We start from the raw sequence: 138,028 nt of genomic DNA, 5'->3' as shown, positions 1-138,028 counted from the left end.
TTAAAACCTCTCCAACAGCAATAGCAAAAACTCCCCAAAGATATTAGTTCTGGTCTGGTTCAGGTGTAGACCATCCAATTTGTAATAGTTCCACCTTCCCCAGAACTGGTCCCAATGTCCCACAAATCTGAATCCCTCCCTCCTACACCACCCCTCTAGCCACGTGTTCATCCTGCCTATTTTTTCATTTCTGCCCTGGCTAGCATGTGGCACTGGTAGCAATCCTGAGTTCACTACCTTTGAGGTCCTCCACTTTAACTTCTCTCCTAGTTCCCTGAATGCTGCTTTCAGGACCTCATCTCGTTTTCTACTTATATTGTTGGTGCCTATATGCACCAAGACAACTGGCTGTTCACCCTCCCCTTTTAGAATGCTCTGCAGCCAATCGGTGACATCCCTGACCTGGGAGGCAACATACCATCTGGGAATCTCGTTTTTGGCCACAGAACTGCCTATGTACTCCCCTCACAATAGAATCCCCTATGACTATGGCCCCTACGAGTCTTTTTCCTGCCCTCCTGAACAGCAGTGAACACCATGGTTGCCATGATACTGGCAACTGCTGCCCTCCCCTGGTGAGCTATCTCCCCCAATATTATCCAAAACGGTATACCTGTTTTGGTGGCAGATGACTGTAGGGGACACCTCACTGCCTTCCGACTCTTTTTCTGTCTTTTGGTCACCCATTCACTGTCTCCCTCAGCAATTCTAATCTGCGGTGTGACCAATTCACTAAACGTGCTATCCACGACCTCCACAACATCGTGGATGCTCCACAGTGAGAGCATCCGCAGCTCCAGAGCCATTGTGCGGTCAAACAAGAGCTGCAGCTGGACACACTTAGAATCACAGAGTCATAGAGATGTACAGCACGGCATCAGCCCAACCTGTCCTTGCCAACCAGATATCCCAACCCAACTTAGTCCCACCTGCCAGCACCTGGCCCATATCCCTCCAAACCCTTCCTATTCATATACACATCCAGATGCCTTTTAAATGTTTTAATTGTACCAGCCTCCACCACTTCCTCTGGCAGCTGATTCCATACATGCACCACCCTCTATGTGAAAATGTTGCCCCTTAGGTCTCTTTTATATCTTTCCCCTCTCACCCTAAACATATGCCCTCTAGTTCTGGACTCCCCCACCCCAGGAAAAATCATAACGTGCCTCTCATGATTTTATTAACCTCTATAAAGTCACCCCTCAGCCTCTGATGCTAGGGAAAACAGCCCTAGCTTATTCAACGTCTCCCTGTACCTCAAATCCTCCAACCCTGGCAACATCCTTGCAAATCTTTTCTGAACCCTTTTAACATCTTTCTAATAGGAAGGAGACCAGAATTGCACACAATGTACCAAAAGTGCCTAACCAATATCCCGTACAGCCACAACATGACCTCCCAACTCCTGTACTCAATGCTCTGACCAATAAAGGAAAGCATACCAAATACCTTCTTCACTATCCTATCTACCTGCGACTCTACTTACAAGGAGCTATGAACCTGCACTCCAAGGTCTCTTTGTTCAGCAACACTCCCTAGGGCCTTACCATTAAGTGTATAAGTCCTGCTAAGATTTGCTTTCCCAAAATGCAGCACCTCGCATTTATCTGAATTAAACTCCATCTGCCACTTCTCTGCCCATTGGCTCATCTGATCAAGATCCTGTTGTAAATCCGAAGTAATCTTCTTCGCTGTCCACTACACCTCCAATTTTGGTATAATCTACAAACTTACTAACTATACGTCTTAAACTGTCGTCCAAATCATTTATATAAATGACGATAAGTAGAGGACCCAGCACCGATCCTTGTGGCACTCCGGGTCACAGGCCTCCAGTCTGAAAAACAACCCTCCCCCACCACCCTCTGTCTTCTACCTTTGAGTCAGTTCTGTATCCAGATGGCTAGTTCTCCCTGTATTCTGTGTGATCTAACCTTGCTAATCAGTCTCCCATGGGGAACCTTGTCGAACGCCTTACTGAAATCCGTATCTTGCAAGTGTAAGTGTCAGGGACATCAGCCACATTCCTGAGCTCCCACATCAAGCAAGAGGCACTCTTGCAGAGCAACAGGTCTGAGTTCCCCTACCATTGTAAGCCTTAGCTTTAACTCAGCTAAGTAATATCAAACAATGCACTTAAATATATAAAAGAAAAGGGGAAAAAAAAAGAAATTTACCTTACAGAGTCCTTTCATTCGGGTTAGAGGAGGGGGGTGGGAAGGAGATGCTATATGTGTAGTATCTCAGATTTAGCTGCTGCCCAAATATATACCAAGTCCTTCCCTTCCCAGTAACCTCCTGGTCCCAACGTCACCTCCGCGATATGCAAGTGCAAAGTTGTTGTTATATGATTGCTATTTCATCATGTCTTCTTCAGGGCAATTTGAGATGAGCAATAAATACTGGCCTAGCCAGTAACACCCATGTCCCACAATCAAATAAAATACATAACACTTGTGGAGATTACGTTTTTGAAAATGGCACACTCCCTTGATTTTATTAGCAAGCTATCAGAAAAGATGACTCACTTTTTAATGAAGGAAATAACTCTTTCTATCCTGTATTAGTAATCAGCTCCCTGAGTAAGATGTACAGCTGGCGAGTTTTATATACTGCCTTAAACCAAAGAGGTACTCGACTGTACTTCAGATGTAACCTTTCTTCAGGACTGGGTGGGTGTAAGGGGGAACTGCGGATTAAGGGGTGGAGGGTGGCAGGGTGGTGAAGTGGGGATAGATGAAGACAGGTAGAGGTTATGACCTGGTTGGTCAATGGGAGGAATGAAATCTAGCAGGTGGCTGGGAGGGGTAGAAGAGAGAGGAAGGGGCTGGGAAGGAGTCGGGGGATGGGAAGGGAGGGTATTTGAAATTGGAGACCTCAATGTAGAGTCCTCTGGGCTGTAGGCTGCCCAGGCAGAAGATGAGGTTTTGGTCCTCCAATTTGTGGTTTGGTTCGTTGTGGCAATGGAGGAGGCCAAGGATGGTCATGTCAGAAAGGGAGTGGGAAGGGGAATTAAAATGGGCGGTGATTGGGAGGTCCGGTCGGTCCTTGCTTGGTGAACTGTCCCTTAAGTTTACATTTGGTCTCCCCGATGTAGAGAAGAACTGGTCTTCACCCTCAACAACGTTTCCTTTAACTCCTCCCATTTCCTCCAAATCCAGGGGGTAGCCATGGGCACCCAGATGGCCCCCAGTTGCGCCTGCCTCTTTGTTGCCTACGTCGAACAGTCCCTCTTCAGTACCTACACAGGCACCATGCTGCAAATCTTCTGCCATTATATCAATGACTGCAATGGCGCAGCAACCTGCACCACCCAGGCTGAACTGGAGCAGTTCATCAACTTCACCCACAACTTCCACCCCGCCCTCAAATCCACTTGGTCCATCTCGAACACTTCCCTCCCCTTTCTTGACCTCTCCATTTCCATCTTCGGCAACAGTCTCCAGACAGATGTTTACTACAAACCTGCAGACTCCCATAACTACCTAGACTACACCTCCTCCCACCCAGTATCCTGCAAAACTCCATTCCATTCTCCCAATTCCTCTGCCTCCACCGCATCTGCTCGGACGAAGAGACATTCCACTCCCAAGCATCCCAGATGACCACCTATTTTGAACAACATGCTTTCCCTCCCTCTGTCATCCAGACAGCCCTGCACTACACCACCTTCATTCCCCATTCCACTGGCCTAAACCCCCCTCAAACGCAATAAAGACAGAGTTCCCCTTGTCCTCATCTACACCCCACCAGTCTCCACATCCAACACATTATCCTTAAACACTTCTGCAAACTCCAATAGACCCCACCACCAAGAACATCTTCCCCTCCCCACTCCTCTCTGCCTTCTGCAAGGACTGTTCCCTTCGACAGTCCTTGGTTTGGACCACTCTCCGCTCCAAACCCCCGAACCCCCCTTCCCCTGCAAGCGGAAAAGACATAAAACCTGCCGGCACGCCTCCCCCCTTCACCTCCATCGAGGGCCCTACACAGTCCTTCCAGGTTAGCCTCTCTTCCAACCTACTTCACTGCATCAGGTGCTCCTGGTGTGCTCTTCTCTACAACGGGGAGAATAAACGTAAACTTAGGGAACGGTTCACCAAACATCTCAGCCAGGCTCACAGAGGCCAACTGGACCTCGCAGTCACAGCCCAGAGGACTCAACATTGAGTTCTCCAATTTCAAATAATCTCCCTTCTCATCCCCCAACTCCCTTCCCAGTCCTCCCCCTCCATTCCACCCCTCCCAGCCACCAACCGGCTTCATTCATCCCATTGACCAACCAATCCATACCCTCTGCCTGTCTTCACCTAACTCCACTTCACCACCCTTCTCCCCCCCCACCCCTTTATCTGCAGCTCCCCCTACATCCACCCCCAGTCCTGTAGAAGATTTATACCCTAAATGTCGACTTCTCCACCTCCTGATGCTGCCTGGTTTGCTGTGTTCTTCCAGCCTCCGACTTGTGTACTTTGCAATTTTTAAAAGGCATGCTACTTAAACAACTTGACAATTTGATAGTTTTACAGACCTTATCTGCCTTTTATAATCCTTTCCGTCTACACCAAAACCTCATGATTCTCACATTGTATGGTACAGCCTTTGCTCCAGTCAAGAAAAGAGATTGTTTAACTATGCACTGGTTGAAATGGCCCTGTTCAGTTTGGTTTTCCCACATGTGGGAGTCATGTCCAAACCTCAGATCTGTGAAATCTAAGTCTAACTCAGGAAAAGATACAAAGTTAATCGGTAAGCAGGGGATATACTTACTGAAATCATAGGAAGCTTTCAAATTGTGCTGCATTTTTAATTTCCACTAAACAAAATCAGCTTCTTTTAATACACAAAATTGGTTCTTGCAGTTTAAATGCTGAGACCTCATCATTTTTTAACAATAAGGTCTCTTCAATGTTTTCTTTGCTTTGTTGCGCTTTGAAAAAAGTAAAGTATCAGGCTACTCTCTCGTTGGACAGAGAACTGGTTTAACCTGAGCGTCACAATATCTCAGGCAAGGGTAGAGATTGAGGAGGAGGGATCTTCTTGGTAATGTCAGCTGGTACAGGAACTGAACCCATGCTGTTAGTGTTATTCTGTACGCCAAACTGTCCAGTCAACTGAGCAAACTAACCCCCTTGTTCTACTTTAGGTATGATGAGAAATACCTAAAAATGAGTATAATTGAAGGGTTAAGAGACTATTCCAAATAATAAATACTCATTACCACATTCTCAAATATAAACAATTGGCCTTGTCAGTAATGTCCTCATGCCATGAGCCCAAGGCCTGACGTTGCCTTGGGCATATCTGCTTATCACCAACACGATGCAGATAGCAATTGGGCAGCTTGCAGAATCCACAAGGAGCCAGTTTGGGAAAGTTAGTCAGCCGGATTACCTTTCCAGAGCAGTTGGGTTGACCCTGGAAAGGGTGGAATGGGGGTGGGGGGGAAAGGCATTCTGGGGGGCAGAGGTGATTAGGTGGGGTCCCGCAAAGGGTTCTGGGGATCATCATAGGACTGCTAGAGAAGGACCTCTCCTCCTAGCTGCACAATCAGCTAAACATTTAAACAAAACCATCCTTTCTTATTGGCAGCCTTCAGCAGTCTCTGCAAAGGCCATTAGTATAGTGGCAGGTAAACAGATGGCATAAGGCTGAATGCACAGGCCTAGCTCCTGTTGTGTTCAGAGTAGCTCAGATTTTGGAAGGGAGCCTCATACATGTGCGATTTGCACAGGCAAAGTCCTGAATGCCTGCTTCAGGCCTGGAACACCTCTTCTAGTGCCTTGACCAATGTGACAGGCAGTACACCATGAAGAGAGTATTGTTGGGGTGGAACGATCCTCAATAATGTGCCAGCAAATGAGAGAAACACCACCTTGGTCATTTGGTGGATCCTGCAGAATTTTCAGCCAATTAGTTAATGTCAGGTATCCTGTCCCTTTAGAGGACCAGTGTCTGCTTGCAAGATTTGCAAACCAATTGGAGGTCTAGCAGCACCTGAGTCTCAACAACGCCACAGTGCATAGTGGCCTCTGCTGGGACTGCACCCAGCCACAACAGTGCAGTGATGGACACTACAATGGGAACATGATGGACACCCCACCCCATACCTTCCCTTGGCAACCCCAGCCACTGCCCAATCTTAAAGGTTTGGTAAAATCTATTCTGCTTACACAGAATGATCCTCACACCATATCAGATTATTTAACGGACTGTGATTAACCCTCTTGCCAAATAGGCCCACAATTAAATTATAGTCACTTGAGTGAGGACTGCAAACTGTTGGTTTCTGTGGAATTATTTACAAGTATGAGTCAATGCCTTCAGAACAATGCGGAAAACCAGAGGGAAAGAAGTGGAGTGTTATTATGAATATAATTTAATTATGATAGAATGGTTTTCTGCTCTTATGAAGCAATGCCTTTATGCTATTCCAGTAATCCTGCACTTGAAATGAAATGCTTTCTTATTATTGAAGTAACAATTTCTGTGGTTCTTTTTTAAAAATTTGTTTATTGCCCATAGGAAGGTTAAGAGTAAACCACATTGCTCTGGGTCTGGAGTCACACGTAGGCCAGACCAGCTAAGGATAACAGTATCCTTCCTTCAAGGACATTAGTGAGACCAGATGTGATGACCCTCAAACCATGGCTTCATGGTTATCATTAGACTCTTAATTCCAGATTCTTTGTTGAATACAGAATCCACCATCTGCCATGTGGGATCTGAACCCAGGTCCCCAGAATATTAACATTAACAGGTGAGCAATAATACCACTAGGTTATTGCTCCCTTCTTGATATTATGAGGGCTGTTCATATTAGCAACGAGGTACCACTGCCATGAAATAGGGTTGCTGCTAACCATGTGACAGAGGCATTATTTATCACCAATCTTAATAGTCAGTCCAGACATTTTTATGAAAAAGTTGTTTAGTTGACAAGTGTTTTCATTAACGTTAATTTGATAGAATGACAGGCAATAATTCACATCAACTGTTTTCATGTTCTGCGGTTACTTCTGTTGACTTGTCGTCAAGAATATATTACCACTACATTCTGTAACAACAGCTGCATAAGGCCATCATCTTTTGTTGCCTTGATTAATGAAGAATGTACTCTTATATTACTTTACCAACAGATAACCAAACTTGAATTAACTGAACCTTTCAGCAATTGTAGTTTCTAACAAAACATTTTTGAAAAGTACCATTTCAGTTTTGTTTTGAAACCTCCCGCCATTAACCACGTAAGGCTTCATACACTTGAAAATATACAAGGGAACTGCTCCAGGTGGCTAAACTGTACGACGTTCAAAACAATATTAGTGGATAACCACTAATGGATCAGCTCAATACCACAACATTAGAAAATCTCTCTACTAAAGGAAAGTGAGTAGTGTCTCGATCACCGAAGATCATGAATAAAAGATATGAGTGTGTGGATGTGACCCATCTGGATTCATGAGACCCCAGATTCGATCACAGACTGTATTGGGTTAATTGACTTCATCCAGAATAATGGCAATGTCCTCTATAATTGACTTTAGTGCTCCTGGCATGGAAACAAAATTGTGGGGATCTCATTCCTAGCAATTATCTAGTCATCCAGTCAAATGAATCTGGGTAGACACCAGATTGGTAAAGGATTGGAGTCAAGCCTACCTTCTGCTAATACTTTTCTCAGTAGAATAATGAGATACTGACAAATTGCAAAAAGGCAGCTGTGTAGGAATTAAAGGTACAGATCGCCCATGATTTAACTGAACAGCGGAGCAGAATTGATCAGTTGAATGGCCTACTCTTGTTCCTATCTCCCTGTAGTCTGCAGGGAAAGAGGCAGCAAAAGAGAAACTCATAGAAAGCAATGTACACTAAAAGAACAGGGGAAAAAGACATGTTGGCAATGATGAGCACTTACTGGTCTGTGTCAATAAATACCATTGACTATTGATAACTCCGAGGGATCAGTATGAGAAGTCTTTGAACATTCACTGCCAAAACTTCAACTTAAACTTTATTGAATTAGAAAAGTACAATCATTGGTATAAATGTGCAATTTGAAACAAATATTCATTTCGCATACACTGGTGCAGCACAATGCAAGCACTAAATTACTCATTAAAAAATTACACATACGAATTTTCTGGGCTTATGTCACTGTTTTGCATGTGCTGAAACTGTTGTATCCTTTTGTACTTGTGCGTCTTGGAGAAGGGTGTGAACATTGCTTATTCTAATTTATTGTAATCAATGGGAATATATTTTGCCAATGTAAAAACAATTGAAATGTGGTCATTAATTGGGAAAGTTTGCTTCCTAGTGAAGTTGCTATATTTTGCCAAGACAAAAGCAGGACAGGGTATAGATTTTCTCGGTGGTCTGGGTTCTAATATTTTTGTTGTCACTAATGAATATTTTTTGAAAGTGTTAAACTTAATGATTGACACCTTCACATTATAAGGCAAAGTAGAAAGATAGCACTTGTAAAGTAAAAATACAAGTTTTGATGTGATTTTGTGCAACTTACAGACCCACAAATTGTACCGACCAGTCCAGAATGTTCCATACCTTGTCCTGATTTTTAAATGGGTTGTAATTTAAAAGGAATAGAGTAAATGCATTTAAAATAACTGTCATTTTCAAAATTACAAAGGTAGACATGCATCATCGTACAGATGACAAAATATTTTTAAAGTACGTATGGCTGCAAACCTTCAAAAGAGCAAGAATCTTTTTGTTTTTTTCCTCTATTTAGAGGTATCGAGGAGATCTTTTTCCTTCTTTACATGCACGCATGCATTGACATGAATTTGTGCCTTCAGGAAGTACCCATTACAAACCAGCAAGAAGATAGATCGATGAAATTTCTTAAAACTGGTGAAGTGGATTTAGTTCAGTAATTTTGTGCACTTATTCAATATCTCTTATTAATGTTTGGATACAAATATGAATGCTTATAAAAAGGATTATTAGTCATTTATGAATACTTTTGTTGTACAGCATTTCTTTCACCTTTTGGACTATGATCAGTGTAAACATGGTGAACTACAAGGTGAAAATTCATTTGCTTATTCAGATATGTTGAATCAGTTTGTTTAACTTGAAACAGCAAACTGAGGGACAGATGGGATCATTAAAATGAATGAAGTGCATTCCCTGGTAGGATAAAACAGCAATACTGCAGAATCATCAGTGCCATAAATCCATAATTATATAACTATCTGTGGGTGGAATCCAACAGCTAACAATAGAAAGACATTTACGCACACAAAAGGGATTTTGAGGATTGAAAATAATATGAAGAAAATTGCACCATAAAATTATGATGAACTGTTTTGCTTGCTTCAACAAAAAAGGAAGAAGTGTGTGCTGATACAGTTAAATGCTGGAATACTTGCATCTGCTTTTGTATTTGGAGTGGTAAATTTTGTATCACTGGTGGAGAGCTGTTCTTGCAAGAAACTCTAGCTGGTCTCTGATCTTTACCTCCTTGACTGAAGCTTGCCTACTACTCACAAATATAAATAAGATAGAAGTGTAGAATTTACTTTATAACATACTAATTTGCTTATATATTCATTTTTAATTGTTTAATGTATACCCATTGATGCAATTCAATTGCCAATCATCACCTGGATAATTTGCACTGATCACAATACAGTCCTTAATCTTCATTATAGATATCCTCTCTCATGAGTAACATGGCACTTATTGTACATTCTGGCCCCGATTAGCTAGAAAAGAAAAGAGTTAAATTTGATGATGGGTGGGTATTGGGATGTAAACTGGGAAACAAACTTGTTCCATTTCTATCTCCAGAGTCAGCTTCATCCCACCAGGCCAGTTAGAACATCACCATTGGCACAGAAATGTTGCTGTAACAATTTACATTGAACTCACACCCAGAAGACTAATTTTAATACATCAGTGCAATTTCTTTATTATTTTTCCCCCACATAAGGAACTTTTACTAACCTTTTTTGAGGGAGATGGACCATTTAATGCAAAGTTTTAGATAGATTCAAACTCTATGGCAACAAACACTGGAAACTGGACTAAAATGTCCAAGCTCATTTCACGGAGGACCCTTACAGTAATTAAAGTGATCTCCTGTTTGTCTGACTGTTTGTGTCATTGTGAGGTTGAACCATTGTGAAGGTTGACCATGCTGCATTTCACCTTTCTAGGGTAGGTGGGAATTTGGTCTAACTCCACACAGACCAGGCCAAAAGGTTGAGCCTGGTTTGAAGAAGGCCCCAGACTAGGGTTTATGAGTGGGCATACGGGCAGGAGGATCAGGAGAGCTTGGTGAATTGTATTGAGCAAGTGTCAGTTTTTTTCATGGGAAAAATGCAGGTAAAATTAGCAAGAGGTCTAGTCACTATTCATGATATTCACTATAGTCAGTATCTGGAAATCACATTCTCACATGCTACACATGTAGCACTGTAGATTGAAAGTGTCAGATATACGAAGAGCAATGGTAGCTAACAGGAGATACTGCTAAGGGTTATATACGCCCTGCTTTGTTCTTTGCTGATGCCATTTATTCAACTTAGGACTTCGGACATCATCAACATTGAGAAATACGTTAAATAAAAACAGGAAATGCTGGAATTACTCAGCAGATCGGACAACATCTATGGAGAGAGAAACAGAGTTCATCTTTTTCCATGTAGTCATCTGAAACATAAACTCTATTTTCCTCTATCTCCTCAGATGCTGTTTGACATGTTGGTTCTTTCTAACCTCTTCTGTTCCTATTTCAGATTTTCAACATTTGCAGTACAAAGAACAGAGAACAAATAAAATTTACAGCCCAGGAACAGGCCCTTCGGCCCTCCAAGTCTGAGCCGATCTAAATCCACTGTCTAAACCTGTCGCACAATTCCTAAGCATCTGTAACCCTCTGCTCCCCACGTACTCATGTATCTGTCCAGACACATCTTAAATGAATCTACCGTGCCTGCCTCTACTACCTCTGCTGACAACGTCTTCCAGGCACCTACCACCCTCTGTGTAAAGTACTTGCTGCTTGTATCCCCCTTAAACTTTTCATCTCTCACCTTGAACAGGTGACCACTTGTTATTGAATCCTTCACCATGGGAAAAAGCTTGTCTCTATCTGCCCTGTCTATACCCTTCATGATTTTGTAGGCCTCAATCAGGTCCCCCCTCAATCTCCTTTTTTCTAATGAAAATAAACCTAACCTACTCAACCTGTCTTCATAGCTATCACCTTCCGTACCAGGCAACATCCTCGTAAACCTTCTCTGCACCCTCTCTAAAGCGTCCACATCTTTGTGGTAATGTGGCGACCAGAACTGTACACAGTATTCTAAATACGGTCAAACCAATGACGTGCATAATTTTTACATGACCTGCCAGCTCTTATACTCAATACCCCGTCCGATGAAGGCAAGCATACCATATGCCTTCTTGACCACTATCCACCTGTGCTGCAACCTTCAGGGTACAATGGACCTGAACTCCCAGAGCTCTCTGCTCATCGAATTTTCCCAAGGCTCTTCCGTTTACCGTATAATTCACTCTATAACTAGACTTCCCAAAATGCATCACCTCACATTTGCCTGGATTGAACTCCATCTGCCACTTCTCCACCCAACTCTCCAGTCTATCGATATTCTCCTGTATTCTTTGACAGTCCCCTATGCTTTCTACTACTCCACCAATCTTCGTGTCATCTGCAAACTTGCTGATCATACCAATAGTGCCCTCTTCCAGATAATTTAAGTATATTACAAACAGCGGTGGCTCCAGCACTCACCCCCATGGAACACCACTGGTCACCTTTCTCCATTTTGAGAAACTCCCTTCAACTACTAGTCTCTGTCTCCTGTTGCTCAACCAGTTCTTTATCCACCTAACTAGAACACTCTGCACACCATGTAACTTCACTTTCTCTATTAGTTTACCATGGGGAATCTTATCAAACGCCTCACTAAAGTCCATGTATATGACATCTACAGCCCTTCCATCATCTATCAGCTTGGTCACTTGCTCAAAGAACTCTATTAAGTTGGTAAGGCATGATCTCCCCTGCACAAAACCATGTTGCCTGTCACTGATAAACACATTCTTTTCCAAATATAAATAGATTTTATCCCTCAGTACCTTCTCCAGCAACTTTCCCACCACTGATGTCAGGCTCACTGGTCTGTAGTTACCCAGAATATCCCTACTAACCTTGGATAGGGGTACAACATAAGCAACCCTCCAGTCTTCCAGCACCTCACCTGTATTTAAGGATGCTACAAAGATATCTGTCAGGGCCCCAGCTATTTCCTCTCTTGCCTCCCTCAGCAACTCATGACAGATCCCATCCAGTCCTGGGGATTTGTCCATGTTAATAACTTCTAGCCTACCCAACTCATCTTCCCTACTTATGTCAACGTGATCCAGAGTAATCAAACTTCTATCTCTAATCTCAACATTCATCATGTCCCTCTCCTCAGTGAACACTGATGCAAAGTAATCGTTGAGAATCTCACCCATTTTCTCAGGTTCGACACACAACCTTCCTTTCTTATCCTTTAGTGGACCAATCCTTTCTCTAGTTACCCTCTTCCCTCTTATATATGAATAAATGGCCTTGGGATTCTCCTGAACTCTGCTCACTAAAGTTATTTCATGACACCTTTTAGCCCGCTTGAATTCCTCGTTTAAGATTGGTCCCACTCTCCCAATATTCCTCCAGGGCTCATTCTGTTCTTAGCTGCCTGGACCTTATGTACGCTTCCCTCTTCTTCTTGGCTAGTCGAATGATTTCTCCTGTCATCCACAGTTCACAAATCTTGCCTCACCTATCATTTGCTTTCAATGGGACATGCCTATCCTGCACTACCTTTAACCTATCTTTGAAAGCCTCCCACATATCAAATATGGGCTTCCCTCAAATAGCTGTGTCCAATCCACATTGCCCAGCTCCTGCCTAATTTTGATATAATTGGCTTTGGCCCAGTTTCCATAAGGACCACTCTCATCTTTGTCTTCAAGTATTTTAAAACCTGCAGAATTGTGGTCACTGTTCCCAAAGAAATCCCCCACCACAACTTCTACCACCTGGCCTGACTCATTCCCCAAAACCAGGTCCAATATGGTCCCTTTCCTCATTGGACTATTGACATACTGCTCTAGAAAACTCTCCTGGACGCTTCTTACAAATTCTGCCCCATCCAGACACTAAGTGTATCCCATCACCACCACCCTATTGCTTCTACATCTTTCCATAATCTGTTTACATATTTGTTCTTCTATCTCATGCTCACTGTTGGGAGGCCTGTAATACAGCCCCAACAATGTAACTGCATCTTTGAAGCAGTATTTTGCTTTTATGTTAGAAGCCAAACCTTACATAGGTTCTGAAATTCAGCTCAAATTTGGAGGTTTGTTTTCTTAAATGGGAGAAACATCATGAAAAACTGAACATGCTTGAACTAAAAAAAAAACTCATCAACAAAGAGAAAAGTTATTTCTGATGAAAGCTAAATACTTTCAAGATGGTGGTGCCAGCATGGTAGGTAGTGCTTGGGTTTGTTGGAGCTCATCCACTGCAGGACGGCAGCATTCTTTCCCCATGTACTTCTTGTCTTTCTCTGTTTCTTTTTATTTTCTTCCTTCATCTTTGAGGCCGCAGTGGTGTTGGTGGGGTGATGGCTGCAGAATTGGCAGCATGGATCAGGACTCCTAGTGGCTGTAGCTGTGCCTGGACTCTTGGTGGTGGCAGTGACTGGAGTAGAGACACCTGGTGGCAGTAGGTCTGGCGCCTGGACTCGTGGTGGTGGCAGTGACTGGAGCAGAGACTTGTGACAGCTGTTGCAGTGCCTGGACTCTTGGTGGTGGCAGTGACTGGAGCAGAGTCTCCTGGTGGCAGTAGGCCTGGAGCCTGGACTCTTGGCAAGGTCGGACAGTGGCAGAGCTGGGGTCTCCTGGGGCATTAGCATTGTCATTACTGTTCCCAGAACGGGACTCCCTGAGGACCGGAACACCTTGCAGAAACTTTGTAGAAGCCCCAGAGCTGTGCTTGAGGTTCCAGTTTGAACAGAAGATGAAGTATTACTTAAGTAATTTCTTTTTATTCTGTTTGTAACTCAAAATGGTGCCAGATTGTAGTGACAAAACACTTCTCACTGTATCTTCAAGATATACATGACAATTGAATCATTCTTTCATTGATTAATACTTAACTACATATCAAACAATTACTTAAAATCTAAGCAAAGTTTTACTTGACAAAGGTTTTTAAAATATGTCCTAATATCTTCTTCTGTGGCTCAAAGCTAAATTGTGATTTAAAACACTCCTGAGAAGCAGCTTTGGACATTTTGTTATGTCAAAGGCACTATATAAACACAAGTATTTGTTAAATAATAAAATAGGCTTGAAAGACTATTTAGCCTATTTTTGATCTTATTCTTATAGTTATAGTTATAGTTCTTATGTCAGGGTCAAGTGGGCAGTTTTGAACTCCACAGTATAGAATGAATGTTAAAACATTTGAAAGCGTACAGAGGATTTACCAGGAAGATACTTGGATAAGAAATGGTAGTTTGCAAATGGAGACAGAGAGATTGGACAGGACTTACTAACCAGGGCGAGGAAACAGACGTTGGCACTGTTTCCAGGTACTGCAACTGCCGTGGAGTAGAAAACAGTGGGGCAGGGTGGCACAGTGCCAGGGACCTGGGTTCATTTCCACCCTCAGGTGTGGAGCTTACACATTCTCCCTGTGACTGTGTGGGTTTCCTCCAGGTGCTGTGGTTTCCTCCCGCAGTCCAAAGATGTGCAGGTTAGACGCACTGGCCATGCTAAGTTGACCATCGTGCCTAGGTGGATTAGCCATGGGAAATGCAGGGTTACAGAGATAGGGTGGGTCTGGGTGGGATGCTCTTCAGAGGGTTGGTGTGGACTCGATGGCCCAAATGGCCTGCTTCCCCAGTGTAAGGATTCTATGGATTCTCTGAATTAAAGTCACTCACCTGTGAGTTTCACCAGAGCAGCAAATAATGGGCATCTGGTTGGGTCCCATTAAGAGTGGAAAGCAGAAACTTGGAGGCGGTTAGAGAACCGTCTGCTTGAAAGGATCAGCTTGTTGCTCTTGTGGGTAAGTAAGAGGGTACTTGGATATGGAGGGATCCTCTCTCCAATGTTTTAAAATCTACTTAAAAATATTGATTCAGCAGCTAGACTATTATTCTGCCTTTGTTTGTTCCTGCAACCCCATTGGCAGGAGCCCTGGGCCCCTGTTTGGTTACTGTAAGGTGCCTGCATCCACGGGCCTAAACCAGGCTTCTGTAGGAAGCCAGAGGCAGTCTGGAAAATTCCAGCAGGCCTCTTTCATTTTCCTTCAATTCAGTTTGTAGTGAGCTCGATGATATACCTGTTCTGTGTGCCCAGCATTGATTGTGTCCAATTCAGCTTCTTCCAAAATAGTCAGTGAGCAGGATGGAGTTTGGGAATGGGCCCACTGACTGACAGGGCAGTGGTGAAGATTTGGCCCACTAAGTGAGCAGGTAATATGATGGCTGAATGAGTTCAGCATGGGGAAGTGTAAAGTATCCTACATTAGATGTAAATAAAACACAACTTGTTACATTTTCTTTGTGGTGAGAGACCAGAAGCTGGAGAAGCCAGAGGATATACGTCTCCCTTGCACACAAGCCAGGGATAAAATGGTAATTTAAAAAATGGAATGTTATCCTTTATCATGAGGTGTTTGCCTCCAAAGGAGAGAAAGTTATTGTATAGAGCCAATTCTACATCGACTTGGTCAGACCTCATTCTGGAATACTGTGTCCAATTTCAAAAAGTACATTCCAGGAAGGATATATGAGTCTTGGATGAAGCCAGAGTGATCGCAAGGCTTTATCATCATAATCAAACATGCGCTAAGCTCAAAGGCAAACCCTGAGTTCAAACTAGCATTTGCATAGCACTATATCTCAAGCCATTCTTTGCAGTTGCTAATAATTTACTTTAAGTTTGAAGTCACCCATCATTAATAGTCTCAGCCTCCTCTTCTTTCTTCAGGTCTTTCCTCCACAACATGTCTTACAAAATCACTTCCTTTTAAAGTTGTACTTTGCCATTTCCTAATTATGTTCCACAAGATTCTTTGTTCATTCACGCTCCACAGAACTTTACCATTTTTTACATTGATGCACAATGTAAACTTGTCAAACTGTTAACTGATTGACTGATGTCTGGTCTTGCATAACCTCTGCTGTAAAGAAAGCAAAATGTTCAACCAATAGTTCCAATCTCTATTTTTCTGATTGGGATGCCAACAATCTTTTCAATAGTATACGTGACCTGTTCAGGGTCATATATTTCAGGAGCAGTAGCCCAATGAAGGTGTAAAATATCTGACAATAAGTCATCCTCAAGAGCTGCTGGCGTCCAGTAGTCCTGGCAGTGTGATTAACTCAGCAGCAGGAGCCGCCAGGACCTCAAACATTTCCATGAAGAGGAGTGATAGTGACTGAGGTGTATTCGGCCTTGAACTTCTGGGTGGTGATTTAGGTAGGAGGGTGTCAATGGAGGAGCAAGACAAGAAGGTGATGATGGGTTTAAAGGCCAATTAGGGAGGAGAGAAAAACAGGGGGTGACATCTTGTCACTGCCCCTGATGTGCACTGGGCACCACCTCATCAATATGGTTCTCACCTTCCTTCTTTGAGCAACTGCAATGGCAGTTCAGTACCTCTTCATAGAAGAAGAGACCCTGCAGTGTGGAAACAGGCCATTTGGTCCAACAAGTCCACACCAATTCTCCAAAAAGTAGCCCCCAACCCCAGACCCATTCCTCTACCCTTTACATTTCTATAGGAGGAAACTCATGCAGACATCAGCGGATGTGCAAATTCTGCACAGGACATCACGAGGGTCCCTGGTGCTATGAGGCAGCAGTACTAACCACTGAGCCACCATGCCACCCTCTGTAATTCAGGAACCATGGTGAACAAATTAATTAAGAGACACAAGGCTCATGCTAAGATAACATGTTTACCCAAATAATGTGAAAAAAAGGTTTCATACAGTATATGAAGCAGTGAAAAAAGGAATATAAGAATGCTTGCGAGAGATTTCACCGCTAACTTCATGTTTTCTTATTAATATATTTAGAAAAATAGAATGGTAAAAGGAAATGAGGGCCTGTTAATGACTGATGCAGGTAAAATGAGAATGGAAATAAGGAATTGAAAGACTGGTCACATTAATACTTTGTATTTATTTTTACATTAGGACAAGAAATCATATCGACAGCACAAGATTCTGGAAATAAATCAAGTGCAGGAACTTTGTGGGTAAGATAACACTTGTTACAGACTTCTAAGGCCTTCATGAATGGCCAACTTTAGAAGCCAAGTGAAATAATTAAGTTTCTTTTGAGTGAGTTATAATCGAATCCATGGGAGATTTCAAACATCAATCTAGTCTAAATTTTTGTCTAAAAATAATCTAAATATATATAATACCACTACATGAACACGCACAAAAAAAGAATTAAAACAAGGGGGAGATTGAATATATTCTATAATTGATATAAAAATACAGTGACTGTGTGGAAGTAAAAACGTCTTGTATAAAAATAAAGCCATTTGACATGCAAAGATATTTTCATTAAATTTCATTTGATTTTAATGAAGAAGTAGCAGCATTTTTTTAAAGATTCAAGTATGATAATACTAGTTCTATTCACTGAGTGTTAACTTTCTACTGGATATATTTGTACTCAAAATCTCTGGCTTCTGCTTTAATGTTGGCCATGTTGTTTGTTCTGCTCTATTTTACTTAAAAGCTTTGCGGATGTTTTGAGCTTGGTGTGTTAGTGTAAAGTTGACGTTAATGACTCAATACTCATTTTTACATCTCTTCCAAATTTTATTTTGATTGAACTCAAAGAAAATAGCAACTGGAGAGAGATATAAAATGGTAGTCACATCATTATGACTAATTTGACTCTGTCGTCCAAAGTCAAAATCATCTCCCATTTTCTTTTTGGCACAACTAACAAATTATATGCAGGATATATTCACCTAGGGAAATGTTATAATTCATTGAATGGGGATGGTGTTTGAGTGTCATGGGACCCGGTTGTTGTTGCAGGAATGTGGCTGTTGAGGGCATGGCATATATAGACCCAAGAGACTTTCCTGAGGTGTCTGAAATTACCTCTTGTGGTTCGTTCCTTCTACATGTTGCTTTTGTTCCATCCCTAAATGCACACCCCTGCGGCCACTCCCACACAGGTGAAGAAACAATGTGTGGCTTCTGAATCACTGACAAATTGGCTGTGGTTCAGAAGCATCTGAGATCACCACACTGAACTGTGTGCAATGATATCATGTGTTTTGTGGTCCAGTTGCTGAGACAGAGGGCAAGACTTTCTTAAGCAGTGCCTGTCGGTAATTGCATCGGACAATGTGATAGGCCAGAGACATCACTACTCCTGTCAGTAGAATCTTCCTTTGCTTTTCTATGCTACTGGAGACACATAACTGACTGAAGGTAGAATATGGAATGTCCATGATGTATGGAAGATTCCTATAATGCCTTATCCTCATTGACACGCAATAGCTGTAACATATCTGAAGCAAGTGCAGTGATTTTGCTTCATTTTCATTGAAAACTGTTGGCCAATATGTTGTCTAAAGAAGACAGCAGATGGGACATTATTAGTTTTTGCGTACATTTCTCCATTTGGAAACTGTATTTTCATTCATTGAACTATGAAGAACCGAAATATATAACGAGGGCTGAAATAAATAAAGAGGATAGTACATACCATCCCTCCAAGAGTTCCCATTCCCACAAACTCACTACATGTTAGTCATGTTTTGATTGAGGTTTCTTCCAGTCAGTCCTGCTTCATACATTGCCCTAGTATTTTGAACAAAGTGACCTTCAATCATAAGAAGAACATACATTAACAATTGCACTGCATTCATGGTTTTACTGGTGTGAAAACTGCATGTCCTTCACTGAGTTTGATACCAAAACGTAAAATCTTGAACTCCACATTACAGTTCATGTGGTTTATGGCATTATATTCATCAGTTGGCTGTTAACATGTATTAAATATTATTTTTAACAAAATATACTAAAGAGAATTCTTAGCATGTGTCCTTCAATACAGATTAAGATATGTTAAAATATGTATCGCATCACCCAAATTCTGGTATGCTTTTCAGATCCAGTATAATCTTCTAGATGTCTCTCTCACCACTGGGACCTTCAGGCTTGGACTAAAACATTTAGCACTTTATCTTCAGAAAACTATCTACTGGAATCTCAATGTCCAAGTCCAAGCTGTCAATTTCTATTTTATTGGGTTCTGTGCATGTCACAGCTTGATCAATCAAATACTTACTGTCTTTAACAAGGACACAGTCTGTGTCCATGGTTTAGTTTAGTCATGTTGGTCCCTCTCAGTTGCATTTAGATAAAATGGAAATATTAAGCAAAACCAAAATGGCCAACTGCCTCAAATTCAGCACAAATTGGCATAAAATCTGATCAACACCCTCAGTTTTAGAGGCTGTTGATCAGATGGTAAGGATATAATGGAAATACCACTAATGAAGTCGAGGTGAGGCTCAGACACATTGAGGGGCAAAGATTTGTTCTGAATCCAAACCACATGAACACAAATTGAGAAAAACCACACGATATTCATTTTAGCCTCAGGTTTTCCACTCTGTTTCTAACTAGTTAACTTTTTTTTTATCATCTTCTCAACAGCTACCATGTTCCATGAACTGATAGGAATTATTTTTACATTCATCTATTTAATTCTCAACTCAGTTCAAACTCTGAAATTTGGCAGGACCTTTTTAACTCCAAAACTGCTAATTCCCTTTGGATGTGTTTTTCAAATGCATTATTGGAAATTTCTTAGGAATTCAGAAAGTGGCTGATTCATGAATAGTAATTACTTTCTAAATTTAATGTTTTGCTTGTTCAGCACTTTGGTGTCCCTGTTTACCTACCAAATATCCATATGTAACAATGCTTAGTCACAATGTGATGTGAAATACAGTAAAAGCAAAATACTGCAGTCATTGGAAATCTGAAATAAAAACAGTAAATGTTGGAGAAACTCAGCTGGTCTGGCAGCATCTGTGGAGAGAGCGACAGAGTTAATGTTTCAGGCCTGTGACCTTTCGTCAGAACTGTTCTGATGAAGGGTTGCAGAGTTGAAAGGTTAGCTCGGTTTCTCAGTGGGAGGGATTGTTAACAGGCAGTCAGGTTGGATGTGGAGTTGGGGTGGAGGCTGGGCCTGTCAGGGTGAGTAAAAACTGGCCTAGCATTTCTGTGGAACCAGAATCTGTCTTCTTGGTGCCAAAAGGGATTGAGGTTTTTATGTGGACAGGCTACTTTAAACTCCTCCTGGTAGAAATGTGCAGGGTATTCACAGGCACAAGCCCTTCTAGAGAATTGTGTGGAACCCTAACTTGCACATTTAAAAATAGCTCTTATCCAAAACAAGGGGATATGTACTCATTCACAATAATGGGTGAAAATTGCTTCAACGAAAGCTTAGAGCCTCCGAGAAGGTCTCAGCTTCTTTCCCTCCTGCTATATTCTCATGAGAAGGGAGTGAGCAGCAGTTCCAAATTGGTGCTTTTGTGTCTAATCCAGCCCTAGCAAGGCTGCCATTCATTTCTGAGATCATTTAGATCTTCCTCTAAATGCCCCATTGTTGGAAAGAATCACATAAACTTATGGCAAGCCAAAGAAAAGCAGATGGGAAGAGGAAAGCACTCTCTAAAAATCTCCATTAATAATCCAGATGTTTCCTCAGATATTTATTCATTTTAAGTGGATGTTCTGTAGACCTTATATAGACTGAGAGATAATGGTTCAGACTGGGTATAATGGAGATTGGTTGTATAAAACACTAGGATGCCTTGGAACTTCAGAATAAAAATCTGACTGTCCTGATTGTGCTAAAGCTATTGTTTATTTATTACCTACTTTCACTGGTTTCTGCTAACCTGTTATTCATAATGGCTAAAGCACCCACCCCACCTGAGAAGCCGTTCTGCCTTGTGTTGACACACACTGTCCGAGGGTGACCATTGGCAGTTTCTGACAGCTGCTTCTGCAGGATGGCAAGTGACACCTTGTTGGAGGCAGTGAGGTCCCTCATGGAGATCATTTCTCCAGAGAGCCTCCGTCCCTCCCCGTCACTGTCACATGGCCCCTCGGCATCTGCAAAGACCTGGTTTCTACGGATACGAGATTGCCCTGGGGTGATGGCATTCCGCCGTCCAGTCCGTATCTTTCCTCTCCGACACCTCGGGCAGCATCTACACTCCAGTTTCTTCAGTAACCAGTTGAGGAACTGTTTGATCACAATGGAGATGACATTGAAGAGTGAATAGATGCAGCACACCCCCAAGAGTATGAATACAAAATTACCAAATCTGTACAATCCCTGATTTGTATAGGCTGCGTTCTGACTGCTGACCAGATCCCCAAAGCCAATAGTACTGAAGGTGACAAAGCAGAAGTACAAAGAGTCAGCATAATTCCATCCTTCCACTGGTGTGTACATTGCCGATGCACAGCAGGAGATTATAATGGCTGCGATGCCAAGGATCAGCATAATGTAGTACACGGATGGCTTCCATCCGGTCAAGCTAGCCATGTCTGTTACGGCTGATTGCCGGCGAATCATGGGAGGGAGCAGGTCTTTACTCCTCAGCTGCCTCTGGTAGCACGCCTTCATGATGAAAGCAAGCAGGGTAATGGTCCGCTCCAGGAAGAGGTTAAAAAACAAAATGGTTCCTGCACATCCAAGAAGGCCGTAAAATATCAGAAACACTTTTCCTGCCATGGTTGCTGGAGTCGTCATGCCAAAACCTAAAGCGAAACCAAGAAAAAGAACAGGTTTTATGATTTTGTCACACTTTATAATTGTTTAAGAGTGTAGTGAGGAGCAATCAATTACCAAGTTCCCCATTTCCCAATCATATAAACTGTCCAGAATGTCCTGTATGATTAATTAGCGAACAGCTTCAATGTGGCATTAACATAACTTAGAACAGTTCAACCCAAATTATTATACTTCCAGTTCTATAAATTATTAATTTATGCAAATAGGGTTGTTTCCCAAAGGGAGAACAAATTGTATTCCATTAAACATTATTTTCAGTTTCGCTGCCAACAGGTTTATTAAACACTAAAGAGGTATATATAGTACCGAATCACGTATATTTTTCGCAGAAATAGTTAAACTCATTTGGTTTTTCATTGAAGAAATTAATTAGTGACTTGCACATTTTGTGCTAAGCTAACTTTGAATTAAATTTTATGCCTTGCTGTTCTCTTTATCTTGTCATGAACTGCAGCAGTTTCTGGCTATCTAACGGTCATAAAGACACAGGAGCAAAGTAGACTATTTGACAACTCCAGCTTGCTCTACCACCTGAGGAGCTCATGATTGATCTGATTACCCTCAACTCCACTTTCCTGATTTTTACCCATAACACTTTCTGCTCTTAATGATTAGGAATCTGGCTATCTCAGCCTTCACTGGACTCAATCACAGCCCTCTGTGGTGAAGAATTCCACAGATTCACCACCACATGAGAGAAACAAATTCTCCCTCATCTGTTTTAAATTGGTCACAATTTGCTCTGAGATTATAGCCTCTGGTCCTAGACTCTGCCATTAGGGAAAACAACCTCTCCATCCTCAATCCTTGCCAAGCCTCTAAGAATCATGTATGTTTCAGTAAGGTTGCCTCCCATGTTTTTTAAAGCCCAATGAGTACAGGCTCAAACTGCTCAATCTCTCCTCATTAAAAAAATCCCTCCATACCAAGGTGCATCTTGTCTGAACTGCCTCCAATGCCAGTATATCTTTCCTTAGATGAGGGGACCAAAGCTATTCATTGATTCCACCTGGGCTCCAACTTGTGCCTCATATTATAGTTTTAATGTCAAGAGTGTGTTGCTGGAGAAGCACAGCCGGTCAGGCAGCATCCAAGGAGCAGGCGAATCAACGTTTTGGGCATTAGCCCTTCATCAGGAAGGGTTCTGCTCCTTGGATACTGCCTGACCTGTTGTGCTTTACCAGCATCACACTCTTGACTGTGATCTGCAGTCCTCACTTTCTCCTCATACAGTTTTAGCAAAACTACTCTAATTTTGTACTTAATTCCTTTTGAAATAAAGACCAAAATTCAATTTATCTTTCCTATCACTCACTAGATGCTAATCTTTCACCATTTAAATATCTGTTCATACATTCTTTCTGTCAAAGTGCATAACCTTATATCTTCCCACAATATATTCCATCTACCAATACTTTGCTCACTCATTTAACTAGTTTGAATCCCTCTGTAGACCCCTTGTATCATGCTCACTACTTGCCTTCCTACCTATTTTTGTATCATCTGCAAACTTAGCAACAAATATATTTACTTCCATCACCCAAGTCATTAATATATTTTAAATAATTGACCCCAGTACGGAACTCTGTGGTACTCTATTAGTCATAAATTGTCATCCTTAAAATACCCCCTTATCCCTCTCTATGTCCTCTATTAATTAGCCAATCCTCTATCAATGCTAAATACTACCTCCAACACCAAGGGATTTTATATTATTTTGCAGCCTAATGAATGGTGCCTTATCTAATGCCTTTTTGAAATCCGCATAAATCACATCTGCCGGTTCCCCTTTATCTACCCTACTTGTTAGTTGTTCAAAGAACTATGCTAAATATGTCAGAGATAATTTCTTCTTTAGAATTCTTTGGAAATTTCTCATGGATTTACTTTGAAGATCTGTATTAACTTATGGTATATATCTTAGTATACATGACTGAGCCAGACGGTAATGCTTTCAAGTCCCACTTTTTGAGTTCAGGTCAAAATTCAAGACTGACACTCCAGTGTAGTGATGCACAGCTGGAGGTACCATTTTTTTGATGAAATATTAAACTGTGGTGATGCCCTTTCCCTTTTAGGTGAACATTTTAAAAATCCCTAGGCACAATTTCAAAGGAGAATAGGAGTGTTGACCAGAATTTCAAAAGTAGTTGCTTGGTTTTTTTTATTACAGTCACCCTTTGCCTTTTTGAAGGCATCTTGGAGACATTAATTAGAAAAAAATCAGACAGATTTATCCCTTTAAAAACAGTAACTAGAGACATATGGAAGCTAAATAACTATTTATTAAATTCCAAAAAGCTGAAGACCAGACACATATTTGAATAAATAACACTGTGTGATAATATTTCAATTGAATAACTCACCTCCTACATAAATCAAGCAGCCCATCAACAGACTAACTGTGCCAGCCATGTCTTGAATTGAACTAGATTCTGAGTTCTGTGAGTGGCTGTCTTTAATTTATTTTTGTGCTTTGACAGAACAAAGACCAATATGAATTGAATCTTCAACATAAATGCTTAATTTTCCATAAAGATTATATTGAAACTAAAGCATGTATGATATGAACTAGTCTGTTTTTATTCCACACAAATCCTCTCAACGCTAATTATCACCCACACACACACACCCACGCTGTCTTGGCTTTCTCATCCTTTCTCTTTATCTATGAATGCCTCACCCCGAAGGTATCAATACTTTGATCATTCCATGTTTTCACTACTCTCCATGTAAAAAAATCTTTCTAAATTCTTCACTTCATCTGTTTACATTTAACCTTTGTTTAATATTAAATTTATATGATTGATTTTTAAAGTTAAATTCTAATATTACAGAAATATAATGTAACACTTCCAAATATCAAAAAGGGAGACAAAAATCAGGTAAGCTGGCTAGTATTTGTAATTGGGAAAATGTTAGCATGTACTATCAGAGTAATTGAAAATGCATAACATATTAAACAGAGTTAGCTTGGCTTCATAAGGGGGAAATCATGTCTGATAAATTTATTAGAATTCTCTGACGAGGTACAAGCAGGATAGCTTTGCATTTCCAAATGGCTTTCCATTAGATACTGCACGTAAGTCTACTTTAATAGATAACAACCCACAGTGTTGGGGATAATGGATTAGCTAACTTATAGAAGACCAAGAGTTGGAATAAAGGGCATTTTCAGGATTGTAACATGAACCGAATAGAATGCCACAGGGAATAGTACTGGGGCCTCAATTATGTACAATATATACTAATGATTTGGATAATGGAAGTAAAGATGTTGTCTCCAAATTTGCAGATGGCACAAAAATAGGTGGGAAACTAAGTGGTGAGGATGACTCAAAGCATCTGCAGAGGGATATAAAGGTTAACTGAGGGGGGTCAAATCTTGGCAGAAGGAACATAATAACAGCGGGGGGGGGGGGGGGGGGGGCACAGTGGCTCAGCGGCTAGCACTGCTCGCTCACAGCGCCAGGGGCCCAGTTTTGATTCCAGCCTTGTGACTGTCTGTGTGGAGTTTGTGCATTCTCCCCATGTCTGCTCTGGGGGTTCTGGTTTCCTCTGGAAGGGGAGGTGGGATACTCCTCGAAGGTTTGGTGTGGACTTGTTGGGTTGAAGGGCCTGTTTCCACACTGTAGGGATTCTAAATATAAAGAATATTATGGGACAATATGAGGCTATGCGAGTTGGTGTGAAGAGTAGAGAAGGTGAATATTATTTAAGTGCAGAAAACCTGCAGAAAACTGCTGTACAGGGTAATCTGGGAACCTCAGGTATTAATCACAAAAAAATTATCCTCCGTTTTCAGCAAGAGTAGGAGTGGTGAATTTGAGGACCATGGGACTGCTGAGAAGCTAAATGTCCCTCTAAAAAGACTTACCTTAAGACTTAGCAACCTCCATTTTCAGCACCAGCGGGAGGAACGAGAGCGAGGACCAGGGGGCTGCTAGGAAGGTAAATTCTGTCTTTAAAAACTTACCTCATGAATAGGAGGAGCAGACACAGGACTCACTGACTAAGTGAGGCATTATTTTGGGCGGTTGCTTTACTTGAAACACTACTTGGGTAGTATCGCCTAGGTCCTCCTCTAACCAAAGAAAAAGTTCTGTGTGCCTGATTAGTAAAGTTCCTAATTTTTTTCAATAGTCTCTTTGGAATTCATAACAGTGGGAATGGATGTTAGGGCAGTTGAACGCTCCTCCTATAGAATGTGGGAGGTAAGGGTCACCACTAGTATCCCCACTAACTTCATCAGCAGGAAGTGCACCCAACTCCAGCTCCTTGGAAACAAAGTTAGGGAACTGGAGCTGGAGCTGGAAGAACTTTGGATCATTCGTGAGGCTGAGGGGTTAATTGAGAGGAGTTACAGGGAGGAAGTCACACCTCAGGTACAGGAAAAAGGTAGATGAGTTACAGTTAGGCGATGGAAAGGGAATGGGCAAGCAGTGCATGGAACCCCTGTGGCCATTCCCCTCAATAACAAGTGTACTGATTTGGATACTGTTGGGGGGGGATATTTACCAGGAGTAAGCCATGGGCTTCAGGTCTCTGGCACAGAATCTGTCCCTGTTGCTCAGAAGGGAAGGGGGAAGAGGAACAGAGCATTAGAGATTGGGGACTCCATAGTTAGGGGGACAGATAGGAGATTCTGTGGGAATGAGAGAGAGTTGCGGTTGGTGTGTTGCCTCCTAGGTGCCAGGGTCTGTGATGTCTCCAACCACGTTTTCAGAATCCTTAAGGTGGGGGGGGGGGGGGGGGGGGGGGTTGGGGAGGGGGAACCAGCCCCAAGTCATAGTCCACATAGGCGCCAATGACATAGGTAGGAAAAGGGATGGGGATTTAAGGCAGAAATTCAAGGAACTCGGTGGAAGCTTAGATCTAGAACACTGGTTTGTTATCCGTGCCACGTGCTAGCAAGGTGAGGAATAGGGAGAGAGAAGAATTGAACACGTGGCTACAGGGATGGTGCAGGAGGGAGGGTTTCAGATACCTGGATAATTGGGGCTCATTCTGGGGTAGGTGGGACCTCTACAAACATGATGGTTTACACCTGAACCAGAGGGGTACCAATATCCTAGAGGGGGAGTATTGCTAATGCTCTTCGGGAGGATTTAAACTAATTCAGCAGGAGGATGGGAACCTGAATTGTAGCTCCAGTGTGCAGGAAGTTGAGAGTAGTGAGATCAGAAATAAGGTTTCAATGTCACAGGAATGTACTGGCAGACAGGAAGGTGGTTTGAAGTGTGTTTACTTCAACATCAGGAGCATCTGGAAAAAGGTGGGTGAACTTGCAGCATGGGTTGGTACCTGGGACTTTGATGTTGTGACTATTTCTGAGACATGGATAGAGCAGGGACAGGAATGGTTATTGCACTTTATGGGAGTTAGATATTTCAGTAAGATCAGGAAAGGTGGTAAAAGAGGGGGAGGTGTGACATTGTTTGTCAAGTACAGTATTATGGTGGCAGAAATGCCATTTGATGAGGACTCATCTACTGAGATAATATAGGCTGAGGTTAGAAACAGGAAAGGAGAGGTTATCCTGTTGGGAGTTTTCTATAGGCCTCCAAAAGTTCCATACACATAGAGGAAAAGATTGCAAAGATGATTCTGGATCAGAGTGAAAGTAACAGGGTAGTTGTTATGGGGGACTTTAACTTTCCAAGTATTGACTGGAAACGCTATATTTTGATTACTTTAGATTGGTCAGTTTTTGTCCAATGTGCACAGGAGGGTTTCCTGACACAATATGTAGTTAGGTCAACAAGAGGTGAGGCCACATTGGATTTGGTACTGGGTAATGAACCAGGCCAAGTGTTAGATTTGGAGGTAGGTGAGCACTTTGGTGATAGTGACCACAATTCAGTTATGTTTACTTTAGGGATTGAAAGCGATAGGTATGTACATGGGTAAGAGTTATAGTTGGGGGAAAGGCAATTACGATGCAATTAGGCAAGGTTTAGGATGCATAGGATGTGGAAGGAAACTGCAAGGACTGGGCACAATTCAAGGTTCAGCTACTGGAGGTCCTTGATAAGTATGTACCTGTCAGGCAGGGAGGAAGTGGTCGAGCAAGGGAACTGTGGTTTACTAAAGAAGTTGAATCTCTTCTCAAGAGGAAGAAGGAGGCTTATGTAAAGATGAGATGTGAAGGCTCAGTTAGGGTGCTTGAGAGTTACAAGTTAGCCAGGAAGGACCTAAAGAGAGAGCTGAGAAGAGCCAGGAGGGGACATGAGAAGTCGTTGGCAGGTAGGATCAAGGAAAACCCGAAAGCTTTGTGCAGGTATGTCAGGAATAAAAAAATAACTAGAATAACATTAGGGCCAGTAAAGGACAGTTGTGGGAAGTTGTGCGTGGAGTCCGAGGAGATAGGGAATGCGCTAAATGAATACTTTTCATCAGTATTCACATAGTGAAAAGACAATGTAGTCAAGGAGAATACTGAGATACCGGCTTTTAGATGGGATTGAGTTTCATAAGGAGGAAGTATCAGCAATTCTGAAAAGTGTGAAAATAGATAAGTCTCCTGGGCCGGGTAGGATTTATCCAAGGATTCTCTGTTAAGCTAGGGAGGAGATTGCAGAGTCTTTGGCTTTGATCTGTATGCCGTCATTGTCTACAGGATTAGTGCCAGAAGACTGGGGAATAGCAAGTGTTGTCCCCTTGTTCAAGAAGAGGAGTAGAGACAACCTTGATAATTATAGATCAGTGAGCCTCACTTCGGATGTGGGTGATGTCTTGGAAATGATTTCAAGAGATAGGATTTAAAGTCACCCAGAAAGGAATAACTTGATTAGGGATAGTCAATAGGGTTTTGTGAAGGGTAGGTTGTGCCTCACAAACCTTATTGAGTTCTTTGAGAAGGTGGCCAAATAGGTGAATGAGGGTTAAGTGGTTGATGTGGTGTATATGGATTTCAGTAAGGCGTTGATAAAGTTCCCCATGCTAGGCAAGTGCAAAAAATAAGGAAGCATGGGATTGAGGGTGATTTAACCGTTTGGATCAGAAATTGGCTCGCTTTAACAGACAGAGGGTGGTGGTTGAAGGGAAATATTCATCCTGGAGTTCAGTTACGAGTGGTGTACTGCAAGAATCTGTTTTGGGGCATTTGTTGTTTGTCATTTTTATAAATGACCTGGATGAGGGCACAGAAGGATGGATTAGTAAGTTTGCAGATGGCACTAAAGTGGGTGGAGTTGTGAACAGTGCAGAAGAATATCATAGGTTACAGCTAGATTTAGATAAGCTGCAGAGCTGGGCTGAGAGGTGGCAAATGGAATTTAATGTGGAGAAATGTGACGTGATTCACTTTGGAAGGAGTAACAGGAATACAGAGTACTGGGCTAATGGTAAGATTCTTGGTAGTGTGGATGAGCAGAGAGATTTTGGTGTCTGAGTGCATTGATTCCTGAAATTTGCCACCCAGACTGATAGGGTCATTAAGAAGGCGTATGATGTATTAGCTTTTATTGGTAGAGGGATTGAATTTCGGAGCCATGAGGTCATGTTGCAGCTGCACAAAACTCTGGTGCGGCTTGGAGTATTGCGTACAGGTCTGGTCACCACATTATAAGAAGGATGTGGAAGCATTGGAAAGGGTGCAGAGGAGATTTACCAAAATGTTGCCTGGTATGGAGGGAAGGTCTTATGAGAAAAGGCTGAGAGACTTAAGGCTGTTTTCGTTAGAGAGAAGAAGATTAAGAAGTGATTTAAAAGAGACATACAAGATGGTTAGAACATTAGATAGGGTGGAGAGTCAGAGTCTTTTTCCTTGGATGGTGATAGCTAGCATGAGGGGATATAGCTTTGAATTGAGGGGTGATAGAAATAGGACAGATGTCAGAGGTAGTTTCTTTACTCAGAGAGTAATAAGAGCTTGGAACGCCCTGCTTGCAACAGACGTAAACTCGCCAACTTTAAAGGCATTTAAGTGGTCATTGGATAACCATATGGATGAAAATGGAATAGGTTAGATAGACTTCAGATTAGCTTCAAGGTCGGCGCAACATTGAGGGCTAAAGGGCCTGTACTGCCCTGTAATGGTCTATGTTCTATGTTCTAAGATCAGCAGGTTATAGGAAGGCAAATGGAATATTGGCATTAATTTAAAATGGAATGGAATATAAACATAATGAAGTCTAGCTAAACTATACAAGGCATTAGTTAAACTCTATCTAGAATACTGTGAACAATTTTGGTCCCTTTATCTAAGAAAAAATGCACTGGCATTGGAGGCATTCCCAAGGAGGTTCACTGGGCTGATTCCAGACATTCCAGATTTACTTGTCAGAAGAGATTGAGCAGATTGGGCCTGTACTTATTGAAGTTTTGAAGAATGAGAGACAACTTTATTGAAATACGCAAGATTCTTTGAGGGCTTGACAAGGTAAGTATGGAAATTATTGCCCCTTGTGGGAGAGTCTAAGACCAGCGGGCACAATATCAGAGTAAGTGGCCACCAATTTAAGACAGAAATGAAGAGGATGTTTTTCTCTCAGTCCATGGTGAATCTGTGAAATTCTTTACTAAAGAGGTTGTTGGGGCTGGGTCATTTACTGTATTCATGGCTGTTATAGACAGATTTTTAATCAGTAAGGGAAGGAAGGGCTATTGGGAAAAGGCAGGAAAGTGGAGTTGAGGACCATCAGATCAGCCATGATCTCATTGAATGGCGAAGCTGAATGGCCCACACGAGGTCCTACATTTTAGTTTCTTATAGACTTAAATATCTCTTTTATTTCTATCTACCTCCCAACATCGTCATAGCAGATATTATTCACTCATAATGTAAAGTTACTTCCTGACATCAGTTTCAGACAAGTTTACATCTCTGCCACCTTAGCCTGCAGCTGTGATTTGAGACAATTGTGTTGAGAAAGAATGACTTAAGTGTAGTTTTAATACTGTGTAGTTTGTTTCTCACTGAGGACCTGAATACTGCCAAAATCACCTTATTTAGGGAGATTGTAACTCCAAAACAATACAACAGCATATAAAACAGTAATTGCTCCTCCTGGAATTCGAGGAAATCACCTCCAACACCTAAAATACCTGAAAAAAGGAGCAGCTCTTACAGCCACAATTTTTCCCATCATCCATCTTGGATTGCCCAGAATCCTGTTAATTTAGCTGCTCCTCTAAGATCTCTGTAAATCTCCTCTGCACCCTTTTCCAATGCTTCCACATCCTTCCTATAATGTGGTGCCCAGACCTGTATGCAAAACTCCAAGCCACACCAGAGTTCTGTGCAGCTGCAACATGACTCCAATAAAAGCTAATACACCATATGCCTTCTTAACGACCCTATAAGCCTGGGTGGCAACTTAAATAAATAATTTATAAAAATTATGATTAAGAAGTGTGAAGTAGCAGGACAGAGGGGAAGTGAATGTACTGTCATATTGTCACTGGACTTGTAAGCCAGAGACCCCAGCTAATGCTCTGGGAACATGGGTTCAAAACCCACCAGAGCAGATAGTGACATTTGAGTTTCATTGACTTGGAAGTTTTAAAGAATTTAGTTTAATGACTAGCTAATAAAATATTTTAATTTTGTCTTTTTGGTTAAGGAGAAGTGAGTTAAAAAGATCAGGCCCCAAGGTCTGATCAAAAGGGAAGGGGCTAGGATCAGACAAGCAAAGTATTTGGGTTTAATTAACCACAACCTCAGTTCATGTCTGGTCAGGCACATTATGAGCTGGTCTTTGGGGAAGTCACATGGAAGTGGGGGTTAGAAGTGGATTGCCTTTCAGCCTGCAAGTTTCTCATCTCCCAACCTGTTTGGGTTTTTGAGGATGGAGAGCAGGACGAGAAGGCTGGCTGTATGTCTTGCTCAGGATCATTCTCTCAGCCAGTCAGCTATTCACTCACTCACTCACTCACTGACTCACTCTCTCACTCGCTCACCCAGCTATTCACTCAATCAGTCAGTCAGTCACTCACTCACTCAGCTACTCACCCAATCGCTCACTCACTTGCTCACCCAATCACTGACTGACTCACTCACTCACTCACTCACTAACCCATTTACTCACCCAATCAGTCACTGACTCATTAACCCAGCCACTCACTCATTAAGCCAGCCACTCATTCCTTCAGCCAGCTGATACAGGCTTTGCCGCTGCTACAATTGCTTATCATTATGAGTTCCTTATTTCTCTCCTGCCAGTCATTACTGAAGATAAGGATTTACTTTCCCTGCCTGCAGTTCCCTCCTTAAATAAAAAAACTTCTTCAGCATGCTGCTCCTGGAAGGCAGCTCAATCCCAGTGCAGGGTTGATCTGCTGATGCCCTGGAAAATTGACCCTTAAAAACAACTGTTGAATATTTCAATTGACTTTCTGGCAACAGGAATTATATCCTTAGCCAGTTACTGCAGGTAATATTCCCCCATATGGGCTGGCCAAATACTCCCTGTCACTCACTGCTGGGAAGGCAGATGAACTAATAATTCTCAAGACTCTGCTAATTGTTATTTTTCCCAAGGCACAAGTCAGACTCTCAAACCTGCTCCTTACATTAGTAACCCGAATCTTGTTCCACCCTTGAGGAAGCCTGACTCTCAATCTACTCTCATTGATCGACCAGGTTCTCAATACCAACCCCTCCCACTAAATCCCACTGGCTGCCTCGGTGGAATGTGAAGGCTTGTCTCCAGTATTTTAGCCTGACCCTCCGAAATCCTTGCCTGGTGACATTATGTCAGCCTAAAGAGGCAAATCTTACACAAAGGAAGGCATGGAGATTAAAGCAGTTCATTTATGGATTGAATGGTACATTAAGGATATGGTATTAGTTTGAATCTGTCTTACAGAATATAGGATATTCTCAACTGAAAGCATTTCCAGCATAGATCTGCTGGTACCATAAAGAGAAACTTATGATTCATGTTAATGGTTTTCTATGGATAGTGTGTGAGGGGAGGTTTTATGGAATTTGATAAATTGATATAAATAAGATTAAAGGGGAAATTTAAGAATAGATCTGTCGTAACCTTGAATCAATGATCTTATCTAGAAAGATCAAATCCCAATCAATCACATTAGGTTCTCGCAGAAATGTCACGTCACATCTGAAAAAGAAGCAGAGTGGTTCAGAAGTTTGATCGGTCAGTTAATTGGCTGGAGATTTAGACAAGATCAGATGCTGGTTTTGATGTTTTGGAACTAATTACTGTGATAAAAAAAATTAAAATATTGAATACTGAAAAATGTGTACTCAAGTTTCCAGACTTGGTAGACCCAAAGGACACAAAATGGTCATTTTTAGATATGTTACCCATGTCTACCTTTTGGATGGGTATTCAAGCATTGCTAGTCGTATAATATTCTTGGCAGTCCCTTGGCATGGGAAGCTGCAAAATGAAATGGGTGCTTCAAAGTATTTTAGCTGGAGAAACATAGGCTCATCTATAAGCAATTGGTGTGGGGTGCTACTTGTCAAATATTTTAGGCAAAATTCTATACAAGGGGGCATTTTACAAATAGTTTGTCCAATAAGTGATTTTACATCATTATTTCTTGAGTGATGACAAAAATGTGACTGAAAGAAGATTCAAGATTGATCTTGTTATCATAATTGTGGGACTAGAAAGCAAAGTGACCTCTAAACTAAAATTGGTTCATTTAAGTCATCAGCTGTCGGATTGCTTTACAAGAAGGAATGCACACACAATGAGATTATTCAAAGTCCTCGAAGAGGAATGGCTGGCATTATATTGTGGGATTGAAAATCTGGAAAATCTTTTTTTGTCTCTTTCCCGTGACTTGTTTTGAAATATTGTTTGGAAGTCATAAAGATTTGAGTTATACAGATGGGCATCTGTTTACGGTATGCAAATGATATTATTACGGTTAAGGACATATGGATGTACTAATACAACTCTGTCAGGTTACTGTTAAATCAGTTGGAAACCAGTTGGTGAAGTAGGGAGGAGAAAGTGAGGACTGCAGATGCTGGAGATCAGAGCTGAAAATGTGTTGCTGGAAAAGCGCAGCAGGTCAGGTAGCATCCAAGGAACAGGAGAATCGACGTTTCGGGCATAAGCCCTTCTTCAGGAATGTAGGGAACCAGACAACTATCTTTGATACTAGATTTGTTCATAGAATACAATATTATATATGTCTATGCCTTGCCTTACCAACATTGAGAGCTATTTCTTTAAAACTGATTTAAATCATGAAACATGACTTTAAAATATACTAAGTCATTTACTTGTCTCATCGACGTACACTAGCCAGTTTCTTAGAAGATGAAAACATGTTTGAAGTGTACAAAGTTAAACATCACACAATACTAGGTTATAGTCCGACAGGTTTATTTGGAAGTATTAGCTTTTGGAGCGCACTGCTTCATCAGCTGCTCCTTCATCAGGGGCAGCGCTCCAACAGCTAGTGCTTCCAAATAAACCTGTTGGACTATAACCTGGTGTTGTGTGATTTTTAACTTTGTACACTCCAGTCCAACACCGGCACCTCCAAATGATGTTTGAGATGAACAGCTTTTAAAATGTGCCTACTGCTATCTGTTTGGAGAGCTGATTTTTAGCTGTCCTGCTGGGAAGAAGTCAAGAGCAATTGGCTAGCTCCTTGGAGTCAGGAGTTAGATGTCTTGCAGAGCTGCAAAGGTAGCACGGTCACTGACTCTATCTTGGTGGAAGCTACAGGAGGCTTGGAAGAAGACTGTGAGCTTTAAACCTCAGTGCAATGAGAAAGAATGAGGATCAAAAGGTCAAGTAGTCTTTGCATCTTACAATTGTGCAAGATTAAATCTAATGGTTGGTGAAAACTGCAGTTACCGAAGGGTTATGCCAGTGAGTAAGTACCAAATTGCAAGTTCTCGAAAGGGAGTTTTAAGGAATATGGATAAAAGAGAAGATTGTAAATCCTTGAGAAATTTAATGAGATTTAATTAGAGGGAAGTGCTGCAAAATCTTCAATTTTCTATTTAACATGCACTGCAGGGTATTCAACCACAGTCCATTACCTTGTTTACAACATTCATACTGGGTGTTAGAAGTAAGTTGTACATGTATTGTAAATTTCATTACTCTTCTAACTTGTAAAACAAATTATGTTGGAGGAGAAAGTGAGGACTGCAGATGCAGGTCAGGCAGCATCCAAGGAGCAGGAGAATCAATGTTTCGGGCACGAGCCCTTCTTCAGGAATCAGGATTCCTGAAGAAGGGCTCATGCCCGAAACCTCGATTCTCCTGTTCTTAGGATGCTGCCTGACTGGCTGCGCTTTTACAGCAACTCATTTTCAGCTCTAATAAATTATGTTCCAAACTTTGGAAACTTGTGGCTTTATTCTCTTAGTAATCGCCTGAATCTTACCTTTTGTATAGTTTAAAAATAAAGTTTATTGGTCTCTAACCAGATCGTCACATAATTCTGTGGGCTCATCCAGGAGCTAATGTTAGCAGTCTGGTCTGGGTTCATAACAACTGTTAAATAGAGTCAAACATCATTAACTATATATTAAAAATTGGCAATACTTTCTACTCATTATCTTTGCACTACTTCATCAAATTATCTTCTAATGTTTTCTTACACGTATGAGCCATTCTGCCTGTTCAGTGTCCTCTTTCCCGTTTGTGAATTCAGCTTCTCAGTTATTGCTCATATTGGGGTTATAGAGCCAAGGGTTGGGACTTGGTCTGCCCCTTTGTCTGCCCAGTGTTGCACATTCCCTGCTTTTTCCCACTGACAATGTAACTCTCTTCAAAGGGGTTGCAGGCTGCCTTTTATCATAGCAACCACAATGTCTTATTTCACACTTTCTCAATCAGTGAGCTACCCACTGAGAGTGTTTTTAGTTCAGGCTACTCGCTGAGATGAAATAAAAAGTCTCAAGTCGTCTTCATAAATATCCAGATACATGCTGTACCTATGGTATAATTAATGCTGGAACCCAAAGTGTGACTCTAAAGGCATCAATCCAATTTCAGAGTTAGCAGAAAATGACAATACTCAAATATTACATTTCTTTGATGCATGTCATCTGAAATCCACAACTGGATTAATGGTCTACAGTTCACAAAGATGAAACCATCATTCACAGAGCACTTAGACTGGCAACCAGCCCTGTAAACAGCAAAAAGCAATGAGTTGTCACAAGGTAAACTGCCATAGTTATAACCATACATTTTTGGAATATATCAGTGCAAATGCTAGAAACGTAGAATCCCTATAGTGTGGAAGCAGGCCGTTCGGCCAATCAAGCCCACACTGACAATCACCTAAGGGTGGAATTGAACCTGGTTCCCTGGCACTGTGAGCCACTGTGCCGCCACTACCAACTGTAGCAATTTGGTTGGGTCATACTTTATCTGTTTGGGAGCAAACAGCTCAATGGAAGTGAGGGAAAGGCAACAGGATGCAGTTTAGATCATCCTAATACTGTAGAGTTTAGAGGAATAAGAGGAGATGTAATTGAGGTATATAAGATGGTAAAGGAGATTGACAAAGTAGACATAGAGAAGATGTTTCCTCTTGTGGATCAGTCTAGAACAAGAGGTCATAGTTTTAGTTGTGAATCTGTGGAATGCACTACCCCAGAGTGTGGGGGATGCTGGGACATTGAGTAAATTTAAGGTGGAGAAAGACAGATTTTTAATTAGCAACAGGTTGTCGGGCTATGTAGAGTAGGCAGGAAAGTAGTGTTGAAGCCGAGATGAGATCAGCCATGATCACATTGAATGGCTGAGCAGGCTCAAGGAGCTGAATTGCCTACTCCTGCTCCTCGTTCTTAAGTTTTTATGATAGGGTTGTCTGAAATTGTAACCTGGCATCAGAGGTTTGGTTTGCTACATGTAAAGTGAATGTATACTAAGCTTTTAACAAAGGGACCTTGGGAACTGCTGCACAATGGTGTGAGCCATTTGACTTAGATGAAAAATCAACACCAAAAAAAGTTCAGGTAATTAGTTTGAAGTTACATTTATACGTATAGTTTTCAAATCTCACAGCCTGTGAGCAGGATTTTTCTCTTCAAACCAGAGATCAGGCAAAATGGCTCATGGTCAATCACAAATTGTAGGCTGGAATTTTCAGTCTCTTGCCAGTTGTATCCCAGAAGAATGAGACGCACTGCTCACTGACCTACAATCCTATCACCACAATTACTGTCATCATAGTGATGTTCTAGGCCAGGGCAACCCATGAGTCAGGAAGTAGTCCCATTTTCCAGGGTCCTGTATTTAGAGAGCTCCAGCCACCATTATGAAGTGGTTGAAATAAGTCCAGTTTACACTCGAACACCATGTGTGAATGGACTATTCTATGAGGATCCCCTCAGTAAAACTAGACATGGCATTGTTATGGTCTCCCTACCTAAAAGATATGGTTGACGTAGAGGGAATGAGCTGAAGGTTCACTGGGCTGGTGCCAGGAATGACAGGACAGTCCTGTGAGGAAAGATTGGATTGACTGGCCTGTATTCATTGCTGTTCACTGGAGAGGAGATCTGATTAAAGCATGTAAAATTCAAACAGGGCCAGGCAGAGTAGATTCAGAGAGGATATTTTTCCTGTTTGGAGAGTCTAGAATCAGGAGTCACAGTCACATGATGCGGGCTAGGCCATTTAGGACTGAGATAAGGAACTATTTCTTCACTCAGACAGTGGTCTACCTGTAGAATTTGCAACCACAGAATGCTGCGATTGCCGAGTCTCTGAGCTTATTAAAAAAATAAATTAATTAATCGTCAAAGACATCAAGAGAAATGGAGGGAAAATGGGAGTATAGCATTGAGATAGAGGATCAGCCATGATCAGACTGAAGGCAGATCAGGCTCAAAGGGCTGAATGGCCTATTCCTGCTCCTAGTTTCTATGTAAATGTATGTGGAATTGCAAGATAAAGACTGGATCTCTTCTGGTTAATCTCTGGAAATCCTCTCCGCTATTGCTCAGGCCCATCCTCTTACTGATCTTTGATAGCTAGACACTGTCTGGTTTGCTCAGTGCTGCCTGGGATCTGAGTAAGCACCCAGCATGAGGGCACTTGCCTTCATTTGTATCTGATTACAAAGTGCTTCTGCACATATGTGAGCAAACACATTATCTGAAGCAAATCACCACGAACATAAGATTCTGAAAATGGAATGAGGTAGTGAGGAACCGGCAATGGTCAGCTACAGTGATCCAATTCTCCTCAAGTTTCTTCAGCTGTGCAGGATGCAATTCAGAATCCCATCTCCCTGGTGCAGTGGGCATCTCGGTCCCTGATATGAGCACCATATATTATGTCAAATATCAAATAACTCCATCCATGTGATTTGGGATTAGGCCAGTGACAGGACAAGAAGGTCAGCAGAAAATGGCACTCCCCACTGCACCTCTGCCCCCTCAACAGTATCTGTGAAATTTCAGCAATTTTATTTGTCTTGAGAATCAGAAAAACTGAATGGGTTTTGATTCCAACAACCTGGCAGTAGATGCAGTGCATTAATTTTCCTGGCAACCCATTAAAATGACCAGATGGTATAAAACCTCAGCATTCTGCTCAACCTTCAGCTGTCCTTCCGACCCCTAGATCTGGTCATCTGCCATTTTGGATTTGCATCTCTCCCCATTGGCTTCTCATCAATTCCAGGTTTTACTAATCTTCTTCTCAATCGTCATCACCTTCCTATCCTTCATAAATTTCACTCAACTAAGAATTCTTTAGGCACACTTCTATTCTATCAAGGAGAAAGTGAGGACTGCAGATGCTGGAGATCAGAGTCGAAAAGTGTGGCACTGGAAAAGCACAGCAGGTCAGGCAGCACGTGTGGAGGAGGATTTTCTGATGAAGGGCTTTATGCCCAAAACATCGACTCTCCTGCTCCTCGGATGATGCCTGACCTGCTGTATTTTTCCAGCACCACATTTTCGAATCTATTCCATCTATCCAACACGCTTGTTGACGTAAAATATCTTAATTTTCTTGTCCACCAGTGAATCAATATCAAGATCATAATCTTTATTTTCAAATCTCTCCCTATTTTTAGGCTGCTTCATCTGGGTGATCTGCACATAAATGTCTTAGTCTGCACTCCACCTCCACATTGCATTATGACACCCCCATTGTTGAGTTTTCAGCCACTGCCCTTTGGAAATATCTCCCTAAATATATTTTAATCTTTTCCCCTTCTACTAACACCTTGCAGGAACCCATCTTCTTAACTGTGTGTGAGTTTGCAGATGCAGACCTCAGTCTGTGCCCTTCTGTTAGGTACTCTGAGGTGGTCTTCTGTCTTTAGGCATTATGAAAATGTACATCTTTTTATACCAAACATATGAATTATAATCCTCAGTCACCATCAGGTGCTGTTCCCTAAGGATAATCTCCTATTGCCTTGAATTGTCCCTCCCACTTCCTGACCAGACAACATTTTCTGCTAGGGTTGGATGAGATTTGGAGCCTGGAAATGAAAGGAGGTTCAGGAGTTCAAATCTCTCCAAGCGGTGATGTGTGAACACTTTGCTTGTCTAAATCTAGGGCACAGCATGATCCCACCAGGCATTCAAGTCAACACAATTGATACTTCAAAACTTGTTGTAGCAGTTAAGCAGCTACTTTTCTGTTTTTGAGACTTTAAGATATCAATGATACACCCAGAACAGTGTTGTCCAAAACACTCATCCCTCATTACTTGCTACAAGCCCCAGGTGACACATAGTAGTGAATGGTTGCTGTCATTTGTAAAGCCACAGAACATGGAATTGTTTTAAAGTTGCAGCAGTGGGTACAATTAAGGGTGTCATTCACTAAATTGCTATTTGTAATCTGTCTGAGCAAGGAAGATTGAACAATGCTTCTGTTAGACAGGAGTCTATGTTTAGCAGAATACAGTTCAGTGGTTGAGTTTCTCGTGACTTGGAAGCTGGGGGAGGAGGAGCATTTGTTCAATGAAATGAGAAAAATAGTTTGCTGTTTATTACCTTCTCTGTTTCTTTTTCATTGGTGCTTCAAAATGTCAATGTGTTTCTGTCAATGGGATGATTTTGTGGAACGCTGTGAAGACATAGCCAGCCTCCAGAAGGACAACACTGCAATCACTTTGGAAGCTTTACAGGACATTCAGTGGCCCAAAACTAAGTGGCGACCTTTGTTTGGATCATTGTTTACAAGGCAGCAATGGGTTAGGGTTAGGATTAGGGTCAGGGTTAGGGCCTGCCAATACAATGTGTGATTAAGTGCAGCAACATCCAAATACATTCAGGCTTCATAGAACATAAGAGCAGGGGTAGGCTATTCAGCCCTTTAATCCTGCCCTGCCCTGCCATTATGACCAGACTGATCATCTGACTCAATAGCCTGATCCTGATTTTTCCCCATATTCCTTGATTCGTTTTCCCCAAGACCTATATCCAATTCCTTCCTGAAATCACACAATGTTTTGGCCTTGACTGCTTTCTGCAGTAGTGAATTCCATAGGCTATCCACTCGCTGGGTGAAGAAATTTCATCTCAGCTCAGTCATAAGCCGTTTACTCATTATCCTTGGACTGTGATCACTGGTTCAGGACTCTCCCCGCCATCAGCAATATAGTTCCTCCATCCACCATGTTTAGTCCTGTGATTCCCTCTCAATCTTTCAAACTCCAGCGAATGTGATCCTAACAAATTCAATGTCTCTTTATCATGACAGCCACCTCAGGAATCAGTCTGGTAAACCTCCGCTGCACTCCTTCTATCACAAGAACACCTCTCTTCAAATAAGGTGACTAAAACTGCATAAAATACTCCAGGTCTGGTCTCACCATGACCGTGTACAATTGCAGCAAGACATCCCTGCTCCGGTATTTGAGTGCTTGTGATAGGGTTACAATTACCGATGGTGGGTGGCACAAAGAGGGGTGATGGGCCTTGTTCAGAAACACTCAGTGCCTCATTGAGTGACAAGGCATCAGGAAGCGGGACTAGTGCTGGGGGTGGGGCCACTCTTCTGTTCTTTCTTCCCACCAACTCCCTGCAATCCCTGGTACCACACTCACCTTTTTCTTATCAGGGATCTATTGATGATCTCTGAAAAGGTGAAGCTTGTCACCAGCAGCAGCTAGTGGCATTACCAGTAATGCCAGTCTCTGACATGACTGGCAGCTCCAAGCAGCAGGACTTCTGACCTATTGAGTGAGGTGCATCAATTTAATCAGGATCAGGAACCCCAGTGCCGTGGCCCCCATCTGCCAATGAGGGATATTATTCTCTCCAGGCTCCCGGAGACCAGAGATGGGAATGTCACTGGTTTTGATGGTGGAAAAATGGCGAGCACATCTCTGAATATCCAAACCAACATTCCGAGTGTGATTAGATTAGATTAGATTACTTACAGTGTGACTTGGTATAAGGTGGTAACTTAGGTATTAGAGTCATAGAGTCATAGAGATGTACAGCATGGAAACAGACCCTTTGGTTCAACCCGTCCATGCCGACCAGATATCCCAACCCAATTTAGTTCCACCGGCCAGCACCCAGCCCAAATTTCCCCAAACCATTCCTATTCATATACCCATCCAAATGCCTCTTAAATGTTGCAATCATACTAGCCTCCACCACATCATCTGGCAGCTCATTCCATACATGTACCACCCTCTATGTGAAAATGTTGTCCTATAGGTCTCTTTTATATCTTTCCCCTCTCACCCTAAACGGATGCCCTCTGGTTCAGGACTTCCCCACCCCAAAGAAGACACTTTGTGTATTTATCCAATCCATGCCCGTCATGATTTTATAAACCTCGAAAAGGTGACGATTGACTGCAACTGAAATCCATTTGAAGAAGTTATATTTAGTTAAAACTTGTTCGAAAGTAATTGAAAGTCATTTAAAATTATGAAGAACCAAATGAGGCCATTAATTTCCATCCAGTACACCCAAATCCTTCCCTATAGTCCTGCAACCAGCTCCTTTTCCACAGGTCTGAAGTACAGGGTCTTGATCTTCAGAACTGGTGACTTGTCAGTCCTCCTAATTGAGGGTTAAGAGAGATGAGACCAGTTGCATTTAACAAAGCTGGGTTCCCTTCAGAAAGGAGCGTCTGTTAGCTGTTGAATGGACGGTTGATATGTCTAATGCCTGGCGGGAAGGAAGCAAAGCTCTTCACTTTCACCTGACTAGGCTTGATAGGAGGGAGAGTGGAGAGTGTGATAGGAGGTAGAGTGGAGAGTGTGTCAGGAGGAAGAGTAAAGAGTGTGATAGGAGAGAGAGTGGAGAGTGGAGAGTGTGATAGGAGGTAGAGTGGAGAGTGTGTCAGGAGGTAGAGTAAAGAGTGTGATAGGAGAGAGAGTGGAGAGTGTGATAGGAGGTAGAGTGGAGAGTGTGTCAGGAGGTAGAGTAAAGAGTGTGATAGGAGAGAGAGTGGAGAGTGTGATAGGAGGTAGAGTGGAGAGTGTGTCAGGAGGTAGAGTAAAGAGTGTGATAGGAGAGAGAGTGGAGAGTGTGATAGGAGATAGAGTGGAGAGTGTGATAGGAGGTAGAGTGGAAAATGTGATAGGAGGTAGAGAGGAAAGTGTGATAGGAGTTAGAGTGCAGAGTGTGATAGGAGACAGTGGAGAGTGTGATAGGAGGAAGAGTGGAGAGTGTGATAGGAGATAGTGGGGAGTGTGATAGGAGGTAGAGTGCAGAGTGCGATAGAGGTAGAGTGGAGAGTATGATAGGAGGTAGAATGGGGTTTGATAGGAGACAGAATGGAGAGTGGAATAGGTGATAGACTGGAGAGAGTTATAGGAGGTAGAGTGGAGAGTGTGATAGGAGGTAGAGTGGAGAGTGTGATAGGAGATAGAGTGGAGAGTGTGAGAGGAGGTAGAGTGGAGAGTGTGATAGGAGATAGAGTGGAGAGTGTGAGAGGAGGTAGAGTGGAGAGTGTGATAGGAGGTAGTATGGAGAGTGTGATAGGAGAGAGAGTGGAGAGTGTGAGAGGAGGTAGAGTGGAGAGTGTGATAGGAGGTAGTATGGAGAGTGAGATAGGAGGTAGAGTGGAGAGAGTAATACGAGGTAGAGTGGAGAGTGTGATATGAGGTTGAGAGAATTGTGTGATGGTAGGTAGAGTGGAGAGTGCGATAGGAGGTAGAGGGGAGAGTGTGATAGAAGTTAAAGTGGAGAGTGTGATAGGAGGTAGAGTGAGTGCGATAGGAGGTAGAGTGGAGGGTGTGTCAGGAGGTAGAGTAAAGAGTGTGATAGGAGATAGAGTGGAGAGTGTGATAGGAGGTAGAGTGGAGAGTGTGTCAGGAGGTAGAGTGGAGAGTTCAATAGGTGGTAGAATGGAGAGTGTGATAGGAGGTAGAGTGGAGAGTGTGATAGGAGATAGAATGGGGAGTTTGATAGGAGGTAGAGTGGAGAGTGTGATACGATGTAGAGAGGAGATTGTGATAGGAGGTAAAGTGGAGTGTTTGATAGGAGATAGAGTGGAGAGTGTGATAGGAGGTAGAGTAAAGAGTGTGATAGGAGAGAGAGTGGAGAGTGTGATAGGAGGTAGAGTGGAGAGTGTGATAGGAGGTAGAGTAAAGAGTGTGATAGGAGAGAGAGTGGAGAGTGTGATAGGAGATAGAGTGGAGAGTGTGATAGGAGGTAGAGTGGAGAGTGTGTCAGGAGGTAGAGTAAAGAGTGTGATAGGAGAGAGAGTGGAGAGTGTGATAGGAGGTAGAGTGGAGAGTGTGTCAGGAGGTAGAGTAAAGAGTGTGATAGGAGAGAGAGTGGAGAGTGTGATAGGAGGTCGAGTGGAGAGTGTGTCAGGAGGTAGAGTAAAGAGTGTGATAGGAGAGAGAGTGGAGAGTGTGATAGGAGGTAGAGTGGAGAGTGTGTCAGGAGGTAGAGTAAAGAGTGTGATAGGAGAGAGAGTGGAGAGTGTGATAGGAGATAGAGTGGAGAGTGTGATAGGAGGTAGAGTGGAAAATGTGATAAGAGGTAGAGAGGAAAGTGTGATAGGAGTTAGAGTGCAGAGTGTGATAGGAGACAGTGAAGAGTGTGATAGGAGGAAGAGTGGAGAGTGTGATAGGAGATAGTGGGGAGTGTGATAGGAGGTAGAGTGCAGAGTGCGATAGAGGTAGAGTGGAGAGTATGATAGGAGGTAGAATGGGGTTTGATAGGAGACAGAATGGAGAGTGGAATAGGTGATAGACTGGAGAGAGTTATAGGAGGTAGAGTGGAGAGTGTGATAGGAGGTAGAGTGGAGAGTGTGATAGGAGGTAGAGTGGAGAGTGTGATAGGAGATAGAGTGGAGAGTGTGAGAGGAGGTAGAGTGGAGAGTGTGATAGGAGATAGAGTGGAGAGTGTGAGAGGAGGTAGAGTGGAGAGAGTAATACGAGGTAGAGTGGAGAGTGTGATATGAGGTTGAGAGAATTGTGTGATGGTAGGTAGAGTGGAGAGTGCGATAGGAGGTAGAGGGGAGAGTGTGAAAGAAGTTAAAGTGGAGAGTGTGATAGGAGGTAGAGTGAGTGCGATAGGAGGTAGAGTGGAGGGTGTGTTGGCAGATAGAGTGGAAAGTGTGATAGGAGGTTGAGAGGAGAGTGTGATGGTAGGTAGAGTGGAGAATGAGATAGAAGATAGAGTGGGGTGGGTGAAAGGATGCAAAATAGATAGTGTGATAGGTGATAGAGTGGAGAGTGTGATAGGAGGTAGAGTGGAGAGTGCGACAGGGGATAGAGTGGAGAGTGCGATAGGAGGTAGAGTGGAGAGTGTGATAGGAGGTAGAATGGAGAGTGTGATAGGAGGAAAAGTGGAAAGTGTGATAGGAGATAGAGTGGAGAGTGTGATAGGAGGTAGAGTGGGGAGTGTGATAGGAGTTAGAGTGGGGTGGGTGAAAGGATGCAGAATAGATAGTGTGATAGGAGAGAGAGTGGAGAGTGCGATAGAAGATAGAATGGAGAGTGCGATAGGAGGTAGAGTGGAGAGTGTGATAGGAGGTATAGTGGAATGTGTGACAGGAGATAGAGTGGACAGTGTGATAGGATGTAGAGTGGAGAGTGTGATAGGAGGTAGAATGGAGAGTGCGATAGGAGGTAGAGTGGAGAGTATGATAGGAGGTAGAGGGGAGAGTGTGATAGGTGATAGAGTGGAGATTGTGATAGCAGGTAGAGTGCAGAGTGTGATAGGAGACAGAATGGAGAGTGTGATAGGTGATAGTGGAGAGAGTTATAGGAGGTAGAGTGGAGAGTGTGATAGGAGGTAGAGTGGAGAGTTCAATAGGTGGTAGAATGGAGAGTGTGATAGGAGGTAGAGTGGAGAGTGTGATAGGAGATAGAATGGGGAGTTTGATAGGAGGTAGAGTGGAGAGTGTGATACGATGTAGAGAGGAGATTGTGATAGGAGGTAAAGTGGAGTGTTTGATAGGAGATAGAGTGGAGAGTGTGATAGGAGGTAGAGTAAAGAGTGTGATAGGAGAGAGAGTGGAGAGTGTGATAGGAGGTAGAGTGGAGAGTGTGTCAGGAGGTAGAGTAAAGAGTGTGATAGGAGAGAGAGTGGAGAGTGTGATAGGAGATAGAGTGGAGAGTGTGATAGGAGGTAGAGTGGAGAGTGTGTCAGGAGGTAGAGTAAAGAGTGTGATAGGAGAGAGAGTGGAGAGTGTGATAGGAGGTAGAGTGGAGAGTGTGTCAGGAGGTAGAGTAAAGAGTGTGATAGGAGAGAGAGTGGAGAGTGTGATAGGAGATAGAGTGGAGAGTGTGATAGGAGGTAGAGTGGAGAGTGTGTCAGGAGGTAGAGTAAAGAGTGTGATAGGAGAGAGAGTGGAGAGTGTGATAGGAGGTAGAGTGGAGAGTGTGTCAGGAGGTAGAGTAAAGAGTGTGATAGGAGATAGAGTGGAGAGTGTGATAGGAGGTAGAGTGGAGAGTGTGTCAGGAGGTAGAGTAAAGAGTGTGATAGGAGAGAGAGTGGAGAGTGTGATAGGAGGTAGAGTGGAGAGTGTGTCAGGAGGTAGAGTAAAGAGTGTGATAGGAGAGAGAGTGGAGAGTGTGATAGGAGGTAGAGTGGAGAGTGTGTCAGGAGGTAGAATGGAGAGTGCGATAGGAGGTAGGGTGGAGAGTGTGATAGGAGGTAGAATGGAGAGTGCGATAGGAGGTAGGGTGGAGAGTATGATAGGAGGTAGAGTGGAGAGTGTGTCAGGAGGTAGAGTAAAGAGTGTGATAGGAGAGAGAGTGGAGAGTGTGAGAGGAGGTAGAGTGGAGAGTGTGATAGGAGATAGAGTGGAGAGTGTGAGAGGAGGTAGAGTGGAGAGAGTAATACGAGGTAGAGTGGAGAGTGTGATATGAGGTTGAGAGAATTGTGTAATGGTAGGTAGAGTGGAGAGTGCGATAGGAGGTAGAGGGGAGAGTGTGATAGAAGTTAAAGTGGAGAGTGTGATAGGAGGTAGAGTGAGTGCGATAGGAGGTAGAGTGGAGGGTGTGTTGGCAGATAGAGTGGAAAGTGTGATAGGAGGTTGAGAGGAGAGTGTGATGATAGGTAGAGTGGAGAATGAGATAGAAGATAGAGTGGGGTGGGTGAAAGGATGCAAAATAGATAGTGTGATAGGTGATAGAGTGGAGAGTGTGATAGGAGGTAGAGTGGAGAGTGCGACAGGGGATAGAGTGGAGAGTGCGATAGGAGGTAGAGTGGAGAGTGTGATAGGAGGTAGAATGGAGAGTGTGATAGGAGGAAAAGTGGAATGTGTGATAGGAGATAGAGTGGAGAGTGTGATAGGAGGTAGAGTGGGGAGTGTGATAGGAGTTAGAGTGGGGTGGGTGAAAGGATGCAGAATAGATAGTGTGATAGGAGAGAGAGTGGAGAGTGCGATAGAAGATAGAATGGAGAGTGCGATAGGAGCTAGAGTGGAGAGTGTGATAGGAGGTAGAATGGAGAGTGCGATAGGAGGTAGGGTGGAGAGTGTGATAGGAGGTAGAATGGAGAGTGCGATAGGAGGTAGGGTGGAGAGTATGATAGGAGGTAGAGGGGAGAGTGTGATAGGTGATAGAGTGGAGATTGTGATAGCAGGTAGAGTGCAGAGTGTGATAGGAGACAGAATGGAGAGTGTGATAGGTGATAGTGGAGAGAGTTATAGGAGGTAGAGTGGAGAGTGTGATAGGAGGTAGAGTGGAGAGTTCAATAGGTGGTAGAATGGAGAGTGTGATAGGAGGTAGAGTGGAGAGTGTGATAGGAGATAGAATGGGGAGTTTGATAGGAGGTAGAGTGGAGAGTGTGATACGATGTAGAGAGGAGATTGTGATAGGAGGTAAAGTGGAGTGTTTGATAGGAGATAGAGTGGAGAGTGTGATAGGAGGTAGAGTAAAGAGTGTGATAGGAGAGAGAGTGGAGAGTGTGATAGGAGGTAGAGTGGAGAGTGTGTCAGGAGGTAGAGTAAAGAGTGTGATAGGAGAGAGAGTGGAGAGTGTGATAGGAGATAGAGTGGAGAGTGTGATAGGAGGTAGAGTGGAGAGTGTGTCAGGAGGTAGAGTAAAGAGTGTGATAGGAGAGAGAGTGGAGAGTGTGATAGGAGGTAGAGTGGAGAGTGTGTCAGGAGGTAGAGTAAAGAGTGTGATAGGAGATAGAGTGGAGAGTGTGATAGGAGGTAGAGTGGAGAGTGTGTCAGGAGGTAGAGTAAAGAGTGTGATAGGAGAGAGAGTGGAGAGTGTGATAGGAGGTAGAGTGGAGAGTGCGACAGGGGATAGAGTGGAGAGTGCGATAGGAGGTAGAGTGGAGAGTGTGATAGGAGGTAGAATGGAGAGTGTGATAGGAGGAAAAGTGGAAAGTGTGATAGGAGATAGAGTGGAGAGTGTGATAGGAGGTAGAGTGGGGAGTGTGATAGGAGTTAGAGTGGGGTGGGTGAAAGGATGCAGAATAGATAGTGTGATAGGAGAGAGAGTGGAGAGTGCGATAGAAGATAGAATGGAGAGTGCGATAGGAGGTAGAGTGGAGAGTGTGATAGGAGGTATAGTGGAATGTGTGACAGGAGATAGAGTGGACAGTGTGATAGGATGTAGAGTGGAGAGTGTGATAGGAGGTAGAATGGAGAGTGCGATAGGAGCTAGAGTGGAGAGTGTGATAGGAGGTAGAATGGAGAGTGCGATAGGAGGTAGAGTGGAGAGTATGATAGGAGGTAGAGGGGAGAGTGTGATAGGTGATAGAGTGGAGATTGTGATAGCAGGTAGAGTGCAGAGTGTGATAGGAGACAGAATGGAGAGTGTGATAGGTGATAGTGGAGAGAGTTATAGGAGGTAGAGTGGAGAGTGTGATAGGAGGTAGAGTGGAGAGTTCAATAGGTGGTAGAATGGAGAGTGTGATAGGAGGTAGAGTGGAGAGTGTGATAGGAGATAGAATGGGGAGTTTGATAGGAGGTAGAGTGGAGAGTGTGATACGATGTAGAGAGGAGATTGTGATAGGAGGTAAAGTGGAGTGTTTGATAGGAGATAGAGTGGAGAGTGTGATAGGAGGTAGAGTAAAGAGTGTGATAGGAGAGAGAGTGGAGAGTGTGATAGGAGGTAGAGTGGAGAGTGTGTCAGGAGGTAGAGTAAAGAGTGTGATAGGAGAGAGAGTGGAGAGTGTGATAGGAGATAGAGTGGAGAGTGTGATAGGAGGTAGAGTGGAGAGTGTGTCAGGAGGTAGAGTAAAGAGTGTGATAGGAGAGAGAGTGGAGAGTGTGATAGGAGGTAGAGTGGAGAGTGTGATAGGAGATAGAATGGGGAGTTTGATAGGAGGTAGAGTGGAGAGTGTGATACGATGTAGAGAGGAGATTGTGATAGGAGGTAAAGTGGAGTGTTTGATAGGAGATAGAGTGGAGAGTGTGATAGGAGGTAGAGTAAAGAGTGTGATAGGAGAGAGAGTGGAGAGTGTGATAGGAGGTAGAGTGGAGAGTGTGTCAGGAGGTAGAATGGAGAGTGCGATAGGAGGTAGGGTGGAGAGTGTGATAGGAGGTAGAATGGAGAGTGCGATATGAGGTAGGGTGGAGAGTATGATAGGAGGTAGAGGGGAGAGTGTGATAGGTGATAGAGTGGAGATTGTGATAGCAGGTAGAGTGCAGAGTGTGATAGGAGACAGAATGGAGAGTGTGATAGGTGATAGTGGAGAGAGTTATAGGAGGTAGAGTGGAGAGTGTGATAGGAGGTAGAGTGGAGAGTTCAATAGGTGGTAGAATGGAGAGTGTGATAGGAGGTAGAGTGGAGAGTGTGATAGGAGATAGAATGGGGAGTTTGATAGGAGGTAGAGTGGAGAGTGTGATACGATGTAGAGAGGAGATTGTGATAGGAGGTAAAGTGGAGTGTTTGATAGGAGATAGAGTGGAGAGTGTGATAGGAGGTAGAGTAAAGAGTGTGATAGGAGAGAGAGTGGAGAGTGTGATAGGAGGTAGAGTGGAGAGTGTGTCAGGAGGTAGAGTAAAGAGTGTGATAGGAGAGAGAGTGGAGAGTGTGATAGGAGATAGAGTGGAGAGTGTGATAGGAGGTAGAGTGGAGAGTGTGTCAGGAGGTAGAGTAAAGAGTGTGATAGGAGAGAGAGTGGAGAGTGTGATAGGAGGTAGAGTGGAGAGTGTGTCAGGAGGTAGAGTAAAGAGTGTGATAGGAGATAGAGTGGAGAGTGTGATAGGAGGTAGAGTGGAGAGTGTGTCAGGAGGTAGAGTAAAGAGTGTGATAGGAGAGAGAGTGGAGAGTGTGATAGGAGGTAGAGTGGAGAGTGTGTCAGGAGGTAGAGTAAAGAGTGTGATAGGAGAGAGAGTGGAGAGTGTGATAGGAGGTAGAGTGGAGAGTGTGTCAGGAGGTAGAGTAAAGAGTGTGATAGGAGAGAGAGTGGAGAGTGTGAGAGGAGGTAGAGTGGAGAGTGTGATAGGAGATAGAGTGGAGAGTGTGAGAGGAGGTAGAGTTGAGAGAGTAATACGAGGTAGAGTGGAGAGTGTGATATGAGGTTGAGAGAATTGTGTGATGGTAGGTAGAGTGGAGAGTGCGATAGGAGGTAGAGGGGAGAGTGTGATAGAAGTTAAAGTGGAGAGTGTGATAGGAGGTAGAGTGAGTGCGATAGGAGGTAGAGTGGAGGGTGTGTTGGCAGATAGAGTGGAAAGTGTGATAGGAGGTTGAGAGGAGAGTGTGATGATAGGTAGAGTGGAGAATGAGATAGAAGATAGAGTGGGGTGGGTGAAAGGATGCAAAATAGATAGTGTGATAGGTGATAGTGTGGAGAGTGTGATAGGAGGTAGAGTGGAGAGTGTGATAGGAGGTAGAATGGAGAGTGTGATAGGAGGAAAAGTGGAAAGTGTGATAGGAGATAGAGTGGAGAGTGTGATAGGAGGTAGAGTGGGGAGTGTGATAGGAGTTAGAGTGGGGTGGGTGAAAGGATGCAGAATAGATAGTGTGATAGGAGAGAGAGTGGAGAGTGCGATAGAAGATAGAATGGAGAGTGCGATAGGAGGTAGAGTGGAGAGTGTGATAGGAGGTATAGTGGAATGTGTGACAGGAGATAGAGTGGACAGTGTGATAGGATGTAGAGTGGAGAGTGTGATAGGAGGTAGAATGGAGAGTGCGATAGGAGCTAGAGTGGAGAGTGTGTTAGGAGGTAGAATGGAGAGTGCGATAGGAGGTAGAGTGGAGAGTATGATAGGAGGTAGAGGGGAGAGTGTGATAGGTGATAGAGTGGAGATTGTGATAGCAGGTAGAGTGCAGAGTGTGATAGGAGACAGAATGGAGAGTGTGATAGGTGATAGTGGAGAGAGTTATAGGAGGTAGAGTGGAGAGTGTGATAGGAGGTAGAGTGGAGAGTTCAATAGGTGGTAGAATGGAGAGTGTGATAGGAGGTAGAGTGGAGAGTGTGATAGGAGATAGAATGGGGAGTTTGATAGGAGGTAGAGTGGAGAGTGTGATACGATGTAGAGAGGAGATTGTGATAGGAGGTAAAGTGGAGTGTTTGATAGGAGATAGAGTGGAGAGTGTGATAGGAGGTAGAGTAAAGAGTGTGATAGGAGAGAGAGTGGAGAGTGTGATAGGAGGTAGAGTGGAGAGTGTGTCAGGAGGTAGAGTAAAGAGTGTGATAGGAGAGAGAGTGGAGAGTGTGATAGGAGATAGAGTGGAGAGTGTGATAGGAGGTAGAGTGGAGAGTGTGTCAGGAGGTAGAGTAAAGAGTGTGATAGGAGAGAGAGTGGAGAGTGTGATAGGAGGTAGAGTGGAGAGTGTGATAGGAGATAGAATGGGGAGTTTGATAGGAGGTAGAGTGGAGAGTGTGATACGATGTAGAGAGGAGATTGTGATAGGAGGTAAAGTGGAGTGTTTGATAGGAGATAGAGTGGAGAGTGTGATAGGAGGTAGAGTAAAGAGTGTGATAGGAGAGAGAGTGGAGAGTGTGATAGGAGGTAGAGTGGAGAGTGTGTCAGGAGGTAGAGTAAAGAGTGTGATAGGAGAGAGAGTGGAGAGTGTGATAGGAGATAGAGTGGAGAGTGTGATAGGAGGTAGAGTGGAGAGTGTGTCAGGAGGTAGAGTAAAGAGTGTGATAGGAGAGAGAGTGGAGAGTGTGATAGGAGGTAGAGTGGAGAGTGTGTCAGGGGGTAGAGTAAAGAGTGTGATAGGAGATAGAGTGGAGAGTGTGATAGGAGGTAGAGTGGAGAGTGTGTCAGGAGGTAGAGTAAAGAGTGTGATAGGAGAGAGAGTGGAGAGTGTGATAGGAGGTAGAGTGGAGAGTGTGTCAGGAGGTAGAGTAAAGAGTGTGATAGGAGAGAGAGTGGAGAGTGTGATAGGAGGTAGAGTGGAGAGTGTGTCAGGAGGTAGAGTAAAGAGTGTGATAGGAGAGAGAGTGGAGAGTGTGAGAGGAGGTAGAGTGGAGAGTGTGATAGGAGATAGAGTGGAGAGTGTGAGAGGAGGTAGAGTGGAGAGAGTAATACGAGGTAGAGTGGAGAGTGTGATATGAGGTTGAGAGAATTGTGTGATGGTAGGTAGAGTGGAGAGTGCGATAGGAGGTAGAGGGGAGAGTGTGATAGAAGTTAAAGTGGAGAGTGTGATAGGAGGTAGAGTGAGTTCGATAGGAGGTAGAGTGGAGGGTGTGTTGGCAGATAGAGTGGAAAGTGTGATAGGAGGTTGAGAGGAGAGTGTGATGATAGGTAGAGTGGAGAATGAGATAGAAGATAGAGTTGGGTGGGTGAAAGGATGCAAAATAGATAGTGTGATAGGTGATAGAGTGGAGAGTGTGATAGGAGTTAGAGTGGATAGTGCGACAGGGGATAGAGTGGAGAGTGCGATAGGAGGTAGAGTGGAGAGTGTGATAGGAGGTAGAATGGAGAGTGTGATAGGAGGAAAAGTGGAATGTGTGATAGGAGATAGAGTGGAGAGTGTGATAGGAGGTAGAGTGGGGAGTGTGATAGGAGTTAGAGTGGGGTGGGTGAAAGGATGCAGAATAGATAGTGTGATAGGAGAGAGAGTGGAGAGTGCGATAGAAGATAGAATGGAGAGTGCGATAGGAGCTAGAGTGGAGAGTGTGATAGGCGGTAGAATGGAGAGTGCGATAGGAGGTAGGGTGGAGAGTGTGATAGGAGGTAGAATGGAGAGTGCGATAGGAGGTAGGGTGGAGAGTATGATAGGAGGTAGAGGGGAGAGTGTGATAGGTGATAGAGTGGAGATTGTGATAGCAGGTAGAGTGCAGAGTGTGATAGGAGACAGAATGGAGAGTGTGATAGGTGATAGTGGAGAGAGTTATAGGAGGTAGAGTGGAGAGTGTGATAGGAGGTAGAGTGGAGAGTTCAATAGGTGGTAGAATGGAGAGTGTGATAGGAGGTAGAGTGGAGAGTGTGATAGGAGATAGAATGGGGAGTTTGATAGGAGGTAGAGTGGAGAGTGTGATACGATGTAGAGAGGAGATTGTGATAGGAGGTAAAGTGGAGTGTTTGATAGGAGATAGAGTGGAGAGTGTGATAGGAGGTAGAGTAAAGAGTGTGATAGGAGAGAGAGTGGAGAGTGTGATAGGAGGTAGAGTGGAGAGTGTGTCAGGAGGTAGAGTAAAGAGTGTGATAGGAGAGAGAGTGGAGAGTGTGATAGGAGATAGAGTGGAGAGTGTGATAGGAGGTAGAGTGGAGAGTGTGTCAGGAGGTAGAGTAAAGAGTGTGATAGGAGAGAGAGTGGAGAGTGTGATAGGAGGTAGAGTGGAGAGTGTGTCAGGAGGTAGAGTAAAGAGTGTGATAGGAGAGAGAGTGGAGAGTGTGATAGGAGGTAGAGTGGAGAGTGTGTCAGGAGGTAGAGTAAAGAGTGTGATAGGAGAGAGAGTGGAGAGTGTGATAGGAGATAGAGTGGAGAGTGTGATAGGAGGTAGAGTGGAAAATGTGATAGGAGGTAGAGAGGAAAGTGTGATAGGAGTTAGAGTGCAGAGTGTGATAGGAGACAGTGGAGAGTGTGATAGGAGGAAGAGTGGAGAGTGTGATAGGAGATAGTGGGGAGTGTGATAGGAGGTAGAGTGCAGAGTGCGATAGAGGTAGAGTGGAGAGTATGATAGGAGGTAGAATGGGGTTTGATAGGAGACAGAATGGAGAGTGGAATAGGTGATAGACTGGAGAGAGTAATAGGAGGTAGAGTGGAGAGTGTGATAGGAGGTAGAGTGGAGAGTGTGATAGGAGGTAGAGTGGAGAGTGTGATAGGAGATAGAGTGGAGAGTGTGAGAGGAGGTAGAGTGGAGAGTGTGATAGGAGATAGAGTGGAGAGTGTGAGAGGAGGTAGAGTGGAGAGAGTAATACGAGGTAGAGTGGAGAGTGTGATATGAGGTTGAGAGAATTGTGTGATGGTAGGTAGAGTGGAGAGTGCGATAGGAGGTAGAGGGGAGAGTGTGATAGAAGTTAAAGTGGAGAGTGTGATAGGAGGTAGAGTGAGTGCGATAGGAGGTAGAGTGGAGGGTGTGTTGGCAGATAGAGTGGAAAGTGTGATAGGAGGTTGAGAGGAGAGTGTGATGGTAGGTAGAGTGGAGAATGAGATAGAAGATAGAGTGGGGTGGGTGAAAGGATGCAAAATAGATAGTGTGATAGGTGATAGAGTGGAGAGTGTGATAGGAGGTAGAGTGGAGAGTGTGATAGGAGGTAGAATGGAGAGTGTGATAGGAGGAAAAGTGGAAAGTGTGATAGGAGATAGAGTGGAGAGTGTGATAGGAGGTAGAGTGGGGAGTGTGATAGGAGTTAGAGTGGGGTGGGTGAAAGGATGCAGAATAGATAGTGTGATAGGAGAGAGAGTGGAGAGTGTGATAGGAGGTATAGTGGAATGTGTGACAGGAGATAGAGTGGACAGTGTGATAAGATGTAGAGTGGAGAGTGTGATAGGAGGTAGAATGGAGAGTGCGATAGGAGCTAGAGTGGAGAGTGTGATAGGAGGTTGAATGGAGAGTGCGATAGGAGGTAGAGTGGAGAGTATGATAGGAGGTAGAGGGGAGAGTGTGATAGGTGATAGAGTGGAGATTGTGATAGCAGTTAGAGTGCAGAGTGTGATAGGAGACAGAATGGAGAGTGTGATAGGTGATAGTGGAGAGAGTTATAGGAGGTAGAGTGGAGAGTGTGATAGGAGGTAGAGTGGAGAGTTCAATAGGTGGTAGAATGGAGAGTGTGGTAGGAGGTAGAGTGGAGAGTGTGATAGGAGATAGAATGGGGAGTTTGATAGGAGGTAGAGTGGAGAGTGTGATACGATGTAGAGAGGAGATTGTGATAGGAGGTAAAGTGGAGTGTTTGATAGGAGATAGAGTGGAGAGTGTGATAGGAGGTAGAGTAAAGAGTGTGATAGGAGAGAGAGTGGAGAGTGTGATAGGAGGTAGAGTGGAGAGTGTGTCAGGAGGTAGAGTAAAGAGTGTGATAGGAGAGAGAGTGGAGAGTGTGATAGGAGATAGAGTGGAGAGTGTGATAGGAGGTAGAGTGGAGAGTGTGTCAGGAGGTAGAGTAAAGAGTGTGATAGGAGAGAGAGTGGAGAGTGTGATAGGAGGTAGAGTGGAGAGTGTGTCAGGAGGTAGAGTAAAGAGTGTGATAGGAGATAGAGTGGAGAGTGTGATAGGAGGTAGAGTGGAGAGTGTGTCAGGAGGTAGAGTAAAGAGTGTGATAGGAGAGAGAGTGGAGAGTGTGATAGGAGGTAGAGTGGAGAGTGTGTCAGGAGGTAGAGTAAAGAGTGTGATAGGAGAGAGAGTGGAGAGTGTGATAGGAGGTAGAGTGGAGAGTGTGTCAGGAGGTAGAGTAAAGAGTGTGATAGGAGAGAGAGTGGAGAGTGTGAGAGGAGGTAGAGTGGAGAGTGTGATAGGAGATAGAGTGGAGAGTGTGAGAGGAGGTAGAGTGGAGAGAGTAATACGAGGTAGAGTGGAGAGTGTGATATGAGGTTGAGTGAATTGTGTGATGGTAGGTAGAGTGGAGAGTGCGATAGGAGGTAGAGGGGGGAGTGTGATAGAAGTTAAAGTGGAGAGTGTGATAGGAGGTAGAGTGAGTGCGATAGGAGGTAGAGTGGAGGGTGTGTTGGCAGATAGAGTGGAAAGTGTGATAGGAGGTTGAGAGGAGAGTGTGATGATAGGTAGAGTGGAGAATGAGATAGAAGATAGAGTGGGGTGGATGAAAGGATGCAAAATAGATAGTGTGATAGGTGATAGAGTGGAGAGTGTGATAGGAGGGAGAGTGGAGAGTGCGACAGGGGATAGAGTGGAGAGTGCGATAGGAGGTAGAGTGGAGAGTGTGATAGGAGGTAGAATGGAGAGTGTGATAGGAGGAAAAGTGGAATGTGTGATAGGAGATAGAGTGGAGAGTGTGATAGGAGGTAGAGTGGGGAGTGTGATAGGAGTTAGAGTGGGGTGGGTGAAAGGATGCAAAATAGATAGTGTGATAGGAGAGAGAGTGGAGAGTGCGATAGAAGATAGAATGGAGAGTGCGATAGGAGGTAGAGTGGAGAGTGCGATAGGAGGTATAGTGGAATGTGTGACAGGAGATAGAGTGGACAGTGTGATAGGATGTAGAGTGGAGAGTGTGATAGGAGGTAGAATGGAGAGTGCGATAGGAGCTAGAGTGGAGAGTGTGATAGGAGGTAGAATGGAGAGTGCGATAGGAGGTAGAGTGGAGAGTGTGATAGGAGGTAGAGTGGAGAGTTCAATAGGTGGTAGAATGGAGAGTGTGATAGGAGGTAGAGTGGAGAGTGTGATAGGAGATAGAATGGGGAGTTTGATAGGAGGTAGAGTGGAGAGTGTGATACGATGTAGAGAGGAGATTGTGATAGGAGGTAAAGTGGAGTGTTTGATAGGAGATAGAGTGGAGAGTGTGATAGGAGATAGAGTGGAGAGTGTGAGAGGAGGTAGAGTGGAGAGTGTGATAGGAGATAGAGTGGAGAGTGTGAGAGGATGTCGAGTGGAGAGAGTAATACGAGGTAGAGTGGAGAGTGTGATATGAGGTTGAGAGAATTGTGTGATGGTAGGTAGAGTGGAGAGTGCGATAGGAGGTAGAGGGGAGAGTGTGATAGAAGTTAAAGTGGAGAGTGTGATAGGAGGTAGAGTGAGTGCGATAGGAGGTAGAGTGGAGGGTGTGTTGGCAGATAGAGTGGAAAGTGTGATAGGAGGTTGAGAGGAGAGTGTGATGGTAGGTAGAGTGGAGAATGAGATAGAAGATAGAGTGGGGTGGGTGAAAGGATGCAAAATAGATAGTGTGATAGGTGATAGAGTGGAGAGTGTGATCGGAGGTAGAGTGGAGAGTGTGATAGGAGGTAGAATGGAGAGTGTGATAGGAGGAAAAGTGGAAAGTGTGATAGGAGATAGAGTGGAGAGAGTGATAGGAGGTAGAGTGGGGAGTGTGATAGGAGTTAGAGTGGGGTGGGTGAAAGGATGCAGAATAGATAGTGTGATAGGAGAGAGAGTGGAGAGTGCGATAGAAGATAGAATGGAGAGTGCGATAGGAGGTAGAGTGGAGAGTGTGATAGGAGGTATAGTGGAATGTGTGACAGGAGATAGAGTGGACAGTGTGATAGGATGTAGAGTGGAGAGTGTGATAGGAGGTAGAATGGAGAGTGCGATAGGAGCTAGAGTGGAGAGTGTGATAGGAGGTAGAATGGAGAGTGCGATAGGAGGTAGAGTGGAGAGTATGATAGGAGGTAGAGGGGAGAGTGTGATAGGTGATAGAGTGGAGATTGTGATAGCAGGTAGAGTGCAGAGTGTGATAGGAGACAGAATGGAGAGTGTGATAGGTGATAGTGGAGAGAGTTATAGGAGGTAGAGTGGAGAGTGTGATAGGAGGTAGAGTGGAGAGTTCAATAGGTGGTAGAATGGAGAGTGTGATGGGAGGTAGAGTGGAGAGTGTGATAGGAGATAGAATGGGGAGTTTGATAGGAGGTAGAGTGGAGAGTGTGATACGATGTAGAGAGGAGATTGTGATAGGAGGTAAAGTGGAGTGTTTGATAGGAGATAGAGTGGAGAGTGTGATAGGAGGTAGAGTAAAGAGTGTGATAGGAGAGAGAGTGGAGAGTGTGATAGGAGGTAGAGTGGTGAGTGTGTCAGGAGGTAGAGTAAAGAGTGTGATAGGAGAGAGAGTGGAGAGTGTGATAGGAGGTAGAGTGGAGAGTGTGTCAGGAGGTAGAGTAAAGAGTGTGATAGGAGATAGAGTGGAGAGTGTGATAGGAGGTAGAGTGGAGAGTGTGTCAGGAGGTAGAGTAAAGAGTGTGATAGGAGAGAGAGTGGAGAGTGTGATAGGAGGTAGAGTGGAGAGTGTGTCAGGAGGTAGAGTAAAGAGTGTGATAGGAGAGAGAGTGGAGAGTGTGATAGGAGGTAGAGTGGAGAGTGTGTTAGGAGGTAGAGTAAAGAGTGTGATAGGAGAGAGAGTGGAGAGTGTGAGAGGAGGTAGAGTGGAGAGTGTGATAGGAGATAGAGTGGAGAGTGTGAGAGGAGGTAGAGTGGAGAGAGTAATACGAGGTAGAGTGGAGAGTGTGATATGAGGTTGAGAGAATTGTGTGATGGTAGGTAGAGTGGAGAGTGCGATAGGAGGTAGAGGGGAGAGTGTGATAGAAGTTAAAGTGGAGAGTGTGATAGGAGGTAGAGTGAGTGCGATAGGAGGTAGAGTGGAGGGTGTGTTGGCAGATAGAGTGGAAAGTGTGATAGGAGGTTGAGAGGAGAGTGTGATGATAGGTAGAGTGGAGAATGAGATAGAAGATAGAGTGGGGTGGGTGAAAGGATGCAAAATAGATAGTGTGATAGGTGATAGAGTGGAGAGTGTGATAGGAGGTAGAGTGGAGAGTGCGACAGGGGATAGAGTGGAGAGTGCGATAGGAGGTAGAGTGGAGAGTGTGATAGGAGGTAGAATGGAGAGTGTGATAGGAGGTAGAGTAAAGAGTGTGATAGGAGAGAGAGTGGAGAGTGTGATAGGAGGTAGAGTGGAGAGTGTGTCAGGAGGTAGAGTAAAGAGTGTGATAGGAGAGAGAGTGGAGAGTGTGATAGGAGGTAGAGTGGAGAGTGTGTCAGGAGGTAGAGTAAAGAGTGTGATAGGAGAGAGAGTGGAGAGTGTGATAGGAGGTAGAGTGGAGAGTGTGTCAGGAGGTAGAGTAAAGAGTGTGAGCGGAGGTAGAGTGGAGAGTGTGATAGGAGATAGAGTGGAGAGTGTGAGAGGAGGTGGAGTGGAGAGAGTAATACGAGGTAGAGTGGAGAGTGTGATATGAGGTTGAGAGAATTGTGTGATGGTAGGTAGAGTGGAGAGTGCGATAGGAGGTAGAGTGGAGAGTGTGATAGGAGATAGAATGGAGTGTTCAATAGGTGGTAGAATGGAGAGTGTGATAGGAGGTAGAGTGGAGAGTGTGATAGGAGATAGAATGGGGAGTTTGATAGGAGGTAGAGTGGAGAGTGTGATACGATGTAGAGAGGAGATTGTGATAGGAGGTAAAGTGGAGTGTTTGATAGGAGATAGAGTGGAGAGTGTGATAGGAGGTAGAGTAAAGAGTGTGATAGGAGAGAGAGTGGAGAGTGTGATAGGAGGTAGAGTGGAGAGTGTGTCAGGAGGTAGAGTAAAGAGTGTGATAGGAGAGAGAGTGGAGAGTGTGATAGGAGAGAGAGTGGAGAGTGTGATAGGAGGTAGAGTGGAGAGTGTGTCAGGAGGTAGAGTAAAGAGTGTGATAGGAGAGAGAGTGGAGAGTGTGATAGGAGGTAGAGTGGAGAGTGTGTCAGGAGGTAGAGTAAAGAGTGTGATAGGAGAGAGAGTGGAGAGTGTGATAGGAGGTAGAGTGGAGAGTGTGTCAGGAGGTAGAGTAAAGAGTGTGATAGGAGAGAGAGTGGAGAGTGTGATAGGAGGTAGAGTGGAGAGTGTGTCAGGAGGTAGAGTAAAGAGTGTGATAGGAGAGAGAGTGGAGAGTGTGATAGGAGATAGAGTGGAGAGTGTGATAGGAGGTAGAGTGGAAAATGTGATAGGAGGTAGAGAGGAAAGTGTGATAGGAGTTAGAGTGCAGAGTGTGATAGGAGACAGTGGAGAGTGTGATAGGAGGAAGAGTGGAGAGTGTGATAGGAGATAGTGGGGAGTGTGATAGGAGGTAGAGTGCAGAGTGCGATAGAGGTCGAGTGGAGAGTATGATAGGAGGTAGAATGGGGTTTGATAGGAGACAGAATGGAGAGTGGAATAGGTGATAGACTGGAGAGAGTTATAGGAGGTAGAGTGGAGAGTGTGATAGGAGGTAGAGTGGAGAGTGTGATAGGAGATAGAGTGGAGAGTGTGAGAGGAGGTAGAGTGGAGAGTGTGATAGGAGATAGAGTGGAGAGTGTGAGAGGAGGTAGAGTGGAGAGTGTGATAGGAGGTAGTATGGAGAGTGTGATAGGTGAGAGAGTGGAGAGTGTGAGAGGAGGTAGAGTGGAGAGTGTGATAGGAGGTAGTATGGAGAGTGAGATAGGAGGTAGAGTGGAGAGAGTAATACGAGGTAGAGTGGAAAGTGTGATATGAGGTTGAGAGAATTGTGTGATGGTAGGTAGAGTGGAGAGTGCGATAGGAGGTAGAGGGGAGAGTGTGATAGAAGTTAAAGTGGAGAGTGTGATAGGAGGTAGAGTGAGTGCGATAGGAGGTAGAGTGGAGGGTGTGTCAGGAGGTAGAGTAAAGAGTGTGATAGGAGATAGAGTGGAGAGTGTGATAGGAGGTAGAGTGGAGAGTGTGTCAGGAGGTAGAGTAAAGAGTGTGATAGGAGAGAGAGTGGAGAGTGTGATAGGAGGTAGAGTGGAGAGTGTGTCAGGAGGTAGAGTAAAGAGTGTGATAGAAGAGAGAGTGGAGAGTGTGATAGGAGGTAGAGTGGAGAGTGTGTCAGGAGGTAGAGTAAAGAGTGTGATAGGAGAGAGAGTGGAGAGTGTGAGAGGAGGTAGAGTGGAGAGTGTGATAGGAGATAGAGTGGAGAGTGTGAGAGGAGGTAGAGTGGAGAGAGTAATACGAGGAAGAGTGGAGAGTGTGATATGAGGTTGAGAGAATTGTGTGATGGTAGGTAGAGTGGAGAGTGCGATAGGAGGTAGAGGGGAGAGTGTGATAGGAGATAGAGTGGAGAGTGTGAGAGGAGGTAGAGTGGAGAGAGTAATACGAGGTAGAGTGGAGAGTGTGATATGAGGTTGAGAGAATTGTGTGATGGTAGGTAGAGTGGAGAGTGCGATAGGAGGTAGAGGGGAGAGTGTGATAGAAGTTAAAGTGGAGAGTGTGATAGGAGGTAGAGTGAGTGCGATAGGAGGTAGAGTGGAGGGTGTGTTGGCAGATAGAGTGGAAAGTGTGATAGGAGGTTGAGAGGAGAGTGTGATGATAGGTAGAGTGGAGAATGAGATAGAAGATAGAGTGGGGTGGGTGAAAGGATGCAAAATAGATAGTGTGATAGGTGATAGAGTGGAGAGTGTGATAGGAGGTAGAGTGGAGAGTGCGACAGGGGATAGAGTGGAGAGTGCGATAGGAGGTAGAGTGGAGAGTGTGATAGGAGGTAGAATGGAGAGTGTAATAGGAGGAAAAGTGGAAAGTGTGATAGGAGATAGAGTGGAGAGTGTGATAGGAGGTAGAGTGGGGAGTGTGATAGGAGTTAGAGTGGGGTGGGTGAAAGGATGCAGAATAGATAGTGTGATAGGAGAGAGAGTGGAGAGTGCGATAGAAGATAGAATGGAGAGTGCGATAGGAGGTAGAGTGGAGAGTGCGATAGGAGGTATAGTGGAATGTGTGACAGGAGATAGAGTGGACAGTTTGATAGGATGTAGAGTGGAGAGTGTGATAGGAGGTAGAATGGAGAGTGCGATAGGATCTAGAGTGGAGAGTGTGATAGGAGGTAGAATGCAGAGTGCGATAGGAGGTAGAGTGGAGAGTATGATAGGAGCTAGAGGGGAGAGTGTGATAGGTGATAGAGTGGAGATTGTGATAGCAGGTAGAGTGCAGAGTGTGATAGGAGACAGAATGGAGAGTGTGATAGGTGATAGTGGAGAGAGTTATAGGAGGTAGAGTGGAGAGTGTGATAGGAGGTAGAGTGGAGAGTTCAATAGGTGGTAGAATGGAGAGTGTGATAGGAGGTAGAGTGGAGAGTGTGATAGGAGATAGAATGGGGAGTTTGATAGGAGGTAGAGTGGAGAGTGTGATACGATGTAGAGAGGAGATTGTGATAGGAGGTAAAGTGGAGTGTTTGATAGGAGATAGAGTGGAGAGTGAGATAGGAGGTAGAGTAAAGAGTGTGATAGGAGAGAGAGTGGAGAGTGTGATAGGAGGTAGAGTGGAGAGTGTGTCAGGAGGTAGAGTAAAGAGTGTGATAGGAGAGAGAGTGGAGAGTGTGATAGGAGATAGAGTGGAGAGTGTGATAGGAGGTAGAGTGGAAAATGTGATAGGAGGTAGAGAGGAAAGTGTGATAGGAGTTAGAGTGCAGAGTGTGATAGGAGACAGTGGAGAGTGTGATAGGAGGAAGAGTGGAGAGTGTGATAGGAGATAGTGGGGAGTGTGATAGGAGGTAGAGTGCAGAGTGCGATAGAGGTAGAGTGGAGAGTATGATAGGAGGTAGAATGGGGTTTGATAGGAGACAGAATGGAGAGTGTGATAGGTGATAGACTGGAGAGAGTTATAGGAGGTAGAGTGGAGAGTGTGATAGGAGGTAGAGTGGAGAGTGTGATAGGAGATAGAGTGGAGAGTGTGATAGGAGGTAGAGTGGAGAGTGTGATAGGAGATAGAGTGGAGAGTGTGAGAGGAGGTAGAGTGGAGAGTGTGATAGGAGATAGAGTGGAGAGTGTGATAGGAGGTAGAGTGGAGAGTGTGATAGGAGGTAGTATGGAGAGTGTGATAGGAGATAGAGTGGAGAGTGTGAGAGGAGGTAGAGTGGAGAGTGTGATAGGAGGTAGTATGGGGAGTGAGATAGGAGGTAGAGTGGAGAGAGTAATACGAGGTAGAGTGGAGAGTGTGATAGGAGGTAGAATGGAGAGTGTGATAGGAGGAAAAGTGGAAAGTGTGATAGGAGATAGAGTGGAGAGTGTGATAGGAGGTAGAGTGGGGAGTGTGATAGGAGTTAGAGTGGGGTGGGTGAAAGGATGCAGAATAGATAGTGTGATAGGAGAGAGAGTGGAGAGTGCGATAGAAGATAGAATGGAGAGTGCGATAGGAGGTAGAGTGGAGAGTGTGATAGGAGGTATAGTGGAATGTGTGACAGGAGATAGAGTGGACAGTGTGATAGGATGTAGAGTGGAGAGTGTGATAGGAGGTAGAATGGAGAGTGCGATAGGAGCTAGAGTGGAGAGTGTGATAGGAGGTAGAATGGAGAGTGCGATAGGAGGTAGAGTGGAGTATGATAGGAGGTAGAGGGGAGAGTGTGATAGGTGATAGAGTGGAGATTGTGATAGCAGGTAGAGTGCAGAGTGTGATAGGAGACAGAATGGAGAGTGTGATAGGTGATAGTGGAGAGAGTTATAGGAGGTAGAGTGGAGAGTGTGATAGGAGGTAGAGTGGAGAGTTCAATAGGTGGTAGAATGGAGAGTGTGATAGGAGGTAGAGTGGAGAGTGTGATAGGAGATAGAATGGGGAGTTTGATAGGAGGTAGAGTGGAGAGTGTGATACGATGTAGAGAGGAGATTGTGATAGGAGGTAAAGTGGAGTGTTTGATAGGAGATAGAGTGGAGAGTGTGATAGGAGGTAGAGTAAAGAGTGTGATAGGAGAGAGAGTGGAGAGTGTGATAGGAGGTAGAGTGGAGAGTGTGTCAGGAGGTAGAGTAAAGAGTGTGATAGGAGAGAGAGTGGAGAGTGTGATAGGAGATAGAGTGGAGAGTGTGATAGGAGGTAGAGTGGAGAGTGTGTCAGGAGGTAGAGTAAAGAGTGTGATAGGAGAGAGAGTGGAGAGTGTGATAGGAGGTAGAGTGGAGAGTGTGTCAGGAGGTAGAGTAAAGAGTGTGATAGGAGATAGAGTGGAGAGTGTGATAGGAGGTAGAGTGGAGAGTGTGTCAGGAGGTAGAGTAAAGAGTGTGATAGGAGAGAGAGTGGAGAGTGTGATAGGAGGTAGAGTGGAGAGTGTGTCAGGAGGTAGAGTAAAGAGTGTGATAGGAGAGAGAGTGGAGAGTGTGATAGGAGGTAGAGTGGAGAGTGTGTCAGGAGGTAGAGTAAAGAGTGTGAGCGGAGGTAGAGTGGAGAGTGTGATAGGAGATAGAGTGGAGAGTGTGAGAGGAGGTGGAGTGGAGAGAGTAATACGAGGTAGAGTGGAGAGTGTGATATGAGGTTGAGAGAATTGTGTGATGGTAGGTAGAGTGGAGAGTGCGATAGGAGGTAGAGTGGAGAGTGTGATAGGAGATAGAATGGAGTGTTCAATAGGTGGTAGAATGGAGAGTGTGATAGGAGGTAGAGTGGAGAGTGTGATAGGAGATAGAATGGGGAGTTTGATAGGAGGTAGAGTGGAGAGTGTGATACGATGTCGAGAGGAGATTGTGATAGGAGGTAAAGTGGAGTGTTTGATAGGAGATAGAGTGGAGAGTGTGATAGGAGGTAGAGTAAAGAGTGTGATAGGAGAGAGAGTGGAGAGTGTGATAGGAGGTAGAGTGGAGAGTGTGTCAGGAGGTAGAGTAAAGAGTGTGATAGGAGAGAGAGTGGAGAGTGTGATAGGAGATAGAGTGGAGAGTGTGATAGGAGGTAGAGTGGAGAGTGTGTCAGGAGGTAGAGTAAAGAGTGTGATAGGAGAGAGAGTGGAGAGTGTGATAGGAGGTAGAGTGGAGAGTGTGTCAGGAGGTAGAGTAAAGAGTGTGATAGGAGAGAGAGTGGAGAGTGTGATAGGAGGTAGAGTGGAGAGTGTGTCAGGAGGTAGAGTAAAGAGTGTGATAGGAGAGAGAGTGGAGAGTGTGATAGGAGGTAGAGTGGAGAGTGTGTCAGGAGGTAGAGTAAAGAGTGTGATAGGAGAGAGAGTGGAGAGTGTGATAGGAGATAGAGTGGAGAGTGTGATAGGAGGTAGAGTGGAAAATGTGATAGGAGGTAGAGAGGAAAGTGTGATAGGAGGTAGAGTGGAGAGTGTGATAGGAGATAGAGTGGAGAGTGTGAGAGGAGGTAGAGTGGAGAGTGTGATAGGAGACAGTGGAGAGTGTGATAGGAGGAAGAGTGGAGAGTGTGATAGGAGATAGTGGGGAGTGTGATAGGAGGTAGAGTGCAGAGTGCGATAGAGGTAGAGTGGAGAGTATGATAGGAGGTAGAATGGGGTTTGATAGGAGACAGAATGGAGAGTGGAATAGGTGATAGACTGGAGAGAGTTATAGGAGGTAGAGTGGAGAGTGTGATAGGAGGTAGAGTGGAGAGTGTGATAGGAGATAGAGTGGAGAGTGTGAGAGGAGGTAGAGTGGAGAGTGTGATAGGAGATAGAGTGGAGAGTGTGAGAGGAGGTAGAGTGGAGAGTGTGATAGGAGGTAGTATGGAGAGTGTGATAGGTGAGAGAGTGGAGAGTGCGAGAGGAGGTAGAGTGGAGAGTGTGATAGGAGGTAGTATGGAGAGTGAGATAGGAGGTAGAGTGGAGAGAGTAATACGAGGTAGAGTGGAGAGTGTGATATGAGGTTGAGAGAATTGTGTGATGGTAGGTAGAGTGGAGAGTGCGATAGGAGGTAGAGGGGAGAGTGTGATAGAAGTTAAAGTGGAGAGTGTGATAGGAGGTAGAGTGAGTGCGATAGGAGGTAGAGTGGAGGGTGTGTCAGGAGGTAGAGTAAAGAGTGTGATAGGAGATAGAGTGGAGAGTGTGATAGGAGGTAGAGTGGAGAGTGTGTCAGGAGGTAGAGTAAAGAGTGTGATAGGAGAGAGAGTGGAGAGTGTGATAGGAGGTAGAGTGGAGAGTGTGTCAGGAGGTAGAGTAAAGAGTGTGATAGAAGAGAGAGTGGAGAGTGTGATAGGAGGTAGAGTGGAGAGTGTGTCAGGAGGTAGAGTAAAGAGTGTGATAGGAGAGAGAGTGGAGAGTGTGAGAGGAGGTAGAGTGGAGAGTGTGATAGGAGATAGAGTGGAGAGTGTGAGAGGAGGTAGAGTGGAGAGAGTAATACGAGGAAGAGTGGAGAGTGTGATATGAGGTTGAGAGAATTGTGTGATGGTAGGTAGAGTGGAGAGTGCGATAGGAGGTAGAGGGGAGAGTGTGATAGAAGTTAAAGTGGAGAGTGTGATAGGAGGTAGAGTGAGTGCGATAGGAGGTAGAGTGGAGGGTGTGTTGGCAGATAGAGTGGAAAGTGTGATAGGAGGTTGAGAGGAGAGTGTGATGATAGGTAGAGTGGAGAATGAGATAGAAGATAGAGTGGGGTGGGTGAAAGGATGCAAAATAGATAGTGTGATAGGTGATAGAGTGGAGAGTGTGATAGGAGGTAGAGTGGAGAGTTCAATAGGTGGTAGAATGGAGAGTGTGATAGGAGGTAGAGTGGAGAGTGTGATAGGAGATAGAATGGGGAGTTTGATAGGAGGTAGAGTGGAGAGTGTGATACGATGTAGAGAGGAGATTGTGATAGGAGGTAAAGTGGAGTGTTTGATAGGAGATAGAGTGGAGCGTGTGATAGGAGGTAGAGTAAAGAGTGTGATAGGAGAGAGAGTGGAGAGTGTGATAGGAGGTAGAGTGGAGAGTGTGTCAGGAGGTAGAGTAAAGAGTGTGATAGGAGAGAGAGTGGAGAGTGTGATAGGAGATAGAGTGGAGAGTGTGATAGGAGGTAGAGTGGAAAATGTGATAGGAGGTAGAGAGGAAAGTGTGATAGGAGTTAGAGTGCAGAGTGTGATAGGAGACAGTGGAGAGTGTGATAGGAGGAAGAGTGGAGAGTGTGATAGGAGATAGTGGGGAGTGTGATAGGAGGTAGAGTGGAGAGTATGATAGGAGGTAGAATGGGGTTTGATAGGAGACAGAATGGAGAGTGGAATAGGTGATAGACTGGAGAGAGTTATAGGAGGTAGAGTGGAGAGTGTGATAGGAGGTAGAGTGGAGAGTGTGATAGGAGATAGAGTGGAGAGTGTGATAGGAGGTAGAGTGGAGAGTGTGATAGGAGATAGAGTGGAGAGTGTGAGAGGAGGTAGAGTGGAGAGTGTGATAGGAGATAGAGTGGAGAGTGTGATAGGAGGTAGAGTGGAGAGTGTGATAGGAGGTAGTATGGAGAGTGTGATAGGAGATAGAGTGGAGAGTGTGAGAGGAGGTAGAGTGGAGAGTGTGATAGGAGGTAGTATGGGGAGTGAGATAGGAGGTAGAGTGGAGAGAGTAATACGAGGTAGAGTGGAGAGTGTGATATGAGGTTGAGAGAATTGTGTGATGGTAGGTAGATTGGAGAGTGCGATAGGAGGTAGAGGGGAGAGTGTGATAGAAGTTAAAGTGGAGGTTGAGAGGAGAGTGTGATGGTAGGTAGAGTGGAGAATGAGATAGAAGATAGAGTGGGGTGGGTGAAAGGATGCAAAATAGATAGTGTGATCGGTGATAGAGTGGAGAGTGTGATAGGAGGTAGAGTGGAGAGTGCGACAGGGGATAGAGTGGAGAGTGCGATAGGAGGTAGAGTGGAGAGTGTGATAGGAGGTAGAATGGAGAGTGTGATAGGAGGAAAAGTGGAAAGTGTGATAGGAGATAGAGTGGAGAGTGTGATAGGAGGTAGAGTGGGGAGTGTGACAGGAGTTAGAGTGGGGTGGGTGAAAGGATGCAGAATAGATAGTGTGATAGGAGAGAGAGTGGAGAGTGCGATAGAAGATAGAATGGAGAGTGCGATAGGAGGTAGAATGGAGAGTGCAATAGGAGCTAGAGTGGAGAGTGTGATAGGAGGTAGAATGGAGAGTGCGATAGGAGGTAGAGTGGAGAGTGTGATAGGTGATAGAGTGGAGATTGTGATAGCAGGTAGAGTGCAGAGTGTGATAGGAGACAGAATGGAGAGTGTGATAGGTGATAGTGGAGAGAGTTATAGGAGGTAGAGTGGAGAGTGTGATAGGAGGTAGAGTGGAGAGTTCAATAGGTGGTAGAATGGAGAGTGTGATAGGAGGTAGAGTGGAGAGTGTGATAGGAGATAGAATGGGGAGTTTGATAGGAGGTAGAGTGGAGAGTGTGATACGATGTAGAGAGGAGAGTGTGATAGGAGGTAAAGTGGAGTGTTTGATAGGAGATAGAGTGGAGAGTGTGATAGGAGGTAGAGTGGGGAGTGTGATAGGCGATAGTGGAGACTGTGATAGGAGGTAGAGTGAGTGCGATAGGAGGTAGAGTGGAGATTGTGTTGGGAAGTCGAGTCAAGAGAGAGATAGGAGGTAGAATGGAGAGAGTGCGATAGGAGGTAGAGTGGAGAGTGTGATCGGAGGTAGAGTGGAGAGTGTGATAGGAGGTAAAGTGGAGTGTGTGATAGGAGATCGAGTGGAGAGTGTGATAGGATGTAGAGTGGAGAGTGTGATAGGAGGTAGAGTGGAGAGAGTGATAGGAGATAGAATGGAGAGTGTGATAGGATGTAGAGTGGAGAGTGAGATAGGAGGGAGAGTGGAGAGTGCGATAGGAGGGAGAGTGGAGAGTGCGATATCAGGTAGAGTGGAGAGTGAGATAGGAGGGAGAGTGTAGAGTGTGAAATGAGGTAGAATGGAGACTCTGAGTGGAGGGAGAGTAGAGAGTGTGATAGGAGGTAGATTGGAGAGTGTGATAGGTGGTAGAGTGGAGAGTGTGATCGGTGGAAGAGTGGAGAGTGCGATAGGAGGTAGAGTGGAGAGTGTGATAGGGGATAGAGTGGAGAGTGTGATAGGAGGTAGAGTGGAGAATGTGATAGGAGTTAGAGTGGAGAGTGTGATAGGAGGTAGAGTGAGTGCGATAGGAGGTAGAGTGGAGAGAGTGTTGGGAGGTAGAGTGGAGAGTGTGATATGAGGTCGAGAGAAGAGTGTGATGGCAGGTAGAGTGGAGAGTGTGATTGGAGGTAGAGTGGAGAGTGAGATAGGAGATAGAATGGGGTGGGTGAAAGGATGCAGAATAGATAGTGTGATAGGAGATAGAGTGGAGAGTGTGATAGGAGGCAGAGTGGAAAGTGCGAAAAGAGGTAGAGAGGAGAGTGTGACAGGAGATTGAGTGGAGAGTGTGATAGGAGGTAGAGTGGAGAGTGTGATAGGAGGTAAAGTGGAAAGTGTGATAGGAGATAGAGTGGACAGTGTGATAGGAGGTAGAGTGGAGAGTGAGATCGGAGATAGATTGGGGTGGGTGAAAGGATGCAGAATAGATAGTGTGATAGGAGATGGAGTAGAGAGTGCGATAGGAGGTAGAGTGGAGAGTGCGAAAGGAGGTATAGTGGAGAATGCGATAGGAGGTAGAGTGGACAGTGAGATAGGAGGTAGAATGGAGAGTGTGATAGGATGTAGAGTGGAGAGTGCGATAGGAGGTAGAGTGGAGAGTGTGATAGGAGGTAGAGTGGAGAGTGTGATAGGACGTAGACTGGAGAGTGTGATTGGTGACAGAGTGGAGATTGTGATAGGAGATAGAGTGGAGAGTGTAATAGGAGATAGAGTGCAGAGTGTGATAGGAGACAGAATGGAGAGTGTGATAGGTGATAGAGTGGAGACAGTTATAGGAGGTAAAGTGGAGAGTGTGATAGGAGGTAGAGTGGGGAGTTTGATAGGAGGGAGAGTTGAAAGTGTGAAACGACGTAGAGAGGAGAGTGTGATAGGAGGTAGAATGGAGAGTGAGATAGGAGGGAGTGTGGAGAGTGCGATAGGAGGGAGAGTGGAGAGTGCGATAGCAGGTGTAGTGGAGATTGAGATAGGAGGGAGAGTGGAGAGTGTGATAGGAGGTAGAGTGGAGAGTGAGATAGGAGGGAGAGTGTAGAGTGCGATAGGAGGGAGAGTGGAGATTGAGATAGGAGGGAGAGTATAGAGTGCGATAGGAGGGAGTGGAGAGTGTGATAGGAGATAGAGTGGAGAGTGTGATAGGAGGTAGAGTGGAGAGTGCGATAGGAGGTAGAGTGGAGAGTGTGATAGGAGGTAGAATGGTGAGTGTGATAGGAGATAGAGTGCAGAGTGTGATAAAACAAAGAGTGGAGAGTGTGATAGGAGATAGAATGGAGAGTGTGATAGGAGGTAGATTGGAGAGTGTGATAGGGGATAGAGTGGAGAGTGCGATAGGAGGTAGAGTGGAGAGAGTGATAGGAGGTAGAGTGGAGAGTGTGATAGGAGGTAGAGTGGAGAGTGTGATAGGAGATAGAGTGGAGAGAGTGATAGGAGGTAGAGTGGAGAGTGAGATAGGAGGTAGATTGGAGAGTGTGATAGGGGATAGAGTGGAGAGTGCGATAGGAGGTAGAGTGGAGAGAGTGATAGGAGGTAGAATGGAGAGTGTGATAGGATGTAGAGTGGAGAGTGTGATAGGAGGTAGAGTGAGTGCGATAGGAGGTAGAGTGGAGATTGTGTTGGGAGGTAGAATGGTGAGTGTGATAGGAGGTAGAGTGAGTGCAATAGGAGGTAGAGTGGAGATTGTGTTGGGAGGTAGAGTCAAGAGTGTGAATGGAGGTAGAGAGGAAAGTGTGAAAGGAGATAGAGTGGAGACTCTGATAGGAGGTAGAGTGAGTGCGATAGGAGGTAGAGTGGAGATTGTGTTGGGAGGTAGAGTCAAGAGTGTGAATGGAGGTAGAATGGAGAGTGTGAAAGGAGATAGAGTGGAGACTCTGATAGGAGGTAGAGTGAGTGCGATAGGAGGTAGAGTGGAGATTGTGTTGGGAGGTAGATTGGAGAGAGTGGGATAGGAGGTAGAGTGGAGAGTGTGATAGGAGGTAGAGTGGAGAGTGAGATAGGAGGTCGATTGGAGAGTGTGATAGGGGATAGAGTGGAGAGTGCGATAGGAGGTAGAGTGGAGAGAGTGATAGGAGGTAGAATGGAGAGTGTGATCGGATGTAGAGTGGAGAGTGTGATAGGAGGTAGAGTGGAGAGTGCGATAGGAGGTAGAATAGAGAGTGAGATAGGAGGTAGAGTGGAAAATTTTATACGAGGTATAGAGGAAAGTGTGAAAAGTGAGTGCAGAGTGTGATAGGAGACAGTGGAGAGTGTGATAGGAGGTAGAGTGGAGAGTGTGATAGGAGGTAGAATGGAGAGTGCGATAGGAGGTAGAGTGGAGATTGTGTTGGGAGGTAGAGTCAAGAGTGTGAATGGAGGTAGAATGGAGAGTGTGAAAGGAGATAGAGTGGAGACTCTGATAGGAGGTAGAGTGAGTGCGATAGGAGGTAGAGTGGAGATTGTGTTGGGAGCTGGAATGGAGAGAGTGGGATAGGAGGTAGAGTGGAGAGTGTGATAGGAGGTAGAGTGGAGAGTGAGATCGGAGATAGAATGGGGTGGGTGAAAGGATGCAGAATAGATAGTGTGATAGGAGATAGAGTGGAGAGTGCGATAGGTGCTAGAATGGAGAGTGTGATAGGCGTTATAGTGGAGAATGCGAAAGGAGGTAGAGTGGACAGTGAGATAGGAGGTAGAATGGAGAGTGTGATAGGATGTAGAGTGGAGAGTGTGATAGGAAGTAGAGTGGAGAGTGTGATAGGAGGTAGAGTGGAGAGTGAGATCGGAGATAGAGTGGGGTGGGTGAAAGGATGCAGAATAGATAGTGTGATAGGAGATGGAGTGGAGAGTGCGATAGGTGGTAGAATGGAGAGTGTGATAGGATGTAGAGTGGAGAGTGTGATAGGGGATAGAGTGGAGAGTGTGATAGGAGGTAGAGTGGAGAATGTGATAGGAGTTAGAGTGGAGAGTGTGATAGGAGGTAGAGTGAGTGCGATAGGAGGTAGAGTGGAGAGAGTGTTGGGAGGTAGAGTGGAGAGTGTGATATGAGGTCGAGAGAAGAGTGTGATGGTAGGTAGAGTGGAGAGTGTGATAGGAGGTAGAGTGGAGAGTGAGATAGGAGATAGAATGGGGTGGGTGAAAGGATGCAGAATAGATAGTGTGATAGGAGATAGAGTGGAGAGTGTGATAGGAGGCAGAGTGGAAAGTGCGAAAAGAGGTAGAGAGGAGAGTGTGACAGGAGATTGAGTGGAGAGTGTGATAGGAGGTAGAGTGGAGAGTGTGATAGGAGGTAAAGTGGAAAGTGTGATAGGAGATAGAGTGGACAGTGTGATAGGAGGTAGAGTGGAGAGTGAGATCGGAGATAGATTGGGGTGGGTGAAAGGATGCAGAATAGATAGTGTGATAGGAGATGGAGTAGAGAGTGCGATAGGAGGTAGAGTGGAGAGTGCGAAAGGAGGTATAGTGGAGAATGCGATAGGAGGTAGAGTGGACAGTGAGATAGGAGGTAGAATGGAGAGTGTGATAGGATGTAGAGTGGAGAGTGCGATAGGAGGTAGAGTGGAGAGTGTGATAGGAGGTAGAGTGGAGAGTGTGATAGGAGGTAGAATGGAGAGTGTGATAGGTGGTAGAGTGAGTGCGATAGGAGGTAGAGTGGAGATTGTATTGGGAGGTAGAGTCAAGAGTGTGAATGGAGGTAGAATGGAGAGTGTGAAAGGAGATAGAGTGGAGACTCTGATAGGAGGTAGAGTGAGTGCGATAGGAGGTAGAGTGGAGATTGTGTTGGGAGGTAGATTGGAGAGAGTGGGATAGGAGGTAGAGTGGAGAGTGTGATAGGAGGTAGAGTGGAGAGTGAGATAGGAGGTCGATTGGAGAGTGTGATAGGGGATAGAGTGGAGAGTGCGATAGGAGGTAGAGTGGAGAGAGTGATAGGAGGTAGAATGGAGAGTGTGATCGGATGTAGAGTGGAGAGTGTGATAGGAGGTAGAGTGGAGAGTGCGATAGGAGGTAGAATAGAGAGTGAGATAGGAGGTAGAGTGGAAAGTTTTATACGAGGTATAGAGGAAAGTGTGAAAAGTGAGTGCAGAGTGTGATAGGAGACAGTGGAGAGTGTGATAGGAGGTAGAGTGGAGAGTGTGATAGGAGGTAGAATGGAGAGTGTGATAGGAGGTAGAGTGAGTGTGATAGGAGGTAGAGTGGAGATTGTGTTGGGAGGTAGAGTCAAGAGTGTGAATGGAGGTAGAATGGAGAGTGTGAAGGAGATAGAGTGGAGACTCTGATAGGAGGTAGAGTGCGTGCGATAGGAGGTAGAGTGGAGATTGTGTTGGGAGCTGGAATGGAGAGAGTGGGATAGGAGGTAGAGTGGAGAGTGTGATAGGAGGTAGAGTGGAGAGTGAGATCGGAGATAGAGTGGGGTGGGTGAAAGGATGCAGAATAGATAGTGTGATAGGAGATAGAGTGGAGAGTGCGATAGGTGGTAGAATGGAGAGTGTGATAGTATGTAGAGTGGAGAGTGCGATAGGAGGTAGAGTGGAGAGTGTGATAGGGGATAGAGTGGAGAGTGTGATAGGAGGTAGAGTGGAGAATGTGATAGGAGTTAGAGTGGAGAGTGTGATAGGAGGTAGAGTGAGTGCGATAGGAGGTAGAGTGGAGAGAGTGTTGGGAGGTAGAGTGGAGAGTGTGATATGAGGTCGAGAGAAGAGTGTGATGGTAGGTAGAGTGGAGAGTGTGATAGGAGGTAGAGTGGAGAGTGAGATAGGAGATAGAATGGGGTGGGTGAAAGGATGCAGAATAGATCGTGTGATAGGAGATAGAGTGGAGAGTGTGATAGGAGGCAGAGTGGAAAGTGCGAAAAGAGGTAGAGAGGAGAGTGTGACAGGAGATTGAGTGGAGAGTGTGATAGGAAGTAGAGTGGAGAGTGTGATAGGAGGTAAAGTGGAAAGTGTGATAGGAGATAGAGTGGACAGTGTGATAGGAGGTAGAGTGGAGAGTGAGATCGGAGATAGATTGGGGTGGGTGAAAGGATGCAGAATAGATAGTGTGATAGGAGATGGAGTAGAGAGTGCGATAGGAGGTAGAGTGGAGAGTGCGAAAGGAGGTATAGTGGAGAATGCGATAGGAGGTAGAGTGGACAGTGAGATAGGAGGTAGAATGGAGAGTGTGATAGGATGTAGAGTGGAGAGTGCGATAGGAGGTAGAGTGGAGAGTGTGATAGGAGGTAGAGTGGAGAGTGTGATAGGACGTAGACTGGAGAGTGTGATTGGAGACAGAGTGGAGATTGTGATAGGAGATAGAGTGGAGAGTGTAATAGGAGATAGAGTGCAGAGTGTGATAGGAGACAGAATGGAGAGTGTGATAGGTGATAGAGTGGAGACAGTTATAGGAGGTAAAGTGGAGAGTGTGATAGGAGGTAGAGTGGGGAGTTTGATAGGAGGGAGAGTGGAAAGTGTGAAACGACGTAGAGAGGAGAGTGTGATAGGAGGTACAATGGAGAGTGAGATAGGAGGGAGTGTGGAGAGTGCGATAGGAGGGAGAGTGGAGAGTGCGATAGCAGGTGTAGTGGAGATTGAGATAGGAGGGAGAGTGGAGAGTGTGATAGGAGGTAGAGTGGAGAGTGAGATAGGAGGGAGAGTGTAGAGTGCGATAGGAGGGAGAGTGGAGAGTGCGATAGCAGGTAGAGTGGAGATTGAGATAGGAGGGAGAGTATAGAGTGCGATAGGAGGGAGTGGAGAGTGTGATAGGAGATAGAGTGGAGAGTGTGATAGGAGGTAGAGTGGAGAGTGCGATAGGAGGTAGAGTTTAGAGTGTGATAGGAGGTAGAATGGTGAGTGTGATAGGAGATAGAGTGCAGAGTGTGATAAAACAAAGAGTGGAGAGTGTGATAGGAGATAGAATGGAGAGTGTGATAGGAGGTAGATTGGAGAGTGTGATAGGGGATAGAGTGGAGAGTGCCATAGGAGGTAGAGTGGAGAGAGTGATAGGAGGTAGAGTGGAGAGTGTGATAGGAGGTAGAGTGGAGAGTGTGAAAGGAGGTACAGTGGAGTGTGAGATAGGAGATAGAATGGAGAGTGTGATAAGAGGTAGAGTGGAGAGTGTGATAGGAGATAGAGTGGAGAGAGTGATAGGAGGTAGAGTGGAGAGTGAGATAGGAGGTAGATTGGAGAGTGTGATAGGGGATAGAGTGGAGAGTGCGATAGGAGGTAGAGTGGAGAGAGTGATAGGAGGTAGAATGGAGAGTGTGATAGGATGTAGAGTGGAGAGTGTGATAGGAGGTAGAGTGAGTGCGATAGGAGGTAGAGTGGAGATTGTGTTGGGAGGTAGAATGGTGAGTGTGATAGGAGGTAGAGTGAGTGCGATAGGAGGTAGAGTGGAGATTGTGTTGGGAGGTAGAGTCAAGAGTGTGAATGGAGGTAGAGAGGAAAGTGTGAAAAGAGAGTGCAGAGTGTGATAGGAGACAGTGGAGAGTGTGATAGGAGGTAGAGTGGAGAGTGTGATAGGAGGTAGAATGGAGAGTGTGATAGGAGGTAGAGTGAGTGCGATAGGAGGTAGAGTGGAGAGAGTGATAGGAGGTAGAATGGAGAGTGTGATAGGTGGTAGAGTGAGTGCGATAGGAGGTAGAGTGGAGATTGTGTTGGGAGGTAGAGTCAAGAGTGTGAATGGAGGTAGAATGGTGAGTGTGAAAGGAGATAGAGTGGAGACTCTGATAGGAGGTAGAGTGAGTGCGATAGGAGGTAGAGTGGAGATTGTGTTGGGAGGTAGATTGGAGAGAGTGGGATAGGAGGTAGAGTGGAGAGTGTGATAGGAGGTAGAGTGGAGAGTGAGATAGGAGGTCGATTGGAGAGTGTGATAGGGGATAGAGTGGAGAGTGCGATAGGAGGTAGAGTGGAGAGAGTGATAGGAGGTAGAATGGAGAGTGTGATCGGATGTAGAGTGGAGAGTGTGATAGGAGGTAGAGTGGAAAATTTTATACGAGGTATAGAGGAAAGTGTGAAAAGTGAGTGCAGAGTGTGATAGGAGACAGTGGAGAGTGTGATAGGAGGTAGAGTGGAGAGTGTGATAGGAGGTAGAATGGAGAGTGTGATAGGAGGTAGAGTGAGTGCGATAGGAGGTAGAGTGGAGATTGTGTTGGGAGGTAGAGTCAAGAGTGTGAATGGAGGTAGAATGGAGAGTGTGAAAGGAGATAGAGTGGAGACTCTGATAGGAGGTAGAGTGAGTGGGATAGGAGGTAGAGTGGAGAGTGTGATAGGAGGTAGAGTGGAGAGTGTGATAGGAGGTAGAGTGGAGAGTGAGATCGGAGATAGAATGGGGTGGGTGAAAGGATGCAGAATAGATAGTGTGATAGGAGATAGAGTGGAGAGTGCGATAGGTGCTAGAATGGAGAGTGTGATAGGCGTTATAGTGGAGAATGCGAAAGGAGGTAGAGTGGACAGTGAGATAGGAGGTAGAATGGAGAGTGTGATAGGATGTAGAGTGGAGAGTGTGATAGGATGTAGAGTGGAGAGTGTGAGAGGAGGTAGAGTGGAGAGTGAGATCGGAGATAGAGTGGGGTGGGTGAAAGGATGCAGAATAGATAGTGTGATAGGAGATAGAGTGGAGAGTGCGATAGGTGGTAGAATGGAGAGTGTGATAGGATGTAGAGTGGAGAGTGCGATAGGAGGTAGAGTGGAGAGTGTGATAGGAGGTAGAGTGGAGTGTGTGATAGGACGTAGAATGGAGAGTGTGATAGGAGGTAGAATGGAGAGTGTGATAAAAGAAAGAGCGGAGAGTGTGATAGGAGATAGAATGGAGAATGTGATAGGAGGTAGAATGGAGAGTGTGATAGGAGGTAGAGTGGAGAGTGTGATAGGAGGTAGAGTGGAGAGTGCGATAGGGGGTAAAGTGGAGAGTGTGACAGGAGATAGAGTGGACAGTGTGATAGGAGTTAGAGTGGAGAGTGCAATAGGATGTAGAGTGGAGAGTGCGGCAGGAGGTAGAGTGGGGGGTGTGTTAGGAGGTGGAATGGAGAGTTTGATAGGATGTAGAGTGGAGAGTGTGATAGGAGGTAGAATGGAGAGTGCGATAGGAGGTAGAGTGGAGAGTGTGATAGGAGGTAGAATGGAGAGTGCGATAGGAGGTAGAGTGGAGAGTGTGATAGGAGGTAGAGGGGAGAGTGTGATAGGTGATAGAGTGGAGATTGTGATAGGAGATAGAGTGGAGAGTGTAATAGGAGGTAGAGTGCAGAGTGTGATAGGAGACAGAATGGAGAGTTCAATAGGTGGTAGAATGGAGAGTATGATAGGAGGTAGAGTGGAGACTGCGATAGGAGGTAGAATGGGGAGTTTGATAGGAGGTAGCGTGGAGAGTGTGATACGACGTAGAGAGGAGAGTGTGATAGGAGGTAGAATGGAGAGTGTGATAGGAGGTAGAATGGAGAGTGTGATAAAAGAAAGAGCGGAGAGTGTGATAGGAGATAGAATGGAGAATGTGATAGGAGGTAGAATGGAGAGTGTGATAGGAGGTAGAGTGGAGAGTGTGATAGGAGGTAGAGTGGAGAGTGTGATAAAAGAAAGAGTGGAGAGTGTGATAGGAAATAGAATGGAGAATGTGATAGGAGGTAGAATGGAGAGTGTGATAGGACGTAGAGTGGAGAGTGTGATAGGAGGGAGAGTGGAGGGTGCGATAGCAGGTAGAGTGGAGAATGAGATAGGAAGAGTGGAGAGTGTGAAATGAGGTAGAATGGAGACTCTGAGAGGCGGGAGATTAGAGAGTGTGATAGGAGCTAGAGAAGAGAGTGTGATAGGTGGTAGAATGGAGAGTGTGATCGGTGGAAGAGTGGAGAGTTTGACAGATGGAAGAGTGGAAAATGCAATAGAAGGTAGAGTGGAGACTGTAATAGGTGGTAGAGTGGAGAGTGCGATAGGAGGTAGAGTGGAGAGTGTGATAGGGGATAGAGTGGAGAGTGTGATGGGAGGTAGAGTGATGAGAGTGATAGGGGAGAGAGTGGAGAGTGCGATAGGAGGTAGAGTGGAGAATGTGATAGGATTTAGAGTGGAGAGTGTGATAAGAGGTATAGTGAGTGTGATAGGAGGTGGAGTGGAGAGTGTGTTGGGAGGTAGAGTGGAAAGTGTGATATGAGGTCGAGAGAAGAGTGTGATGGTAGGAAGAGTGGAGAGTGCGATAGGAGCTAGAGTGGAGAGTGTGATAGGAGTTAGAGTGGAGAGTGTGATAGGAGGTAGAGTGAGTGCGATAGAAGTTGAGTGGAGAGTGTGTTGGGAGGTCGAGAGGAGAGTGTGATGGTAGGTAGAGTGGAGAGTGTGATAGGAGGTAGAGTGGAGAGTGAGATAGGAGATAGAGTGGGGTGGGTGAAAGGATGCAGAATAGATAGTCTGATAAGTGATAGAGTGGAGAGTGTGATAGGTGGTAGAGTGGAGAGTGCGACCGGGGATAGAGTGGAGAGTGCGATAGGAGATAGAGAGGAGAGTGTGATAGGAGGAAAGGTGGAAAGTGTGATAGGAGATAGAGTGGAGAGTGTGATAGGAGGTAGAATGGGGAGTTTGATAGGAGGTAGCGTGGAGAGTGTGATACGACGTAGAGAGGAGAGTGTGATAGGAGGTATAGTGGAAAATGCGATAGGAGGTAGAGTGGAGAATGTGATAGGAGGTAGAATGGAGAGTGCGATAGGAGGTAGAGTGGAGAGTGTGATAGGAGGTAGAATGGAGAGTGTGATAGGAGGTAGAGTGGAGAGTGTGATAGGAGGTAGAGGGGAGAGTGTGTAGGTGATAGTGGAGATTGTGATAGGAGATAGAGTGGAGAGTGTAATAGGAGGTAGAGTGCAGAGTGTGATAGGAGACAGAATGGAGAGTTCAATAGGTGGTAGAATGGAGAGTATGATAGGAAGTAGAGTGGAGACTGCGATAGGAGGTAGAATGGGGAGTTTGATAGGAGGTAGCGTGGAGAGTGTGATACGACGTAGAGAGGAGAGTGTGATAGGAGGTAGAATGGAGAGACTGGGATAGGAGTTAGAGTGGAGAGTGTGATAGGAGGTAGTGTGGAGAGTGTGATAGGAGGTAAAGTGGAGTGTTTGATAGGAGATAGAGTGGAGAGTGTGATAGGAGGTAGAGTGGGAAGTGTGATCGGAGATAGTGGAGACTGTGATAGGAGGTAGAGTGAGTGCGATAGGAGGTAGAGTGGAGATTGTGTTGGGAAGTGGATTCAAGAGTGTTATAGGGGGTAGAATGGAGAGAGTGGGATAGGAGGTAGAGTGTAGAGTGTGATAGGAGGTAAAGTGGAGTGTGTGATAGGAGATAGAGTGGAGAGTGTGATAGGAGGTAGAGTGGGGAGTGTGATAGGAGGTAAAGTGGAGTGTGTGATAGGAGATAGAGTGGAGAGTGTGATAGGAGGTAGAGTGGGGAGTGTAATAGGAGATAGAGTGGAGACTGTGATAGGAGGTAGAGTGAGTGCAATAGGAGGAAGTGTGGAGAGTGTGTTGGGAGGTAGAGTGGAGAGTGTGATAGGAGGTCGAGAGGAGTGTGTGGTGGTAGGCAGAGTGGCGAGTGTGATAGGAGATAGAATGGAGAGTGTGATAGGAGGTAGAGTGGAGAGTGTGATTGGAGACAGAGTGGAGATTGTGATAGGAGACAGAGTGGAGAGTGTAATTGGAGGTAGAGTGCAGAGTGTGATAGGAGACAGAATGGAGAGTGTGATAGGTGATTGAGTGGAGAGAGTTATAGGAGATAGAGTGGAGAGTGCGATAGGAGGTAGAATGGGGAGTTTGATAGGAGGGACAGTGGAGAGTGTGATACGACGTAGAGAGGAGAGTGTGATAGGAGGTAGAATGGAGAGTGAGATAGGAGGGAGAGTGGAGTGTGCGATAGGAGGGAGAGTGGAGATTGCGATAGCAGGTAGAGTGGAGATTGAGATAGGAGGGAGAGTGGATAGTGTGATAGGAGGTAGAGTGGAGAGTGAGATAGGAGGGAGAGTGTAGAGTGCGATAGGAGGGAGAGTGGATAGTGCGATAGCAGGTAGAGTGGAGATTGAGATAGGAGGGAGAGTGTAGAGTGCAATAGGAGGGAGTGGAGAGTGTGATAGGAGATAGAGTGGAGAGTGTGATAGGAGGTAGAATGGTGAGTGTGATAGGAGGTAGAGTGGAGAGTGTGATAAAAGAAAGAGTGGAGAGTGTGATAGGAGATAGAATGGAGAGTGTGATAGGAGGTAGATTGGAGAGTGTGATAGGGGATAGAGTGGAGAGTGCGATAGGAGGGAGAGTGCAGAGTGTGATAGGAGACAGAATGGAGAGTGTGATAGGTGATTGAGTGGAGAGAGTTATAGGAGATAGAGTGGAGAGTGCGATAGGAAGTAGAATGGGGAGTTTGATAGGAGGGAGAGTGGAGAGTGTGATACGACGTAGAGAGGAGAGTGTGATAGGAGGTAGAATGGAGAGTGTGATAGGAGGGAGAGTGGAGAGTGTGATCGGAGATAGAGTGGAGAGTGTGATAGGAGGTAGAGTGGAGAGTGCGATAGGAGCTAGAGTGGAGAGTGTGATAGGAGGTAGAATGGTGAGTATGATAGGAGGTAGAGTGGAGAGCGTGATAGGGGATAGAGTGGAGAGTGTAATAGGTGGTAGAGTGGAGAGTGCGATAGGAGGTAGAGTGGAGAGAGTGATAGGAGGTAGAATGGAGAGTGTGATAGGATGTAGAGTGGAGAGTGTGATAGGAGGTTGAGTGTAGAGTGCGATAGGAGGTAGAATGGAGAGTGAGATAGGAGATAGAATGGAGAGTCTGATAGGAAGGAGAGTGGAGAGTGTGATAGGAGATAGAGTGAGTGTGATAGGAGGTAGAGTGGAGATTGTGTCGGGAGGTAGAGTCAAGAGTGTGATAGGAGGTAGAATGGAGAGTGTGAAAGGAGACAGAGTGGAGACTCTGATAGGAGGTAGATTGAGTGCGATAGGAGGTGGAGTGGAGATTGTGTTGGGAGGTAGAATGGAGAGAGTGGGATAGGAGGTAGAGTGGAGAGTGTGATAGGAGGTAGAGTGGAGAGTGTGATAGGAGGTAAAGTGGAGTGTGTGATAGGAGATAGAGTGGAGACTGTGATAGGAGGTAGAGTGAGTGCGTTAGGAGGTAGAGTGGAGAGTGTGTTGTGAGGTAGAGTGGAGAGTGTGATAGGAGGTCGAGAGGAGTGTGTGATGGTAGGTGGAGTGGCGAGTGTGATAGGAGATAGAATTGAGAATGCAATAGGAGGTTGAATGGAGAGTGTGATAGGAGGTAGAATGGAGAGTGTGATTGGAGGCAGAATGGAGAGAGCGAAAGGAGTTAGAATGTAGAGTGTGATAGGAGATAGAGTGGACAGTGCGATAGGAGACAGAGTGGAAAGTGTGATAGGAGGCAGAATAGAGAGTGTGATAGGAGGTAGAGTGGGGAGTGTGATAGGAGGTAGAATGGAGAGTGTGATAGGTGATAGAGTGGAGAGTGATAAAGGACGTAGAGTGGAGAGTGCGGCAGGAGGTAGAATGGGCAGTGTGATAGGAGGTTGAATGGAGATTGTGATAGGATGTAGAGTGGAGAGTGCGATAGGAGGTAGAGTGGAGAGTGTGAGAAGAGGTAGAATCCAGAGTGTGATAGGAGTTAGAATGGAGAGAGTGGGATAGGAGGTAGAGTGGAGAGTGTGATAGGAAGTAAATTGGAGTGTGTGATAGGAGGTAGAATGGAGAGTGTGATAGGAGGTAGAGTGAGTGTGATAGGAGGTAGAGTGGAGATTGTGTCGGGAGATAGAGTCAAGAGTTTGATAGGAGGTAGAATGGAGAGTGTGAAAGGAGACAGAGTGGAGACTCTGATAGGAGGTAGATTGAGTGCGATATGAGGTAGAGTGGAGATTGTGTTGGGAGGTAGAATGGAGAGAGTGGGATAGGAGGTAGAGTGGAGAGTGTGATAGGAGGTAGAGTGGGAAGTGTAATAGGCAGTAGAATGGTGAGTGTGATAGGAGGTAGAATGGAGAGTGTGATAAGAGGTAGAGTGGAGAGACTGATAGGAGGTTGACCATGTTTGAGAAATTTTAGGAAGAATTACATCTGATTTCCACCCTGTCAGATATCTTCCCAGAGCAACTTACCACTGAGTAGCTGTCCTTCCCACAACCTGCTATACCCCTTTCAGGGGCACTCCATCTGGAAGCTGTGCTGCTCAGCTGCAGAAGGAGTGAGGAGAGGTGGCAGAGAAGGGGTGGCTGGCTCCATGCTTCTCTGAGAGGCACCAGAACCGTCTTTTGGACGGAAGAGGAGGTATGTACTCTTCCTGGATGACTGGCAGAGGAAGACATCCCACCAAACCATGCCAGTCTGGCTAGAGATCGCCACCTCGGTCAATGCTGGGTCATGATGAAGAGAAAAGGCACAAGTATAAAAAGAAAACCAATGATCAATGATCTCTGCCATGGTCACTGCGATATTCTGCTGTGCGACCCTCCCTGTCAGTGCTATTGCACCCAGCTCCCCCTGATGTTTCTGGCCTTACTGCTACCTGAACATCTTTCCTCAGTGCTGTTGTTACGCTCCATCCTCCCACACCATTAATTGCGCAGCCTCCTCACTCCCTCTGAATACCTCAACACGTTTCCTCCGCACTGCCAGCCTGCACAGCCACGCCATCCAACTGCATCTTACTCATTCAGCCTCTTCCTGTTTTGACAGGAGAACACATCCCATAACAGGACGAGGGTTGAAGGGGTAAGCTGGATGTCTGTGTCCTCACCCTAGCTGGGTAAATGATAATCCCTCCTCACAGGACAACCGCCAAACCTTAAAGAGGCCATTGTTTGCATCAAACTGCCCAGCCTTCTGGACAACTGTACAACCCTGTCATGTCAACCACTGCAAGATGTATCAGAGTGTCGACATAGATACTACCATTATATGTGGTGACACCACCCACCACGTACATGACAGGTTCTCGTGTGACTCGGCCAATGTTGTCTATTTCATACGCTGCAGGCAAGGATACCCCAAGGAATGGTATGTTGGTGAGACCGAGCAGAGGCTACAACAGGAGAATGGACACTGCGCATCAATCCTTAGATAGGGATGTTCCCTCCCAGTCAGGGAACCCTTCAGTGGTCAGAGACGTTTGACCTCAGATCTTCAGGTGACCATCCTCTAAGGCAGACTTCAGAATATGCAGCAATGCAGAGTGGCCGAGCAGAGGCTGATAGCCAAGTTCAGTACCCATGAGGATGGCGTTAACCAGGACCTTGGGTTCATGTCACACTATAGGCAATCCCACTACACTATACTCTTTCACACATACACATGCATGCACACTCTTACATCCTTGCACACTCACACAGACCCTCTTTCATACACATGCTCTCTCTCAGACATGTACTCATACACCCCCCCCGAGAGTTGCACACATAAACACACACTCACACGCACTCACATGCCTCTCGCATGCACTCACATGTGCACACACACACTCTCTCTCTCTCTCTCTCCCCCTGACATACACGCACACACATATATGTCTATGGGGTGAATTTGCATTTGCAGAATTGTAATTGCAGATACATTCTATTTTGTTCAAAAAGTGCACAATCTGCAGGCAGTCAATCCATGTGACATTTTATAAATTCTTATTTTGGAAATAGAACTAGTGTGACCCAAGATTGGGATACAGAAGACTCTAGCATCACACCTTTAATGCATTGACTGAGCCAAGATGTCGCCTTTTTTTGATAAAATCCTAAATTATCTCAATAATTTGATTTGAAAGACATTCTGGGATTTACATATTTATGAACTGAAACCTGCAACCCATTCTAAAAGATGAACGACTTAACAGCAATCTAGGCTTGTTCAATATATCGTATCACTGTGATCTTTTGCTATAAATTCTGTGTCTTGTGATCCTGCTTCACAACCATCTGATGAAGGAGCAGCACTCTGAAAGATAGTGCTTCCAAATAAATCTGTTGGACTATAACCTGGTGCTGTGTGATTTTTAAACTCTGCCTCACAGGAAAAGACACAGGGATTGTTCCAGGGAAGGGGAGTTTTGCAGAGATATCCGTTAACCAACAGCTATGTGAGTAACACTGTGCAATAGTCACATTATCCAGGGTTTGAAAACCTCATCCCCTCTAATCAGTGGCTGCAATGCCTTCTACCTCTTATGTCTCATAGCTGAAGCGACCATCCCAAGGACCAGCCCATCTCCTGCAGAGCAGTCTTCCTCAACCTCCCAGCTTTATCTTGGGGAAGCACGGGGTTGGGGAACTATGCCTGCACTGACTCATGGGAGCCCTCAGCAGCACGGTGAAGGACATAATGCTGGGATCTGTGAGCTCACTCGAGTTTCACACACCATCAGCTCTGCACATGGCTGAGGGAGAAACTGCCTCGGCCACTGGCAGCCAGGGACTGATAGAGACCAGGCACCTGCTGAGCCACCCAACTCCTGCTGTAGGAAATGTCCCTGTGTCTCAGTCTGAAGGACTTGGTGCAGATGCAAAGAGAAGAGCAGTAACTGCAGGACAATGTGCAGAAGGATGGGATAATGGTGCCGCTGCATTGAATCACTGCCTGTCATTGCACAGACCCTGCAGCAGTTAAGCCTGTTCATCAATTCCTTGCCCATCATCTCTTATACTCTGCAACAGTGCAGCCAGTCTTGCAACCATCCGCCTGTCTCCATAGCATATCCGGCCCGTCCGGACGTCAGCATCTCCACTGTCACCTAACCAAACCTCCCCAGGCCAACGGGCTGCAGTACAGGGCCAGCTGTGGAGACGGGAGGTTAGTGTTGCAGGAGGAGAAAACATTATCACACAAGTGGGTGACAGGTGGGAAACTATGGAATTAGTTTGTGCAACATACACTGTGATGTCAATAGTTTCGGTTTAGCATTGATTAGGATGTGCATTCTTTTTACAAACGATGTTGTGTTCAAAGTTAGTTCTCAAACAGTGTTAATTCAATAGTATTAACATTTCATAAACTTTGCAATTCATTATTCATTTAGTTGTTCCTGTCTCTGTCATGACTGTAGAGGCCTTACTCTGCCCTGCGGCATCATTGTCTTTTATTCTTCATTGCCTACTGTTTGACTGGCTGTGTGCCCAGGGTTGTGTATCTCAGGGAGTTTCCCAGCAGTAATAGGAACACCAAGGTTCAACAAGACGATCAATGCTGCAGGATAGCTAAGAATTCTATGTCTTGTGTGGCCAACAAATCACGTGGTGGAGGACAATGTTGTTCCGCTGTGAAGCCCAGTGAATAATGACAGATGCTGTCCCCTCTCTTGTCAGTCGCCTCACTTATCCCCACCCCTCCAATTGTGAGTCCCCCTGGAGCCGCTCTCCAGTACATCGTGCATTATCTCTGTACTTCACGATTGGTACAACAGCAAGTGGTCCTCTGTGTACAGCTGTCAGCCTCTGTGTTAACGTGATGCTGAAAAAGCCAAATTCAGGCTTTTCTCTCTGGGTGCCCATTCCATTAACCTCACAGACTTTGCGGATCCCTAAGCCATCATCCAAGCCATGTCCATGTGATCCCAAATGCCTACCTGTGCCCCTACTTCCTCAGCACCCCCTTTCCCCCAACTAATGAGATGACCATAGTCCAGCCCTTCCTGTAATCTGACTTTCCAGCACTGGCCCTCACCTGCCCAGACCCCATGACCCCAACTGAGAAAGTCCTCTCTTCCCTATCCTTGGATTTGTTTGTGTGAAGGCAAAGAACTGACTGTGACCCATTCCCTGGAATACAGGGGCATGAACAATGTCACCTTGACCAGGCTTCTGACTGTGGTTGAAGCCTGGGACTGATATGAACTGAATTCTGAAGGGTCACTGAACTTGAATGTTAACTCAGCTTTCTCTCCACAGATGCTGCCAGACCTGCTGAGTTTTCACAGCAATTTCTGATTTTGTAGTGGGTTTCTGTCCCTGTGTAGTACCTTTACCCACTGCAATGTAACTGCTGATTGCTGTAAGCCCTCCTAGACCAGTCTGCCCTAGCTGGGCACAGTGCCATTGCATTGGAGGATGCCAGGATGGTGGCCATGTCTCCCTGAGAGTGGAGTGCCAATGTCCGTGGTAGAAGGGTGTGCGTGGCTGGTTTTGGGAAATTGTGCTCTGCTGTGCAGTTTGTCCAGGGGCAAGATACATCTCCTGACACAAGCTACGAGTTGAGCCCACCATGAACACATTTTGGTTTCCATGTTAAGTCTTCCTGTCGGCCGGTTTGTATAGTGAGTTTGGCAAGATTGTAATCTCTGGCAAGTTGAGCTGTTAACAAGCTGTTTAGCAAGCAATAATGATCGTCAAATGGTAACTTGCTGCTGACTAGTGAGAATTTCACCAGACTGCTTGAGAAAAATGAGCAAGGTACAATGGGATGATCTTAGCATTGAGAACAGCATCACTGAACACCCCAGCCAATCCACCACTCATCTTGCCATCACCCACTCTGATCAACGACTGGTAAGATTCTACCCTGAAATAAAACAAAGATTTGGAGATGCTGGAAATTTAGAATATAAATTATTGGAGAAACCCAGTAGGTCTGGCAACATCTGTGGTGAGAGAATCAGAGTTAACATTTTGAGTCCAGTGACCTTTCTGCAGTTTTTGTATTTTGATAAGATTTCTATCCCATGTGTTTTCATTTCAGCAATGTGCCATTCTGTACCCTAATGTTATGAATGTATTCAGGAGCAAGAATCAAGGCAGCAGTAGATCAAGTATAGTACCAATAAGTGACAGCAGAATCGGGAGGTCAAAGGGACAAAATCCCTTCTCCTAGTCTGGGTAGCTGCTCAGGAGCATTTAGCTGAAATGACAAGTCATACAAACACACTGAGCCCAAACATTAATCCTGATTCGGCAAGTGCTTGCTACGCAGCAACACGGAATATTGGAAAACCAGCCATGCAGTCATACTGAAAGTGCAGTAGGAACTTGACCTAACTCAATTTGTAGCTAGATCCATATTCAATGTACTTGCACATAGTGATGACAAAAACAAATATCAAGAGGTTCGTTTGCTCTTTGTGGAAGGCAGTTGTGGAAATATAATGGTATTTTGTTCTGCTAAATCTGGCTGTTAAATTATTTATTTGGTTATCCCAGTGAAACAGAAACGCAATCCATTCCCAACCCAGTACACCAAACACACCTTTCCTTCCTGTCCATTACCCTACCCATATCCAGACTGTCACTGTTCATCTTCCACCATCCAAATGGATGCTGCTACAATTCTGCTTGCTCCTTCTCCAGTTCAGAAATGCTCTCCTCTCTGCCAAATCCGGTAATCACTCACTCTTAAGGTCTTGTTAGCATCTTCCTTCCCTCCCCTTCGGTTTGTGCTGGCATACACCCACCTGGTTCAGTTCGTACTGACAACCTTCTCCCTCAATTTATATTACAGCCCAACTCTGTCCAGCGTGAAACTCAGATTAGTGCAGAAGATAGAAGCTGTGATCAGTGATGAGGGAGGAGTTGGAATTGGTGATGAAGGGGAGTTGGAATCAGTGATGAGGGTTGAGTTGGGATCAGTGATGAGGGAGAGTTGGGATCAGTGATGAGGGGGAGTTGGGATCAGTGATGAGGAGGAGTTGGGATCAGTGATGAGGGTTGAGTTGGGATCAGTGATGAGGGAGGAGTTGGGATCAGTGGTGAGAGGAATTTGGGATCAGTGATGAGAGGAATTTGGGATCAGTGATGAGGAGGAGTTGGGATCAGTGATGAGGGGTGAGTTGGGATCAGTGATGAGGGGTGAGTTGGGATCAGTGATGAGGGGGAGTTGGGATCAGTGATGAGGAGGAGTTGGGATCAGTGATGAGGGGTGAGTTGGGATCAGTGATGAGGGGTGAGTTGGGATCAGTGATGAGGGATGAGTTGGGATCAGTGATGAGGGGTGAGTTGGGATCAGTGATGAGGGATGAGTTGGGATCAGTGATGAGGGATGAGTTGGGATCAGTGATGAGGGATGAGTTGGGATCAGTGATAAGGGGTGAGTTGGGATCAGTGATGAGGGGTGAGTTGGGATCAGTGATGAGGGGGAGTTGGGATCAGTGATGAGGGAGAGTTGGGATCAGTGATGAGGGGTGAGTTGGGATCAGTGATGAGGGATGATTTGGGATCAGTGATGAGGGGGAGTTGGGATCAGTGATGAGGGAGAGTTGGGATCAGTGATGAAGGGTAAGTTGGGATCAGTGATGAGAGGGATTTGGGATCAGTGATGAGGGGTTAGTTGGGTGGCCCGGTGACACAGTGGTTAGTACTGCTGCCTCACAGCGCCAGAGACCCGGGTCCAATTCCCGCCTCAGGCGACTGACTGTGTGGAGTTTGCACATTCTCCCTGGGTCTGCGTGGGTTTCCTCCGGGTGCTCCGGTTTCCTCCCACAGTCCAAAAATGTGCAGTTTAGGTGAATTGGCCATGCTAAATTGCCCGTAGTGTTAGGTGAAGGGTTAAATGTAGAGGAATGGGTCTGGGTGAGTTGCGCTTCGGCGGGTCAGTGTGGACTTGTTGGACCGAAGGCCTGTTTCCACACTGTAAGTAATCTAATAAGTAATCTAATGAGGGATGAGTTGGGATCAGTGATGACAGGGATTTTGAATCAGTGATGAGGGGAGAGTTGGAATAGTGATCTGGGGGAGTTGGGAACTGTAGTGTATGCCAGTGCCCGGAGCAGGTCTGAAGCCACGATAGGGAGCAGCTTTGATGAGTGCTGGCCATATTCATTCATTGACTTCAAAATGCAGTCTCAGTGAAGGATGGCTACTTGCCATATGATTTGTTAAAGAAGGGACTCTATCTGGACAGGCATGGATGACTCAGTATAGACTCTGCATTGGAAATTAATTCCCGGGGTGTTGGATCTGTGATGGGTGTGAACTTATTCCCTGACATTGGCTGCTCTGTCTCCTGTTTGCAGGGTGGCATCAGCACTTTGGGTTGAAGCCAAGACTAATATTAACAAATTGACTCAGGGAGCACAAGGCTGTTTGGCAGTGACAAATTCTGCATATACTTTCTCTCCCAAGTGCATTCTCCTACACATGCATATAGCAAATAAAAGGCATTATTGGTAGATTTCATATCCAACTATATCACTGCTTACTAGAAACAAAAAAAATGCAATGGCATCTTTTTAGATGTTCAGATGCTAAAAATAAAGGTTCAAAAAAGAAACAGGAAATGTGTAAAATTCACTCAATAATTGCTAATTTACTTTGGCCACTAGAAAGCATTGGTGATTGACCAACTGAAAAGTTAATCATTGGCTAATTTGACAGCTATAAGTCTGATTGCTGGACAGAACTGTGAGTTCAATGCAAATCATAAGAAATGTAAATAAGATAGAGTATTGACTGATTAAAAGAAGTGATATCAGAGAAATGTAAAATCAAAAATAATAAAAATGGAACGGAGGTAAGGCAGATTGAGGAACAAATGCAATGAAGGGCAAGGGAAAATGCTGATAAACGTCCTTTAACGTAGGGTTTAAGTCATTGTTTTGCACATCAAGCCCTTGTCAGATTTCTCAGAATTAATTTGTATAATGTAGCACTTGCAAAAGCTGGCCATTCCCGAATGTTCTCCGTCTGCTGACCAAAAAAATGCTGTCCAGCATTCTTGATTGCCCTATATTCATCAAACTAAATTATTATTGTTGCTTTGATCGGAACAATGATCCAACCTGCTTCACAAATGGAAACTGAGAGGACAATAAATGCTGAAGGAATGGGATTGTCTGAAGGTCTAGTTGGAACAGTATAAAGGGATGATGGAGAAGTGTAAAGCTTGGGTAGAAATATTGGTTCTGAGATTCTCATTCATTTGTTTGATAATAGCATTTGAGATGTGCATATATACATCCAGTGGGAGCTGGGCAGGAAACCATGTTGCACAGAGGGTTGTGCATGTCTATTATAATCACCATTGACATACAGAGATTATGATGTCCATAACGATACATCTTAAAATCAATGCTAGTGCTGTCATTTACAAATGCCACCCACCAGCCTGCACTCTCTCTTATCCTGAGAGCTGAATATGCCATTGAACCATCCCTTCCTTCCCTCCACAACAATGCTGCTAATAGAGATCATGACCGATTTTGCAGGTTAAATATCTGATTATTTCTCTGGCTGCTGGTTTCAATTTTACCCTTTTCCAAAGTCTTCCTCTCCTTGTTTAAAGTTTGTATTGTCAATAGTGATTTGACTGGTGGTGAAGTAAAATTTGGCAAGTTTACTTGTGGACTTGTTGGGCCGAAGGGCCTGTTTCCACACTGTAAGTAATCTAATCTAATCTAAAAGGTTGGTATTGAATGAATTGTTTCCAAATGAGCCGAACGACCTGGTCAGCTTTCCTCTTCAAGTTGAATGTGATAGGGAGAATGAAGACAGGCAACACAGAGGAGGAGGGAAAGGAGAAGGATGATCCATGTGGGAGCTATCTTTGCTTCGAGATCATGATTGAAATTTTCCAACAGGAGAAGAGCAAAAATCCCAATGAGGCTATCAAGATGACTTATTTGTGGATTTATATGTGCCTGCTTATTTTCAGGCTGCAATTGGACGTATATAAAACATCTGTAATACACTGCCATATAAGGGATGTCACTGAGTCAGCTTTGTCTCATTCCCTCTTGCCAGAGACAAGCAGATGGAGTGTATTGTGAACTTCCCTACGGAGCAGGCTGCCATTGACTATGTGCATATTACTTACCAGGTTCCTTGTGGGAATCCATCAATTTCCTAAACTCGAGAGATTTCCTTGAACTGCTGGCAGTGAACACATCTTGCAGTTGATACCTGATATCCAGCCAGCAGTTGCAATTCCTTCATTCTGCAGCAGTCCTCTGAGACAGCTGCATTTGACCCAACAATATAAAGGCTAGTTTCTGGATGACAACAGTTCTTCACTCATGATGTGGCCCATGACTCCAGTTCAGGGATCACACACATGTGCATAGCAGGCATTCAATGAGAACCACAAGCAGCATCATGAATGTACCCTCCAATAGCTGGGCCATTGAGAGCAACTCTGTAATACTTACTTAACTTCCTATGTTCATAAGATAAAGAAGCAGAATTAGGCCATTCGGCCTATTGAGTCTGCTCTGCCAATTGATCCTGGCTAATATGTTCCTCACGCCCATTTTCCTGCCCTACATCCCATTGCCGATTAAAAATCTGTCTAATTCCTCCTTAAATTTGCTCACCGTCCCAGCATCCACTGCAACTTGTGACAACATTATCAATATAAGGTAGCAGCTCTCGCCATCACCTCAGGTGAGGAAGAGCTGTAAGAGGGATAGGAGGAAGTGGATAAAGAGCATATGCAAGAAGTGGAGGAACAAGAGAACGGGAAGATACAATGAAGATAGTCCCTTTCTAGCTGGGCTCCAGTTGATCAAATGACTCATGTATAATACCGGTAATCTTGGCCACAAGTCTCTATGAGGCTTCTCAACAAAAGGTCTTTTATGGAACAGAGACTTGAATCCAAAAGGTATCGATGAAAGAAGATGATTGAAACATCCCACTACCTCTATCTAGCAATAATAGGGAGTCAGTATTCAGACATTGAAACCATCTTCCTAGAAGAAGATATAATTATGTGTTTGTGTTTTTTTTCAAACAGAACTTGCTAACATCCAGAAAAGGTCCAATAATATTGAAAAAATCTCTCTCTCTCTCTTTCTCTCTAAGTCTTTTCCACAGTTCAGCAAAAGTGACCAGGCCAGAAAACTGACTGTGAACTGAGATCTGTTTAAACACAGAAATCTACTCCATAAAGTTATGTCCAGGAGAACAACTCAATCAGTTCATCATAACCCTCCACCACAACCTCAAGGTCAACACCTGAGCATGTAATTACATCACCTAAGAACTGTAACTTTTGTTCAGTTACACATCGCTCACTATGTGCCTTGTTCAGCTTGTTTACCTTCTGTTTACTATCTTGTTTGAGCAGGAAGATCACAAGGATAATGGCAGTGCTCTCAGGATGCACAGAGGTGGGAAAGAAGCTTTTTGCCAACTCCTTGGAAGACTGCGCTTTCCATGAGACACATGACTGAATGGTGGCAGTTGTCAAACAGCACAAAAAGGAGACCTTTGTCTCATTGAGATCTGAAGCCCCCACAAAATGATTACATGTATGTCACAATCTTTTAAATTGTCTCATAGGATGTGGCCACCACTGGCTGGGCCAGTATTTACTGACTATGCCTAGTTGCCTTTGAGAAGGTCATGGTGAGTTGGCTTCTTAAATTACTGCAATCTATGTGTTGTAGGTAGACCGACAATACCTTATGGAGCACGTTCCAGGATTTTGACCCAGTGACAGTGAAGGAACAGCAATATATTTTCAAGTCAGGATGGTAAGTGGCTTGGAGAGGAACTTGCAGGTGGTGGTGTTCCCATGTATCTGTTGCCTTTTCTGTTCTGGATGGAAATGGTCATGGGTTTGAAAAGTGCTGTCTAAGGAGTTTTGGCAAATTTCTGCAGGGCATCTTGTAAATAGTAAACACTCCATTGAAAATTGAAACAAGTCTGTTAATTGCTCTTGTTGAATGTGCCTTCACATTTCCTTAAGACCACAAGACATGTGCACTGAAACAGGCGATTCAGCCAATCAAGTCTGCTCTGATGTTCAATGATACCATGCTGATCTGATCCCCAACTTCATTTTCCTGCCTTTTCCCCATAACCCTTGCTTCCCTTCATGATTAAATATCTCTCTGAGCCTTGAATATATTTAATGAGCCAGCCTCAACAGCCCTTTGTAATAAAGAATTCCACAGATACACAACACCCAGTAGAAAAAGTTCATCTCTGTCTTTATTCTGAGAGTATACTGTCTGGTCTTAGACTGTTCCACAAGGAGTAGCAACTTTTCTGCATCTACCCTTTAGGTCCCTTAAGAATCAACATGTTTCAATAAAGTCACTTCTCTTTCTACAATACACCAACAAGTACAGGCCCAATCTACTCAAACTCTCCTAATAAAACAGTCCCTCCATAACTAGTATCAGCCTAGTGAGTTTCCCGGGATTGCTTCCAATGCCAATATATTTGTCCTTAGTTAAGAAGCACACAGTATTCCAGATGTGGTCTGACTAGTGCCTTGTACAGTTCTAGCAAAACCTCTCTCTTTTTATATCCTTTCCCTTTGAAATACTGGAAAATGTTCCATTTGTCTTCCCTGCTGAGCTTGCATGCTACCTTTTTGTGATTCATGGATGAGGATTTCCAAATTCCTCTGTTCTGTAACCATTTGCAATCTTTCTCCATTTAAATAACCTTCAGCTCCTCTGTTCTTCCTGCCAAAATACATAACCTCATATTTCCCTGCATTACATTCCATTTGTCAAATTCTTGACTGATCACTGAACCTGTTTACATCCATCTGTAGTCTCTTTGTATCATCCTCACCAATGCCTTCCTACTGATTTTTGTGTATTCACAAACTTGACTATACTATAGTCTGTTCACTTTCCTCATCCAGATCATGACTATATATTGTAAATAATTGTGGTCCCTACACTGATCTCTGTGGCACAGTACTACTTACAGGTCGAAAATACCCCTAATATATTAACAGCTATCTTTCATTTGGCGATAATTCTGTTGCTATTTCAAATTATTTTCCTCTACTTTGCCCCTAATCATTTTACAATTTGCCACAGATCAATCTATACCACATGAGAGATTGAAGCCATTGCCCCTTGACATTCAATGGCATTACCATCATTGGATCCCACCATTAATATCTTGGGTGCTACCATTGACCAGAAACTGAACTGGATTAGTGGTGCTGGAAGAGCACAGCAGATCAGGCAGTATCCAAGGAGCTTCGAAATCGACGTTTCGGGCAAAAGCCCTTCATCAGGAATAAAGGCAGTGAGCCTGGAGTGTGGGAGATAAGCTAGAGGAGGGTGGGGGTGGGGAGAAAGGAGCATAGAGTACAATGGGTGAGTGGGGGAAGGGATGACGGTGATAGGTCAGGGAGGAGAGGGTGGAGTGGATAGGTGGGAAAGGAGATAGGCAGGTAGGACAAGTCCGGACAAGTCATGGGGACAGTGTTGAGCTGGAAATTTAGAACTAGGGTGAGGTGGGGGAAGGGGAAATGAGGAAACTGTTGAAGTCCACATTGATGCCCTGGGGTTGAAGTGTTCCGAGGCGGAAGATGAGCTGTTCTTCCTCCAGGCGTCTGGTGGTGAGGGAGCGGTGGTGAAGGAGGCCCAGGACCTCCATGTCCTCGGCAGAGTGGGAGGGGGAGTTGAAATGTTGGGCCACGGGGCGGTGTGGTTGATTGGTGCAGGTGTCCCGGAGATGTTCCCTAAAGCGCTCTGCTAGGAAGCGCCCAGTCTCTCCAATGTGGAGGAGACCGCATCGGGAGCAACGGATACAATAAATGATATTAGTGTGCAAGTAAAACTTTGATGGATGTGGAAGGCTCCTTTAGGGCCTTGGATAGAGGTGAGGGAGGAGGTGTGGGCGCAGGTTTTACAGTTCCTGCGGTGGCAGGGGAAAGTGCCAGGATGGGAGGGTGGGTCGTAGGGGGGCGTGGGCCTGACCAGGTAGTCATGGAGGGAACGGTCTTTGCGGAAGGCGGAAAGGGGTGGGGAGGGAAATATATCCCTGGTGGTGGGGTCTGTTTGGAGGTGGCGGAAATGTCGGCGGATGATTTGGTTTATGCAAAGGTTGGTAGGGTGGAAGGTGAGCACCAGGGGTATTCTGTCCTTGTTACGGTTGGAGGGGTGGGGTCTGAGGGCGGAGGTGCGGGATGTAGACGTGATGCGTTGGAGGGCATCTTTAACCACGTGCGAAGGGAAATTGCGGTCTCTAAAGAAAGAGGCCATCTGGTGTGTTCTGTGGTGGAACTGGTCCTCCTGGGAGCAGATCCGGTGGAGACGGAGGAATTGGGAATACGGGATGGCATTTTTGCAAGAGGTAGGGTGGTAAGAGGTGTAATCCAGGTAGCTGTGGGAGTCGGTGGGTTTGTAAAAAATGTCAGTGTCAAGTTGGTCGTCATTAATGGAGATGGAGAGGTCCAGGAAGGGGATGGAGGTGTCAGAGATGGTCCAGGTAAATTTAAGGTCAGGGTGGAATGTGTTAGTGAAGTTGATGAATCGCTCAACCTCCTCGCGGGAGCACGAGGTGGCGCCAATGCAGTCATCAATGTAGCGGAGGAAGAGGTTGGGAGTGGTGCCAGTGTAATTATGGAAGATCAACTGCTCTACGTAGCCAACAAAGAGACAGGCATAGCTGGGGCCCATACGTGTGCCCATGGCTACCCCTTTGGTCTGGAGGAAGTGGGAGGATTCAAAGGAGAAATTGTTAAGGGTGAGGACCAGTTCAGCCAAACGAATGAGAGTGTCGGTGGAGGGGTACTGTTGGGGACGTCTGGAGAGGAAAAATCGAGGGCTTGGAGGCCCTGGTCATGGCGGATGGAGGTGTAGAGAGATTGGATATCCATGGTGAAGATAAGGCGTTGGGGGCCGGGGCAACGGAAGTCTTGGAGGAGGTGGAGGGCGTGGGTGGTGTCTCGAACGTATGTGGGGAGTTCCTGGATGAGGGGGGATAGGACAGTGTCGAGATAGGTAGAGATGAGTTCAGTGGGGCAGGAGCATGCTGAGACAATGGGTCGGCCAGGGTGGTCAGGCTTGTGGATCTTGGGAAGGAGGTAGAACCGGGCAGTGCGGGGTTCCTGGACTATGAGTTGGAAGCTGTGGGTGGGAGATCTCCTGAGGTGACGAGGTTCTGTATGGTCTGGGAGATGATGGTTTGGTGATGGGGGGTGGGGTCATGGTCGAGGGGGCAGTAGGAAGAGGTGTCCTCGAGTTGGCGTTTGGCTTCAGTGGTGTAGAGGTCAGTGCGCCAGACTACCACTACGCCCCCTTTATCCACTGGCTTGATGGTGAGGTTGGGATTGGAGCAGAGGGATTGGAGGGCTGCGCGTTGTGAGGGTGAGAGGTTGGAGTGGGGGAGGGAGGTAGACAGGTTTCTGTGTTCAAAATGTCCTGGCAGTCGGTTTGCAAAGCTGGTGTGCCCCAAAGTGCAGCATTAAAGTGCAGAACCACATTGTAAGTTTGTCTTGATGTTTTGATGAGGCTGTTGGCTAACTGGTGCCAATTCCATGGATGGAATTTGCTGCCCACAGAATAGAGATATTGGCCACTGCTATCCAAAATAGAGGGCCGTACAAGCCAGCAGCGAGCTGAAGTCGACAAGTACTTTCATATCACCTTCTAGCCACCCACAATCTGGAAGATGTGAGAATTGGAAATTTTATATAAAAGAGGTGAGATGATCCAATAACGAGAGGTTAATGTATGCTAATGCAGGCAAGTAAGTCTCTTACTGTTCACCAGCGAGAATCTTGCTTTGCTGTTCAGCACTTGATTGGAAAGTAGGATTAGGCTCTAGCTGTCAAGAAGCTTCTCACTGTGATCTCACATGATTTTACTAACTGTCTCACAAACCAAAGTTCACATTGTTCAGGAATGGGAAAATTCCACCCTTGATGTAGTTATTAGATGGGCTGCAGAATTGGTGATGCGCAGTGATGTGTAGGGTATGATTAGAATTTGGAACCTGAAACTATCCTGCTTGGACACATCTTAAGCTGCAATGTCATTAGCTCCATTTGGTGCACTCTTTCCAAATTATTACAATAATGTACATTGTGATTAGATTTATGCAAACAATTTATGCAAATCTCCTCACAGAACTGAGCAACATGGAGTAATAATTGGGAAATCTTGATCCGATTGTGTCTTTATTATTGCATTTTCATATGATCAAAATGTCCTTTAAGGTCACCTGTCTCAGGCATTTTTTACTGAAGGTACTAACAGTCTCTATATAGACTCTTCAAAGATAAACCACATTATCTTCTGATACAGACAAACAATCATTTGTAAGAGAAAATCCTGAAATGGTTGATTATACCATTGTGTGTTGTGTTTCAGACCAAATCTCTCAGCTGGAGCTTAATCATTTCTTGGTTTTCTCAGAAGCACAAAAACCACCAGCCCAGAGTGTGACTGGTTAACTAACCACTCCCCATCCCCTCTAATTTCACATTAGGGATAACTTCACTATTTCCAATACCCTGCTCAGTCCCCATTACAGCAGATGGCTTTTGGCTTGAACTCTCTCAATGTCATGTTTGATTCAACCTCAGGAGTCACTTGTACTACTTCTGACCTGGTAGCTGTTTGTATGAATTAAATCTATTACTCCTGTTTCTTGAACTTTATGCTGACTTAATGCTTGCTGCTCCTGCAATGTAAATACTAAATTTAAATAAAAACCTTATTCTATGAAGAAGCAATGGTCAATTTGTAACAAATACAAATTTTAACAGACAGGTTTAAATTCACGTAAGTCCGTCCTAGGGACGAGTGATAATGCATCTCAGTCTGAAAGTGCCACCAATCGCGTGATGGTCATTATTTTGTCGGCTCTTATTAAATCAAATTACACAAAAGTATAGAGCAAAAGGACAGCCATTGGAATTAAGTTTAGAATAAGCTTAAAAATGTTTTTTTGGATTCAAACTGTGATAAATACTTGGAGCAATCTGCCAAGCAAAAGAAATTTTAATGGAACAGATGGTCTTCTATCCTCTCTGAATTTCTTAATATTTTCTTATGAAATGGAAAGAAACATTTAGTTCATTAACCACACTCGTTCCAACAACCAGGTAGAATTTGCATTGTTAAGCACTCAGTCCAGCTGATCTAATTTGCTGGCGGCTAAGAAACAGAAAGGAATCATATAAAAAAATTATAGGAACGGGAATGGAGCAGGAAACCTCACTAGTCTAATCCATTTTGATCTATCAGTTCCCCTACCTCATGTTATTATATTTCTGGACCATTGGTTCTAACAATGATGTGTGGTGGACAATTGCCTGAGGAAGGAGAGAGTGCTCCAAAAGCTTAAAGTTTCAAATAAACCTGTTGGACTATAACCCAGTGTGATGTGATTTTTGGCTCGGTTCTAATAATGACATTCTTTATTTTAAACACAGCATATTCAAGTGATTACAATAGTCACCTTAGCTTCTTGAAGTCCCATCGAATTTGCAAACCTACAGACAAATTAATTAAAGCTTCATGTATTTATGCTCCTATTCTTTCTAAGAGTCACAGATGTAAGTTCTTTGAATTAGGTAGCTGCCCAACAAATTAACAAAAATCACACAAAAACTTTCAGGACAAAAATGATGCTTTTTCCCTCAGATTTTGTTTATGAATATTTCAATGTCAGTGCAAAAGTTTAATTAGTAAATTTGTTTGTGACTGCGTCCTGTTACAGCATGCACACTAACATCCTGTCTTTTTGTAATGTCTTTAATGTATTGTAGTGAAAATTTTGAAGACACTTTATAGATGGACATCAGACAATAACTGGCATTGGATTAAATAAAGAGAAGAGATTTTCTAAAGCCAAGCCAAAAGGATAGAATGTTAATACCAATTGGTAGCCAACATAGATCAACATGTCAAGTGATGATAGGTGAATAGGTCTTGTTAAGTTATGACATGGCAGCAGAGTTTTACATGAGTTTAAGTTGAGGGAAGGTAGAAGATGACAGGTCAGCTAAGAGTGATTTGAAAGACTTGAATGAAGTATTAACTGAAGCACTGAAAAGGCAGATTGGCAGCAGTTAAACAGAAACATTGGCAGAAGCAGGGTTATTACAGAGGGAGGAAATACAATAACTCCCTGTTATCTGGCATATATAGGGAAATGTGCCAGAGACATGAATATGCGGATTGTGTGAGAAATATGCATACAGAAACCCAATAAAGTGACCTCCAGTATTCTTTGAATAAAAAAAACATAAAATTCAAATGTCATTAAGGCAGTGTAATTTATTCACTGGGTTTTGGAAACTCTGATTGTATTTCATCAACAGAATCAGCACTTGCATGTTGAGCAGCAGCTAATGATGAGACTGAGGAAATGGGGATTTTGGCCAAGTAGCCTTCTTGAATTAATTTCTTATATCTGCCAGCTTGCATGTTTTCCTTCTTTCATTGGGAATGTAGGAAGTGAAACTGCATTACAGGTTGTGCAGTAAAGTAATTTCACTGCTCAAGAAGCTTCAGGACATCCTCACATCCTTTGGCAGCTGTCTGCTAGGAAACTCTTTCAAACTGTGACCTTTCATCATCACTTTCCTCTTTTTGAACTTTATGCTTGTCCTGAATCAAAACATATCAGTAATGTCAGTCCAGGGTCAAATAGTGTGACAAGATTTGAACAGTCTGCTTCAGTTTAACAGTGGACAGGAAGGAGAATGGAATCAATGGTTGGAGTTGCAGGAATCAAAGATAATGACTTCAGTTCTTCCATAGTTCATCAGGTATTTACTTTGACAACACAAGGGCATTGGTGAAGTCAGTGAGGTGTCAGAACAATAGAGCTGGCTGTCATTAGTGTATATTTGTAACTCCATGTTGCTTTTTCCGATTATGTCTTCAGTAGAATTGGGTAAAGGATAGAAGTTTAGGCAACTCAGCAATTACATTGCAAGGCAGAAAGGTAAGCCACTCCAAAGACCTTTTCTAGGAATGACTGGATGGATATATGTCATGGGGACATGTCATTGAAATGTCCAAGACTTTTTAAGGGGCTTGACAGGGCAAATGCTGAGAAGATGTTACCCCTCATGGGAAGAGTCTACGACCTGAGGGCATAGTCTCAGAATAAAGGGGCAGCAATTTAAGTCTGAAATAAGGAGGAATTTCTTCTCAGAGACGTTTGAGAGTCTTTGGAACTCCTTGCCACAGAGAAGTGCGTGGGCAGAGTCCTCGTGTATACATAAAGCTGAGATAGATAGACTCTTGATCCGTTGGGTTACAGGAAGAAATGCAGGACATTGGACATGAGGAATGTCAGATAAATCATGATCCTATTGAATGGCGGAGCAGGCGCAAGGGGCCAAATGGCCTGGTCCTGCTCCATTTCTTATGGCCCTTTGTCTCAAGAAAACAAGAACAAATGCATTCAAGGGTGTATTTGATTATCTGTCCAAATCTGTTTTTCCTATGGCTCAGTGTCAGTTTTTTTAATCACCCCTTTGTGAGATTCCTTGACAGATTTTTCTATGTAGAAGTTGTCATGTAAATGAAGGCTATTATTTCTGGTGTCTCCATCTATATTTTTCCCTGCATTCTTGAAACTAGTTTTTAATCAGATAACCATCTAATTCCTTTCTAAAGTAGTTAATTAACACCATGTAATTTGATGAAGATCTAGACTACAAGTGAACTGTTACCCAGTACACCTGGCTACTCCTCTTCTATAGTCTTCTATTGCTGGCACGTTTCTCTCACAGGCATTACATCACTTCGGACTTGTTTCCTTCTACCCTGACTTTTCTAGAGACTGCTAAATTGCACTGCTGCTGGTACCGGCCTTTCTCTCTGAATTACCTGGGAAAAAAACCCAACCCACTCACTGTCCTTCTGGCAAATTCACCCTTAATAAAAGAATTTGTCTCTATCTCCCTGTATCGTAGCGCACCTTGTTGCTAGGCAATAGTCCTTTTTTCTCCTCCTGTATCTTTGTTTTCTAAATCACTGACCTATCAGCCTCAAAGTATTTTGTTCTCAATAGGCCTCATTTAAATGCAGGTAACAACCCCCAGACAAGTCATTGGCACTTTCAGAATTCATCGAACCAAATCTATGCTTTCTCCATTTTTACCACAGTATAGAAAAATAAATCAAAAATAATGCTATATATAGTTCTATACACTTTAGAATCTGAGTGTCCAAATAATAAGAATAATATCTCATGAAACTTCATGTTTTGAATGAAACAAATGTATTTTTGTGCATCTAGCAAATAAATATTTAAAAAGTGGAAAACAATGCTACATAAATTATTTGCATTCTGAAATGGGACTGGAAATATGTGATGAAAGTTGTCTCCTATAAGTCAGCATTGAAAACCCAGTCAGCAAAAACCAGATTTTGGTGAACGAGACAACCACATATAAACAAAAACCTGGATCAATGTCTTCAGTCTTTAAAGCATGTATTCTAAAGATAGTTCCACTTGCTGAATCACTTTTAAAGACAACCACGCTAATAAATTATGCTTAGCATTGTAAATCTGTTATTTTTGGTCCATCCAATTTTGATTTCTCGTCATAACCCTCAATCTCTTCTCTACAGCTGTGCTTAATTTTTCTTATGTCCATATATATTGGTTCAAATCTTACCAGATAAATAAGAATGAGTCACAATGAATGCCATTATTAATCCACAAATTGCCTGGAAAGATCAGGCAATTTATAGCGCACTGTAAATTACCCCACAGAAACAACAGCTCACCCTGATTTTCAATAAGTATAGCATCTTTCTAGATTTGCACATTACTTGTCCATTAATTATCCATTGCTCAATGTAGAATGTTAGAGGTGATACTTAACAGCATCCAATAATAATACAACGTTCATCACCTCTCCAGGAGACAAACACAAATGTCCAGACCTGAAAGGGAGACAGTTAAATGGTTGATCCCCTTTCCTGTATGAAACTATGCTTAATAATTTTAAAAAGAAGTGAAGGGACAACCCTTTAGAACTTAGAGGGGAAGGATTTTTTCAGCTAAATGGTAGTGCAGAAGGCTATAAAGTTTGAGTCATTGAGGGTATTTAAGTCAGAGATAAAGAGTTTATTGCTTAGTAAGGGAATCAAAGGTTACAGTGAGAAGGCAGGAGAATAGCGTTGAGAAACGTATCAGCCATGATCAAATCAGCCATTGATTCAGTCCTTGAGATGTTTTCATTGGCAGTGTATTCCACCAAAGGTCCCTAGAGCTATTCATCACACAAACAGAACAATCCTCCAGAACTTCATTAGTTAGGATCATTAAATCTTGATAGCACAGATTTCCCAGCAACTCCTTTGACTTTTAATAAACCTTGTTAAATGATCTGATTGGATCCAGTGAAGCTAAAGCATAACCGTACAATTGTCCAGTTCACAATCCTTGCTTTAACTCTGTCTTCAGCTGTTTATCCTTCTTGACTGTGTTACAGGTTCCTTATAACTGTGCCTTTTCTGTTCTCCTGTCATCTTCAACTCTTCTCTTATTTGCAATTGTCCTTTTCTTTTGACCACATAGCTTCTATCTTAACTTCTTTCCTGTTGATATTGCTTCCAGATTAAGGGTCTGCAGGTCACATTCATGAGTATTTCTTATTCTCTAAGAATATTTCAATTTTGCATATTGTTACAAACTCTTGAAAGTGATTTTAAAGCAATCCGGCAATAATACTGAAGACTGGGCAGTACGGTGGCTCAGTGATTAGCACTGCTGCCTCACAGCGCCAAGGACCTGGGTTCAATTCCAGCCTTGGGCAACTGTCTGGAGTTTGCAAATTCACCCCTTGTCTGAATGCGTTTCCTCCCACAATCCAAGGATGTGCAGGATAGGTGAATTGGCCATGCTAAATTGCCCATAGTGTTCAAGGAGTGCATTAGTCAGGGGTAAATGTAGGGAAGGGATCTGGGTGGGTTACTCTTCAGAAGGTAAGTGCCTGTTTCCACACTGTAGGGACTCTAATTCTAATATTTGTGCTCCAGAACTTGCCGCTCCCCTGGCCAAACTATTCTTGTATGGTTAAAACACTGGCATTTTCCAATAATGTGGAAAATTGTCCAACTATGTCCTGTACATAAAAAGCAGGATAAATCCAATCCGACCAATTACTGCCCCATCAGTATACTCTCAATCATCAGTAACGTTATGGAAGGTGTCATCGACAGTGCTATCAAGCAGTACCTGCTCACTGACATCCAGTTTATGTTCTGCCAAGCCACTTAGCTCCTGACCTCATTAAAGCCATGAACAAAAGAGCTGAAGTCCAGAGGGGAGGTAAGAATGACAGCCTTTGATGTCAAGGCTGCATTCGACCGAGTGTGACATCAAGGAGCCTGAGTAAAACTGGAATCAATCGGCATGAGGGGGAAATCTCTCCAGTGGTTAAAGTCATACCTGACACACAGGAAGATGGTCATGGTTGTTGGAGGTCAGGCATCTCACTCCAGGACATCTCTGCAGGGTAGAGTCCTAGGCCCAACCATCATCAATTACCTTCCTTCCATTATAAGGTCAGAAGTGGGGATATTGGCCAATGATTGCACAATGTTTAGCACCATTTGCAACTCCTCAGGTACTGAAGCTGTCTATGTCCAAATTCAACAAGATCTGGACAATGCCCAGGCTGGGGTTGACAAGTGGCAAGTAACATTTGCATCACATAAATGCCAGGCAATGACCATCACCAATAAGCGACAATATAATCACTGGCCCTTGACATTCAATGGTGTTGCCATCATTAAATTTCCCCAGAATCAACATTATCACTGACTAGAAACTCAACTGAACTCACCACATAAACACAATGGCTACAAGAGCAGGTCAGAAACTCGGAATACTATGACAAGTAATACACCTCTTAACTCCCCAAAGCCTGTCTATGAGGTGCAAGTCAGGAGTGTGGTGGAATACTCCCCATTCGCCTGGGTGAGTGCAGCCCCAACAGCACTCAAGAAGGTTGACACCATCCAGGACAAAGTAGCCCGTTTATTGGGACCATGTCCAGATCATCCACCCCCTCCACCACCGACGTTCTACAAAATGCACTGTAGAAATTCACCAAAGATCCTCAGATAGCACCTTCTAAATCCATGACCACTTCTAGCTAGAAAAACAAAGGCAGCAGAGATATGGGAACACCACCACCTTCAAATTCCCCTTCAAACTACTCACCATGCTGACTTGGAAATATATCTCAATTCCTTCACTGTCACTGGGTCAAAATGTTGGAATTCCCTCCCTAATGGCACTGTGGGTCAAAATCCACAGCAGGTAGACTGCAGTGGATCAAGAAGGCAGCTCACCACCACTTTCTCAAGGGCAAGTAGGGGTAGATAATAAATGTTGGCCCGGTCAGCAATGTCCATATCCCACAAATGAATAATAAAAACCTTCATGAGAGAAATGTTTCAATGCTAGTTAATGCTAAGTCTGGTTTGCTGCAGTACAATTAACAGCATATGATATATTTCTGTAATTTGCAACTGCTATAGTTTGTTTACTGAAGAACATTCCAATACATTCTATGTCAGTGGCAGCAGGAAAATGTTCAAATATGAATGGAAAATCCTACTCACACTATCTTACAGGCAGTCACTTTCAACAAACTCACACTTTCTCACATCTTCACATCCTTGCTTTTTCACACATCTACAAGCATTGTTGTCAATTACCATTGTGTTATCAGATGGCAACCTTACACTTGCAATTTCTGGTGTGACTTTTGCAGTGAAGTTGTTCTGTTTCATATGCTTTTTGCTATTTGTACAGAACAAATAGCAGCACGATTTCCTTGATCCAAAGGCAAACACAATACTTAATTTCCAAACCCCAAAAAAACCCTGCCTGATAACTAGTCATAGATTTAATTATGCATTTCATAGATCAACTCAAACCAGACGAACAACTGACTCTAGCATCTAACATAAGTAGATTGGGGTGGCACGGTGCTCAGTGGTTAGCACAGCTGCCTCACAGCACCAGAATCCCAGGTTCGTTTGCAGTCTCGGGCAGACTGTCTGTGTGGAGTTTGCACATTCTCCCTGTGTCTGCGTGGGTTTCCTCCGGGTGCTCCGGTTTCCTTCCACAGTCCAAAGATGTGCAGGTCAGGTGGATTGGCCATGCTAAATTGCCCGTAGTGTTCGGTGCATTAGTCAGAGGGAAATGGGTCTGGGTGGGTTACTCTTCGGAGGGTCGGTGTGGACTTGTTGGGCGGAAGGGCCTGTTTCCACACTGTAGGGAATCTAATCTAAAAAAAAATAGCCACTAATTAACTAGGTACAGTGTTCCTCAGTTTGTCTGCCCCTGATTTAAGGTGGATCAAAAACTTTAAATGTATGACACACTTGCCTTCATTGCTCATACCATTGAGTATACAAGTTGGAATGTCATGTTGTGAATGTACAGGGCACTGGTAAGGCCACTTTTAGAGTATTTGTACAGTTCTGGTAATCCTGCTTTTGCAAGGATATTATTAAACTGGAGAGGATGCAGAAAAATAGGCTGGGACTTTTTTCATTGGAGCATAGGAGGTTGAAGAGTGACCTTGTAGAGTTTTATAAAACAATGAGAACCATAGGTAAAGTGAACAGCAAAAGTCTTTTCCCTAGGGTTAAGAGAGTTCAAAACTAGATTGCATAATTTTAAGGTGAGAAGAGAAAGATTTAAAAGGAACCTGAGGGACAAAATTTTCACACATAGGATGGTTTGTGTGTGGAATAAACTGCTAGAGAAAGTATTAGTTGCAGGTTCAGTTACAACATTTAAAAGACATTTGAACTGTTACATGAATGGGAAAGTTTTAAAGGGGTTTGGGTCAAATGCAGGCAGATAGGATTAGTTTAGCTTGGGAAACTTTGTCATCATGGATAAGTTGGAGCAAAGACTCTATTTTGTGCTCTATGACCATGACTCTATAACTCAGCATTCAGTGAGAATTTGCCATAACCATATACATACTCACAAATACATATGCATTCTTTTCCACACTTAGACTCATTCACACTCAAATGTACATTGCCAAAAACACGAGTAATTGGATTCAAATCAACTTATATGCACAAATATACACTCCACAGGCACATATTGAGCTCACATTTGCACAACCAAGCAGACACTATTTATATAATAACCTCATTTAAGCATTTGAATGCCACAAATGCTCATACACATAAGCTCAGGTTATTGCAAAAAATAAAAGTTAATGGTGCAGAGGGTATCATATTCACATTGATAAAACATTGGCTAGCTAATAGGAAGCATAGATTGGGCGCAAACGAGTCCCTTTCTCGCTGGCACGTTGCTATGAGTGGTGTGCTACAGGGATCAGCAGTGGGACTTTAACCTTTTGCAAAATATATAAATGTCTTGGATGAAGGGATGGAAGTTATAGTTGTTAAATTTGCTGATGATACAAGGATAACTAGGGGACTAAGTTGTGAAGAGGACATAAGAGGCTCCAAAGGGTTATAGCTGGGTTAAGTAAGTGAGCAAAGGTCTGGCTAATGGAGTACAATGTTGGACAATGTAAAATTGTCAGTTTTGGCAGGAAGAATAAAAATGAAGCCTATCATCAAAATGGTGAGAGATTTGCAGAGCTCTGGGATGCAGAATGCTCTGGGTGTCCTAGTGTTTGAATTGCAAAAGGTGCTGCCAGTAGTCTGAGAAGTTAACAAACAGAATTATTTATGGTGTGGCAATTGAATGCAAAACAAAAATAGGGAGAGGGAAAGTGAGGCCACTTCTGGAGTACTGTATACAAGACTGATCCCATTTTTAAGCATGAATGTAAATACATTGGAAGCAGGTCAGAGAAGGATCATTAAACTACGCTCTGGGGAGGGTGGGCTGTCTTATAGGGAAAGATTGGACAGACTGGGCTTGTATCTGCTGGAGTTTACAAGGGTAAGATGTGACTTGACAAGCATAGACGTTTCAGAGAGAGATTGACAGGGTAGTGAGGAAATGAAGTTTGCTCTTGTGGAAGGGGGGGGGGGGGGGGGGAGGTGGACACACTTCAAAATCAGAGGTTAGTTGTTTAAGACAGAAACAAGGAGATTTTTCTTCCCACGTATGGTCATGGAATTGACTACATTCGTGCAACACATTTAAAGGAGAGTAGACAATTTTCTGATAAGCAAAGGGATGAAATGTTACTGGCGGTCAGCAGGCAATGTGGAGTAGAGATCAGTTATGATCTTATTGAAAGGTGGAATAGGCTAGAGGGGCCGAGTGGTCTACTCCTGATCCTCTTTGGCAAGTTAGTATGTAAGTCTGAGCAACTGGGTCTTAGAAATTCCCATTTGGACTGAGTGGGCAGCAAGAGGCTGACTCTAGTAAGGGTCCAGTGGCAAGCCCCACTGTTTAACCTCGCCCATTGCTTCCAGTTACAGGCAGTTCAGACAGTCAGACGGTGCGGACTCAACCCCCGAGCCCTCACTCTCACTCTCTCTCACCCTCTGGGCAGGTTGAAGCGGTCACTTACCGATGGTGGACACCACCGTCCCTACGAAGTAGAAGGCCCCGGTGAAGTCCCACCTGGGTCTCAGGGTGTCAGCGTGGATCCCAGCGGCGATCGCCGCCTCGTACTCCCGCAGGAAGGCGCTCAGCTCCCCGGCGGCAATGTCGAACTTGTCGGCGAAGTGGCGGAGGGTCCGGTTCCACTTGGCCCGAGCCTGCAGTTCGGTGGGCCGCTCGATGGCCGAGAAGACGGCGGCCCCGCACACCAGGTAAGCCACGATGAGGGCGGCGAGCAGCGCGAAGCGCACGTTGTCTTCGTTGAGGTGCAGTAGAGCGCAGCCCCGGGCACTGCCCATCATCAGCCAAGTGGCAGCAGGTTCCCTGTGCCAGAGGCACTCAACGCCCCAGCACTCATCAACCTAACTTTCAGCTGCTGGCTGCGACGGCGTGGGGGTTGCTGGGGGGTGGTTAGGGGGCAAACTTCAACCAGTAAATCCCAGCCCTTTGCCCCCACTACCAACCTGGCAGCAGCAGCCACCAGCTGGGTGATAGACCCCTGATACCCCCCTCCAGTACTGCCCTGGAAATGAGAGCCAGCACTTTACCCCAAATTCAACAGCTCTCTGACAGGTGGGGCAATTCCTTTCTCCAACATTTCTTCTTGTTCTCCTACAACAATAAAACAAAACGAGCTGGAAATGTGCGGGATTTTCTCTTCTCCTCGTCTGTTGAAGTTTCCAACATTGGTGCAGAGCCACATCAGACCGCCGCAGCATTTCTGTTCACTCTCTGAGGCACAGCATCTCTGGTCTCCACAGCTCGCCGTCGACTCTCAAGTCAATTTTGGATCTTGCCAATTCCTCCTCTCTCTCTGTCCGCACTGCACCCCCCCCCCCCCCCCTTTCCAGTTGCCAGTCAGCGACTCGATCTTCTACAGCAAGTGCCGAGCGCGATTGTGTTTTTTTTTCACACCCAGTTGTTAACGAGGTTTCATATTGTCAGAGTCAAGAGCAGACTGGAATAAGGAGGATGGCACATTGGCTTGGAGTGTGAGGCACTGCCCCCCTCGAAGGTCTTGTGCAGCCCATTCCTGAATGAAAGCCGCTCCTCCCACCTTTGTTTGGAAATGTGGACCGTCTGAAAGAGAAGGAGAGAGAACGAGCGAAAATTAGAGCAACTGAGAGGCAGACCCCGTTCCCTGCAATAGCAACCACAGCTTTCATTTCAGCACCATGGACAGAGAATCAGCAGGACAGGGACCCGGGGACACACGGCCCATGCCCCAGCACCATAACTTTCATTTCAGCACCACGGACAGAGCCACCCGGGCTCCAAAGCCTCAGCAAGTTCCACATCACTCCTCTCGGCGTTTTGTTTTAAAGAGCTTTCCCCCGCCCTCAGCGCGGACAGAGAGAGAGGAGGAATTGGCAAGATCCAAAATTGACTTGAGAGTCGACGGCGAGCTGTGGAGACCAGAGATGCTGTGATCCCTCTCCCCACATCTCAGACGAACTCCACCTCCATCAGACGCTCTGGGCACATGAAGTGTTTGAGATGGGCACCGAAAGCACAAGCTGGAAGTTTCCCTGGTTCCCAGTGCTAGAGCTGGAAATGTGTTGCTGGAAAAGCGCAGCAGGTCAGGCAGCATCCAGGGAACAGGAGAATCGACGTTTCGGGCATAAGCCCTTCTTCTCCCAGTGCTAGGGTGACTAACATTCAGTGGTAAAGTCACAGATTAAACACTGATGATTTTTCCTACCATCTGCATCAATCTTAACAGCATGACTTCCTGAGAGACCTTGCGTTTCCCGGTCTCCCGCTTCCCGCAGGCCTTATGTCACAGGGAAAAAGGGATCACACTGTTTTCGCCCATTTCTATTCCCTTGCCCAGCCACCATGAACCCACAGAGAGAGAGAGAGAGAGACGCATTGCTGCGGCTCCACTGAGCAGCGTCGCCCGGGACATGGGCTACAGCGGAGGGTCGGCTTTAGGATTAGATCCCAACGTGACAGATCCCAAGTTAAATAACATTTTATTTGGAAAAAAAAACAGCCAAAAATACAGCGGGTACTGAAATCCTTGCGATCGATGTTTTGTTATTGAGTGATCAATCTTAGGTTGACATTTAAACCATAAAACAGAATAATCTAAGTGGTAGAAATTGCGGGGGGGGGGGGGGGGGGGGGGGTTGAAAGGATGTTTAGTTTCCTCTGGGAAGTTGGATTTCAGGAGTTAGCAAGGCTTTGCACATTAAAAATGGAAATACTTTATGCTCATCTCGCGGATATTTACTGGCTAGCGAGAAGGTTTGGAATCAAAACCCAATTCCTTTCGTGTTCATTATTTGTACCGCGTTTTTCGTTTACTGGGAAGGAAAATCATTTCTTGTTGATGATACTTGTTCCCTCTTCACCAAACCCCCCACCCCGACCCCTACACAGCTGTCTGATCCCAGTCAGACCTACCTGGGATATTCTCACATTCGGACCTGGCAATCTGAGTTTGGACTCAACGCTGTCAATAGAAGCAGTTGCTGGTTGGCATGGTGTACCCGCTTTCACAGTAAGCTAGCCAGAGGGCCAGTGCTACCACAAGATGCTCGCTCGGTTCAGCTTGCTGACGATCTACTGAAAAGCTCCTTGCGTTTCACTGTTCGTCTGATGCACGTGTTTTATTCCAAGCAATATGCTGGGTTTTGTTTTACTATTTAAAAAAAGCGCTCAACTCTGTCAAAAAAAAATCTCTGACACAGTTCCTGTAAATTTTCCAATGGTCGAAATTTCATTGCCAAGCATTGTTTCTTTTCCCGGTCATTTGCAGAGGATTGCCTCATGTTGCTAGATAGCTGAGCTGTCTGTATTGCTCATCACTGCACGCTGCAGTCTGAGACCCCCCATGGTTCCATTTATATATATACACAGCGAGCTCCCCGCCCACCGCTTTGGCAAACCATGCCCAGCAGCTCCCACCCAATCATTCCAGCATTTCAATGAACTCTATCTCCCTTCGACACTCTCAGGCCGTTAGATAATCTCACAGATTTGACACGAGAGTTGTACTGAATCTGATGTGAAGCCAGAGTGGAGTTAGAACCCTGTCTCGTTTCAGATCAAACCCCAGGTCTGGCTTACAGCAGAGATTTCTGACCATGGGGCCTGCAAACCCGACAGAACGTCAGAGAGTTAAAGATTCTTCACTGGTTGAAATTAGATGCAACCATTTCTCTCGTTGCCATTTTCCATCACTCGGATGAGAGAGGGAAACCAGTCAAGGAAAAAACTCTTTTGGTGTCCCTCGTTAGAAAGTGCAAGGAAATATCCCATTTGGTGAAATGTGTTAAAAGTTAGCTCCAGTGCATTGATCTATTTGATTTCATTTTCATTGTCTGACATTTTATGCGATTGTGTTACCATCTTGTTAGAAACCCCACGACGTTTAATGAAGAAATCTGAGCACCAAGCAATTAATGAACAAAATTTCATGCTTTTAAGCAAAAATAACTTTATTGCCTATAAAGACGAGAGAAGGCAAGTGCCATGAATTTAAGACTTATACAGTAAACTACCTTTCTCTTCCTCTCAGTAGTTCCCAATTTTACAGATCCTTAAAAATTCATTCACTTATCCAGGATAATCCAAAGACGTGCCACAATTCTCTGGAATTCCATTTGCCGTGTGACTATACCACTCTCTGCCTTTTCTTTACAGATTTCACCTCTGTGGGGCTATGTTCCTGGTTTGGGATGCTGGTTAATTTCTAATTGGCTTGCCACATCTTTCCAAGTCGAGTTCTTCTGACCTTGTGGCCACAAGGCTCTGTGGGGACCACTGTAAATTGTATCCCTCACTACAATAAAAACTGACATACAGCCCCACCATCCACATGCTAAGCAATGAAGTTAGCATTTTGTTTGCTTTGAGGGCAGGCCAGAAAGAAAGATTGTGTCGGCTCTCTCAATCTGGTGAGATACATCCAATACCAAAGCAAAGCTCCAACATCTCTGCCTGTCCCCTAAACTGAACTGCTTGCTTCTGTTAGCAATTGCACACAGATACGTTAAACAAAAGATACCTCCACAGCCACAGTCCATCTCTGTGACAAGATGGCATAATTTGGGATGTTTGTAAGCAAAATCCAAGTAAAGTATTCTATCTCCCATGCTATGCTTTGATTCTGTAACCCATACTAATAATTTTTATTACTAATAATCTTATCACCCCTTTTCCAGACTTCAGGTGTCCATAAAGAAGCTTCATGTTTACAAAGCTGCATTCAACTTCCTTTCCCAAAATGGACATTCATAATTGAACCTTTTTATTGTAATAGCGGACTCTAAAAATTGAGAAAGAAGACTCCATATGTTGTTTATTGCTTTCCCAACTCTGCCCATGACCTGGCAAGATGAACAATCTCCAAAACTGTTTGAATTATTTTTAGATTAGCATTATTATCAAGAACTTCTATTTATCCTACATTTTATATTTATTTCTAAAACTATAAGTTATAATTAAAATATCAGCCAGATTTTCACATCAATTTTTACCATAGTATTAAACTTGTCACAATACAGTTTAATAAAATTCATTTGCTGTAAATTTATATTTGAGATTTTTCTTGAAATGATAAAAATGCAGTTTGCACAGTCCAATGAAGCATATGATATTTAATATTGTCTTGCATATAGGACACTATGCATTTAGAGACTCTAACAGGGTCAGTAGGTGCATTATGGTTTAATAATATCATTTGGAGCAGGCATTTGATGATCGTAGCCAAGGATCAAAAAAAGAACATCACTGGGTACGTTCAATCTGGCTCCACACACAGACTCAGTATGGTATTATGCAGTCTCAGTATGATCCCATGAAACTGCAATATGGGACCATGAAGGTTTTGTATGACACCATGTGAAATCGATATAGTATGACATAACCTCAGAATAGTACTGGAGTAGCTCAATGGGGGCACTGTGGAGACTGAGTGCAGAACAACCCAGGCTCAGTGTGACATTGGAAGAACTCATGACAGCATTGAACAGACAAGGCAGATTTTTAAATGATTCAAGATTTTTGAAATGTGGTTGACATTGCTCCAAAGTGCTAGTAGAAAGCTAATAGTGCAATTGATTTTCATTGGCCAGAGAATGAGATGTGACCAACAATATAACTTAGATATGTTAGCTCCGTGTTGCTGTTTGCCATTTGAAATTCATTGGTTATAATATTTTTAAAATAAATAAAACAAAGGCAAAATATTCCTATGGAAGGAATGGGTCTGAAACATTAATTCCATAACCCTTTCATAGATGCTGCCAGACCTGCTGAGTATTTGTAGCATTTTTTATTTTTATATTGGGTTATTTAAATTATATTATACTTAAATTATATATTAGTTTTATTGTATGTTATAGGTAAAGGTAAAGTCACCATAGTCCAATTAGACCATAGGGCTTCTCTCTCATTGATGAGAAATGATTGGTGATGGTTTAACCTGAGAATCACCTCAGGCATGGGGAGACATAGAGCAGGACAGTCCTTCATGGTAACATCAGGAATTAAACTTACACTGCTGGCCTAATTGTGTACCTGTTTCATAATTTGAGGCCAGAAATTATGATCTTAGTTTAGAGACCCATGATGAGGTTTTCTTGCTGAATCCATTCAGAATTGGTCAGAATTTGCCTCTTGTATTTCTAATTGACTGGTGATGCTCAGAATGTACAATAAACTTGGCACATAAATTTCATCATCTGAATCTTGCGATGGTGTTATGGTCACCGAATTACACTGCTTATAGAATTGTCTTTACCTGATAATGGGTTTCAAGGTTACAATACAATCAAGTAACCTTAAGATATTGTATTTGTGATACACCATCTGTAAACTCTGCATTTTAATGACTCATCAGCCTAAAGCCAATGCCAGTTATTTCACTTCCATGCCATTGCCTAGTTCCACCTCAGCTCAGCTCAGCTGCCTTTACCACATCAAAATTTGACAATTCCAATGCACCCCTGCCTGATCTACCACATTCTACCCCTTATCAACTTGAAATAATCCAAATTTCTATCTGTATCCATATTTGCATTAATCACCCATCATCCTTGTTTTCACAGACCTAGTTTAGGCCCTGGGTAAGACAATTTTAAAATTCTCATCTCATGCAAACCAGTCAATGGCATATCCTTGCAGTACTTTTGTCATCTTGACCAGCTGTACCACCCCTTGAGACATTCACACTCTCGACATCAGACATTTTGAGCATCTCAAAAGTTTAGTTGACCCATCATTGGTGAAGGTCATGCCTCCAGCCGACAACCTCTATGATCTCAAATTGCCTTCCTAAATGTCCCTGCCTCTCCACCTCTTTTCCCTCTTTAAGACAACCTTTTATACCATGACAAACTATTGGTGACCTGGTATTGCCTTGCGTGGCTTAGGGTCAGCTTTTGCTGTCTGGGACATTTCATTACGTAAAAGGTGCTTTCAAGCTGATTTTCATTCCCTACCCTTTTGCAACTACCCTCTAATATTTCCCTTTTAGTTGCTTATACAATTTTCTTTCAAAAAGCCACATTTAAAAATGCTTCCTTTGTCCTTACAGGCAGTTCATTTCAGATCCCAACTAATCATATTGTAAATGCATTTTTCTTCATGTCTCCATCAGTTCTTTTGCCAATTGCTTTAATCAGTGTGCTCTGTTTCTTGACCCTTTCAGCAATGGAAGCAATTTTTTTTTCTGCCTTGTTACAACATGGGAGTAACCCATCCTGCTTAATTTAAACCAGAAACGCAGAAGAGGTTCATCCCATGCAGTAATCTCTGAAAATTCAAGAGACCAGGAACTACTTAAAGTAAAAATTGACAACTTTATTTCTTAAAGTATAAAAGAGAATAATTAATTAACAACTATTTGCAACTCCTTCCCCTAACCTATTTTTTTTACCTTCCCTTCTATAATACTAATCCGATAAAACTCCCGAATAAGATTTACAAAACAAAACTTCTTATCTCAAAATCAGGCAGCTTTCAGTTTTCTCTGTATTCCTATCTTCTTTTCTTCTTTTTGAGGGTTCTACTTCACAGGTTACTGATCAATAAAGGTATCTTTAAGAGAACTATTTTTCAGACAGTCTTTACATGCTGGTGGCTTGGCAATTCTCCTCCCAACCGTTCAATTTTCCCCGGTCTTATATCCCCAAATCATTGGATTGTGTCATTGGCTTTTAAGATTGTCAATCTACTAAATTTAAACTCGAGTGGAGTTTGGTATTTTTTGGGGTATAATATAAACTGACTGGCCTAATTCAAATCTGTTTTTGTCTCCAGGCAACCAGCTACCCTAACTTCTGGACCACATGATACATTGTATCTTGTTGAGAACACATGGTTCTGTCAGGTAGTTCTACTAGCTTTTAGCTTTCTTAAAGGTACAGTACACCCACATCTTCATAACAGTCTACTTGGTCTAGACCCCTCATGAGCACCTGCATCAAATGTCCTCTTAGTTTTTTTTTCAATTTGAAACCCAACTTCTCCAGTCTAACTGTATGTCAAAAATCCGTTGTCTCTGGTACCATTCTCATAAACCCTGCATATCCCCCTGCATTTCACTTCCTTCCTAAAATTGCAGTGGCCAGAACTGGACACAATACTTCAACTAAGGTTGAATCAATGATTTATAAAGCTGCATCATTACTTTCATGTTTTTGTATACCTCTATTTGATATCAGGAGATATTTTCCAATTAATCTGCTCAGCAATGTTATTGCACCCCTCTGGAGCAGATGGATCTTGGACCCAGGCCTCCTGGCTCAGAGATAGGGACACTCTAAACCATTTTCTCAATCTGTATTGACATTTTCAACAAATTGTGCGTGTTTACTTCCTGTTGTCTTTGTTCCTTCATACCCTGCAGAATTTGGGTAGCATGGTGGCTCAGTGATTAGGGACTTGGGTTCAATTCCATTGACTGTCTGTGTGGAATTTATACATTCAGCTCGTGTCTGTGTGGATTTCCTCCATGTACTCCAGTTTCTTGTACTTTTTGTCATTTATATAAATGATTTGGATGTGAGCATAAGTGAGTATAGTTAGTAAGTTTGTAAATGACACTAAAATTGGAAGTGTATTGGACAGCGAAGAAGGTTACCTCAGATTACAATGGGATCTTGAGCAGATGGGCTGAGAAGTGGCAGATGAAGTTTAATTTAGATAAATGCGAGGTGCTGCATTTTGGTAAAGAAATCTTAGCAGGTAAGGTCCTCAGGAATGTTGCTGAACAGAGAGACCTTGAAGTGCAGGTTCATAGCTCCTTGAAAGTAGAGTTGCAGGTAGATCGGATAGCGAAGAAGGTGTTTGGTATGCTTTCCTTTATTGGTCAGAGTATTGAGTATAGGAGTTGGGAGGTCATGTTGTGGCCTTACAGGACATTGATTAGGCCACTGTTGGAATATTACATGCAATTCTGGTCTCCTTCCTATCAGAAAGATGTTGTGAAACTTGAAAGGGTTCAGAAAAGATTTACAACATCCTTGTAAAGGGAAAGGTTGAAAAGGCTGGGGTTGTTTTCCCTGGAGCATCAGAGGCTGAGGGATGACCTTATAGATGCTTATAAAATCATCACGGGCATGGATAGGATAAATAGACAAAGTCTTTTCCCTGGTGTGGTGGAGTCCAGAACTAGAGACCATAGGTTTAGGGTGAGATGGGAAAGATATAAAAGAGACCTAAGAGGCAACCTTTTCATGCAAAGGATGGTACGTGTATGGAATGAGCTGCCAAAGGAAGTGATGGAAGCTAGTACAACTGCAACATTTAAAAGGCATCTGGATGGGTATATGAATAGGAAGGGTTTGGAGGATATGGGCCAGGTGCTGGCAGGTGTGACTAGATTGGGTTGGGATATCTCATCGGCATGGACAGGTTGGACCGAAGGGTCTGTTTCCGTGCTGTGCATCTCTATGACTCTCTGACTTTATGTGCAGGTTAGGGTGGATTGGCCACGTTAAATTGTCCATAGTGTCCAGGAATGTATTGTTTAGCCATGGGAAATGCAGGGTTATAAGGTAAAGGAGGGATCCTCTTTCGAGATGGGTTGAATGGCCCGCTTCCATACTGCAGTGATTCAAATTGCTCTCTGTATTTTATATTTCCTCTCCTTATTTGTCCCCCAAAAATGAATTGTTTTGCACCTCCTTGCATTAAATCTAATCTGCCACTGACTAGTCCATTCCATCAACCTAATTATATCCTCTTGATATCTATCGTATTTTCCCTTACAATCCACAATTATTTCAAGTTTTGTGTTACCGGCAAAGTTTGTGATTGTGTCTTGTATACCAAGGTCTTGATCATAAATAAGATAATAGAAACAGTGTCATTGTACCTGCCTGTCTGGAACCCTCTGTTCAGCTCCTTCCTGTGCAGTTAGCAAATGTTTACTACTTCCCTGCTTCTTGTCACTTTGTCAAACTTGTTGCCTCTGTACCTATTATTCTCTTATACAAATTTTACTGAAAAATCCAAATCCAAAAATCCTGTACTCTGTGTTCCTGTAATGATTTGGATTGCAGTTTGTATCTCTTCTACCTGATATATAACATGTTTCTAAATTATAAAATTGTGAAGTTATTGTGATAGTTTTAATTTCCTGCTCCTTTTCCTGTACCTGAATGAATGGCACCCACTTACCTTGAAAGATAATGGACTGTGCATTCAATGTATGTTGCTTCTAGATTCGACATCATCTGCTGTAGCTGTGGAGGTCAATTTGCAAGTGACCGGCCCTTCCATAGCTGGCACAGATGAATAATGTTGGCTCGATGTTGATTGATATTTTACCCTTTCATAGTCTCCATTTTCTCTATATCACAATCTCAGTTGACTATCTCTTTCTTCCTCTGCTTGTTCCAGTCCCTTCCTGATTGCTTGTCTCCAAGCATCCTCATCAACAGCAAGGACGTCCCATTCATTGACTCTGATTCCGGACAAATTGAGGTCCTCGTTTGCATATATCCTAATGGCACAGATATGGCTGCTGTTTTGTTCTTGCGAGCTCACCACAAAGCGTGTCGTTGGGGATGTAGCTGTCATCCATTTGCCTCACTTGACTAAAGCGGTGTTGTCACTGCTGACTCAATATCGGAGACATGCTGGGGCTCCCTGCACATTTGTATACTTCCATACTCAGCAATCTGTCCAGGAGATGCCCAATATTCCCCTGAAGCAATGCAAGTGGAACCCGTCTCTGCTTGGCTTGCATTAGTTGTGCATGTTTCGCAGCTGTAGAGTGCTGAAAACACTCAAATGAAAGCGAAACACCACAAATGCTGGAAATCTGAACCAAAAGCAGAGAAATAAAACTGAAAACACAGCCTGGTACTTACAGTGCTTTGTATTTTCAGTCTGTTTGCTGTTGGTCCACATTTGATTTCTTAACTTTTGACACATAGGCTGTACTCCTGGTAATCCTGCCGATGCTTTTGGAAGCAAGAGGCAGTTTTTGTCTTGCACTGTACTTTGCACGTTGCTCTATTTGAATTCTATCGTACATTATGGATCTGGCTGAACAGAGATCTTATATCCAACGTCAAAAGAGTAGAAGTCAGGTTCGGATTTCCTTGACAAATCTACATGCCTTTGCCCCAAGCAATCTAGATTTGCTGAAGGAACATTTAGAGCAGAATCAAGGTTATATCTGTATTGAAAACATTGTCACAACAATTTTAAGTGGTTGAATTGGTGGCCTTTGGCCTGGTTCGGGTCAAACCAGGGAACAGATTATAAAACGTGGGTAAAATGCTTGAAGCATAAAGGCCTGTTGTGTACATTTCACCAGAAGACCACAGGGTGGCCACAACTAACTAAGTTTACAAGAATTTGCAAAGCAAATATCATAGGCACATATTGAGAAGAGCAAAGTTTAATGCTGAAAAATGTAATACTTTGTCCTAATGTTCAAAAGTAGATGTGTTCCTGCAATAGCTCGTAGCTTACTGTTTTTCGAAGTCACCTTCTGATAGTGTCATAGAGTGTTACTGCATTTACCTAACCACAGCAGGGGCATGTGCTGGAGCTTCGACAGTGGCGGTTCATATTGTGTGTGTTCTTTATATTCTTGTTGAATCAGTGGGATCTCACTCTCCTTGGGTGTGAAAATCCTCAAATACTGACACAGTCTTACCTGCTGATGCAGCGGCTGCCTGGCCATACTCATTCTGGGCAAATTTATTTGGAGGAGCAGGATGTAGCAACTTATTCCAGACATACTCTTACTTGCCTGGTACATCCAATGTTTAGTGTGAAAGCAAAACTAAGGCAGTAACGAGGGCAGCAAATCTGTGCGTTATGGTTTTCTTCATCTGAATTCACAAATTGGACAAGAGAGAGGTTGAAACTCAAGACCCTGATAGCACTACTCGAGAGGTAATGACACTTGGCTTAAGTTACAGAGAGTTCCACTTAAGCCTGACTTCCAGATTTCCTTTACTCCATGTTGGGCTGCAGTTCTGTCTAATAATTGAGCACAGCTGCAGTAATGGACACCACCACAGTTGAGGTCATATCACACAGAGTCCTCAGCACATCCCTTAATAATTGGAACACGCGTTGGTGCTTGCTCAGCAATTGTCTAAATGTTGACCTTGAATCCAATACTCTGCAGTTTGCTGTGTCCTGTGTTCAACCCCCCATGCTGCTGTGTTGCTCAGTGCTTTCCCTGATGTACCCACCTTGAGTTGGCAGTGTAAACTCCTCAGGGTCCAAGCACCTGTGCTAGGGCTTGATTGGAGTGGAGTGAGTGATGCTGCACTGAGTGCTGTGAAGCAGAGTTGAATGACTAGATGGGTTTGCTTAATTTTGGGGAATGCTTGTAAAAACAGAAGAATACATGTCGGAGAAGTGGCTTGCAATGTGTTATGATTATATAAACAGGGGTGGTTCTTAATGAAGTTAAAGAGGTGCAATACTAATCAGTGCTATCAATGTACCTCATACAACATTGCTTTAGTAGCGGGACCCGAATGACTCCATAAGAATGTTCACTGGTTTGCAAATATCAAACGTCTGCAAAAAAGGCCAGCCGAGGAGTGTACTATTGGGTGCTTTAGGCTGAGAATTATAGAATGGTTACAGCACAGTAGAAGGCCATTTGGCCTTCATGTCTTTGATGGCACTCTGAAGGAGTAATTCATTGAGTGCAACTTCAGCTCCCAGTAGCCTTTCCCAGAAGTCCAGCATATTTTCTTGAGATAATAGTCCTGATTTGGAGATGCCGGTGTTGGACTGGGGTGTACAAAGTTAAAAATCACACAACACCAGGTTATAGTCCAACAGGTTTAATTGGAAGCACACTTTTTTTTATTTCAAAAATATACTTTATTCATAAAATATTTTGATGATCTGTACAATTGGTGGTGCCATTCATAGGCACCCTTGTATTTCTTTACATCCAGAGATCAGAATTAATCATTTGTATATACAAGTCTGTATGTTTACCATCCAAGGAGCAGGACAATCGACGTTTTGGGCATAAGCCCTTCTTCAGGAATGAGAAGGGCTTATGCCCGAAACGTCGATTCTCCTGCTCCTTGGATGCTGCCTGACCTGCTGCACTTTTTCAGCAACACATTTTTTGGTTCTGATCTCCAGCATCTGCAGTCCTCACTTTCTCCTGTATGTTTACCATCCATATATTTAGCTGAGGATTCAGCAGAGCCCAATTACTGAGTGGGCCCCCTGTTCTTCCAACTCCCCTCCCCCAAGTCCCTCCTCCCTACCTTTTATCTTAGCCTGCTTGGCACACTCTCCTCATTCCTGAAGAAGGGCTCATGCCCGAAACGTCGATTCTCCTGTTCCTTGGATGCTGCCTGACCTGCTGCACTTTTCCAGCAACACATTTTCACCCCTGTTCTTCTTTGGGAGGCAGACGTTAGACAGTGGTCTTTCCCCACCACGCCTTGGCGGCAGCTGCCCAAGCTTCAGCGTGTCCCTCAACACGTAGTCTGCAACACTCAGTCGGGGTCAGCTCCTTCAGCTGGAAGATCAACAGGTTTCGGACAGACCAAAGAGGGTCTTTCACCAAGTTGATGATCCTCCAGGCACAGTTGATGTTTGTCTCGGTGTGCGTCCCGGGGAACAGACCGTAGAGCACGGAGTCCCATGTCATGGAGTGCTCGGGATGAACCTCGACAAACACCACTCCATTTCTCTCCAGACTTCCTCTGCGATGGCACATTCTAGAAGGAGGTGTGTGACAGTCTCGTTCCCTCCACAGCCGCTTCGAGGGCAGCGTGCGGTGAGGCAGAGAGTCCGGGTGTGCATAAAGGATCTCACAGGCAGAGCCCTTCTCGCCACCAGCCAAGCCATGTCTTGGTGCTTGTTGGAAAGTTCTGGCAATGAGGCATTCTACCAAATGACTTTGACAGTCTGCCCAGGGAACCGCTCGATAGGATCCGCCCTCTCCTTTTCCCGAAGCGTCTCAAGGACACTACGTGCTGACCACTTCCTGATGGACTTGTGGTCAAAGGTGTTTTTCTTCATAAATTTCTTCACAAAGGACAGGTGATACGGATCAGTCCAACTACTCGGAGCGTTCCACGGCAGCGAGGCCAGGCCCATCCTTCGCAACACCGGGGACAGGTAGAACCTCAGTACGTAGTGACACTTGGTGTTTGTGTACCGGGGATCCACGCACAGCTTGATGCACACTAGCTTTCGGAGCACCGCTCCTTCATCAGGTGGGTGTGGGGCGCACAATTGTCAGACACAGAATTTATAGCAAAAATTTACAGTGTGATGTAACTGAAATTATACATTGAATAATACCTTAATTGCTGGTTGAGGCTTTCATCTGTTAGAATACTATGATAGTTTCACTTCTTTCATGTGTAAATCACAAAGCCTTTTTTTTAAAAATTGCATTCTCCGGTTAACTGTAACAATGGGTGTTAGCTAGACATTATGTTGAAGGTGTTAGCCCCCTGTGTTCTCTGTCTTTGCCATAATGTTTAGACTGATTGTAAACTAAAAAGTGAGGTAACAGAGTTTTACATTAATTCATGCAGTTTTTGAGCAAAGTACAATGTAACTCTGCAAGTCCAAATTCACCCCACAAATGTATATGTGTGTGTGTGCATATGTGTGTGTATGTCTGTCTGGGTTGGTAGGTTGTGAGTGAGAGAGTGAGAGTGTATATGTGTGTGTGAGTATTGAGTGTCTTAAGTCTATGAGGGGATGCATGTGTGAGTGTGGGAGTGTGTTTGTCTGTAGGAATGTGTGTGTGTGTCTGGGGTAGGCGGTTGTGAGTATCTGTGAGAGAGAGTGCATGTGTGTGTGAGCGAGTGTAGAGTGGTCTAAGTCTCTGAGAGGATGCCTGTGTGAGTATGGGAGTGTGTGTCTGTAAGGGTGTGTGTGTGTCTGCGTGCGTGTCTGTGTTAATGCGTGTGTATAGGAGTGGCTGTGTGTGGGGGGGGGGGGGGAGGTGGGGAGGGGGTAGGAGTGTCTGTGTGCGTGTGTGTATAGTGCAGTGGGGTCACCTGTAGTCTGACACGAACCCATGGTCCCGGTTGAGGCCCTCCTTATGGGTACGGAACTTGGCTATCAGCCTCTGCTTGGCCACTTTTCGCTGCTGCTTGTCCTGAAGTCCACCTTGGAGAATGGTCACCCGAAGGTCCAAGGTTGAATGTCCTGGACCGCTGAAGTGTTCCCCAACTGGGAGGGAACACTCCTGTCTGTTGATTGTTGTGCGGTGCCCATTCATCCGTTGTCGTAGCCTTTGCTCGGTTTCGCCAATGTACCATGCCTCAGGGCATCTTGCCTGCAATGTATAAGATAGACAATGTTGGCTGAGTCACATGAGTACCTGCCACGTACAAGGTGGGAGGTGTCCCCACGCGTAATGGTGGTATCCATGTCCACGCTCTGACACACCTTGCAGCGCCCACCGTGACAGGATTGTATGGAGTTGTCCTGAAAGCCGGACAGCTTGCTACGAACAACGATCTGTTTGAGGTTTGGCGGTTGTTTAAAGGCGGTTGTGGAGGTATGGGGAAGGTCTTGGTGAGGTGCTCATCCTCATTGATAATGTGTTGCAGGCCACGAAGAACATGGTGTAATTTTTCTGCTCCTGGGAAGTACTGAACAACGAAGGGTACCCTGTCGGTTGCAGCACGTGTCTGTCTCCTGAGGAGGTCATTACGGTTCCTTGCTGTGGCATGTTGGAACTGGCGGTCGATGAGTTGAGCATCGTACCCCGTTCTTGTGAGAGCATCCCTGAGTACTTCCAGGTGCCCGTCACGTTCCTCCTCATCTGAGCAGATCCAGTGTACGCGTAGGGCTTGTCCATAGGGGATGGCTGTTTTAATATGTTTTGAGTGGAAGCTGGAGAAGTGTCATATTGTGAGGCTGTCTGTGGGTTTGCGGTAGAGTGTGGTGCTGAGGTGTCTATCCTTGATGGAGATGCAGGTGTCCAAGAATGAGACAGATAGTCGACAGTAGTCCATGGTGAGTTTGATGGTGGGTTCATGTCACACTACAGGTGACCACCATTGCATTATACACACACACACAGACACTTCTACATACACACACAGGTACTCCGATATGCACATACACACAGGCACACATACACACAGACATACATGTACACAAACACGCGCGCAGACACTCACACACCCTTACAGACACACACACTCCCACACTCACACAGGCATCCTCTCAGAGACTTAGACCACTCTACACTCACTCACACACATATACACTCTCTCTCACAGACACTCACAACCGCCCACCCCAGACACACACCTACGTTCTTACAGACACACACACTCCCACACTCACACATGCATCCCCTCACAGACTTAAGACACTCTACACTCACATACACACACATATACACTCTCTCTTTCTCACTCACAACCCCCAACCCAGGCAGACAGACAGACACACACATACACACATGCACACATATACATATGTGGTGTGAACTTGGACTTGCAGAGTTACATTGTACTTTGCTCAAAAACTGCATGAATTAATGTAAAACTCTGTTATCTCACTTTTAGTTTACAATCAGTCTAAACATTTTGGCAAAGACAGAGAACACAGGGGGCTAACACCTTCAACATATTGTTTAGCTGACACCCATTGTTACAGTTAAACGGAGAATGCAACTTTTAAAAAAAAGGTTTTGTGATTTCCACATGAAAGAAGTGAAACTATCATAGTATTCTAACAGATGAAAGCCTCAACAAACAATTAAGGTATTTTTCAATGTATAATTTCAGTTACATCACACTGTAAACTTTTGCTATAAATTCTGTGTCTGACAATTGTGTCCTCCACACCCACCTGATGAAGGAACGGTGCTCCAAAAGCTAGTGTGCTTCCAATTAAACCTGTTGGACTATAACCTGATGTTGTGTGATTTTTAACTTCTTGGAATAATTTATTTTCATTTGTTTTATTATGGGAAGCAGATATCTCTGCTGGGACGAGAAGGGAATGCTTTCTCAGGTGCTGTACTGATCTCAAGTACAGCAGCTAGAAATGGCCAGTCAAGCAGGTCCAAATGATTACTTTTGCAAATAATGGCCATTATCAAGATAATGTTGAGAAGTAAACCTTTCTGAGTGGGGTTAAAACAGAATACACGCATGAAAGTAAAGTGGAAAATCAAAAGATCTGGGGCCTGTGCTTTTCTGCAGCAGTAAAATACGCAACATTTTTGCCTTGGTTCAGACATTTGACGTATTACTTGAGTGTATTTGCTGCATAAATATTAACAGTAATATCATTGCCACATGTTGACTGCTGAGACCAAGAGCCCACTTCAAGCCCAGAATATCCCAGCGCAGTACTTCAGGACAGCTATGAATATAAATAGCAATTAGTAGAAGGTGCTATTTTCACGGTTCATGACTATTTTCAATCTTTGCTTATGAACCAAACTACTTAAATACATAAGGTGTGAATCCAGAATGAGGAACTCAGTTAGTGAGGTTACCCATGTTTATCCAGGATTCTACCTCCTTCTGGTAATTAAAAGGAAAACAATGATAGCTGTAGTTGACAGCTACATAATCCTGTGGTAATTAATGTAAAGTCTAATGTGAAAGTTATGCCAGTGCAGAGGTTACCTGGGACTCCCAGGATGCTGACTGATCACAATAAATCCTAAAATGAATGAAATGGAAAAATCATGTGTGTGTGTGTGTAAAATAAACAGCCTACCATCTAAACTGTGATTGTGCTGGTCCCTCCTAATGCCAGTTTTAAAAAGAACCGTGTCCCATTTCCTGTCAGTGTCTGTTCGATTAAAAATTGTGAAAAATAGAGCATGGCAGAAAAAGTGTAAACAGGAAATGCAGGTCTTCTATTTTGGTTTAGGCAGTTTTTCTGAAGTCAGATAGGGACCTAAGTGGCACTGTAAGTCTGCAATGTCCTTTAAAAGATCAGACCAGGGATTTCAAATCCAGATGAAAGCCATCAGATAAATGTCTTTTTATTCTCCTTACTATAAGGGTTGTCCATATGATGAGTTTATGCAATCTCGTTTTTGTACAGCAGAATGCTTCCACATTTTGACACTGCCTTAACAGTCATATTCACATATGTCTCACATTAAATACATTTCCAAGACTCCTTGGAGATAGTGAGCCATTGTAATGTCCAGTTCCATTTGTTATGATTCCAGCTGATGGTAATTTAGACAAATCAGATCCTAGTGTGAGACTTAGCTTGATAGACAATATGCCTTCTCTTTTTCTCTTTTTAAGTATAGTGGTATTTGTACACTGAACATATTCACAAGAGGCTGTCAATATACTTTTATTAAAATAACATAATCATTTATAAATACAAAGGAAAACATCAGAAATACCATTGTACCCCACAACAACGTTATCAATACTCAAACCTTGGTGAAGGGGCACGTCTGTCTCTTTACTGTAGATCCTTGTTTAGCTCTGAGGGCTGTAATTAATTTCCTTTTTGGCAAGTTTATGTATATCCACTCATTGCTATTTTCTTTAGTTAATTTCTGTTCCTTAAATTTTTAAACAAGCTGCCATCTCATCTCACTATAAAAAATGTGTTCCTTATATTTACCTTTTTAATAGCTTTCTGCTTCTGAAGCTTTATTTCTTTCTGACTTTGGTACGTGTATGGAATGAGCTGTCAGAGAGAGTGGTGGAGGCTGTTACAATTGCAACATTAAAGAAGCATTTGGATGGGTATATGAATAGGAAGGGTTTGGAGGGATATGGGCCGGGTGCTGGCAGGTGAGACTAGATTGGGTTGGGATATCTGGTCGGCATGGATGGGTTGGACCGAAGGGTCTGTTTCCATGCTGTACATCTCTATGACTCTATGACTCTATGACTTCTAAGCCACCCATAACATTCTTTCAGCTTGGAGACTGTTAGTAACACTACCTCTGCTGTGAGGGACCTGTTTCTGCAACTTAACCCTCACACTTCCTGACTACTTCTGCATTATTCTGAATTTCAGTGTTACGAAAGATGAGATTTTATTTTCTGTCTTCAACACATTTTTCCTAATAGACCTCATAAAAATGCATGTAAACAAACCAAACTTCCAGACACCTGACACCCACTGACAGGAGAAATAGAAAAACCTTAAAATATAAAAATACGAAATTAAAAACCTTGGTCTTCCCCTTCTTTACACACAAATTCTATGGATTTAAAAGTTGTACATCATTTCTCCATTTCAGAACCTAAGCTCACAAGCAATAATAGTATATTATGAGCTTTCATCATATTGAGTTGCAGATTATTGTATGATTTTCAGTCCACAGGGACATTAGAGCAAAGTGAATGGGATGTACTTTGCAGACCACCTAGCCATTGAACAGTGTTGAACCTTAGAGTAAAATACCCTTGTGTTTTAATCCCATACTGTTGTGTTAGTCAGGACATGACAGAAAAGGAAGAACTCAGAAGATTAGAACAAAAATATTGTTAACAGGCAAATGTGAGAATCTAATCAAATGAAAATAAAAATAAGATCATATCACAGGTACTCTAATAAACTGAAAATGAGCACAAAACATTGTATCATGCCAGAAAGACACATATGACACTAAAATGACATTACTAAAACGGGATCAAGATATGAATACATGGATATTTTAGTGCTGGTTGACCGTACCTTACAGTAAATTGAGCAAACCATGGCTTAGGACTAGGTTTGTTTGCAACAAAGCTGAATATAAACTAAAAATGAGCTCAGGAGATCATCTACAACATATTCAAATGAATCTATGTCTTCTTTTGGCTCAGTGTCGCTTTTATTGAGTTTCAAAGAAGATTTCTCTTTCCGAAGCCTAATGAGTTTTCTCAATGCAGCTTACCAAACCTACCTCATTAACTACCTATTCCACCCCTATGGTGTCCATCTTGTCTGATTCTAACACCATTCTACCCTTTGCCATACCCAGAACAACTCACCACTGCCAGTACACCTCAGAATGGACCACAATCCCAGGCATTGAAAGGCTGATCTGCATCCGGACAAGCACGGTTAGTTCAGAGCTGACATGCATGACTCCCGACATTTGCCCAGACATGGCAGGGAAGGGAAAATTGGCAGGAACCCAGAGATTATGGTGGATAACTTGGGACATACCAGGATGCTCTGTTCTCCCAAGATCAACAGAGGAGGTCATGACACTAGATCATGTCAGCCTGGTCCTCCTCCAGATACCAGTGCAGCTGTAGCCATCTGGAGGAATGCACAGCAATGGCAATGACCTTCTCTACTCTCCCAGGGGAGGTGCCACCATCTTTCCTTCGATACCTCAAACTTACTATGTCTCTGCCACATACCCACCTTCCACCAAGGCTGGTGCTTTACCACTTTCACATTTGCCTGCAACATCTTCCCTCATTCACTGTCACCCATTCCAACCCCCAACACCACTAACCCTCCATGCCCTCTGCCCTGCCTACTCACTCACTTAAGATTTCTCCTCAACTGTATCAAAAGTACCAGTTGAGATGACACCTACTTCTATCCCCCTTAATATCTGCCTTGCTCTAATTGCAGGAGCAAGGTAGCCCACAATAGGGCAGAAGGAGTCAGGATGGGTAGTGGGCTGTCTGACATTTAGCTACTCACCTCTCATGACGAGAGGATTCTGATGCTGAACATTTCATGCGGCTGACTGACTGTGTCCGAGCCCCTGAACTGGTATTGGAGGCTGCCCTGGACTTGCTGTGCTGGAATCCACTGACTGTAGGCCATACTCCTTGACTTGACTGAGGGCTGATAACAAGCTTCCTGGCTTTGTGTCTGCAGTAAATGGCAAGGCAAGACAGAAGTATTGTGAGTCTGGCATCTCTTGTTGAGGGGGCAATGTCAAAAAGGCAAGGCAAGGCAGGAATGCTGCAAGCATCCAGGAAGGGTTAAAGTGAGTGAGTGCTAAGGGAGCAAACAAACAGTCTGAAGATGCAGCCTGTCCAGTCTATGAGCTGTGTGTGTCCCTGAGTGCACATTGTCTTTACAGCAGCATTACATTAAGTGCAGAAGCATCCTATAATTCACTCAAAGATGTGCCATGAGGGTACTTAGAGACTGACACGTGTCAGATCCCAACACCGATGAACATGAGGTACATGGAGCTGGTGCCAGTGCAGCATGTCTGTGATGCTATTGCATGGTGACCAACACGGAGACTCTTCACAACTAGTGGACAGCTAAAGTTGTTAAATATCTAATCCGATTTCTAAGTTGAGAATTCTCGGTGACTACTTTGCTTGTAGCCACCACTACTTTGTCAGAATCTCACTTTGATGCTCAGAACTTAGTTGAAAAATGCAGGTGAGTTGTTCCCAGCATTGAGATAGGCATTGCTGGATTTCTTGCACAATTCTGCCACATTTCTCAGCATTCCCACATCATTCAGGGTCCTATAACATTTTGGCCATCATAACAAAGATACTGGCTGTATTTGTTTGCAAAGTGAGCAAGGCTTGCAGTATTATATTGTCCAGGATTGACAGTACACTATTGTTAAGGATATTGATAATGGGATATAATAGCATACAACTTCCTAAACTGTATAAATAGAAACACAGAGGACAGAAATAAGGAAGTTATGAAGAATATTTATAAAAGGCTAGTTTGGCATCGACTGTAACATTGTGTCCAGAAAAGATTTATGAGAATGGAAATAGAAATGAGTGTCTTCAGTTATGCCAATAGATTTGGAAAGCTAAGGTGTCTGTCTTTTAATTTTTTTACAGGAAACAGGCCCTTTGGCCCAACAAGTCCACACCGACCTTCTGAAGAGTAACCCACCCAGACCCATTTCCCTCTGTCTAATGCACCTAACACTATGGGCAATTTAGCATGGCTAATTCATCTGACCTGCACATCTTTGGACTGTGGGAGGAAACCAGACCACCCAGAGGAAACCTACTCAGACACAGGGAGAATGTGCAAACTCCACACAGACAGTCGCCCGAGGCTGGAATCAAACCTGGCACTCTGGTGCTGTGAGGCAGCTGTGCCAACCACTGAGCCACTGTGCCACCATTCCTCAGAGGGGAGAAAGTTGAAAGAAAATTTGATATAGGTGTTCAAAATCATGAGAGGTGGATCTGTGTACTTGGAGAGGAATTGGTTCCACTGGCAGGAAGATAAGATGATTAGCAGTAGAACTAATGGTAACATGAAGAAGATTTTGATGCCGTGATTAGAATCTCTTAGCTACCTGATGCTGTGGTGAAAGGGGATTCAATTGTGGGTTTCAAAGGAAGTTGGATAAGCACATGATAAGAAAAGATTTCCAGGACTCTAGGGAAAAGGCAAAGGAATGGGTCAACCTGATTTGATCACGCAGAAAACCACTGTGGACGCAACACTGACCGCCTTCGATGCTCTAACCACTCTATGATTCTATGGGAGGAAACCTGTGTTTTTCTGGCATCAGGAAGCAAGACAGGCAGAGGAACTTCATTGTGTCCCCTTGGGCCCAAAAAAATCAAATACCCAATGGGGCAATGAAAGCTCACAATTAAGTTCTCAAATTTTAAAGATGGTTCCAGCTTGTATGTATTTTCATGTTGTGATGATGCTGCTCCTTTAACAAGGCTATGCTGTCCTTGGCTTTTTCTTTCAGAGAGGTCGTAAAAGCAGAGATTCTGAAAGGTCATGGTTTGAAGGGATTGAGGGACAATGTGATTATAGCTAACAGATATAGCCTTAGTCAAATGGCTTTCGAGTGTGAAAAAAAAGCTTGAACAATGAAATGGGGATGGAGGGGGGGGGGGCGGGGGAGGTTGGCCAGTTCTCCTAGCTCAGCTTTCTTCTGGTTTGATTTGGTTTGGTTTTAGCAGTCTGGCTGTTCAATGAAAGCAGTCAGTAGTTTTGAGGTCTAACAAACACTACATAGGAGAAAGTGTTCCATGCTGAATCGCTCTGCCATCCCTCTCTCCTGTAAGACCCTGAGTTTGATTTTACCTTTTGTGCTAAGGGGTGTTTATGGGGATTGTTGCAAGTATTTGGAACAGCATCATTAAGTTGGGATAATGTGTCGGGTTTTATATAAGATTAAGTTATTCTATATTCTGTTCTCTTTTGTTTGTTTTTCATTCAGTATAAATAATTTCTGTTGTGTTTAAAACTAAGCGGCTTGACCACCTGCATCACTCCTAGAATATTTGCTGTACATCTGCTTAAAACAACAAGCAAAGTTAGGCTCCAGGCTGCTTTCTTGAAATGTTTTGAAGAGGTCTGGCCCGGTCCATAACAGATTGGGGGCTCATTGGGGGATTTGTTTGATAGTTCCAAATTGGGATTAGGGTTGTTGGGATCAAAAGCAACAAGTGGCAGGTGTTAATGCCTTTTGTTGCAACTTTTGAATTCGCTTGGTTTAAACAGTGCTTGGGATAGCAACTGCTCTTTCAGTCACCAAGAGTATTTTTAGATTATATTAGATTAGATTACTTACAGTGTGGAAACAGGCCCTTCGGCCCAACAAGTCCACACCGCTCCGCCGAAGCGCAACCCACCCATACCCCTACATGTACCCCTTACCTAACACTACCTAACAATTTAGCATGGCCAATTCACCTGACCTGCACATCTTTGGACTGTGGGAGGAAACCGGAGCACCCGGAGGAAACCCACACAGACACGGGGAGAACGTGCAAACTCCACACAGTCAGTCGCCTGAGGCGGGAATTGAACCCGGGTCTCTGGCGCTGTGAGGCAGCAGTGCTAACCACTATGCCACCATGTTCTGAGGGTGAAAGAAGTGACTTTGGGGGATTACAAAAGGTGATTAAGGCCAAGCTGCTGGAATTAGCAGACAAGCTGGGGTTGGAGCTGCCTCCTTCTGTGAGGGAAGGAGGGATAATTACGACAATAGCTCAGCGTTTAAATTTGCTGGAAATGCCCCCAGAATCTTTAGAGATGGCTAAAGTTCAATTGAAAATAAAGCAGCTTCAGTTAGAGACAAAAGACAAGGAAAGGGCAACAGAAATGAAATAGTTTGAATTACGAGTAAAAGCAGAGGAAAGAGAGAGAGAAAAAAAGAGAGAGACAGAAAAGAGAGTTAAGGAGAGAAACGAAAGAGCAAAAGAGAGGGAGTTTGAACTTTAGACATTTGCACTTAGACAGGGAAGTCAGCTTCAAAGGATGGAGATGAAGGTTAAAGGTAAGCTTAATGAGTAACAGTGTGAGGGGGAGCAAACCCATGGCAGCCAAAGGCCTGGTGAGAAACTGTTTAAATATGTCCAAGCATTGCCCACATTTGATAAGAAGGATGTGGAAATCTTTTTCATCTAATTTGAAAAGGGGGCTAAAAAAATGCAGCAGCCATGTGGATTTTGCTGATTTAAACAAAACTTGTAGGTGGAGCTAGTGAGGTAATTGTATCACTATCAGAGGAGGTATCTGGGGGGTATGAGGAAGTGAAAAAAGCCATTTTAAGTTGATATGAGCTTGTGCCAGAAGCCTCCAGACAACATTTCAGGAATCTAAGAAGGGTCCGTGGTCAAATCTACATTGAGCTTGAAAGGATCGAACAAAGTAATTTTGATAGGTGGATAAGGACACTAAAAATAGAGCAAACCTATGATGATCTTAGAGAGATGATTATTTTGGAGGAGTTCAAAAATTCCTGAAGTAGTGAGAGCGCATGGGGAAGTGCAGAGAGTTAAAATGGCAAGATTAGCAGCTGAAATGGCTGATGGTTATGAGTTGGTCCATAAATCAAAGTTTGGCTTCCAAAATCAATTTCAATCCATGATGGATAGAAATGGGGGTAAAGAGAAATCCTCACATGGAAAGGGAAAGGTAGATCTCAGTGAAGATCATAAGGATACCTTACCACAGGGTAAAAAGAAGTGGAAAGAGAATTTTAAAGACTCCAGTGTTTTCACTGTAATAAATGAAATCACAGTGTTGGTGGGTTAGGAGAAGTACTGGGAAGCCAGATGTAGGAAAACAGAATAAGCCAGTGAATTTTGTTGGAGTGGTAATGGAAAGCACAATGGAGGCTAGAAAGCTGCACCAGAATGTACAAGCTGGTTGGAGATTGGTTACGGAGGAAGTGCTAGATCTTCTTAAACCATATACCTATGAAGGTAAAGTTTACTCGCATAGGCCAGGAGCAACAGGTAAAGAGGTTACAGTGTTCAGACATATAGGATCCCCTCAATCTGAGTTGCTAAAAGATGAGGAGATATGACAGACCATTCCCAGACAATATACAGGAATTCATGGTGAGACAAGAAGCGCTCAGTTATGTCAAGTGAGGTTAACATGTCCAGTGAAGAGTGGAGAAGTCATGGTAGGAGTTTTGGACAAACTCTCAGCTCCAGAAATACAGTTTGTCCTTGCTAACAATATAATTGATTCACCGGTAAGGTGAAAAGCCAGTGGAAACTCAGGCAACTGAACTATTGCTGGACACATATCTTGGGAATTTTCCTGACTGTGTAGGAACAAAGCCACAAAGTCACCAGTTGAAATAGGAGAGATCAAAGAGTATAGATAAGAAAGATGAAGTGGAATTAGCAATAACCCTGTTTGATCAGATGGTTGACACAATCCAGAAGCAGATAGATGACAAAGCAGACATCTTTAGCTCAGATAAATTATGAAGTTACAGCAGAAATTTGAAAATGTAAAGCAATTGTATCAAAAGGCATAGGTGAAAAAATAATCCGACTGTATTCCTGAATGTTACTATGTTAAAAATGATGTCTTAATGAGGAAATGGCATATTCAGGCAGATGAGAAATGGGCAGAAGTTCATCAAGTCGTATTGCTAGTAGGTTATAGAAAGGAGGGGTTGTGGTAGCTAACAAACTACCACTAGAGGATCATTTCGGAGTGAGAAAAACAGAAGCTAAAAATACAAAACCATTTTTACTGGCCTGGACTGTACAGGGATGTAATTGAATTTTGTCAGACATATCATGCATGTCAGGTAATTGGAAAGCCACAAGCAGTAATAAAACCCACACCTTTAATTCCTATTCCTACATTTGAAGAACCTTTTACAAGAGTCTTAATTGATTATGTAATGTTATGAAATTGAAGGCATGTACTGTACCTTAAAAAGAGAGTGAATGCTGTTTTGCACTGAGAGCTTACAAGAACCTGTCATATGACTAGCTAGCAGTCTCAGACTCTACTGGAAAATTGAAAATATGCAACATTTGACTGTGAAATAGATACCTGAGTTGGTTGCTGTTTTGACAACAATTTGAATTCAACCAAGCAGTTTAAATAATGTCTGAGGATACTAAAACCCAATCAAGTATGAATTTATTGTTTGTGCCAACATCAAACCCATGAGGCGATTTGATGTTGGGGTAAAGAAAAAACAGGCATTTTGAAAGTCCGACAGAGTAATTGCCATTGACAGAGTAACTGCCATTGAGAGGGACAGACAGAGAGAGAGAGAGAGAGAGAGACCCAAAAGATTGAAACACTCTGTATCAAAGGTACCTTTTCACATGAAACATATTCATACTAAAAAGAAAGAAGACAACCCAGGGAGATCTGCAGCTGGAAGAAAACAGACACTGATGACAACAGCATTATTGATTATAATCAACTTAATATGTGTTTCATTGGAACAGCATATTGTTAGAGATTTGGAGACAGTAATAAGCATTTAAGAGAAAGAAGGGCTCAGAGTTGTGAATAGTTGTTGTTTAATGTTCACTTTTAGAGTTAAAGAATAAATTGATATTATTTTCTTTAAATAGTGGAATTTGGGAGTTCTCTGTCACTCATATTTTAACAGGTTGCAAGGTTTTTCTGGGTGTTTGGTTTAATTAACAGAGGGGTTCACTGCTGTGCCATAACAGTAGGGCACCTACCTCAAACAAAAAGTGAGAATCAGTATTTGTTAGCAATAATGGATGGCTCCACTAGATTTCCAAAAGCCACTCCATTATGCAATATCACAGCTAAAAGGATTGTAGAGGAATTGCTCAAATTTTTCATTAGATATGGATTATCCACAGATATACAATCAAATTAAAGGTCAAACTTCATATCAAAATTATTCAAGTTTAGGAATAAAACACTTCAAATCTATTGCGTACCATCCAGAGTCATAGGGAGCATTAGAGAGGTGGCATCAGACATTAAAAACCATGTTGAGGGCTTATAGTCAAGAGTAGCCAGATGGTTGGGATAAAGGAATTCTGTTTGTATTTTTTGCAATCAGCACCAAATGAATCAACCAAATTTAGTCCATTTGGTTTAGTTTTCGGCATGAAGTGTGAGGACTGCTAAAATTGATAAAGGAGAACTTGGTAAATCAGAATTCAGAGACCACATATTTGGACAATGTGTCAAATTTTAGGGAATAATTAAATAGAGCGGGAGAGTTGGCCAGACAACATTTAAAAGCATCACAGCATACAATGAAACAGGAAGCACACAAGAAATCAATATTGCTATTGGAGATAAGGTGTTTGTGTTACTCCAGTGATAGGTGAACCTTTAAAAGGTTTAGTGGACTTTATCAAGTCAAAAGGAAATTGAGTGAGGTGAACCTTTTGATAAGGACTCCAGACAGAAAGAAATCTCAGAGTGTGTCATATGAACATGCTCAAAAGGAATTTTGATAGAGAAGGAAAGCCAAAGGAGACTGTGTTATTGGTTACAACACAGAGGGAAAAATCAAGATCCGAGGATTCGGAATTGGACATTCCTCAAATTAAATTGGACAATGAGGAAGTTGTCAAAAATTGGTATCAATTATTGAGTTACCTTCCAGAGGAAAATTGAAATGACCTGAGAGTTATTATATTGCATGGGGAGATATGTGGAAATAAACTAGGAAGTGCTAACCTAATTATGCCACGAGGTAGATATAGGAGATGCTGTTCTGTGTCAACTCTAACATTGACACAGGTTCAAAAGGAGATTGAATGCATGCTCCAAGATGACATAACTGAAGTAAGTTACACTGACTGGAGCTCACCCATAGCAATGGTGCCAAAATCAGGTGGTACCCAACGATTATGTGTGGACTATCACGAAGTCAATGCCATGACAAAGACTAATGCATATCTGATTCCATGTTTGGAAAACTGTTCGAAAAGGTGGGACAAGCAACTATGGTTCTATGTTGGACTTGCTCAGAGGATACTGGCAGGTACCATTGTCCAAAACGGCGAAGACAATTTTGGCTTTCATAATGCCGAATGGACTACATTGGTTTAAAGTCATGTTGTTTGGCATGAAAAATGCGCCTGCCATATTTCAGAGACTAACCAATTAAGGTCATTGCTGGATTACCCAATTGTGCCGTATATATTGATGACCTGATGATTTTTAGTCACACATGGAAGGAACATTTACAACATTTATCAGAATTGTTCGATCAACTTCGGAAGGCAGGCTTGGTGATAAACCTGGCTAAAAGGGAGTTTGCCAAAACCCTAGTCACCCTCCTGGGCCATGTTTTCTGACATGGACACATGGCCCCATGGAATGCAAAAACAAAAGGTAATCGGGGAGTTCCCATACCATCAACAAAAAGAGCAATACTACGATTCCTGGGATTGAATGGACTTTATTGAAAATTCATCCCAGATTTTAGCAGTTGTCTACTCCACTCATTGAATTGCTAAAGAAAGGTAAGAGGTTTCAGTGGACAGCGGACAGTCAGAAGGCATTTGACAGCCTGAAAGCCATGTTAACCACTATCCAAGTGTTAGCCATGCCTGATTATGCAAAGACATCAAGGTGGCTATCGATGCTAGTGATGTGGGTGTCAGTGCTGTGCTCTTACAAGAAGACGAGAAGATAGAAAGGCCTGTTGGGTATTTCTCCAGGAAATTGAACATTCATCAGCAGAAATATTTGACAATTGAGGAGGAGACTTTGAGCTTGGTCCTGGCGTTACAACATTTCAATGTTTATGTTACCAGTAATGTGTCTGAGACAATCATATACACAGATCATAATCCATTGAAGTTTGTAGAGAAATTTAAGAACAAAAATGCCAGACTCTGTAGATGTAGCTTGTTGTTACAGCCATTCAATTTGAACATTACATATGTGGCAAGATGAGAAAACGTGATTGGTGACATACTGTCGAGACTTGAACGAGAAATGGAGGCGTTTGGTGGCGGGAGGAAAACAGACTGAAACAAAATGTAGTAGTGCATGTTTGCATGATTATTGTCAATGCAATATACATGTATGCTGAAGTGTATTAACAATTTAAAATTAAGGGGTTTTAAAATGAAGCCATCTTTGGATATTGATGGTTGAAGAGGGGAGGCATCATGATGCTGCTCCTTTAACAAGGTTATGCTGTCCTTGGCTTTTTCTTTTAGAGAGGTCGTAAAAGCAGTGATTCTGAAAGGTGTAGGTTTGGAGGGTTTTAGGGCCAATGTGATTATAGCTAATAGATACTGCCTCAGGCAAACAAGTGTTGAAAGAAAGCTTGAACAATGAAAGGGGGGTTGGCTAGTTCTCCCAGCTGAGCTTTCCACTGGTTGGGTTTGGTTTGGTTTTAGCAGTCTGGCTGTTCACTGAAAGCAGACAGTAGTTTTGAGGCTGCTGATCAATGAAACAGTGATATGGGAGAATCTCTCTGCCATTTCTCTCTCTCTCTCTCTCTCCTGTAAGACCCTGTGTTTGATTTTAACTTTTGTGCCAAGGGGTGTTTATGGGGATTATTGCAAGTATTTGGAACAGCATCAATAAGTTGGGATAATATGACAGGTTTTCGGATAGGTTAAGTTATTCTATATTCTGTTCTCTTTGGTTTGTTTTTCATTCAGTAATTTTGTAAATAAATTCTGGTTTGTTTAAAACTAAGTGGTTTGACCAGCTGCATCACTCCTGGAATATCCACTTCACACTTGCTTAAAACAACAAGAAAAGTTAAGGGTCCAGGCTGCTTTCTTGAAATGTTTTGGAGGGTTGGGGGGGGGAGGCTGGCCTGGTCTATAACAATGTATCGCTTATCATGTATGCTCATTAAAAAAACAGCTGACCAGAATTAAGTAGTCTGCAAGCAAGCAATACATTCCTTCCAATTCCAGATTGCACATAACAGGCAGACAGCAGTATTTGCTGAACCTCAAATGGATTAGCCACTGCTTTGTTTTTTTTTGGGATTGTTCATCTATTTTATGCCATGAATAAGATTAGACATTGATGGTCTAAGTTGCATGAGACATGGAAGATTATTAAGGGAGTAAGGCTGGAATATAATGGGCATAGGCTAAAGATGTTGTCCTGGAGTGGATGTCTATCTGTCTCAGGGTAGAAATCAGAATGGGGAAGGACTGTGGAAGGGGGGAATGGCGAGAATGTTTAGTTGCAGGCATTTACTCCAACACCCTGAGTGATGCTCCTGGCTTGTAGAGAATGAGTGGTTGTCCAGGGCACTTTCAATATGGTGGTAGGACCACAGACTCCACAACGCCACATTGGGGGTGAAGACATCTGCCTGTCAGCCCTTCAACAGATTTACCTTGGGTCCTTGTGCATTCAAATATGCTGAGTCAACGGTCGTGTGAAAAAACCATGCCCATCCTGATTGGAAATGACCCTCATTTCCATACTTGAAGCTGAACGTTGCTTCCATAGTTGAAGCTTCCACTCTATAATTCCATAATGAGACTATACAATACCACAGGGGATCAAGACAGGAGGTTACACACACAGATAATGAATAATTGTACATAGAGTACCTTGGCTGTAAAATTGTTTATAGTAACAATGCTGCTGTAGTTTATAGTAATGCTCCAGAAGATCCAATTTAGTGCTGTAAGTTCACTTCAGTGCTCATTCCCAAATTACTAGGCAGCTCTTTCCTAATTGCCTCATCTCTGTGTGTTGTCTATTTCTGTTGAATAAAGATGAATAGAATGATATGAGATGAGACACACAAGCAATCCATTAATTGGTGCAATTGCTGCTACTTTCTCTCTTTTTTAATTTCCTTCCTTGCCCTTGGCTTTAGTTTGGCTTGTATGTACTGTATATTTAAACACACCATCTCACGGATTTGCTATTCATGCTTAATGATGCTTTCTGACAATTATTTCTTTGACATAATATTGCTTCTGCAATGAAAAGGAATGATGGCAAGTATTAATATGTTACAAATACCTTCCAATTAAAACCAAGCCCATCAGTGACGCATTGACTTAATTACATCAGTGGGATGACACAACCAGCTTTAGTGCCTTTGGATTACAGTAGAGGAAAAGCTAGGTAAACAGTAGCAGCTAATAATCTAAGGGATGCAAACTCCACTGATTATGAGTGAGAATGAGGATTGCAACCACAGCTGTTGATTCCCTGAAGCAGTGATTCTGCAGGGGTTTTCAGCAGATCACTGGCTGGTATCTCATTTATCAGAGGGTGGTAAATGCCAGCCTGCTGCAAGCAGCCAAAAACTGCAGCACAGGCGAGCCTTTAGGCTGGGGGAGAAAGTGCCCACTTTCTCCCTCTCCAAATGCACCATGCTGTCAGTCCCTGAGTAACAGAGTTGCTAATGGACGTTTTTGTACAAAATAAAAGTTACTGCCTTTGAGGTAAGATTGATTTCCTATCCTGGGTTCTTCCCATCACCTTGTTGGTACACCCAGGCTTTTCTGGAGATCATTATACATTTACTGACTTGATGTATCAGTTTCCAGCTCTATGTTCATTCCTTTACAGACAGGGAAGAAGGAACTTCCAAAAAGCTCTTTCCTCTTCCCTGACCAAGAAGCCTGGGTTCAAATCCTACTTGCTCCAGAGGTGTGTTGTAACATGTCTGAACAAGTTGACTAAAAATACCGATGCACCAAGAATCATCACTTGGATGAGATGCCTGGAGGTTGCAGTGTCTCTGAAGAAAGAAAGGCATTTCTATCACAGCATGGTGTGATGTGACTTGCAATTTATAACTGATTATATTATCAATTTGTGATCAGTGATATACTGGGATCAAAAACAATTGAGCTCTTCTACAAATATAAGAAATACAAGAGTTAGAGCCAGGATTTGGCCATCTAGCCCTTCAATTCAATAAGATTGGATCTGATTGGATCGTTGCCTCAACTCCACATTCCCACCTAGCCCTGATAATCTTTAACATTTTGTTGGTCAAGAATGAATAATTTGTTGTTGTCTGCCATATCACTGAACCATCTTGGACCATACATCCTGAGGCAAATTGCCATCATATGATTTGCTAGCAACTATATAATTTTGAATGTCTACATTTCTCTAAAGTCAAAATATCTATCTTGTTGTTGATAACTTATCCTCTCTTAGTAATGTTTCCCTTTCATATCAATAAAATCTCTATTCATCATGTAATCCTTTCTATATTCATCAATTTGCTTCTGCCTGCCCGCTTCCAGTGAGTACCACGTCCATTACTTTAATGGTACATTGCTTAATGTTACTTAAGGTTACTAGAGAATCTATACCCAGGCGCCTTTCTACCTAAGATGGTGCTGTAAGTGGTGACTTGTAAA

At 43.9% G+C, this 138,028-nt stretch overlaps 1 protein-coding gene across 1 annotated transcript; it reads right to left on the bottom strand.

The window, feature by feature from the left end:
- Positions 1-16,891: 16,891 nt before the first annotated feature.
- Positions 16,892-106,875, bottom strand: LOC122553214 (potassium channel subfamily K member 12-like). The gene is made up of 2 exons (XM_043696807.2): positions 106,060-106,875; positions 16,892-21,893 (listed from the first exon to the last, which is right to left on the bottom strand). The coding sequence occupies exons 1-2, from the start codon at positions 106,391-106,393 to the stop codon at positions 20,995-20,997; spliced, it is 1,233 nt and encodes a 410-aa protein (XP_043552742.2). The 5' UTR covers positions 106,394-106,875; the 3' UTR covers positions 16,892-20,994.
- Positions 106,876-138,028: the final 31,153 nt, after the last annotated feature.

Source organism: Chiloscyllium plagiosum, unplaced genomic scaffold (assembly GCF_037043375.1).
Source record: "Chiloscyllium plagiosum isolate Xiang-an unplaced genomic scaffold, Cpla_swu_hap1 HiC_scaffold_10, whole genome shotgun sequence".
NCBI classification, from domain to species: domain Eukaryota; kingdom Metazoa; phylum Chordata; class Chondrichthyes; order Orectolobiformes; family Hemiscylliidae; genus Chiloscyllium; species Chiloscyllium plagiosum.
Note: the sequence above shows the minus strand (reverse complement) of the source record. Positions and strands in the feature narration are given on the sequence as shown.

Coding starts and splice junctions, on each gene's coding strand:
- LOC122553214 (XM_043696807.2), bottom strand. CDS start 106,393: ATGATGGGCAGTGCCCGGGGCTGCGCTCTACTGCACCTCAACGAAGAC. Junction 21,894..106,059: donor GACGGTGGTGTCCACCATCG/GTAAGTGACCGC, acceptor GTTTCGCTTTAG/GTTTTGGCATGACGACTCCA.